Below are 144179 nucleotides of genomic sequence, written 5' to 3' on the forward strand. Positions count from 1 at the left end.
TCAGCTACTTGGGAGGCTGAGGTGGGAGGATTGCCTGAGCCCTAGAGCTTGAGTCCAGTCTGAGCAACATAGTGAGACTCTGTCTCTTAAAAAAAAAAAAATCAGTGGATAAATATAACAGCAAATTAGAAGACATATATATTAAGAAATTATGCAGAATGCAGCATAGATAGACAAAAAAGGACATATAGAAGAAAAGTTAGAAGACATGGAGGAGACTGGGGGAATCTAACATTTTTAAATCAGAGTTATAAAGGGAGAGGAAGGAGAGAAATAATGACTAGGGATGTTCCAGAACTAATGAAGGAATTCATTTCAGATAACTTGGCCATCTCACTATAGACCTCAAATGTTTGCAACACAGGCTATTCCATTTTAAAAACACTACTCCACTCATCATCTACAAATTAGAAGCTTCATTTATGTGTTGCTTATTTAATATGTCATTTAAAATTCCACTTTCATACCTGATAAATTGCAACTGTAGCCATCTTGGGCCAATATTAAGTTCAAAAAGTAGGTAAGTTTCAGGTGGGCCGTTCTATAATAAGAAATTAACATCTTGATGCTCTATGGACATTTCAGTATACAAATTTTATTATTAAAGGGTGGTGGTGGTATTTAACATTTTCCATACTAAAATTATTGCTGCCATCTTTTATGGTGTGGAACTCTGAAACATCAGCAACTCATTTGTCTGTAATTCAGGGGGGACACAAATTACTTTCTGAAGACAATCTCATCCTTACTCCTAGTACTTTATTTCTTTGGCACAACTCCAAATGCCAGGTGGACTGACTTTCTATCCATGCAGCTTTTTTCATGTTTTAATATTCGCCAGAAAATGTCAATGCTACCCCCCAGCTCTGCTGATTATTAAAACATAAGGCTCTGTACTTAATTAGTGACAATGAATAGATGTTTTCTACATATTTCTCAGGAGAGTTAATCTAAAATTCAGAGCTGTTCACTGTATTTTAAAAGCTCAGTTGAAAGAAACACTAAGGAGGGCCATTGGAAGGATTTGCAATTCACTCATTTTTCTGGATACAAGAAAATCTACCTCTGGATTAAGACATACCATACATAGAATCTTGCCTACGATGACCAAATAGAGAAATTATTTTCTGGTTTAAATTCAAGCAGTTTTGCTTTTCCAAGAAATTGATTTGCTTTCTGCATTATAGACAACATATCTATTTATGGTCCAGTACCCTACTACTACTGCTTTAGGGCTTAAACTTAGGGAGACAGGATGTACGCATAGCTTTCAATGCTGTTTTTGACACGGTCACTTTGCTGTAGTTACAGACTCATCAAAATGGCCATGGTTATGACAAAATATAAATTCATTTTTATTGTTTACACCTCATTCCTTGTACTCACTTCATTCCTGAGCCTCATCACATTTCTGATCTTCACCCCAGCTGAGGATGTCACTAATTGCAGGAGGCTCAGGAATGGGCTGAAAATAGTCATTTTGAACAATGTGTCAAAATAAGAAAAAAAAATGTATTAGAGTTTCTATTTTAGTCTGTGCCAAAATGTACCCTAGTCAAAATGATTGCATCAAAATTTTAATTACTCAGGAGACTATTAATATAACAAATGCCAAATTCATTTAACAAACTTTTATTGTGTCTCAGCTATGGGTTAGGCATTTGGTACATGAAAGCGATAATGATATACTACAAGATAAACCCAAATTGATAGCAAAGAAATTAATCTAATATTTGAGAGAGAAACTAGTAGAATCTGTACATAATAGAAGTAACCAACTACCTATAAAGAAGTAGAAGGGTCTGTGTGTAAATCAGTAACTAAGGAATTCTGGAAAGAAAGTTAAAATGAAATTCATTGAGCATATTTATTAGGAGCTGGTCCTGTGTTTTTCCCTGAGTGAGGAGTGCCCAAAACTTCAAACAAGATAAAAAGAGAATAGTCTCAGGAAAAGATGAATGTATTGCTATGCTATAATTCAATCCAGCTCAATGTAATCAATTTTACCATACTTTGGCAGAAGAAATATTTTAATAAAGACATACTGTTCTGCACGGCTCCTGTAGTGGTGCAAAAGACCAAAAAATGCAAAGAATGCTTGCCATTTCTTTCTTTATGTGTTTATGCATTTGTCAAACATTCACAGAGGCTTGGTGTAGGTTTTGTGATAAGCATTGAAAATGTAAAGACCAATAAGACACAGTCTCCACTCACAAAAAACTTATAGTCTAGTAGAGAGCAACAGACCAGAAAACCAATAATTATATTATAGCCTGACTATGACTGTAACTATTAATAATAATTACATGCTGTATTAGTCAGCTATGGACACAATACTGCGTAAGAATGCAGTGATTTAAAATAGCAGTTGTATTCTGTAGGTCTGTGGGCTAGATAGGTAAGACTCCAACCCCTGGGTTTTGGGCTCTTGGATACAGGTTGGGTTTAGGTCAGCTCCATATGCTCCTGGTCTTTGGACCAGAAGTTGCCTGGGGTATGTGATCTGTTCCATGTGTCTCACTCAGGGACTAGGCTGAATAATCAGCAGCAACCTGGGAAATACTCTTCACATAACTGGAACAGGAGGGCAAGCTCAAGCACACAGCATATGTCAAACCTCTGAATTACAGATGCTGACATCCCATTGGCCAAAACCCAAAACATACAACCAAGACTAATGTCAATAGGATAGGAAAGAAACTATAATTGGAGTCTACAGGAGCAAATATTTGCTGAACAATAATCCAAACTCACACATACACAGTGCAATTGGAAAAAATAGAGGATTATATAACTCAAAGTTCTTGATTATAACCAGTAGAAACAGACTCTGGACTATTTAAGCAGAAAAGGTATTTCTTAAGGAGCTATTGATTAGTACATAAAGTCTCTTGAAAGGTCTAAAAACCAGTCCCAGAGACTATGCAACCAGGTACAACTTCCAAAATCACACAAAACTAGGCTGGAGAGGACACCACTCTTATTGCCAGTAGCACAGACACTCCCACTATAACTGCCCACACCACTAATACAATACTGTTGCTAGAACTACTGGCACTATTGCCTCTAAAAATTGATTTTAGCTGCCTTTTTTGTTGCTATACATTGTCAGAGTTCTGCAAAAAGATGCTCTTTTTCATGCCATTAGCTTCTAATTCAAAATCTGGGACATATGTATTTGATTGGCAGATCCTAGATCACATGCACATGCTCTGATTACAAGGGATGTGGGAAAGCAAGCATGTGGCTTTTTCAGTTTTTAAAGAGGGGGAGCCTCCATCTCATAATGGCAACATCTCAAACATAGGTAGGGGACTCAGATGCTGTGTGGCAAGAAATAAGAATGAGGAATTTCCATTACAAGCACACAGATGGAGGCAGAGGCATCAGGAAAGTCTTCCCAGGGTAGATTAGGTTCAAGTTGAATCTTAAAGAACAAACAGAAGCTGGAGAGTTGAAAAAGGGTAACAATGGCCTTTGAAATGGAAAGAGTCATGAGAAAATGGCACATGTGTGGATGTGCAATAGTTTAGTACAGCTTAAGTACAATGTATACGGATGGATGTGTGTGGAGCAGTCATGGAAGAGTGTCATGAGATTGTTGGTGAAAGAAATAGGAGATACATCATGAAAGCCTCAATTTTTTGTTTGTTTGTTTGTTTTTGTTTTTGTTTGAGATGGAGTTTTAGCTCTGCGGCCCAGGCTGGAGTGCAACGGTGCAATCTCGGCTCACTGAAACCTCTGCCTCCTGGGTTCAAGTGATTATCCTGTGTCAGCCTCCTGAGTAGCTGGGATTACAGGTGTCTGCCACCATGCCTGGCTAATTTTTGTATTTTTAGTAGAGACGAGGTTTCACCATGTTGCCCAGGCTGGTCTTGAACTCTTGACCTCAGGTGATCTGCCCGCCTCAGCCTCCCAAAGTGTTAGGATTACAGACATGAGCCATGGCACCTGGCCAAGCCTTGTGTGTTATGTAATGTTAATTGGTCAGGTTATAATGTAGGAGAAAGAGAAAATCGGTATTTCATATAGAAAGGTATTTAATTCAGGGAAATATAACACTGGCAGAAAACCTGGAAGAATAGAAATCAAGGGGCTGCTATAATTTCATAGCTGAGATCTAGGGTTCAGGAAGCTGCTGCTGCTGTTGCCTCATTGTGGCTGCATCAGTTGCCTCTCACATCCATGAAACTGGTGAATAGATATCAGGACTCCAAGTTTAACTACTGTAATTGTCTCTTAACACCAGCATCTTCATAACTTTGCTTGCCAGTATCAACAACAACAGAATATCGCCTCTACCTCATTTTTATCTTCCAAATCTGGTGGTAGCGCATCAAATTGGCAGAATCTACTACATCTCGAGCTCCGGTGGCACTACTGTATGGGGAATATAGGGTTTCTTTGTTTATTTGTGTTTTGTTTTGTTTTGTTTTAGATTTCCATCATCTCTGATTAGGAGAATGGAGAGAGATTAAAGTAGTCAATCCATAGTGTCTAACATACCGTCTATGTCATTTTATGTATGAAGTTTATCTCAAGGACTATGAAAACAGTTAATATATATCTAAAGTATGGATATTACATACTTAGATTTGCGTCCTGAAAAGTTGTTCTGCGACACTGGAAGGAATTAATTGCAAGAGTATACAATAAAATATTTTTGTAGTAACTCAACTGAGATAGGGTAGAATAACTAGAAATTGAGAATAAAGTAAATGCTGGGGAAATACAGAGAAGGTAGAATCTTCAGAACATGGTACAGGGTCAATTGGTTATAGTGGGTTGGAGGAAGAGAAGATGAGGTTTACTCTCAGTTTTCGGAGTTGGATAACTGAAGAAGTGGTGATATGATTCAACAAAATGGAATAGAGAAAGAAAAAGAGAAAGAAGCATAATTAGTTCTAGAAATGTTGAGCTTTTAGGTCCTGTAGGACAGTTAAAAGGAGCTTTCAAGTTTGTAATACGATATATGGCTCTGATACTTTGGAGAGGGATGTGCTTTGAAGGTATAAATGCAGAAATCATGGGCATATATATAAAAGTCAGTATCACAGGAAAATTCAATGACATTGTATTTGGATAACTAACACTAGCTACTAAAAGACATTACCAAAAATTCTTAGTGGCTTAAGATAATAAGGTTTATTTTCTACACACCTCATGGTTCAGAGTAATCCTCTGATTTTGGTGGGGGAGATATTTCTGTTCCATCAACCATTCAGAAACCCCAGGTCACTTCTTTGCAGTAGCTCCCATGTCTTTTAGAGCTCAAAATACTCTAGTTGATCCTCTGCATCTGACTGACCCAAGAACCAAAAAAGCCTGGGAGAATGTTAACAAGTTGTAGGGGCCAGGCTAGAAGTAATGTTAGAATGGAGCTTCCCCAGCTGGGTGCAGTGGCTCATGCCTGTAATCCCAGCACTTTGGGAGACCAAACCGGGTGGATCACCTGAGATCAGGAGTTTGAGACCAGCCTTGCAAACATGGTGAAACCCTCATCTCTACTAAAAATACAAAAGTTAGCCAGGTGTGGTGGTGCACACCTGTAATCCCAGGTACTTGGGAGGCTGAGGCAGAATTGTTTGAACCCAGGAGGCAGAGGTTGCAGTGAGCCAAGATTGCACCATTGCACTCCAGCCTTGGTGACAACAGCGAAACAACATCTAAAAAAAAAAAAAAAAAAAAAAAAATGGAGCTTCTCAAACTATCTGTAGGAAAGGACCAATTAAAAAAAATTCCAATCTGCTGCAGACCATTACTTTTGTAAAAGACAATAAAAATGTTGTAATGTTGTGAGCATAGAGGGAACATATCTCAAAATAATAAAAGCCACATATGAAAACCCACAGCCAACATTTTACTGAAAAGTTAAAAGCATCCCTCTTAAGAACTGGAACACACAAGGATGCCCACTTTCACCACTCCTATTCAATATAGTACTGAAAATACTAGCTAGTCCAATCAGGCAAGAGAAAGAAATAAAAGGCATCTGAATTGGAAAAGAGAAAGTCAAATAATCTCTGTTTGCTGATAACATGACCTTATATTTAGAAACTCCTAAAGACTCCTCCAAAAGACTGCTAGATTTGATAAATGACTTCAGTAAAGTTTCAAGATACAAAATCAACATATGAAAATCAGTAGCATTTCTATACACCAATAACAGTCAAGTTGAGAACCGGATCAAGAACTCAATTCCATTTATAATAGCTGCAAAAGGAAAAAAAAAAAAAGATACCTAGGAATACATTTAACCAAGGAGGTGAAATATCTCCACAAGAATTATAAAACACTGATGAAGGAAATTGTATATGACACAAATAGAAAAACAACCCATGGATTGGAAGAAACAGTATCACTAAAATGACCATACTGCCTAAAGCAATCTATGAATTCAGTGCAATTCCCATCAAATTACCAATGTCATTTTTCACAGAATTAGAAAAAACAATCTTCAAATTCTTATAGAACCAATGCCAGGCATGGTGGCTCATGCCTATAATCCCAACAGTTTGGGAGGTGGAGGTGCACATTGCTTGATCCCAGGAGTTTGAGAACAGCCTGGGCAGCATAGCAAGACCCCACCTCTACAAAGAATTTAAGAAAACTTAGTGGGGTGTGGTGGCATGTGTCTGTAGTTCAGCTACTTGGGAAGCTGAGGTGGGAGGATCACTTGAGTCCTGGAGGTTAGGTTGCCGTGAGCTGTGATTGTGCCACTGCACTCCCCTTGAGACTCTGTCTCAAGAAAAAAAAATCTTATGGAATTAAAAAAAAAAAAAAAAAAAAGCCCAAAGAGCCAAAGCAATGCCAAACAAAAAGAGCAAGGTTGGAGGCACACATTATCTGATGTCAAAATATACTATGAGTTTACCGTAACCAAAACAACATGGTACTACTATAAAAACAGACACATAGATCAATGGAACAGTATAGAGAGCCCAGAAATAAAGCCACATACCTACCACCAATTGACCTTTGACAAAGTCAACAAAAGTACACACTAAGGAAAAGACACCCTATTCAATATATGGTGCTGGGAGCCTCTGTTACAGAATTGAATTGTCACTGCTGGAGTGATGAAAATTGCTGGATTCATGATGACAGGAAGATAAAGAAAAAACAAAAACAGGCAAACAGGAAGGAGCAAAGCCCTTCTTCCTCCTCCAGTCCTCCAGTCTTCTCTTTAGTTCCCCCTATTGGCAGAGCCTAACAGCAACTGGAAAAGCACAAAGTTGTTTTGTAGAGTCCTAACTCCCAACATCACAAAGCAAGAAGGGTGGCTGTGGAACTGGAATAAATAGTAGTTTAACTTGCCCACAAGCCAAGGATACAGCTGTAGGTAAAACCCTAGAGAGGGTATATTCGGCTTGATCCTACAGGGAAATTCTGGAGTGTAAGTTATGTGTCTAAGTTGTTCCTACCCAAGACAGGGGGAGCTAAAGTTTCCATACTCCTGCATTTATCAGTCATTGGTTAAGAGCTGCGCTTGAGGGATATAATTTCCCAGGGACTTCTAGTCCTTGTGAAAGAATGCAAAGTAGTTCCAAAAGCCTAAGGACAGTCCTGTGAGAAAGAGTTGCAGATCCCAGCTGTTGAAAATAGAAGCACAGTGAAACTTCAGGTAATGGGAACACTCAAAAAAGGTAGATAAATATCACCTACCTGTAAATACTGAAGCATCAACAGTATTTATTTTGCGGACATAGTTCTAAAAGCTGCCTTATTTTTCTGCTTATTTGACAAAATTTTTCTCGTTTTCAATTTAATGGACGTTACTTTGAGGCTATCTGAAATAATGGGTGCTATCTGAAACGTGTAATCTGATCTTTTCCTAAGTGCAAGTCACTTTTTCAAATTCTACTGGTGCTTCCTTGCTCAAAGCCTTTTAAAGTCACATCTCTGTTTGGAATGTAGAAGTAGTGTTTTCCAATCCTGCAAAGTCCCCCAGTGGTGGACTCTCTCTATTCCCTTTCATTTCTGTTCGTAATGTTAGGCCTCAGAGAACAACACCTCAAAGTATGGTGCTTTGGGGTGTGCTGAGCACTTCTGAATTAAAGAAAATTGGAAAGGCTTAGAAGTTGCCCCAGAACAAAGGACTTTCTAACATTCTTCTGTCCCCCCAACCCCCAAACCCAGGGAGAGGCTCTCCCTGGAAGTTCCCTTATCTTATAGAAGAAAAGTTTTTTCAAAAGAAATGCAATTGTTCCAAAGATTCCTCCCTAGGAATCTCATCAAATAACCAGCCAAGATTAACCATAAGGAGAAGAGAAAAGACTAAAAGTCATCATCATGCCCAGACAGACTGTTCCTCTATTCTTCTCAGGGCAACTGAGATTACCTGGGAGACTTTATCTGCATAAGAAGACCATCTTTGTTCATTTCTGTTGCTCAAGCTGGAATGTAGTGGCAGGATCATGGCCCACTGCAGCCTTGAACTCCTGGACTGAAGGAATCCTCCTGCCTCAGCCTCCTCAGTAGCTGGGACTACAGGTACACACCACCACACCTGGCTGCTGTTGTTCTTATAATAGTAACCTAGAGTAACCTGATATTAACCAATCAGTTTTCTTTCTATTATTCTGTCTCACTGCCCCACCTTACAAGGAAAGTAACTTTGAAGTGACCAACTTACTTTTTGTTGTTTCTTCTTTCTTCAGCCCTTTTTCTGTCTATAAAGCCAACCACATCTGCTCCATTCATGGGAACACCTATTCTATCGGTGTTCTATTGCCCCTCACCTTCCTTCAACTTTTTGCCACCTCCCCCAGAGCTCAGAGGAACTTTGTTCCAGAGCTCAGAGGAACTTTGTCTGTTCTTTGAGCTCATTCATGTCTTCTGAAAATCATTTGCTACGCCTCAAAATTGCTTACGTCCTCTATTTTCTTCTCCCCTATGAAGAGAGTACTTGAGTGTCAACTGTCTGGCCCTTCTTTGAGTCTTATGTTTTGTATGACTCCTGTGCACAGTATCACATTAATACCTTTGTATGCCTTTTCTCCTGTTATTCTCTCTATTGTTGGTAATTTCAGCAGACTCAAACCTTCAGATGTGAAAAATTTACTTTGCCCCCAACAATAAACTGGTTAATTCTGTTCTATGCTAATCTCCTTCTGATAACATCTTGCTAAAATATAAAAAATCACCAACATCTACCATTAATATTGCTTTCTGAACTCCTCCCTTAGCTCTACAAGTTATGTAGATACTAATCTGCCTTGTGAGATATTGTAAGCAAGAGTTTAGCCACCGCCTGATGTGAACCTTCAGCTGTGCACCCTCCTACATCTATTTCCTCAATTCCCACCTGATTACTGTGCTAAGCTAATGACACACATTTTAGTTTTTTGTTATTGTAGGCCATCGCTATTGTTAATCAGAGTTAGTGATTTTAGCTATTGCAACAAACCACCCTCAAATCTCAGGGTCATAACCCAATAAAGATTTATTTTTTGCTCCAATCAGTCCAATGAGGATAAGTGTGTTGATGCAATTATCAAGAAACCCAGAGTCCTTCTATTTAATGTTTCTGCCATCCCCCAGCTTCTCAGAGTTTTCTGTGTCTGGCTGACTGGTGTGTGAAAAACAAACAGGAACTATAAATTACTGGAAGTTTTAAGGTCAGGCTTACATGGGAGGGTCACTGCTTCTGTTTACATTCCACTGTCCAGAATTAGTCACACAGCCCAATATAAAGGTAAGATAGCTGGGAAACATAGGTTTCCTGGGTGCAAAGAGGAAAGTAAGATGGTGAATATGTATCATTATCTCTGTCACACTTAACGATGATTTCAGTTGCAGGTAACAGAAAATTCAACTCAAATTGGCTTTGTCGGGGAGGAAAAACTTTTCCTTCTACCTTTTGAGGTTCTATAATTGGGGGCCTGTGAATTAAACTGACAAAGGACAAGAGAAGACAGATTTTAATCACATATATGTAAGGGAGATCACAAAGAAGTGTGACTCCAGCGGCTGGTTAGAATTTCGGGCTTATAGACTGATACTTCCCTGAAGGGGAGGGGGAGAAAAGCACTTATGGGAAAACAAATGACTCTTAGAAGGGGAAGGAGCGGAAAGGGCACTTATGGAAACGACTTTCGGGAAAGATAAATGGGCCCTTTGGAGAATAGATAGGAGATATCATAGTTTTTTGACAATGTCTGTTTAGATGTGGTGACAATTCTCACAGTCTCTGATGGTGACTCAATCTTCCTTGGTTGCTCCCTGAGGGAATTTATAACAATTGAGTTCTTTTGGGTTCTTTTGAAAGGCTCTGCTTTTAGGTAGATAAGGGATTTCAGGAACTTAAACATATTCAGCTCAAAATAATTTTTATGCCACAATGGCTTATTCTGGATCCCTTCAGCTTAAACAACAAAGGGAATTTATTGGCTCATAAACCAGAGAAGTCTAGAGGTAGTATGGGTTCCAGTGATGTTTTATTTGAAGATTTATGATTCTCTCAGGGACTGGCTTCCTTTCCCTATGATTGATTCTCCCAACCATTCCTCCTCCACGTGTTGGCTTTATTTTCAGTTGGCTCTACTTAGTAGCAAAGGAAAAAGAGAGAGAGAGAGAGAGAGAGAGAGAGAGAATGTAGCTCTTCCAGTATTTACATTTGAATGCTATACCATTCAGAGAAAAAAAAGAACTTCTCTGTTCTTTGCTATAAAACAAAAATCCTAGGCTTCCCTCTGATTGGCCTCTGAAACAAAAACAAGTTCAAAGGGCGAGGGTAACTGATAACTTTTGGCCAGTTGGACAATTCTTGGACCTGTTATGGGGTGTATTACGTCTGTCCAAATTGCATAGATGAACACAAAGTACTTGTGGAATGAAAGCTGGGAGATCACCCATATTCATTGCAGTAATTCAGGTAAGGATGTGGAGCACAATCTCACTTAAGGAGAATGAGTACTGTGAGGTTATCTATAGCAAGTGTGTAACATGTAAAATAGGCTGAGAACATAAGTCAGAGAAGCTCGTAAAAAACGATGGGAAGGTTCAGACAGTAAGTCAGGAGAACCAAAGGAATGGCGTTCTAGAGGCCAAGGGCGTGTGATGTCAGAAGTTTGAAGTACAATGTCAGAATCATCCAAATAACTTCCTGTGCTGATTCTATACTCACGAGTCATCTTTTGTAATTTGGCTTCTCATGTAAATGTTCCTTTGAATGAAAATGTTAACCAGCTTTCTGGTCTCCATGGCAGTTGTGTTTTTCATGAACAAAAAAAAAAAAAACAATTGCAATTTTTGTTCACACATCAGTCTCAGTAAGTTTGGTTGGTATGAATCATCCCCCAGGATTCAAATTAGTTCTGGAGACTGGCAACATTGAGCTTTTGTCTCTACAAAGTGAGGACTAGACTCTAGAATACAGAGTGCAATCTTCTCTTTTATCCTGTTATAAATAAAAATAATAGGATGCCATCATTTTGTTTTATTTTTTATTTTTACTTTTTATTTTCATAGGTTTTTGGGGAACAGGTGATGTCTAGTTACATGAATATGTTCTTTAGTGGTGATTTCGGAGATTATGGTGCACCCATCACCCGAGCAGTATACACTCTACCCAATGTATAGTCTTTCATGCCTCACTCCCCTCCCACGCTCTCCGTGGAGTCCCCAAAGTCCACTGTATCATTACTATGCCTTTGCATCCCTACAACTTAGTTTCCACTTATGAGAACATACAATGTTTGGTTTTCCATTCCTGAGTTACTTCACTTAGAACAATGGTCTCCAATTCCCAGGTTGCTGCGACTGCCATTATTTCATTCCTTTTTATGAAGATGCCACTGTTTTGGACCAAACTCCTGCACTAAGCCCCAACAGACTAGACTAAAAATCAACATGGAGTTACCCATGCTCACAAAACTGAAACTGAGTTGTTATGTGGCCTTCTGAGAAATCAGGAGAGAGGTAACAGCCTAATTTCCCAAACAGGCCAGTTTAAACCTTCAATCCCCATGATAACGAAGTTCCCTGTTTTAACTCTTTTTTGTTTGTTTTTGAGACAGAGTCTTGATCTGTTGCTCACGCTGGACTGCAGTGGCAGGATCATGGCTCATTGCAACCTCGAACTCCCGAACTGAAGGAATCCTCCTGCCGCAGCCTCCTCAGTAGCTGGGACTACGGGTACACACCACCACACCCGGCTGCTGTTGTTCTTACAATAGTAACCTGGAGTAACCTGATATTAACCAATCAGTTTTGTTTCTATTATTGTCTCACTGCCCTACCTTACAAGGAAAGTAACTTTGAAATGACCAACTTGTTTTTTGTTGTTTCTTCCTTCTTCAGCCCTTTTTCTGTCTATAAAGCCAACCACATCTGCTCCATTCAAGGGAACACCTATTCTGTTTTATGGAATGAAGTGGTGCCTGAATCTAGAATTGCAATAAAGCCAAGTGAGATCTTTAAATTCGTTGTAATTTTGCCTGACACTGTAGCATGCTTTGCTGACCTGTAGGGACTGTATTTGAAAAACGACATCTTAAGAATATTCCAAGATATTGGAATTTTTAAACTTTCCATGTTTGCTGTTTTGACTATTTTCTGTCTTTTCCTGTAAAGTTTATTTTCAGGGCCAGCAGGAAAGGGAAAGCGGGTAGATGATCCCAGGCCCATTTGGGAGAAGGATAGGTCATGGTTACCTCCAAGTACACAAGATCTGTAGGAGTGATCTAGGTGGCCTTTAGGGAAGATTAATTTGGGGGCAGTAATCAATATGGAGACTACAATAATGATAAACACTTGAGGAAAGCTAGGGAAAGCTGGATGAGAGAGAAGAAACTGAATTCAAATAGGAAGACGAATTAGCAAGATTCAGTGATTGAACAGGGTGTCTGTTAAGGATCCTATCAGGCAAGATTTCAAGTCTTGGTCACTCACAAGCTGCACCAGTAATGCCATTGCTCTTGAGAAGACAATCAGTTTAGGAAACTTTCCTTACAGATCAGAATACAACCTTTAGCAAGTATTTATGCAAGCAGTATCTTGGCAAGTGTTTTTCTTGTAAATTCTTATACTTCTCGTTGTCATAACTTTTGAAAATGCTATTACAGGTTAATACCCAGATGGCAGAATTAGGAATTAAGAGTGTGAAAGTTAATCATTCGAATTGGGTCACTCTTGTCATAGCCAACTAAGACTAGAGAAGCCAGTGGTGAGGGAAGCCCTCAGGGCACATAACATTGCTCCAAGAATGGAATTCTCTGCAAGCCTGGCTGCTGAAACCACCTGCTGTAACCTGAAACAAGTTTTATCTTCAGGTTTTAGATTCTGAAAGAACCTGCTGCAGCTGTAGGGCAAGTTTTACCAAACCCCTTCACTCACCAATCAGAACTAACCAGCTGCCCAAAACTTTACTAAATGTCAATGAACTTTCTGGAAAAACAATAGATAACTTTTTTTTTTTTTTAATAAAACCCCCTAACTCCTCTTTGTTCTTCTCACATACTGAAGACCACCCTGTATTTGTAATAACCTGAACTTGCAATTCCTGTGCCCCAAATGAAACGCTAAATGTAGAGATTCGTCTCTTCGTATTTGCCTTCGACAGGGGACGCAAGCAAAACCACACATTTAAAAACAGACTTGGTAAAATCAGCCAATTATGAAAAGAAACGGACGATTCCTTTTTCTCTTCTGGTTTAGTCTTCGCCCTGCAGCCTCCGTGATTCTTTCGAACGGCGGTTCTATCCCGTGACCTTTTCACTTTCCAAGTCAACGGACTGGGGGTCGTTACGTACGCGGAGGGCCCGGAACGCACGGCTCCTCGCCTGCAAATTCCGAGAGTCCGGATTTTGGGGCTGCCGCCCGCCCACACCACCGAGCAGCTCGTACCCACATGGGGAAAAGGCCCTGGCCCTCGCCCCCGACCGGCGCGTGGCGGAGCGCGTGGGTCTTCGAGGGCCCGCGACGCGGCGCACATGCCGGTGCCCGCCTCCCGCGTAGGCAAGAAGACAGGGAGCTCGGACACGGGGAGGCTGACCCGGAGCCTACCCATGAGGCAGCGCGCCGGCTGCACGAGAGCCCCCCCTTTCCACGGCTCGGCTGCCAGCTCCGCAATGGGAGCCGCCGCCGTCGCCGCAGTGTAGTTTTTCGTGCTCCTCCTTTTCCTCCTCCTCTTTCTCCTCCTCCTCAGGGCTCCAGTCAGGCCGATCCGCTCCGCTCACGGTAAGCGCCCCCCGCCCCCGCCCGCCCTGCGCTGCAGCAGGCAGAGGCCCTCCCGCGCGGCCTGCGCCGCCTCACTCCGGGGGCGCTGGACTGGGGGTCTTGAGGCCGGCGCGGGTCGTCGGGAGCGCCCAGGGCGCGGGGGAGGAGACCGGCTGCGCGGCGGCGGCCGGACCGCCATCTTGCGTCGGCCCAGGCGGGGGAGGAGGGATCCCGGCGCAACGCGGCAGCCGCCTCGGCTGCTGCAGGCCTGGGCCGCGCAGGCCGCCGCCTTCTGCTCCTCCGCCACCTCCCCTCCCAGGCCTGTGCGCCTGTTTGTCCCCAGCCTGGTTTTGGCTTTTCTCTCTGGAGGCAACTCCCTTTGGTACATTTTGTGCCGATGTTTGGCCAAGACCCATGCTTCTCACACCACAGCCCACCCCCGTGTCTCTTCAGTCGTAGGACAGGAGACCAAAAGGGGGTTCGGGATTTGCAGGCACAGGGCCCCTCGTTTTGCCCAGATGACCGGTCGTTCCACGTTTGCACCCTCATTTTTGTCAAAGGGACCTCCCCTGCTCTGCCATAGAATTCCCGTTATTGTCTACAGAAGAAGGGCCCTGAGGAGAAACGTGGAGTTGGAGAGACAATTTTCTGAGCTTTGCAAGGTTCACTTACTGAGACGGAAAGAATGATCTCACTCTGAGGTTTTAGCCTGCTCCAGCGATGGAAGGAGTTCCTCCCAACTTATCTCAAGTTTTAACGCTTTTAAGGAGAAATCTGCTGGAGAGGAAAAACGTCAAGGTGAACCCGCTTCTGCAAGCTCGGGAGACCTTTGGCCAAAGGTCTTTGTTTGCGAAGATTTGTTAGTTTAAAAAAAAAAAAAATCTATCATCTTAAATATTTGGCTGTATTGTTTTCAGGTTTGGACAGAATTTGTCTTTTTTAGTGCCACGAAACAAAATAAAACGCTGGAAGGAGAGTTTTAAAGCACAAAAGCTGCCTCTTAGCATCTGTCAGGTGTCCTGCTTTGGGGGACTACTGTGCCAACTCCAGCTGTCTCCACGCAGAAACTTAACCAGGGAAGGCACTGGTTTGCTTATACCATTGTTAGGGCTGTGTGCCTCTGATGTTTTAACATCACTACAAATACCGTTGTAATTGTGTCTTGCTTTAGTTTCTTTCTTTGATAACCCCTGATTTGTATCTCTTAGCAAACCCTTTTGAAGTGGTCTGGGTTGCGGGAATCATTTTGCAGGCAAGGAAACAGCCTCAGGGAGAGGACTTTAATGAGGTCACTAACTAGGAAGAGCCAAGGCCAATTATATTAATAGAACCGTAGGTCTTCTGACTCCTTCTTCAGTGCTCAACGCTAGTATATACCATTTTTGTGGGAACGAAGTAGATGAGAATAGGCAAGGAGGCTCACCTAAAGATTTTAAGAAATACTACTCAATTGCCCTTTCGTTGGTATTTTTATGTTTTACTTTTGAAATGCAGGTGTTATGTTGCCCAGGCTGGTCTCAGACTCCTGGGTGCAAGCTGACCTCTCACCTTAGCCTCCCTAGCTGGGATTACAGGTGTGCATCATCTAGCCTGGCTTTTATGTTTTTATTTTCGAATTAATTTATTAACTTTGCAACTTGTTATTTTTTTCAAAAATATTGAAAAGTTAAATAGCCCATTTGAACACCATACCTACCACCTAGTTTTAACGCTTTTTGCCATATTTGCATTTTCCACTTACCTCACATTCTGTTTTCTGAACATTTCAAAGTGCGTTACGGATATGACAGTTCAGCCCTAAATGCCGTATGTGTGTCAGTATGTATTTCATAAGAGATCAAGGCCATTTTTCTGTGTAACAGTACCACAATCACACTTAAGAAAGTGAAGAATATTCCTTACAATCTAATGTGGTGTAGTAGATATTCACATTTCCCTCCATTTCTTCGAAATTCCTTTTCAATCGTTTTTGTTTGTTTGTTTGTTTGAGATAGGTACTTGCTCTGTGTCCCAGGATGGAGTGCTGTGGAGCAGTCTTGGCTCGCTGCATCCTTGACCTTCTTCCTGGGCTCAAGCCATCCTCCCACCTCAGCCTCCTGAGTGGCTGGGAACCCAGGAGCACACCACCACACCCAGCTAATTTTTTTATTTTTTGTACAGATGTGGTTTTGCAGTGTTGCCTAGGCTGGTCTCAAACTCCTGGGTTCAAGTGATCCACCTGCCCCGGCCTCCCAAAGTGCTGGGATTACAGATGTGAGCCACAGCACTGGGTGACATTGATCTTTTGAAGAGACCAGGTCTGTAGTCTTATAGAATAACCCATATTCCATGTTTTAGTGATAGTTCCTCCTCATAGTGTTTAAATTTGTTCCCTCTATCCTGTTTTCTGTAAACTTGGAATTGGGGTCTAAAGGCTTGAATATATTCAGGTTTAATATTTTTTTTTGACAGGAATACTTTGTAAGTCATGCAGTATACTTCATTGCATACAACATCCAAAGGCACATAAAGTAGGCTTGTCTTATTAATAATCCTAAATTTGACAGGCTATCTTGCCATTGTAAGCATTTCCTTCTGCAATTAGCAAGTAATTTGTGGTGTGATATTTTGGCATTAGGGTAAGAATTTACCTGCAGTAATCTGATAAACACAGTTAGGAGCAGTCCTTTAGGTATGGGTTTGGAAGTTAGGAAGGAGGAGGAGTGGAGACAATTCTGGAGGAAATGCTAACCTATCTACTTTAGGGAACTTGGAATGCTACTGTGTGTCGGCATCAGAGCCTAGGGACACTAGGAGAGAGGAGGCAGAAAGTAGACTTTGCCTTCTTTGAAAGTTTGCCTAGGACCATTTTAGCAGTAGTAAGCTATGTTAAATAGAAAAGTTCTGAAGTAGTTTGATGTTGAAGGATTGCAAGTGCTTCAACTGGAACATCTGTCCAGTTAGGCTACTAATCCAGTCCTTTTTCATTCCAGTGTTTTATTAATCAGCACTGGCTCACTGAAATAGCAATTTTCACAAATGAAAAGTCAGCTGTAGTTTTAGGTGACAGGAAATTGGAAATTTCTATTGACAACATATTTTGTTATTCCAAAAGCAAGTTTTGGAAGTTGAGGAATGTTTTTGATATATTCACTAATTAAATATATGAATCCTGAATAGTTTTTTTCTTGCTTTAGAGAACAATTAAAAACTGTTTGAATTTTCAGTCAGGTTTCTTTAAATAGTGATTTAAATAATGACTTGATTTACTTAGTGCCTTGTATCAAAAATTGTATGTTTAGAATTCTAATTCATTTCTCCAAGGCAATTTTAAGGATTCTCTTAACCTTCAGTATAGGAGGAAAAGTATACAATTATCACTATCATCTGGGTCAAAAGGGACTGTTACGTTTTTGCATTTTAAGTTGTTATGTATAATTTATAGGAGTAAAAATGTAAAACAACTTATTGGAGCTTTTAATAAGAATTTAAATATAGCAAATCTCTTTGTATATACTTAGAAAAATAAAAAACAAAATATCTATTTCATGCATTAATTACATAACACCCCTACAACAAATATACATCACATTTGAACGCTTTATGTGAACATTCTTATTATTTAATAACACCCATTTTTTCCTCTCTGAGTTTTTGTATCTATACGAAGAACATCCTCCTTTCTTCCCATTGTCAGATATGTGCAAAAATCATTCTGGTTAAAGGATAAGACAACATTCCCTTCCTAGTTTCTGCAAGTTATTTTCCTAGTTGCATGAGGAATTTCTTCTTGGTAACTTACAGTTTTGTAACTGAAGCTTTTCCCATACAATGAAAGTATACTCTGAACTAATACCAGTCATAAGCCATCTTCAAGTCATTCTCTTCCAAGTATTGTTTCTGACCCACTTTTTGAATGTATCACTCCTGTAGTCTTTTTGTAATACAGATCACTTCAGGTTAATTTATGTAAGTATTTAAAATTCATTGATGGTTGAGATTAATTGAGCTGGGAATTCTGGGTAGGTATAGTTTTCCTTAGGACAATAAGATTCATGAAGTATATCCAAAATCCAGATTTTGTGCAATTGACTTCTTTTGCTTTTCCATTTGTGAAAATTCATAGAAGTTCAATGCTGTTCTTCCTAAGAGTACCAACAAGGAGAGTTTGATGCTGTATGATATTCAGCCAAGTCTAAATTTGTAAAAAATTTGTCACAAGTTATACGTCTGACAGAGTTGAAATTTTTCTGTCATTTCTTATATATCAATCTGGATTCTACTCTCATGCCTTTTCCAAATCTCTGTATAGATCTACATTGTCCAAGCTCATCATATTTCATTGTCACCTGTTGCTCAGATTTTCATTTCATGTTTTTCACCTTTGAAGGTATTTCTACCTGAAATGGGCAACATCATCTGAATGGAATTAATTATAGATGCTCCTTGAATTACGATAGGTTACATCCTTGATAAACCCATCATTAGTTGAAAGTATCATGAGTTGAAAATGTATTTAATGCACCTAACATACTGAACATCATACCTTGGTTTAGCCTACCTCAAATATGCACAGAACATTTACATTAGTCTACAGTTTGGCAACATCATCTAACTCAAAACTTATAATAATAAAGTGTTGAATATCTCATGTAATTTATTGAGTACTGTACTGAAAGGGAAAAACAGAATGGTTGTATGAGTATTTGAAGTAATGAATGCACTTTGACACCATGATAAAGTTGAAAAATTGTTTTAAGTTGAACCATCTCAAGTTGGAGACTGTCTGTACTTAGCAACTTTCATACATGACCCTGGAACTATTTGTCTTAGGAATACTGATTGTAAATTTCAAATGCTTCCCTAATAGGTTCTTGCTTGTCATTGCTTCTGGGTTGTCTTTTTGCATGTACATCATCAAAATGCGATACTGGAAGAGTTTTTGAAACCTTTGATAGTTCATAATTTTGTTGAAGACAGTACATCTATCTTCTTTGCTCCACAATTGCAAGTTATTTTCAATTTCAGATTTATAAATAACTAATTAGAATGATCAATCCAATGAATTTTTTAAAATGTCTGCATTTTCTGGTTCCTTCCAGTCACCTTTGCATACACCTGCATCCAATACTTGTGCACTTAAACGTTGTATCAAGGCTGGGTGTGGTGACTTATGCCTATAATCCCAGCACTTTGGGAGGCCAAGGCGGGATTACTTGAGCCTAGGAGTTTAAGACCAGCCAGGGCAACATAAGGAAATCTTGTCTCTACAAAAAATAAAAACTTAGCTGGGTGTAGTGGCGTATGCCTGTGGTCCCAAATACTTGGGAGGCTAAGGTGGGAGGATCACTTGAGCCTGGAAGGTCTGGGCTGCAGTGAGCTGCGATTGTGCCACTGCATTCCAGCCTGGGTGACAGAGTGAGACCCTGTCTCTTAAAAACAAAATTGTATTAAGTAAAATTTTAGCACACACTTGTAAGGGATCAAAGACTGTCACGTTTTCCTTGAGCAGAACAGCATGGTCCATATTCTTAATGTAAAAATATTGTGTGATGAAGTTCTTCCCGCTGAATGAGAAGGCCGTATTTCCTTGTTTTTAGAAATACGTTGTTCTCTCATCGATTAAGATTGAGAGAATTTGTCTAGAATAACTCATCTGAGGACTCAGTCTGAAATTTCCCTTACAAACTCATTTTCACTACCATCATTAAGAGTCTAAAGTGTGCTATCCATCTTTGTGTTAATCTTCTGGTTTATCTAATAGTTGTGAAGTGCCTTCCTCTGTTAATTTTCTTCTCTTCCATTTTGGTCAGAAAATGAAGTCTGAGTTCTTAACTGTATTCAGTGAAAACTAAAAACAGGTGAAGGGGATCAGAATATGCCACTTATTAAGCATAAGGATTATTTTGAGTTGAAGGGAAGTGAGAATCAATAGATGCATGAAGAGTTCTGTGCCCTCCCCTTATTTGCCAGGTAGTAGCAGGGCATTAATTTCTATCTTTATCTTTCTTTCTTTCTTTTTTTTTTTTTTTTGAGACGGTGTCTTGCTCTTGTCCAGGCTGGAGTGCAATGGCATGATCTTGGCTCACTGCAACCTCCACCTCCCAGGTTCATGTGATTCTCCTGCCTCAGCCTCCCGAGTAGCTGGAACTACAGGCGTGCACCACCATGCCTGGCTAATTTTGTATCTTTAGTAGAGGGGATTTTGCCATGTTGGCCAGGCTGCTCTCAAACTCCTGACCTCAGGTGATCTGCCCACCTCTGCCTCCCAAAGTGCTGGGATTATAGGCATGAGCCACCACGCCCAGCCAGTTTCCTTCTTATAACAGGGAGGGAAGAGCAACTCTTTTCCCTTGAGATGGAGAGTCAAGGCAGAGATGAGTTTGTGTAAACAAACTTTACTGAAACAACCGTTATCTTCCATTAGTTCTCCCATCTTTTTCTAGCCACTTTCCCATGGTTTATTGTCCCTGAAATTCCAAGTTCCCTTTTTTGGGGGAGTTAAAATAGTATAAAAGCCCCTATGTCTAACTACTTGTTTGAGTTTTACTTCTTTTCTGTGAACTCCTGTGCATGTAAATACTAATAAAAATTGTATGCTTCTTCTCTTGCGAATCTATCTTTTCATAGTTTCATAATTCACAGGCCGTGAGGTACTGAACCAAAGATGATAGAGGAATTGTTTTCCCTCCCTGACAGACTACAAAAATGTCTTCAGTTTTCCATACATCTTTGAAAGTTGATGCAATATTTTTGCAAAACTATAAGAAAACTGGAAAATAAATGAGAAAAATGAAGGCTAATGCATTAGTGATGATTTATTTCACTATTATTCTTTTAGGCAGTCCCATTTTCTTATTTTTTTAGCGTAGTTGGGATTAATTGATGAACAATGGTGAAATAATACCTAGAATGATGGAGTTAGCAAAATATTTCAAGATGTAGGAAAAATAAAGTCACTAACGTCCCATAACGTATTTTAAATTGATTAAAGGATTCTGTTATAGACCCACGTAAGAATTATAAGATATAAAGAGTTTTAATTTATTTAAAAGTAGTAAGTAAATTTTCCCCTCTTTTTTAAAAGATCTCTAAGAAACAATGTGAATAATAAAATGTCAGTCTTTCTAAGTGGTAACTGCTGAAGAAAGAAAATAAGCTAAAATAGTTTCCTTTGGACTCTGATAGTACACTGAACTTCAATGGTTAATTTGGACAGTTAGAGTTCCACCCCTCTCCAATACACACATTAAACTTACCTGCCTCTTCTACTTCCATAATAGATTTTTTTAGCCTGTTGTACTTTAATACATTTCTAATGAATACAGGCAGTACCTAGAAATTTATTCCTTGAGGTTTCTTTCTAAAGTTTTTTTGTTGTTACCAGCTTTTTTTTTTTTTTTTTTTTTTTAACCTTTCTTCCAAGCTTTACCTTCAGAGACCTTTCATAATAAAAAATTATTAATTGGAACCCTGGCATATCAGGTGTTGTATTTAGACTTTTTGGTTAAATGGATTACACCAAAAGTGTATTTCATTTCAGTCATTTTCTTTGCAAACATTCCTGTTTTTCTGGTTTTGTGTAACAGGATGAAGACAAAGTGATTTTTGGGATGATGTATGCTTTGCTTCTTTGTGTTTGTAAATACAATGCCTTACATGTAATTAATGTTCAATAAATACTTTTTCTTAGTGTTTTTAATCACCTGAATATTACCCAACAGTTTAAAATTACTGCTTTACTTTTTGGATTGTTATGTAACTTACACATTTTTGACCAGCCAGTATAGTAATTTAGCTTTCTTTTTTAAAAGGGGCTTTGACTTGTGTTTCTCTAGTACAGTAGTTCTCTAAATGTGGTCTTTGGCTTGAGACACTTTGAAGGATTCTACCAGTTCCTCCCTTTACCACATATTTTTCTTGTGAAGCTGTATTTTCTTCACTTCAATGGAAGAGTGTAGTGCAACAGGTTGAATGCAGAAGGTGGTAAGAGAATCCAGCTGTCTATTAAGACATATTAATGAGGTATGCAAAAATGTAGCAAAAATGTAAAACAATACCACTCTTCTCCAAATTTTTTGTTTTGGAAGTACACTTATTTTTTTGTAAAAATATATTGATATGTAATGCTTCCATTGTTATCATCTTTAAGTAAATGAATGCATATTGAAAAAAATTTCTCAGGTTTGGGGTTTGTGGACTCCCAGGCAAAGATTCCATCCATAAAGATTAGTCAACCACACATCTTTTTTTGGTCAGGTTTGGGATTTTTTTTTTTTTTTTAACATTATTAACTGAATGCCGTTCAGTTGATACGCATTTTGACTAGGGCCAGTCACCAAAGCAAAGATGATTAGTCTATGAACTAATTTGCCCCTTGCTTCTAGGCTTCACTCCTGTGTGTTCCTTATTTTGTGGGTTACCTTTGGCAAGTCTAAGCTAAGCCTGGAGGGGCTTGGGAGAGGTCTGGGGGTTTTAGGTATAATCCTAATCTCTGTTGTATCTCTTGCTTTGTTTTTTTACTTGCTCTGCTTTTCCTACTCAAGGTTTAAGATTATCTGACTCTCAGCTATACAGGATTGCTGACTGCTGCTAGAAAGGCCCTCATAAGCAAAATGCAACACGGAAATAGCTTTCTTACATTCCATGAGAAAAAAAAAAATAGATCTGACAACTTTATTGAATAGAAAAAGGTAAATAAGAAAACTGGCACTACTTTGGTGACACTACATTGTAGTGTCTGTTCATTTGAGAAGTTATACGCAAGAGATGTCTTTCTATTCTTTGATTTCTTTTTTTGTAGTGTTTAAGAGATTATAAAGTATGCTCACAGGTATCATATTCCATCATCAGAACAAATACTTCTTTGGAAAAGGTGGTGGTATCATCATCCATCCTTTACAGATGAAGAAATCAAGTCTTATAAAAAGTTCATTTTATTGATTGGAATAATACTGGGTGCCAGATACCGTGTATTCATTTTATAAGATATGGTGCCTTGGTTTTCCCTCACTTCACCCTCAGCCTTTTTATCTCAGAATTACATGTTCTCTTCTATTTGGGCTAGACAGTGCAGGCTAGCTTTACAGGCTGGCAGTGACAACAACTGTTTAAAGTGCTGGCTCCTAAAGCGTTTGACCTATTCTGCACCTCACTGCACCTAGAAGCTTTTAGCAGTAGGATAACGTAACCCAGCTCTGCATAGGTTGATGGGAAGTTATTAAAGAATTTGGAATTGGTAAATGACAGAATGAAAGCATTATTTTAGTGAATTGTTAATTTGGGGGCTCTTTATTGAAGAGATGAAAGCAAAAATCTGGATGCGGAGAGACCAAGTACAGACACCCACCTTAAGATGGTTCAACTTAAGGTTTTTTGACTTTATGATGGTGTGACAGTGGTATACATTTAGTAGAAACTGTACTTCAAGTTTTGAATTTTGATCTTTTTCCGGGCCAGTGATATATGGTATGATACCATATTGTGATGCTAGGCAGCAACAGCAAGCTGCAGCTACCAGTCACCCACATGATCATGAGGGTAAACAACTGATAACATATAGTATACTATGATGTCAGATGATTTTGCCCAATTGCAGGCTAATGTAAGGGTTCTGAGCACGTTTAAGGTAAGTTAGACTAAGCTGTGATGTTCGGTGTTTTAGGTGTATTGAATGCATTTTCAACTTATGATGATGGGTTTAATCAGGACATTACCCCATCATAAGCTAAGGAGCAACTGTATAAAGTGAATCTTATAAAGTAAATCTGTTTCACTTTAGGTGTGAGGTTCTATGGGCCTGGCTAAGTATTGAGTGGATGGAGAGGCAAGGGTAATGTGGGAAATATTTTGAAGGAAGTCTATAGGACTGGGGAATTGACTAGATATAATTAAAAGAGGGAGATATTGAAAAAAAACCTCCAGGGGTTCAAGATCAGAAGGATGGCAGTTTCATTAGTAGAAAAAGGGAAATGCAAAAGTAAAACTAACTTTTATAATTTAAGGTAAGATTCATATAACATCATTTCACCATTTAAAAATGTACAATTCAGTGGCATTTAGTACATTGATAGTGTTGTACAACTATCAACACTGTCTAATTCCATAATATTTTCAGCTCCTCAAAAGGAAACCTGTTACCCATTATTCTGGATATTAGATATAAATAGAATCAAACAATGTGTGACCGACTTCTTTTACTTTCAAGGCCTCATATTGTAGCATGTATCAGTGCTTCATTTTAAAAAAATGCTAAATAATGCAACATTGTATTGATATACCACATTTTATTTATTAGTTGAACATTTGGGTGGTTTCTGCTTTTTTTTTTTGGCTTTTATGAATAATACTGTAGAAATAATTTCTATTTTAAGATATTGCCACAGCCACCTCAACCTTCAGCCAACCAATACCCTGATTAGTCAGCAGCCATTAACATGGAGGCAGGACCTTCCTCCAGCAAAAAGATTATGTATGACTCACTGAAGGCTCAAATGAGCTTTATCTTTTTTTAGCAATAAAGTAGTTTTTATTAAGGTATATATGTTGTTTTTTTAGAGACAATGCTATTGCACATTTCGACTATACTATAGTTGTAAACCTAACTTTTATATTCACTGAGAAACCAAACAATGCGTGTGACTTGCTTTATTGCAATATTCACTTTATTGTGGTGGTGGTGGTCTGGGACAGAGCCCTCAATGTCTCCAAGATGTGCATGTACTGAATTTGAGGTGTGTTTAAATATCTAGATAGCAGTTTTCAGTAGTAAAAGAGGAAGGACTGTGACTTAGATGAGATGTCAGGTTATCTTTCTCCGTCTGTGTTCTTATAAATAAATAAATCCCTGAGGTTGCGCATTTTATAAAGAAAAAAGGTTTATTTGGCTCATGGTTCTGCAAGCTGTACAAGTAGCGTGGTACCAGCATCTGCTTGGCTTCTGGTGAGGGCCTCAGGCTGCATCCACTCATGGAAAAACAAAGGGGAAGCTGTGTGGGTAGCAATTTATAAGGTGAGAGAGAAGAAGTGAGAGAAAGAGAGGAGGGAGGTTTCTCAGGCTTTTTTTTTTTTTTTTTTTTTTTTAAACAACCATTTCTTGTGGGAACTAATAGACTGAGAATTCACTCATTACCATGAGGACAGCACCAAGCCATTCATGAGGGATTTGTCTCTTCCATCCAAACACGTCTCATTACCCTACCTGCAACATTGGAGATCAAATTTCAACATGAGGTTTGAGAGACAAACATTCAAACTATAGCAGAGGTGATTATTTTCTGATCATATAGGCTGCTGTTGACAGTTGATAGCTGAGACTATGGGATTTATTAGATCTGCTGTGGGGAACAGTTTATGTAGGACTGAGGTGTAAACTTTGTGGAAAACCTGTTTTTACATTATTTAAGGAGAAAGTCATCTGGAGAATCTGTAAAGAGTTAAAAAGGAGTAGGTGAGTACACAGGACTGTTGGTGTATAGAAAATTACTGAGCATGGTATTTCAAGAAATGGGGTTAAAATGCTGCGAGATAAACAAGGAAAATGCAAATGAAGAAAAGGTAATTTGATCTGGCTATTGGGAGGGTTTTTGGGATCTTCAGGTGGATACTTGCTTTTAGTAAAGTACTGTGGAGTAGATAATGCTATAGCTGCCCTGCTGTGCTCAGCTCAGTTTTGACTGACAAAGTGGGTAGCAGTAACTAGAGCAGGTGGTTTGCAACCTGGATCAGGTTTGCAGGAGGTTATAGTTGGGTGAAGAGGAAGTGATGAAGAGATTCCCTGTACCCTGTGTGAAAAAGTTTTCGTTCATATCAAAGCTTTTAATAACCGTACTGATTTAGATTCATTTGTAGATTTAAGTAGTCTGTTGAAGCACAGCCTTTCTATGTGTTAATAGTATATTAAAAGAACTTTGCGTTTACAAAAATGTTAAAATTGTAAAAGGTTGAGTTATCATGATGCTGTAATATTTGAGATGTTTGATCTGAATCTGTGTCTGTGAAGCAGGTGATTTCATTGAGAGTTTTGATTTAAGCCATCAAACATCTTTATTAAAATGAAATTAATTTAAGATTATTGGATGTTACTTTTTTTAAAGAATTTACTTGTTTTGAATAAACTCAAGACTTTTATTCTCAGTGTTGAGCTTCAACCTAACTGCTTCATTCATTATATTGTACTTGCAAGGTCCTAGAAAATATTTGGATGTAGCAGGTTGATTACCAAATATTTTATTGCCAATTCAAAGATGAAGTTTCATAATTCAACATATCTAATTAGAATAATTTTTTTTAGTGAAATAATAAAAAATCTTCCATATCTTTCAGTCTATGCAGAAAATTACATACCTCTACTAGGTGGAAATATTTACGGTATTAGGGTTGGAAGGGTTCTTGAAGGTGTCTTGAAAGTGAAAGTTTTCAATCACATAATGCTTAAATTTTTCATATTTTGGTGAGCTTTCTCACCTAGAGTTCGTCTTAGTTTTTGATATTTTAACTGCTAATTGTTTTGTTCTTATATTGAGATGAAGTTTACCTCCCTGTAATTTGGTATTCCAAATATTCCAATATTCCTGGTGGAGGCAAATAGTGTCATATCTGAAATATTCAGCCTTAGAAGTGCCTGGGTTTGAATCCTTGCTCCTTTACTAAGTTTTGTTACTTTGGGTGAGGTACTTACCCTGAATAACTAAATTTCCACAGCTGTAAACAGAGGATGATGATAGTGTTTACCTCATAGGAGTTTTTGAGGATTAGATGAAATAATATATGCATTTAGTGTTAGCTAATGTTAATAATTGTATACTAATTACAATTATTTTATAATTATATATTTATCATTATATTGTATAATTTATAGTGATGGTAACATAGTAGAATGTAAGGAATGAAGTAATGTTAAAGCTCAATACTAGCAATTCTCTAGTTTGCTCAAAACAAGTAAATATTACTGTTGTTATTGTTACTTGAGCCACACAAAGATCAAGTCACCTTCTTTCCTTCTTTCTCATGACAAACTTTAAAATTTCCATAAATAGCTTTTACTTCTCCCACCCTATAGTCTCATGTGTTTTAGGACTTTAGTCCTTTCAACTTGACTTAGACAAAGCTCTAGTTCTGAATTCCTTGTAGTGGACATCTGTTATTTTTGCCACCCGGCATCTATTTACCCTTACTTGATTTTCCTTTGGAAAACCATTCTGTCCTCCAATCTTTATTCTTGTGCTTTTTGATTAAGGCTCTCCCTCTGGCACCAGGGAGAGCATGTGATGTAAGCCCAAACCTATCACAATGCCTTAGCATTCCCTTAGTGATTGGCTTAGGGAAGGGCATGTAATTTTAGCCAAGCAAACCAACTCCAATAATAACTGGGTCTCTTGTCATTGTCCTGGATTTCAGTATTGCAGAGTGTTAGACTGGAGCTGTTACAGTCATCCTCAATGGAGATTATGAGGATAGAATCAATACAGAGGAAGCCCAGGAATGGAGAAAGAAACCAGATTCACATGATACTGTTTGAATTATGTCTAGTTTTTTCTACAAATGAGCCAATAAGTATCCTTTTGCATAAGCCAGTTTGAGTTGGGTTTTTGTTACTTATAGTTGAAAGAATCATGACCAATATGTAGTATTTCAAGTGGGGGTGTTGATTAGTATAGAATAGGGTAAAATGACCTTCTCTCTGATTTAATTCTCAAATTTTGTTATTTTGACACTGTGTCACAAATCTGATATCAGTCCCCACTTAAAATCCCTCAATGGTTTTTCATTGTTCTTAGGATAAGGACAGAATTTCTTAACACAGTCCATAGGTGCTTCATTGTTTAACTCTTAATTCTTGTCTATCTCTGTTGTCTTATCTCTTCCCATGTAACTCCTTGCTTTTTTTTTTTTTTTTTTTGTCACAGTGGTTTCTTTGCAGCTTTTCATATTTGCTGGCCTTTCTTCTGCCATAGATCTTTTGCACATGCAGTTCCTTCTTCATGGAATCCTCCCTTCCTTTTCCTGTTTGCCTAGTTAACTCCAACCCTTTCTTCAAATAACAACTTAATCATCACTTTTTTTCTTTTTTTGGCAAAACCAATTTTGATTATACTGGCTATAATTCCAGATTCATAACCTTCATAGCACTTACCATTGTCATTTTACATCCCTTTGTATGAGTGTTTGTCCCTGTCTCTAGACTACAGGTTTCATGAATGCAATAACTATGTATTAATTTTTGTTCGTTGTTGTATTCCTACCCGACACACAGTATGTGTTTAATCAGTACAGCTGTCCCTTAGTATTCATGAGGGATTGGTTCCAGGACCCCAGTGGATAGCAGAATCTGAGGATGCTCACGTCCCTTATATAACATGGTGTAGTACTTGGATATAACCTATACACACACTCTCATATACTTTAAATCATCTCCAGATTACTTATGATACCTAATACAAAGTAAATGCTATGTAAATAATTGTTATATATTTTTTAAATTTGCATTTTTTATTCTGTTGTTACTGTTTATTGGTTTTGTTTCTGAATATTTCAGTCCATGGTTGGTTGAATCTGTGGATGTGGAACCACGGATAGGGAGGGCCAATTGTATACTTTTGGAATAAATGACCTTCTGTCTTATAGATTGTCTGGTACATCTTCAGCAGTACATCTTCAATTTGTATTTTTGTTAATTTTTTTGGAGGGGGGCAAATACAAAACTGTTACTACCATTCGTTCTCTTATTGAGATCTTTTAAAACTTCATTCCATTTATTTATTTATTTATTTAACATATTCCTTCATTTGTTTTTCGATCCAGGGACAGACTGCGTAAAGCCTCATTCTGCTTGTTTACATGTATTACACTCTCTACTCATGTATAAATTTAATCTGCACACAGGATAGGCTTTTTTCAAATTATTGCTGTAAATACTGCCCTTAGTTAAGTCATTCAAGGCATTCGAATACCCTTTTTACCCCTTAATCACAACTCTATCTTCAATCACTATTATCTGTTGCATCACACACGCCAAACTACTGAGTGGGATTGGGAATAGGGCAGGAGAGGGAATAGATTCTTTCTTTGTACTCTGTATACTTCTGTATGTTTGAACTATTTTCAGTAAACATGTTTTATTTTTTTAAAAACAGTGCTAGTGAAAATATTTTTACGTTAAGGATTAATGTATATGTTTCTTCCATGATAGGGTATTTCCTAACCCCTGGCTAGTGTGATTGCTTTTATTCAAACTCCTAACCTGGAAACTCTTAACTTTTTGGTTCATAGGCTGTTATGAGAATTTGATGCACTGTCTTACCTTTCCAGAAATTGAGTATTCACAAAATTTTGCTAACTTTTTTATTTCTGTGATGCCCCCAACACCTTATCAAGAACCTCTGCTGTACCACTTTTAGTTTTTGTAATTACAGCAACCATATCCTCTTTTATAAGATATTTATGTATTCATCATAATCCCCCTAAAAGGTAGCTTTTTGAGATAGGGTCCTTTTCATATCCTGTGAAAAAAGTGTTGCAATTTGCACCTTGCATTAGAAAGAAAACAATTAAAGATATTATTTTTCAAATTCTTAATCGTTAATATTATTAAGTATTTTATTGTCCTTTCAAAGTCTGATTGAGCTCACTAACTTGGAGAATTGTTTTGGCTTTAAGGAATCCATCTAGATTTATCATAATTTCAGAGAATTAAAGTGCTAATTATTTGATAAGTTACCTTCAGAGAACGAAGTTTTTTGTGTAAGTTAGGAGATGGGCAGGGAAAGCTGGCCTCATTGCTTTTTTTTTTTCTTGGAAAGAGCAGCCTCTTCCAGGACCTGGATTTTCCCTGTTCTAGTCCTGATCGCCTTGAAGGCCACTTCTTTCAAGACTGAATTCCAACTTTTTCCCTTCTCTTTGCCTGTTCATTGTTAAGATTCTCAAATATGTAATCTTTTAAAAATAACTTTTGATATTTTTGGTTTGTTTTAAAAATAAAAACTATGGTGTATCCATATATTCCCTTTTTAAAGGTCTTTTCTTCCTTAGAGTGCTTATTATCAGGAGACAATATTCTTCATAAAAATTGGAATCTTTCAGAAATTGGGTGAGATTTATCTTCTGAAGTCTCTTAAGATTCTATAATCGCCGGGCGCGGTGGCTCAAGCCTGTAACCAGCACTTTGGGAGGCCGAGACGGGTGGATCACGAGGTCAGGAGATCGAGACCATCCTGGTCTACACAGTGAAACCCCGTCTCTACTAAAAAATACAAAAAACTAGCCGGGCGAGATGGCGGGCGCCTGTAGTCCCAGCTACTCGGGAGGCTGAGGCAGGGGAATGGCATAAACCCGGGAGGCGGAGCTTGCAGTGAGCCGAGATCGCGCCACTGCACTCCAGCCTGGGCGACAGAGCTAGACTCCGTCTCAAAAAAAAAAAAAAAAAAAAAAAAAAGATTCTATAATCATCCAGTGTTTTGTCTGCAGTGTTTTAGCTGCTGATCAGGTGTTTTTAATAATGAACTTTGTGTGGTCCAAATGTGCCCTTTTCAAGAATAAGACTGGTTTTTAACAGTAACAACTGGACTGATTCTGAAAAAGATACTTAGTTTTCTAACACTAAAACATTTGTAAGAAATGCTTGAGGCACAAATGGAAGTATTGATTCACATTTAATCTGCTTAAAGGTTGTAAATAAAAAATATAAAAGTTAGTTTCTTTATAAAATTTCATAGCTAAATCCCTAAATTTTATAAAATCATTTTAATCATAGGTCTCTCCTTTGATTATATTATTATCCCTTATGATTTACATTTTCTATCACACAGATGGTGCCAAAGTAGATACCATCATTCACTGCTTTTCTAATCCTGTTACAGTAATTTCCAATTTACCATAATGGAATCAACAGGCGATGGATAGTAAGGGGATATACAACAGTAGTTTTAAAAATTGCTGTTTTTACTCAAAAGATTTCATATGATTGTAAGGTGATGAACATTAAATAAAAATTAATTTTCAAATACTTTCTTCAGATAGTTGGAAGTGCTTGAGGGATCACAAAATCAGGGTTTGAAATATTAGATTGTTATTCATAGTTAAGAATTGACTTTGTATCCTTTAAGTTCTATTCATTTGAGATTAGAATTCAAAAATGATAGTCCTCCATTACAGTATGCCATTGGTGACAGAAAGACTAAAGAATGGCTTATAAAATGAAATAAAATATAAACAAAAGCTGATTTAAGTAGAATGACTTAAATGCCTGATTTCTTGGAAAATTTCTGAAAGTAAAAAATGAAAGATCAAACTTTACTGAACCAATAAGCCAGTGTCATCTAAATGATTCCACCGAAAAACTCATTTTAAGTATATAAGTAAATTGTTAGTTTTTTTATAGATAGAACAATATCTTGAGCTAACTTTATGAGTTAGTTGAAGTTCATTTTTATGTGCAATACTTATTTTGTGTATAAATTTTTGCTATTTGAAATGGTTTTCTTTTTTGTACCTTTTTTTTGTTAAGTTGATCATATCTTGTTTTTTTTGGTGTTGCCAACTTCTTGGTTGTAATGTAATCCCCAATTAAAATATTTTTACAGTGGGGAGACAAAAAGAAAGATTAACTTTATAATATGATTTTTTGGATTATTTCATTGATTATATATCTTGAATTTATGGGATTGGGGAAGCTGTAGAAGTTAACCATTCCACCAGGCATGGTGGCTCACACCTGTAATGCCAGCACTTTGGGAGGCCAAGGCGGGCAGATCACTTGAGTTTAGGAGTTTGAGACCAGCCTGGCCAACATGGTGAAACCCCGAATGTACCAAAAATACAAAATTATTCGGGCATGGTGGTGCGCGCCTACAGTTGTAGCTACTCGGGAGGCTGAGGCAGGCGAATCACTTGAACCTGGGAGGCTGAGGTTGCAGTGAGCTGAGATGGTGCCACTGCACTCCAGCCTGATCAACAGAGCAAGACTCCATCTCAGAAAAAAAAACTAACCATTCACCATGTTCCTCATAATCTCTTTTGTGTTGTAATTACCAGCTATTTATTTATTTATTTATTTTTTAGAAAATAAAATACTAAGATACATGTAGAATAAGTGCTTTTTCTTTTCTTTTCTTTCTTTTTTTTTTTTTTGGAGTGAGAGTCTCACTCTGTCACCCAGGCTGGAGTGCAGTGGCCCAATCTTGGCCTACTGCTGCCTTGACCTCTTGTAGCTAGGACCATGGGCATGTGCCACCACTCCCGGTAATTTTTGTGTATTTTTTGTGGAGATGGGGTTTTGTCTTGTTGCCCAGGCTGGTCTTGAACTCCTGAGCTCAAGCCATCCTCCCACCTTGGCCTCCCGAAGTGCTGGGATTATAGGCATGAGCCACTATGCCCAGCCTGAATGTTTTTTCTTAATAGAAATCGTATAAAGATACCTTATCTAAATGTTAGTTTTTATATGTTGGTACTTTTGAATGGGACACTTATTCTGTTAGATTAGCAGTATATAATTTAACAGTGTGTTATGTTTATATGAGGGTAAAATGTTTTTTGGTGTATATTTTAATTAGTTTAGAAATGCCTTTTTTGTATATTTTAATTAGTTTAAGAAATACTTAGCTGATAGCACATAAATTCCAGTATAATAGAATTGGGATCAGTTCTTTTTTTTTTTTTTTTGAGGCTGAGTCTTGCTCTTTTGCCCAGACTGGAGTGCAGTGGCACAATCTCAGCTCACTGCTGCAACCTCTGCCTCCTGGTTAAAGCCACTCTTCTGCTTCAGCCTCCCGAGTAGCTTGGATTACAGGCACGCTCCACCATGCCCGGCTAATGTTTTAATTTTTAGTAGAGACCGGGTTTCACCATGTTGGCCAGGCTGTTCTTGAACTCCTGACCTCAAGTGATCCGCCTGCCTCGGCCTCCCAAAGTGCTGGAATTACAGGCGTGAGCCACCGTGCCCAGCCTAGAGTTCTTTAAAATGGGATTTATCCCAGAGTTAAAAATAGTGCCAGGCACTGAGATGTGTTTTATATATATTATCTCATTTAATCTTCACTATAATCCAATGACATAAGTCTATTTTTATTTTATATGTATATGTAAATGGTAAATGTATATATAAAAAGCAGTAAACAAGGCACTAGGTTAGCTAACTTGTCCAACATCATATGGGTAATAAGTGATTGAGTCAGAATTTGAATTTGGCATTCATTCTTCACCATGTTTTACTCTTCATGGTTACTGAATGTTTAAAGTATACAATAGATTTTGAGCTGAATTAAGCCAGAATCTTTTCAGTTGAACTGTAATATAGCCTGAGAGCTAGAATTGAAGATGACTTGGCAGAAAGTTGTGGCCATGCTGGTACTATGACTTGATTCTCCTGATTTGTAGTGTGGTATTCTTTTTTTAAATATTCATACACTGCAGTTGTAGTTTGTGAAATTGCTTAATTTTTTTCTTATCAGAGAGTAAAGAGGACTATGTCTAGTATATAGCACACCTGTGTCCATAGTATGTGCTCTGTCCTAGATCACATACAGTATTAATATTATTTAATACAGCAACATTACATCAGGTGATATCTATCAATGGATGAAAGTGAAAATTTCAGATAGTGAAAATACTTAGACCCACATTTCCATTGATTTCTAATTTTTTTTATAGAAAAAGATATAGTTTAATTTTAGATAAAAACTGAAACCAAAAATTTATAAAATAGGAATTATAATTATTTATGTGGGCAGTATCCATAAATGAATGGATTTTATTTTAAGTCAGTTACTTGGAATTCATTTTTCCCCCATACAAACAGTATATTAAATATGGGCATGTAATCTGTACCTGAGTTAGTAGTTGAAGTTGAGAGTCCTCTTTTTTTTCCCCCCTGGGTATTTTATTTTATTTTATTTTATTTTTTTGAGAGTCATAGTCTTGCTCTCTCTATCAGGCTGGAGTACAGTGGTGCAGTCTCAGCTCACTGCAACCTCTGCCTCCTGGGTTCAAGTGATTCTCCTGCCTCAGCTTCCCAAGTAGCTGGGACTACAGGCATGTGCCACCATGCCCAGCTAATTTTTGTATTTTTTCATAGAGACGGGGTGTGACTCTGTGTTGGCCAGGCTGGTCTTGAACTCCTGCCTCAGGTGATGCGCCCGCCTCGGCCTCCCAAAGTGTTGGGATTACAGGCGTGAGCTGCCACGCCTGACCTTTTCTGGCCATCTTACAGAGCCAACTCTGAGCTGATGCCTTTGACGTTCCCGTTGCATATCATTGTTGGATATACCACTTCTCTGGCAGCAGATTTAATGTTTCATAGAATTCTGTGCTTTACCAACAAAATTCTGAAGCCAGTAGATACTTATGTGGTCACTTAAAAACATTATATATGAGTCCATAGGATATGTAATTGTGAATCTTAAAAATATTCTGTTCCTGGTATTGGTAAGTCCTTAATGTGAAGCAAGAATTATCATGTATTTATCTGAAATAAGCATTATACTGTTGATAGTGGAACAAGCTACAGCTATTCAAAAATTGAGTTAAAGAGATTTTTAATAGTACAACTTTAGAACTAGGGGATATTAAGTTAAACACAAGAATCACTAGAGTCTCTTGTGATAGTAACTCTGAATAACTGAATTAATAACAATAACTTCTGGAATTAAAGTAATAATTTTTTCCTTTGTGCTATTTCAGTTTACATAATTTGGAAACTGAAAAGTAGGAAAGCTTGCTTTTGTCAGCCTAAGGATAAAGAGGAAAGTGAAGGTTGAATTAGTTGTGTATTCCAGTGTTTTAGATTTCCATTAATTTTTGACATTTTTTGCTTTATAACTCAGTTTTATAAAAGCTTGTTTGTTTTGTAAAATTTATGCTATTGCGTGTGCATGGAAATTCAAAAAACAGATTCTCAATTTGAATAAAGCAATTCAAATATTTTTTTTCCAAAAAAATGTGTATTCTAACAGCATTTTTAAAGCCAAATAAATTATTGACATACTAGATTGTAAACTTCTGAAGTCTAGGAATGTGACTTACTCATTTTTGTTTTCCCCTGACCTTAGCACATTACCTTGCATACAGAAGGCCATGAGTAGTTATTTTTTGAATGAATTAATCTATGATGAAATATTTCCAGTGAATTTTCTGTTCCTTTTCAGTTGATAAAAAGCCAGAAAGATATAAACTAAAATTTATTTAAAATTGTGTTTTCTTACAGAAATAATTACATGTATTTCTGAAATACAAAGAAAAGATAACAGTTAAAGATTAATGTCACTCAGCATTTGAAAAGTTCGATTTCCAATAACAACACATTGTAAGGTGATTACTCATTTTTACTAAATAATACTTTAAAAAATTATTCGTAATTTATGAATCATCACATTTCTTCAAGTATTAAGTGCCGAGTATAATAATCATTTATTTATTAAATTTGGGTTTATTCAGGAATGAACCAGTTATGTAAAATGAACTATATGTGTTTATCAAATATATCAAACATAATTGATCTCTGTATAGGAGAAAAGATTAAATATGTATACGTCTAATTTAATGAAGTCCACCCTAATAGTTGGTATCTTTATTTTATAGGAAGGAAAACAGAAATAACTTGCTGCCTTGTCTGGAGTCACATGGTGAGTTTAGAGATTAAAGTTATATCCAATAATTTGTAAATCCCAAGTTTCTTGTTTCAATATTTGGTATTACTTAAAGTGACTCATAAAATTGACTGATATCATGTGTCAGTACTTAGGTGACAATTTACAGAAAGTCATCTCTGCAGCTTGATGGGCGACAACCCTTTTCAACCAAAAAGTAAGTGTTGCTGCTACGACTAATGCTAGTATATGTGACTTTCGTATCACTTTACTTCAGGAGAAAGGATGAAAGTTGGGAGACATTTAAAAAAAAATGCTTAAAATTGTTAAAGTAACAAATGTTCACATAAAAACAAGTAATATAAATAAAAAAGTGACTAAAATAGAGGTGTTTTCCCCCATTATCAGAAGAAACTACTTTTACCAATTTGGTACATATAATCTTACATGTTTCTTCTGTACATAGAGAAAAAGTCAATTATTTCTAAAAAAAATTACAAAGCTATTATGCCTTAAAATATTTTTTTCTCAAAAATATATCCTGGGTATATTAACAATGGCAGTGCCCTGTTAAAAAGAACAAGGAAGACCTTTGTATATTATATGAGTTTGCTAGGGCTGCCATAACAAAGTACCACAGACTGGGTGGCTTACACAATGGAAATTTTTCTGATAATTCTTGAGTCTAGAAGTCCAAGATTAAGGTGTTGATAGGATTGATTTCTTCTGAGGGCCATGTGGGAGGGGTTTGAGGCCTCTCTTCTTGACTTGTAGATGGCCATCTTCTCCTTTTTTTTTTGAGACGGATTCTCACTCTGTCACCCAGGCTAAAATACACTGGCGTGATCTTGGCTTATTGCAATCTCCTCCTCCTGGGCTCAAGTGATTTTTCTCCTGCCTCAGCCTCCTGAGTAGCTGGGACTACAGGTGCTCGCCACCAATCCTGGCTAAGTTTTTTTGTAATTTTAGTAGAGACTGGGTTTCACCGTGTTGGCCATGCTGGTATTGAACTCCTGACCTCAGGTGATCCGCCTGCCTCGGCCTCCCAAAGTGTTGTGATTATAGGTGTGAGCCACTGTGTGCGTCCTCCATCATCTTCTTATACCTTCATGTGATCTCCTTTCCTGCTTGTGTCTGTGTCCTAATCTCCTCTTCTATTAAGGACACCAGTCATACTAGATTAGGGCCCACCCTACTAACCTTATTTTAATTTAATTACTTCTGAGGACCCAGTCTCCAAATATAGTCACATTCTATGGTGGTGAGGGTTAGCACTTAAACATATGAATTTTGAGAAAACGTAGTTCAGCCTATACATGTAACAACTGGATGTAAATGATACTTTTGTTATTCCTATACAACGAGTCTCCCTAATTATTTAAAATTATGCATTTTCTGACTTCACCTAGTCCATATATTATTATATGTTATGTGCCTACTGCCCCTCTAATGTGTAGGGGGGAATGTATTCCTATATGACCTTGGACATATAAAATTAACACACATGAAAAAAATAGCAGTTTGAGATCATATATGTTAAATCTTGAACTGCATGATATTGATTATCAATGTAGTTCAGATTTTGAAGGAAAGTAAAATCTAATGGTTTATAAGAGGAGTTATAATTGAACCAAGAGTTAGGAGGGCCAGGGAGTTAATCTTTTGTTGAATATTCACTTGATGTTAGGTGCTTTATGTGGCATTTTCTTGAATCTGTGTGATACTTCTATTAGGTAGATATCATACTTCTATTATAGATGAGGAAAATAGGTTCAAGTAACTTCTCTAGAGTCATATGATTATAAACAGTGGAATACAGATTTGAATTACTCAATTTGATATCAAATCTCTGCTGTCTTTGCTGCAGACTGGAGTGATATAGACTAGAGCTGAGAAGGAAGGATATTCTAGGTAGAAGAAGTGGTGTAAGTAATAGCTCTGAAACACACAATAAGGCTGGTGTTTCAAGTATTTAAAAAACACAAATACTAACTTATGACTTGCCAATGAAAATTAGTATTTTTAATTATTAGATTTGAAGAACTCTGTATAAGTAGTAAAATAGTACAGTTTAGAGAAAAAAGGTTCATGATATTGATGGCATTTAGGAAAATGGGAAGGCCTTTTTTTGATAGGTGGACTACACTATAACATTTGACTAGAAAATGATTTGTGACTTTCTTCCTGTGAGAAATATCTACTTTGCCCTTAATTGAATAAGCCTAATTCATTTTCCATATTCTATTCTAGCGTTTCTTCCCTGCTGTGTTCTATTCCTGGCATTATTATTATTATTATTATTATTATTATTATTTTAAGACATACTCTCACTCTGTCACCCTGGCTGGAATGCAGTGGCATGATCTCAGCTCACTGCAACCTCCACCTCCTAGGTTCAAGCGATTCTCCTGACTCAGCCTCCCGAGTAGCTGGGATTACAGACTCAGGCCACCACACCTGGCTCATTTTTCTGTTTTTAGTAGAGATGGAGGTTTCACCATGTTGGCCAGGCTGGTCTCGAACTCCTGACCTCAAGCAGTCTGTCTGCCTTGGCTTCCCAAAGTGCTGGGATTACAGGTGTGAGCCACCTCTCCCATCCTGCCTGGCATTCTTGAATCTGCCTTAGTTTATCCCGTTTATCTCCCACCTGTTGCCTCTTATTCTTAGTTTATCTGCCTTTTGTGAATATGTTTTTAAAAAGACAATGGGTATAATCCTTTTTGTAGAGATCATCATATTCTATGTATATGACTGAAACTCACTTTCACGGAATTTGACTGTTCCAGATTTTCTGTCTACTGTAAATAACTACTGTCATCAATGGTCTGTTTATCTAAATTTTACTATTTAATATTTTAGAGAGTAAGCTCTGCATTTCTCACTGTTGTTACCACATACTGACTACGAATATCAATTCAGAAATTGCTATTAGGGTTATTAAAGTACATCTTAAATTTAATGCTATGTATTACAGAAATGTTTTCATTTTTATTTTCAAAAATGAGGTTTACTTCTCTCCTTTTGAAAATTAGGTAATTCAAAAATGGCAGAACTGTTTATGGAATGTGAAGAAGAGGAGCTGGAACCATGGCAGAAGAAAGTAAAAGAAGTTGAGGATGACGATGATGATGAGCCAATCTTTGTTGGGGAGATATCAAGTTCAAAACCAGCAATTTCAAGTAAGCATTTACTTTTAATGAAACCAAGCTTTATAAGGTATTATTTCTAATAGAAAAACTTGTGAACTGTTTAATAGGTACTTGGTGTTCATGTTCCACTCTAAAGAGTTAGGTATGAGAGACTGGGTGGGAGGCCAGTAAGAACTTGAGAATCAGGATGGTGATGTGTTTGGGGACTTGAGGAAGGAGGTAAGAGGTTAAATATCAGATGTCAGAAAAGAGAAATGGACTGAGATTAGCTGGTGACCCTGGAGGTCTTCTGAGATTAGAAATCGTAATTTTTAATGGAGTTAATTAATTAATTAATTGCTTAAAGACAGGGTCTCTATCGCTAGACTAGAGTGCAGTGGCACAATCATGGCTCACTGTAGCCTCAACCTCCTTGGCTCAGGCGATCCTCCCACTTCAGCTTCCCAAGTAGCTGGGACTACGGCATGTGTTACCATGCCTGGCTAATTTTTGTATTTTTTGTAGAGACAGGGTCTCACCATGCTGACCAGGCTGCTCTCGAACTCCTGAGCTCAAGTGATCCACCTGCCTCATCCTCCCAGAGTGCTAAGATTATAGGTGTGAGTCACTGAACCTGGCCTTAAGTAGCATATTTATCTGTTTATTCTTTTTCTTTTTTTTCAAACCCAGGAGAAGAGAAAATAAAACATTTGGAATGCTTTGCTTAAAGTTTCAGAATATACTAAGTGAGTTTTTGTTAGTCTCAAATGGGACTTCTCACATCCAGTCCTCACTGCAGTGTCATCTATACATGGCCACATATAGGTGATGAATGATTGCACAGTCTCTGGCCTGTGTACCAATAGAAGCTGCAGCTTCTGACTATATCCATCTTCCAGTAACTCCTTTTTATATTCATGAAAGATAATGGCGCTGTCTATAGCCACTCTACTTGGATGATGTAGCGTTTAGTACATTTAAATCCTTAAGGCTTTTGGGCAGAACAACTTGGTACCTTTGTGGCTTATTAGCTTTGAATTAGAGAATTGGTCTTGATATTGTTATAATATTAATGTGCAGATACTGTGACATTTGTTAAAATGTCCACTCAAAAATGTATGACAGTGTAGAGAAATAACGTACAAATTTCAGGGAGAAAGAGAAAATAGATCCTTTTGCATTTCATTTACTTGTTTGTTTGAAGCCAGGAGAATTTACCAAAGAATGTTATGTACCCAGTTTACTAGTGTGTGTGTGTGTACTTACCATGGTAGTGCTTCAAAGTGTGATTAAGAGACTAAAATTTTCTGAAAGCCTAGTTCTTGCTTCGCTTACCTCTAAACTCGGATTGGCACCTTTATTCAGTTTTATTAGAGAGAGAGTAATTACACCAATTAGATTTTCAGTACCATTTCCTGTGACACGTTGGTCATCTCTCATGGAATGCTAAGCGGAGTGCCACTTGGATTATAAAATGAATTAGGCATGATGGCATTGTTGGTAATAGTGGAACATAATATTCTCTTGATTATTGTTTTATATTGAAATATTATATTGCAAAATTATTCAAACTCTTACCGAAAACATGACAATTAAGATTCAAGTTGAATTTATACTGATTGTAGATGACTCTTCATGGTATTCAAGTAGAACATTGTACATTAGTTTTAAAATAATTCCATCAAGAAGGGGATTGACCCCAATAGAATTTCTTTTCTACAATGTTAAGGTGAATAATTTAAATGGTTTTATTGTTATTTTATGTGTAAGCCATAAAATATGTTAACATATGGAACATGAGTTAAATGTTTGTATAAAACTGCAAGAAAGGAGGTCAAAAACTTGTGATCCATAGACTACACCCACTAAAAAGTACGACAGCAATAGTTCTTTCATGGTTTGAGTAAATATTTAATCCTGAATTTCTGAGTGAAAACAGTTTCAAGTTCTTTGAGTAGAACTTTCTGTAATAAGATTTCTGTAGTGTTTAATTACAGAGCACTGCATTGACCTTATCAGAAGACAACCATATTTCTGTGTGAACCATTATTTTATAGAATTACTTAATGGGATCTGGTTCCTTTCTACTGTGAGGAAGATAAAAGAAATTTTTATGAGATTTGGTGGGTTTTTTTTTTTTTTTTTTTTTTTAGTGCTTTTTACCTTTTTCTAACCAGCAATTTTAGGCAAATCCTCATGCTTCCAAACCACAATTTGATAAGCTAGAAGTTACAGAATTTACATGCATGCAAGAATGAGGAACTTTAAATTGATCCTCAAAGTCATGGCAGGCTCAGCTTGACTTCTGGTGTAGTGGTGGTTTTGAAACCTCTTAACTAATAAAATGCTACGATAAACTGTTGGTTCACTTTAGTCTGCAATCTCTGATAGTTTTTCTTTTTTAACTCAAAACTAATAGTAGATAATCCAGTGAGATTTTCTGTAATGAAACTTCAAGCCTCTTAGAGGAGTGAATGCAGTGTAGAGGTTGGGCAAGGATTTGATTTTGAATCATAGGAACCTGACTGCATGTACAGCCCTGTCATCATGCAAAGAAAGATAAACATTTGAATTATAGGTTGTATATAAATATATTTTTGGAAAATTTTTATTAACTATGTGATGTTTCTTTGCAAGCACAATGTTTTGAGTCACATGTAGTCAGATTTGTCACTCCCTTACTTCTGGCTTTTGAATTTTGAGTTACAATGAGAAAGATTGTTCTTAGTCTATAAAACAAACCCTAGTTATCTTGTTTCTTTAGTTTCTTTAGTAGATAAAGATGTATGTGTTTAAAATGAACTATATTCTTAAATCAGTGATTAGTTATATACTCTTTCCATAAATCAGTTTAAATGTTTTCAATTGATGATTTCTATTATCTTAATATGTATTTCATTCAAACAATGAATTTTAAAATAAATAAATATAATCTTTTATAGATATTTTGAACAGAGTTAACCCCAGCTCATATTCAAGGGGACTAAAGAATGGTGCACTCAGTCGAGGTACAGTATTATTGTACTATTTTAATTTTAAAGTGAAGTATTTTGACAAAATTGATTATGTACAAATAATTTCAATATATTGTGTTACTTTAAAATACAGGTATCACTGCTGCATTCAAGCCTACAAGTCAACACTACACGAATCCAACATCAAATCCAGTGCCTGCCTCACCAATAAATTTTCGTCCTGAGTCTAGATCTTCAGATAGTTCTGTTATTGTTCAGCCTTTTTCTAAACCTGTAAGTGTTTCTAAAACTATACAGCCAGCTCAGGGATCCATTGGATGTTATTTATCAATATCAACAATACCCAGTTAAAATTCTGGACTATCATAAGTAGTCATCCAGTAGAAGCATAGTTAGCATCAGAAAATGTCACTGTATTTTTGGTAGCTCTAGCAGTACCCCAAATAATAACTGAAGGAGCTAACTACCCAACCTGTCAATAACAGGCAGTATGCCTAAATAGGTACAGTAATGAAAACTGTGCTATCAAAATGTGAATAAAGTTATAATCAGTAATAAATATTGCATAATGACAAATATTTAAGATTGCAAACTGGGCCAGGTATTCTAAATTGGGAAAACAGTCAAGAGACCATCATAGCTTTTTACTCTGAAAACATTCCTTTATAGTTCAATTAGTTAAAAAAAAAAAAAGTTTTTTCCTATTACAACATATTCCCACTTTTTTTGTTACGAAAAGTAATAGAAAATGGTAATAGTTAACATTAATTGAGCTGTTAATATATGTAAGGCTTTGTGCTAAATGCCATAGGTAAATTCATTTCATTTAGTTCTTAAACATCCCCGTGAAGTAGACACTATAATTATCCTCATTTTTTAGTTGAGGAAACTGAGGCTCATAGAGGTTGAAAGATTTATTCAAAATCCCAAAGTTGGCAGTTGATGGATCTGGGATTTCATTCCAGCCTAACCCATAGTTTATGTGTATATGCACACATACATACATATATGTTGTATATAAATGTACACTTTTTTAGTCATGAAAGAATTGCCTTAGTCGAACAGTTCTCAGACTGTATTTTGCAATCCCCTGGGGTTCCCCAAGACCCTTTCAAAGATTTGAGAGTCAACAGTGTTGTCATTATAATCAAAGACTGTTTTCCTTTTCCACTGTGTTGTTATTTGCACTGGTGATGCTGAAGTAATGGTGGGTAAGCTGCTGGTGCCTTAGTGTGAATCAAGGTAGTGCCACCAAAGTGTAGTTTCTGTATTAGTCACCTGCCATGCACTCACAGTAAACTATATTACTCAACTGAGTATTACTCAGTTATACCCAATTTCCCTGATGAAGTATTAAAATGTTATTAGTTTTGTTAACTCTCTACACTTGAATATGTGTTTTAAAAACTATTCTGTGTGATGACATGGGTAGTATGCATAAAGTACCTCTGTGTCTGAAGTATGATAGTTGAGGAAAAGCACTTGTGTGATTGAATTGTGAGGTAAACTACCTGATTTTTGTTGTTGTTGTTGTTGTTAATAGAGCACCATTTTTACATGAAAGAATGACTGACATACCATGGTGTATTAGATATTTATTTCTGTGTATCAATATTACCACAAGCTTACACAGCTTAAAACAACATATACTCTTTATCTCATGGTCTCACAATTTCTGTGGGTCAGGAATCAGGTCATGGCTTAGGTGGGTTTTCTGCTTAAGGATCTCACAAGGCTGTATTCAAGATGTGGTCCCTGAAGTTGCAGTTTCATCTGAAATTCTATTGGGGAAGTATTTGCTTCCAAGTTCATATGGTTTTTGGTAGCATTCAGTTCCTTAAGGATTGTTGGACTGAGAATCTCAGTATCTTGTTGGCTTTTGGCTGGCTCCTTGGCAGGTAGGTTTTCCCAATAAGACTGCTTGCTTCCTTAAAGCTAGCAGGTGAGAGTGAGTCCTTAGCAAGATGCCCTTACAGTCTTAGGTAACTTAATCACGTACACAAAAATCATATATATCCTGTCACCTTTGTTGTATTCTATTGGTTAAAAGCAAGTCAGAGGTCCTGCACACACTCAAAGGGAGGGAATTATACAGAACATGAATACCAGGACCCGGGGTTTATGGGTAATGACATTTACACAGAGGCCAGTTTAGAGTCTATCTGCCACACACTTACTCAATCTTGATTGTTTGGCAAACATTTCCTCAAACCTCTCACTTCGGCCAAAACAATTGATGGTAATATTTCTTGCCAATGGTAAAATTTGAACTTTCAAGCAAAAATTAGAATTTTGGAAAACTCATTTGCCACCGTGATCTTGGCAACTTTTGAATACTTCAAGAGTTTTCTGATGGGTGGTTGTGTTCATAAATAATGATTTAAAAAATGTGTAATGAACTATGTCACCATTTGAAAGACCTGTATAATTCAGTGAAACCAGTGTTTTCCACATAACTAGCATATATATTACAAAAGTATGCATGGGTGAAACATCCATTTAAAAGCTAAGATAGACCAATGATTTTAATGGAACAGGTGTTCTGGGATACGGTTTCAGATTTCACACTGCAACAAACCTTTAAGAAAGTACCAACTGTTCAGTTTTGGTATAGTATCAAAGTAGTATATCCACAGTTAATTAAACCCTGTTAAAACACTCCCTTTTCCAGTTATATATTCCTATGAGGCAGATTTTAATAATATTCTTCAACCAAAACAACATGTCCTAGTAGATTGAAGGCAGAAGCAGATAAGAAGCTAAAACAATTTTTGATTAAGCTAGATATTTAAGAGCTTTGCAAAGATGTGAAACAATGCCACTTTTCACATTTTTTTGTGTGTTTGCAAGTCATTTTTTTGTGTTTGCAAGTCATTTTTCATTAAAATGTTATTTATGTTAATCTGTAATGAGTTTGTTATTTTAAAATGAATAAATAAATGTTATAAAATATTCTCTGTTTTAATTTCTAATATGGAAAATATTGATAGATGTAACCAGTGTAAATAAAATCTTTTTGGGTTCAACAATTTTAAAGTGCATAAAACGGTTCTGAAGCCAAAGAGTTAGGGCACCACTGTCTCAGAAAAATAGTAGTGAATTTTCCTAAAAATATATATTCTTTAAATAATAAGAATGATAAGGGAGACTGCTGAGTCTCTGTCTTGAATCATCCAAGGTTCCACGGGCTATTTCTAATGTTTTAAAAAATGTAACAGGTGGCTGGGCGCAGTGGCTCATGCCTATAGTCCCAGCACTTTGAGAGGCCAAGGTGGGTGGATCACCTGAGGTCGGGTGTTCAAGACCAGCCTGGACAACAGGGCAAAACTCTGTGTCTCTACTAAAAATACAAAAGATAGCTGGGTGTGGTGGTGGGTGCCTGTAATCCCAGCTACTTGGGAGACTGAGGCAGGAGAATCACTTGAACCTGGGAAGCAGAGGTTGCAGTGAGCTGAGATCATGCCACTGCACTCTAGCCTGGGTGACAGAGTGAGACTCCATTTCAAAAAAAAAAAAAAAAAGGTGTTCCTGAAGGTAGCTGGAAAGCTACCCAGAATGTAAAAATTCTTTGCTGTTAGTTGGAATCAAATTAAATTAACTCAGTAGTTTCTTTCATGCTTATTATAAGCTATTTGGCATTTGAGGAAAAAAAAATAGAAAAAGAAAACATTGTTTAATAGTTTGTTAGGTAAAAATCTTTCCAACATTTGACCGAGGGAGGGGAAAAAAAAATAAAAGCAAGAGTTTGTACATTTGGTGTTAAAGGAGTTAGGAATTAGATTCTTTTCTGACTCAATGTTTTGGGCATAGTTTTTAAATGAAAGCACCTCAGTTGATGGTTCCTATACTTGGATTCTTTTTAAAAATGAGAGGTTTTGCCAGTTGGTCTGGGTGGAACCCAGAAATGATAGCTTCTTAAAAACTCTTCAAGTGTGATTCTACTGTGCAGTTAAAGTTAAGAACGACAGAGGAGTATTCTGGAATGAATTGAGAATCCTGTTTAAGGGACTTTTCTCTGAATTTTGGAAGTTATTTTAATAAATTGTAATTAGTAGTTTTTTATGTCATATTTTGTGTGTGTGTTTACTTTTTCGTGGAATGTCGTATCTGAACATCGCTTTCAGGTTGGCAGGGATGGGATTTGTTATTATCACTTAGAAAGTCAATGTAATATAGCTCAAGTGCTTGGGCTTTGTAATCATTCAGACCTGAATTCTATTTCCAGCTCCATCAGCAACATGTGGGGCTGTACTGGGAGCCTTATTAGACCACACCTAACCTTAGTTTACCTATTTATAAAATGGGGAAGAATATTAGGTCTTTATTAGTATTGTTGTGATAGCTGCTTAATATGATACATGTACCATGAAGAGCAAGTGCATTTAAAACAATTGTGATTATTATTTCAGTTTGAAAGGTGAATAACTTGAAACTCAGAAGTAACTTTTCCATTTTTTCACAAATATTTGGAGAAAATGTTTACTTTGAAGTATATGTTTTATTACTGTTAAATCATAGGGCATTCTTGATTAAAAAAAAATACCACATGTTGAGGCCCAAATGCCTACATCTGCCTATTAGGCCTCAAATTCTAGGATTAGTTTGAGTGACATCAATAGCTTGTTTCCATAACTTCTTAACAAACCCGTGTCAATAGAAAAGTTAGTAACAAAGCAAAATTCTTCAAACTTAAATATTCCTTAATTTATAATAAAACCTTTATGTTTCTCTTATGAAATAATATGTATTTGGGGACAGAGTTTAGAAAAGTGAGAAGAGTATATCAGGACCCTATTTATATGCAAATATATATTTCTGTTTTTTCACTGAACATTCTACTTGGAACATTTCCTAAGAAAATGTTAATTTGGCCGGGTGCGGTGCCTCACACCTGTAATCCCAGCACTGTGGGAGGCTGAGGTTGGCAGATCACAAGGTCAAGAGATGGAGACCATCCTGGCCAACATGGTGAAACCCTGTCTCTACTAAAAATACAAAAATTAGGTGGGCATGGTGGTGTCTGCCTGTAGTCCCAGCTACTCGGGAGACTGAGGCAGGAGAATTGCTTGAACCCAGGAGGTGGAGGTTGCAGTGAGCCGAGATCATGCCACTGCACTCCAGCCTGGCGACTTAGTGAGAATCTGTCACACACACAAAAAAGTTAATTTTTGCACAATAGTTTATCAGTTTAATCATTTCTCCATTGTTAGACATACGGGTTATAATTGCTTTGCTGTTATAACTAATTTTCCCTTAAACATTTTTATTTCATTACCATAAATTCTTAAAAATGGAATAATTAGTTAAAAGGGGGTGAACTGGCTGGGCACAGTGGCTCACACCTGTAATCTCAGCACTTTGGGAGGCCAAGGCAGGTGGATCACTGAGGTCAGAAGTTCAAGACCAGCCTGACCAATATGATGAAACCCCGTCTCTACTAAAAATACGAAAATTAGCCAGGTGTGGTGGCATGCTCCTGTAGTCTCAGCTACTCAGGAGGCTGAGACAGGAGAATCACTTGAACCCAGGAGGCAGAGGTTGCAGCGAGCAGAGATCAGTCCATTGCACTCCAGCCTGGGCAACAGAAGTGAAACTCCGTTTCACACACACACACAAAAAGGAAGTGAACCTTTTAAAGCCTTTAATAGCTACTGCCAAAGCTTTTATGCAGAAAAATTAATGTAAAATATAAGCTCTACTTTGCCAATAATGAATATTATTACTTTTTAATTCAAACTAATATTAGACACAGAAAAAATAGTACAAACAGTTCCCGTATACCTCTTACCCAGTTTCTCTTTATGTTAACATCTTATCACAACTGCGTAATTAACATTAACCCAACTATAGACCTTACTGGAATTTCATCAGTTTTCCCATTAATGTTTTTTTTCCTGCCCAGTATCCTGTTCAGGATCCCACCTTGCAGTTATTTCTTTTTAATCTCCTTATATTTTCTAGTTATTCATTCTTTCTTTGTCTTCCATGACCTTGACACTTTTAAGAGTAGTGGCTAATTATTTTGTAGTAGATACTATGGTAACATGCCAATTCATTAGTTAAATATTGCTATTGTTTTTATTTGCATTTCTTTGGCTAGCGATTTGGAAAAAAGGTATTTCGTATGTGTTGTTCATTAGTATTTGACGTCTGAATTCTCTCAGTTTATGGCCTTTGCCCATATTTTTCCTAAAGTGATAGTCTTTTTTCCTTTAATTTTTAATCATTGTTAATCTTGAAACTTTTGCTTGTTATATATTATGACATGTAGAATGGTCCAAAAGTCACTCTGAGAGCTTACTGTCCACAATGAGTATCTTTTAAATGTATTAATAGTATTGGAGTATATTTTGTGTGTGTGTGTGTGTGTGTGTATATGTATCATTATATTTAATGTATAATAATATTGGAGTGTATGTCCCTAAATTATATTGACCATATTTTTCATAATTATGTACGCTATATATGTATGCTCATATATGTTATAACTTTATACTGCTTTATACTTGACCACATTATCATTCATCTCATACTTTTCACTCCTCTCTTCGTAAGATCTTCCTTTTAGTTTGGACCACCCTTTCTCCTGATGGAAGGGCTAAAACTTCCTTTGAGTCCCGAGGCCTCCAGGGGCAGGACAGCTGGCCCCAGTTATTCCTATAAACAACGTCTGTTCTAAACCCTGTCTGCCTGGCATTCTTATTTGTTCACTCTACTGACCGGTTTGCTTTCATATTTGCCTGATGAGACGGAAGATTCCTGGCCTAGCATGGCTTTCTGTGGGATGATGGAAAGGGTGTGGGGCCCATTTTTTCTCCTTCTGATGCATAGCTTATACATTTCTCCAATAAAGATGATTTCAAAATTCATATTATGTGATATATTCATCCTTAACACTGATGCATAATACTGCAGATTGATTCTGTTTGTTTGCCCTGATATCTCAGTTGTGAGGTTTTTAGAGGCATAGAAGCTTTTAATTTCTTTGGTCATGTAAATATGGTTTTTATTTTTCTCCTTGGTTATGCCCAAAGATTTTGCTAAGTTCTATTATTTGCCCTTTAATGAGGATACTACATCTTTAGAAGTCATCTAAAGTGTATCAATCTTATTGATATATAAGTTGATTTATGTTTCTTTTACCTTGAAGAAGTTGGACTAAGAATATGCCCCCCATTTTAGTTTTCTAGTCAACAGTAAACCAGCTCTAAGTAATAGCTTGCTTTCAGTTTCAGTAGATGATAATTTTGGCAAAGTAGCAATTATCTTTGTGTTTTTAACTTATTAATAATTGAGTCATCAAAGGATTTCCTTAGAATATTGGGCATACAATTAAGTTTACTTTGTAAATGTCTATGAAATAAAATTCTTACATAATTATGTAAAATTACATAATATATAATATATAATTATATTGAAATAATTATAACTGTTGAATAAATGTATTATTTTTCCTTTGAACTGTTTAACAGGGTTATATAACAAACTCATCACGAATTGTCTCTAATAAGTCATCAGAGTTACTATTTGACTTGACCCAGGATACAGGATTATCACATTACCAAGGGGGACCAACACTTTCTATGGCAGGTTGGTTTTAGTGTTTTTTTCATAAAGATTATAAAAAGAAACTTGATAAATATGCATATGAGATTGACTTTCTGTTTTGAAGCCCCTACCCTTGTGTGAAGTTTTTCATATATTGTAAGGTGGAACATCACTAGTAGTTCTTGAATACCATTCTTGGGTAATTTTCTGTAAAATCCTATTTAATGACAGAATATTTTATTTCTTCCTATTAAGTAAGCCAACCAACTGTGAACTCATTCTCACTTGGAGCTAACCATAGCTGAGATACACTAAAATGATCTGTGAGTCAGAGAACTTCTCAGGTAGCCTAAATACTCTGTTTAAAAAAGTATTAATTAGTTTCTATGGACACTAGTATGAAAAATATATGATTATAGTTGATTCTTAATTAGTGTCTTTCTGTTCTAATTATTTCAGCGTGGTAGTTCAATATGATTATAAAGTGCTGTTATAAACTGCCAACAATAAATAAATAGTGATTTGCACATAGTAAGTACTCATTAAATGTACATTGAAGGATTAATGAACTTTCCCTGTTGAGGAACATTGAAAGTTCTTTGATTGTATACTATAACAAAGTTCTTCATTAATCTAAAATAAATTAGTGTACTATAAAAGAATTTTATCTAATTGAAAATTCCCTGTAATCAAGGCGGTTACTCTTTGTATATTCGCAATTGGTATCTATTCAAGTGTTTGACTAAACAGACGTATACGTGATTTTTTGGAATTTTTAGATTTACTAACAAATCAGTGTGGAGAATTTACCAAACCCTTTCCCAGTTTCTTTTTAATGGTAATACTAAATGTATTATAAACTTAAACTCTATTTCCATTTTGATAATCCTTGATTTGATATTCACCTCTCTGGGTGTCACATATTTAGTAACATTCTGGTTTGTGAAATAGGTAAGAACCAAAAGAAACAGGGAGAAAAAAAGTTGTCTTAAGTCTGGTTTCATAAAGCATATAGACTTTATTCATAGAAAAAGTCTAAATTCTTGAAACTTCTTGGTAATAAAGAGAAATAGTAACTCCTATTCTTCCTGTAAGTGTTCTACTTCAGCGAGTGGGACTTTAGCCTGAGCAGTAAGTAGGATGATTTGATCCTCTATTCTTAAGATTTTTGTAGTCTCTGTTAAGTTACCTAACCACTTTGGTTTTCACAAATTGTTAAAAGGGAGATTTTAATTTTTCTTGTAGAATGCATTCATTCTTCACATCTGGAACCATTCATTTGGACATGTAATTTTAATTCTTGCTCTACTTAGGGATTTTTTAATGCCCAAATCCAAGTGAAATGTGAGAATACATTATAAGCTTTAAAAGACTTGACAGCACAGTTATTCTGAATGATAATTATGAATAGTATGTGCCACATGTTCAGTAACATGATTAACAGACTACCATCTAGGGAGATTATGGGGGTTTGGAGAAGACTGGATTTGAGCTAAATCTTGAATGCGAATAGGATTTTTACCAGCAGAGAGAGAGCTGTTGCGGGTAGGGAGCAGCACAAGCCTAACACAACAGAGAAATAAGTTAAAGCATCAAAATTTAAAACAAATACAGAGTGATTTTATTTAATCTTGAGATTTCTTGTTTTAAAAATTCTTAAAGCAGCCTGTTTCTACTGTCTAGCCTGCTGTATAATCAGATGCTTAATTCAGAATTCCAGCATTCGTTGGTTTTTCAGTTAAACGTCTCACAAGAATGTGAATGTGATTATACAGAATCTTTCCCATGTACCTACAGTATATCTATCAGTAATCGAGTATTTTGAAGATGGAAAAAAATCATTTTTATGTTATCTGAAAAGGATGAAACAGATAAGCCAAATAGTATAGTACTCTTATTTTGCTGTAATGTTTGCCCTTATTAAAAAGCTGACAAGTGAATCTATTATATTTTTCCCCTTTAAGGTAAGTTAAATATAAAATATTTTGTTAGTAATGATAATAGCTGTAATTTATTACTGAGTGCTTTCTGTGTACCAAATGTTTTGTTGGGTGCTTTAAGTACATTATCTTATTTGGTCCTTAAAGCAGCTCTGTAAAATAGGGTATTATAACTTATTTTATAAAAAAGGAAACTGAGGCTTAGAGAAATTAAGCTAAAAATACATAACTAGAGAGTGACAAGGTGTGGATTTGAACTTATCTTGTCTGACTTAAAAACGTGGAATGTTTCTAATATAGTTACCTTACCATTTCTACTTTTAATGTATAGTTGGGAGGACTAAAATATGATGTACAGTTTTAGGATCTCTTTTACAAAGTACAGTTGTGTGTTATTTTCAAAATAAGACTTTTCTGAGCCGTATTACAGCCTGGATATCCTCATTTCTCTCACGAATGCATTAAATAAACCTAAAATCGTTTAGCCTTAACAAATTGGTTTTCAAATGGGAAAGTGTTTTTAGGAATGAGATCCTTATATAAACAAAATTTAAATAAATAAAACAAAAAAGAGTTTCTCTGTTAGACATGCTCAATATATTCTCTAAAACGAACCCATTAATTTCTGGGGAACGTAGTGTGAAAATCATTATACTTACTACTTCCATTATGTGTCCTTTCATATAAATGAATGAAGTATTATCATTCAAGATTACTTATTTCCACTTTGTACATAGCAATAAATGAGTAATACCACTCAAAGCCATGAGTAGACCACTCTTACCACTCTTCAGTTTGTTAGGTAGGAAAGAACTAAATTTCCATTAGACATTTTAAGTTGTTAAATAAAAAAAGGCATCTTAAGAGCATCTCTAAATTTTTGAAACAGGTAGTTGTTGTTTTTTTTTAACAAACTCTAATGTACTCAATGCACTTGAGCGTCTAAAGATAATTCATTTGTCAGAACTTATTCATAGTATACTTTTTTTTTGGCTTGGAGTATTGGTCTGGCTCCCTTTATGATAGCTATTTATATTTTTTTATTTGAAGTCGTATTTAGAATTTTGTTTTATAGAGGGATCCTTTTTTAAATTATTTAAATGTATGTAGTCCATGAAAATATATGTGCAATTTCTTTACACCCTTGAGTTGGGATCATGTCAAGTTTTATCATTATTGTCATGATATGATAATTCAATTATATTACCTTTAATTTAGCTCCAAAGTATTTTTACTCATATGTAAATAATATTCTAATTTTTAAAAATATATTTCTCACTGTTTAAATTATTGTAGTTATGAATGAAAGTTCATTTTTATCAAAACGTCCTTCTACTTCTGAAGTAAATAATGCTAATCCAAAGAAGCCTAAGCCCAGTGAAAGTGTTTCTGGAGCAAATTCCTCAACTATATTACCTTCAGTTAAATCTCCTGCAGTGACGTCTTCCCAGGCTATGCTAGCAAAAGGTAAATATGAAATCTGGTATGTAAAAAGAAGTTACAGTAGTTATATATACATTTTAGAAGTGGCTATAAATTTAAAAAGTATTATTAGTGGTTATTTAAGGTTAAAAAATGATTAAATTTGAGTCGTAAAAGTTCTGAATTTATTTTAGGTGCAAATACCTCATCAAATCAATCTAAAAATGGAACACCTTTTCCAAGAGCCTGTCCAAAGTGCAACATTCATTTCAATCTTTTGGATCCTTTGAAAAATCACATGAAGGTAAACTCTTTCAAAATTTAATTTGTAAAAAGTTTGCACGTTTCTAAAAATACTGATGATTATAGTAATTAATGGTTTGTCCAGAAATAATCTTATTGGTATATCCATTTAAGTAACAATTTACATTCGTAATGATTATATAGATTCTCAAATTCCTTCTAAATCCTCAAATTTTAAAACTTAAATTTGTATATATTATAATATATGCTTATTGTATTTTAATTTTAAATAAAAATAACGTATTAATCAGATTATTTTATTTACCTGGTCATACTCTTCAAACTTCTTGTAAAACAGGCATTTTATTACATGTATACTTTTGCATATAAGTTAAAAATTCTGTTACCTTATTTTTGTGTCCATGTTAACATGTACATGTCACAATGAAAATCTGAGTTTTTTAATTTTTAATATTCAGGTATAAACTCCAAATGTTGGAGCATTTCATATGAAATAATTGTTTTAAGTCAGTCCAGAATATAGTTCATATAATTGTATAAATTAATTTGAGCTTTTTATTGGTATAGGAAGCCCTTGAATTTAGGTTTTAAGAAATGTCCAAAGTACTACTGAAGTATGAGATTTAGGTAACACTTAAAGTATTTTAGTAGAAATTATAGTATCCTGTGTTTGTGTAGAGATGGTCTGTACTCCCCCTTGAGTGCCCAATATAAATGACAGGAAGGGAGAAGAGAGATCAGAAAAAAGGCATTGTAGATTATATAAGGAAAAGAAAGAAGGAGAGGGGTGCACCGGCAGAGAAGTAACTTAGGAAAAATTTTTGCTGTTTCCGAGATTGACACATTTTATTGAAATTCAGCATTTTACAAAAAAAGTAGAAAAAAGGGAACTTAAAAGATTATAAATACAGTCTTCTTATTCATGTACACAACCATATTTGGTCTGTCCTTACTCTCAGAGTATAGCCCTGGATAACTGCACATTATGCTTTGGTCTTATAGGAGAATTATCCTGTAGAGGTACTTTCAATTTTCCTCTTCTGTGTAATGTTTGGATGAGATTTCTGATGTTTTTTATGTTTTGCATTATAAATGAAGAACAAAAAGACTATGTTCTTTATCTCTTTAATTTTTTAAGTAGGTAGCAATACAGTCAAATGATTCAAAACTAAAAAGCCTACAAAGATACACATGTGAAGAATCTTACCTCTGTGTCTTTTTTACCTGGTTCCTAGTATGACTCAAAGAAAATAATTTTTTATTAGTTTGTTTTGAATCCTCTCTGGTTTTCTTTCTAGATGTACAAGTAAACCTGAATGTTCTTATTTTCTATTTTGTACAGAAATTGTAGCATGTTATATATACCTCTGCACCTGGATAGAATGGCAACATTCTCCAAAATGTGGCTTTTATGTGTTACTTCATGGTTGTAATTACTTATAGTAGAAACAACCAGAACTTCATAGAATTTTCATATTAATATAATAATCTCGCCTCAGCTCCTGCACCTGTTTTTGCAAACAAAGGATATACCCTTGTGATTCAGAATATGTGTTTCGTCTTTAAGATGTATATTTTTACTGAGTCTTTAAGATCTGTTACCACCGGGTCCCCTTTACCTCTCTGGTTTACTTCTAGCTAAATGCCATCTGCCTGATGTTGGCTGCTTTGAATAGTGCTTTCATATATTATGGAGTCTGTGGATTTTATCTGACCCTTAGTTTCAATGATAAACCAATTTGTGGAATTTGCTGGTGTGGTTTTTAGATGACTCTCAGGAGGAGAAGACTGATGTTGGATATTCACATGAGAAGGCCTATTTAACTATAAAAATAGGATATCACCTCCTTTGGTCTAAAAAACGCACCTAAATTTTTAGGGCACTAACAAAGCAACAGAACATGGTCTGTGTACTGGGAGGAGTAAAGATAAGAATGATACATAGATGGTGTCTGGTATTTGTCAAACTATAGTATACAGCATTAAAGTACATATTTAATATTTGCAGAATGTTTAACCCACAAAAATAAGGGATAAATGAGGAGTTGCAGTGAAGATCTATTAATAAAACTAAAAGGTACTAGGGCTGAATAAAAGATGACCAGTTGATATTGTACCATAGCTCAGCTATGCCCCTCCGTAGCTTACTCTATCCTCCTGTAAAACCTTAAATCTAACTTTGGTTCTCCTCTCTTAAGGTGCTTATTTGTTTTCTGGATAAGCAAAGGGCACTTTGCTGTTCTCAATGACTAAATCCTTCACCCTAATTCACTACACGTTGTTGTCCATTTTTGGTTATCAACGGTTTGTTAGGTTTATTATTCAGCTCTTTTACAGAGATAAGAAATGTTTAAAAGGTACTCTGTGAACAAAGTTTATACGTTCATTTTAAAAATCTGATCCTATCCTACTTTTCTGTTAAAAAAAAATAGAAAACAGCAAGTAATTTATCATCTATTATGGGTATCATAATTTTTAGGTATTTTAGGGTAATCTTTAATGTTCATAGACTAACTTTACAATGTAATTTGATAATTTTACATTTGGGAGAGAAGATTATCCACATTTCTAATTAGTGAGACTATTCTATATTATGTAATTTTTGTATAATTTTTCCCCAACCAGGCTTTATGAAATTTCTAATTAGGGAGACTATTCTATATTATATAATTTTTGTATATTATAATTTTTCCCCAATCAGGCTTTATGAAATTTTGTATATCACTTGATAATTAAATATATACATCAAGGCATATAAACATTTCTGTACATCTTGACGTGGACGTGAGATGAATGATTTTTGGTTAAGGAACAAATTATTATTAAATATTTACATCTAAAAAAGCAAATTGCAAGGGTAAAACTGTTAGAGCTACAGCCATGTCTTGGTTTTAGGGTTTCTCAAATCTTTTTGAATTCTTATATTAAGATAAGAGGTGTTTATTATTTGAATATTTAGACTATGTATATGCACCACAAATTTTTGGTGACTATTTTTCTAGATATGTTACAAGCATAGTTTTAATGATCTGGCCTTAGGTGTAAACACACAATCACCTTTTGGTGTATGTTTTTTTTTAAAGAATAGGTAAGGCTTATATATCTGTTTTCTCTTTCAGTATTGTTGTCCAGACATGATAAATAATTTTTTGGGACTGGCTAAAACAGAATTTTCAAGTACAGTAAATAAAAACACAACTATTGATTCAGAGAAAGGAAAATTGATCATGTTAGTTAATGACTTTTATTATGGAAAACATGAAGGAGATGTCCAGGAAGAACAGAAGACTCATACAACCTTTAAATGCTTCAGTTGCTTGAAAATTCTAAAAAATAACATTAGGTATGTAAATACTTGTTTTTATTTCTATTGAAAATTGAAATGCTGCAAATAAAAATGTTACACTTTTATCTTGTGTTTTCTATGCCATTCTAGGTAAGCGATTTTAACACTTTCTACTGAGAATAGAGGCAGATTCTCTTGTTGAAAAGCTTCTGTTCTTTCTTGTGTTGTGGAGTTTGACTCTTGGATCCAGTTAGTTGTATTTCTTTCACATAGCTTAAAAAGGACAGTTTATTTTAACTTAAGAAAAAATGAACTTCTTTTTTCTGTTTTAGTAGTGCTCTTTGAATTTTTATTAAACATTTTTTATTTTCTGGTTGCCTTTTAATTTTATATTTCTTCACATTACAAGAAGGACCACTTGATGTTTGTTCACGTTGAGCTCCTCCATACTAATCTATGTAATGCTCAAATTTTTCAATTTATATTTACAGTTTTTAGAACATTCATCTTGCAGGAAAAGTTATCTGTTTTGGAGATGTATCAGTTATAGGAAACATGTCTGTTTTGATTTTAAAATTTAACACCTTTAGAAATTAGAGATTTAATTCCCAGTGGAATATATAAATGCTTTAAATATTGGAAATTTGCACTTCTTAATCGTTCAGTTGTAATCTTTGAAACTATTCTGTATAAATTAGTAAAAAGAGAAAAGTAATAAGAAATTGAATGATATTATTTGTTGATTATGTAGCCTGATATTCATAGTGAATAATTGTTAACAGTTAACATTAAATATCTGATGTTTATATTAGTTAAGGGTTTTTCTAACACTTTACTATAAAAATTTTCAAATATTAAGCAAAGTTTTGAAAATTTCACATTGGACCCTTGTACACTTAACCACCTTGATTCCACCAGTAACATTTTACTATATTTGCTTTATTATGTATCTCTTCATCCTTCTTAGAACTATCTGATTTTTTTGGTGCATTTGAAAGTGATCTGCAATATGTTTGTGCATGTGTGTGCAAGCATATACATATATGTATGCCTTTTGTGTTCTTGTTAACTGTCATCTGTAGTTAGCATTTCAAAGCACCTGTAGTTACTTCTGAGTTCAGCATTTATTTGTTTTCCTGTGAGTCCTTGGGTCCAAAAAGAAGCATGTATTAAAATCCTGAAATACACTGTGATATACACCTATAACAGTTATTAGTGGTTTCTTTATGATAGTGCTTTATAATTTTCAAAGTTTTTTCACTTATTTTATATGAGTTTTCTTATTTACCTCCTTTTATCAAGTTTTAAGGACCATCAATAGCTAATGGTTGCAGTAGTTTCACAAAAGGGAAAGTGTATTTTGAGATAAAACACTGAAACAGTGTTGCAGTAGAACTCTACCACCTATTTCTGATGTCATGCCAACATCAGGAAATCATGTTAGCAAATATGGTAAAATGCAGAGGAATGTGGTTCACTGACTTAATTTCTTGTACTGAAATATGAGGTTATAAGTTATTTCAGCAGTATTTTTTTGACCTTTCCTTTAAGATTAGCCCATTTAATATCAAACATGAAAATGAGGCTGGGCATGGTAGTTCATGCCTGTAATCCCAGCACTTTGGGAGGCTGAGGCAGGACGATCGCTTTAGCAAAGGAGTTCGAGACCAGCCTGGGGAACACAGTGAAACCTCATCTCTACAAAAAATACAAAAGTTTGCTGTGCATGGTGACATGCACCTGTAGTCCCAGCTACTTGGGGGGCACTGAGGTGGGAGGATCGCTTGAGTCTGGGAGGTTGAGGCTGCAGTGAGCTGTAATCGTGCCTCTGCACTCCAGCCTGGGCAACAGCCCAGGACAGTCTCAAAAAGAAAATGAAAAATTCATTTTTTTGGTTATTGTTCATGAAGACTAGCTACATATGTCTAGATTTTCATAATATTTACAGATTTTGAGAAGATTATATCTGATAATATCCAGGAATTGAGTATATTAAAAAATACCGATCTTTTATTAAATGTAACCTTAATGGTAAACACCTCATCAACAAAGAAGTTAAATGTGTTATATAATATTTTACTTTAACAGTAAACACTGAGAAGGCAACTTGATATTTATAGAGAATGATGAGAAATTGATAGGTCAACATTTCATTTCTATTCTCTGCCATGTCAACATATTGTGGTATGGTGTTTCTTTCCTATATTGAGAGTCACTAAAAATATTTAGATTTATCTTGTTCTGTGAACGTCCTTGAAAGAGGTTTTGCTGTTTCCCTCATTTCTGTTGGTTTGAGAAGTATGAGCTCCTGATGGGAACTCATATAATTGGGACAAAGCGAATTGGTTAAGGGAACATTTTATGTTACTAGACTTTAAGCGCCGAAAGCTGTGAGCTGAAAGTTTAATGGCTCATTATATTTACTCTATATGTAAACATTTAACCAATACCAGGATTTTCTGTAAGCATTTGTAAAGCTGTTTTTAAAACCAAAGGAGGAAAAGATATTTCAAGGTGTACCATAGCCCATTCTAAAGAGAAGTAGTGCTGTAAATTTGTGAAAAGGGATATATATTATAACCTTCATGATGATTGCTATCCAGATTGATGACATTATCACTTAGTTTCAAGATGATTTCTTTTAGGGATTCAAAGTGAATAATTGTTAACAGTTAACCTAGTCTAAAAATTACTGTTTTTATTGAATAACTTTACTCTCAAATTCAGCAAAAAGCTTTATGAAGCTCTTTTAAATATATTACCATTTGTATTGCACCTTCTGCCATTGAAGGTCCTAGTTCTTGCTCGTAAGAAGCCTTTTAAGGAAGCTGAAGTAGCGGTATGTAAAACTGAAAAATGTATGTTGCCTACAAAGGGCACTGTCTGCAAGTTAAGATGAACAGTCTGTGCTAACAGTAAACCAGTATCATTAAATAAAACAAAAGGTTCTTGTAATTGTAGGCATTAAAACTGCTGTTACATGTATTTAGAAACCAAGATACAAGTAAAAATACCAGTAATTTGTCATTTAAGCAGCTGGAATCTGTTGCATATTTTCAAGGCCTTAAAAGATTTCCTCCTGACTCTGTAGCTGCCTTTGGTGATAGAGTTTCCTTTCTTTTAGTATTTTATTTTAAAATGTAAATAGGATTTCAAATATGGATCAGGAGCCTGCTCTTTTATCTAAAAAAATTTTAAAAATAATCTGAAATGATTAACAGTTATATCAAATTGGTGATCTTTCAGATTAATTACATGAATGAATTATTTTAAAGCAAAGATTAAAAAGATGTTTACTTAGCCACTTAAAGAAAGTGATTATTTAAAAGTGCATACTTTCCTAGACAACTTTAAGACTTTTGAGAGTTTGAGTAATAACATCTATATTTTTAAGATTTAGGTTCAGATTATTGTTTGTGAGATATCCTTTTTGTTTTTAAATCTCAAGTTTTACACCTGTTGACAACCATTTATAGGTTTATGAACCACATGAAACACCATTTGGAACTTGAGAAGCAGAGCAGTGAGAGCTGGGAAAACCATACCACCTGCCAGCACTGCTACCGTCAGTTTCCCACACCATTTCAGTTGCAGTGCCACATTGAAAGTACACATACCCCCCATGAATTTTCTAGTAAGTTACCAAAACATTTAAATATTCCATATTATTGATTTCAATAATACAAATTGTGAGAAAACCTTAAGAAGTCTGTTGGAAAAATGAGAATAAGAAGTAGACTTTGGAATTTGAGGGCAAAATTGAAAGGCCAAGTTTTAACTGTGATAAACTTTTAAATAAAATTAGTTACTAATATTAAAGTGCCTCTTACAAATGATTCAGTATGGTAATTGCCTTGGCATAACCTATGCATTATATGCTGGGGACTAAATTAGGAGCCTAGTATCATAGTTTTAAAATATGAAATAAGTGCTCTTCATTTAAACTTTAATAGGAAAGGGAACTACAGTTGTAGTTAAAAATCACAGGCTGGGTGCAGTGGCTCATGCCTGTAATCCCAGCACTCTGGGAGGCCAATGTGGGCAGATCACTTGAGGCCAGGAGTTCGAGACCAGCCTAGCCAACATGGCAAAAACCCCGTCTCTACGAAAAATACAAAAATTAACTAGCCATAGTGGTGCATGCCTGTAATCCCAGCTACTTGGGAAGCTGAGGCAGGAGAATCACTTGAACCTGGAAAACGGAGGTTGCAGTGAGCCGAGATTGCGCCATTGCACTCCAGCCTGAGTGACAGAGCAAGACACTGTCTGCAAAAAAAAAAAAAGAAAATTACAGATGTTGGAGCAAGATAGCTTGGTTTTAAATCCCAGATCTGCTTCTTAATATAGCTACAAGATTTTAGCCAAGTTACTTAATATTTGACTAATGCAGATAATAGAAATACCTTCTTTATAGGGTTGTTAATAGGAGTTGAGTTAATGTAGGTGAGGTGATGTGAGTGCTTAGAACTATTCTTTGCACATAGTTAACAAGCTATTTAACTGTTCACAACTGTCCCTACTGCTACTGTTACTGTTGTTGGTATAGATGTATAAAAAGAGTTTTTATATTAATATCTTAAATATTGTAATACTGTTTTTCTCCCACATTTAGCTATTTGTAAAATCTGTGAATTGTCATTTGAAACAGAACATGTTCTTTTGCAACATATGAAGGACAATCATAAACCTGGTGAAATGCCATATGTCTGCCAGGTACATATACATTTTATTGTTTTCTTACATGTTTGGTTTGTTTGTTGTTTCGGTTATAAAATTTAAGCCTATTAGACCAGCGATCAGCAAACTTACGCATAACTTGGCATAACTTATGCATTATATGAGGGGTAGGCAGCAAGCTGGGTTTGGTCCACAGGCTTTGGTTTGCTTATCTCTATACTGGACAAGGATGAGCCCTGTTGTATGTAGAAAAACAAACATATGGGCTTACAGTGCTATATAGGGAAGAATGGAGGCATACAAGGGAAATACAAAGTGCTGCTAGATACAAAGAACCCTACCAAATGCTTTGGCAGAAGTATTTTTCCAAAGAAGAAGAATTTGAAGGAATAAGAAAGCAAGGAAAAGATAAATTGCCATTGCCATAAACCTGGAGGCCATTAACAATCCAAAGGAGAATGCTGTTTCATGTAGCAGAAAAACATTTTATAGGTCAAGAGGTGCCAAAGCTTGAAACTTCAAGTCAAGACAGAAGGAGACAGATAAAAAGATCTGATAAAGAGAAGGAGATCTAGTTGTGTTTTGAGATGTATCCCTTAACTTTGAAAGCTACCTTTAATGTCTCAAAGATGGTCTTTTGGTGTTGCCTGAGTGAGATTCTTGGTTGCAAAGGCATCAGAGCTAGATTAGTAGTATATAATGTTCTCCTGACAAATTATCCATCGTTGTTACTTTGTAATTGCATATCAGTTACAAATTTTCAAGTTAAACTAAGCCTTCTTTCTGTTTTTAGGTTTGCAATTATAGATCATCATCATTTTGTGATGTAGAAACTCATTTTAGAACATCCCATGAAAACACGAAGAACTTGCTATGCCCGTTTTGCCTCAAAGTTATTAAAATTGCAACACCATATATGCATCATTATATGAAGCATCAGGTGAGATTTACCAGTTCTTATTTGTTTATGCTGTCTTAGTGAAAAAACTGATTATGACTTGGAGAATCTTTAGATTTGTTCTTCAAGAGAAGCAGAGTTGTTCCAAATGACACTGTTAATTTACACTTCATGTTGAATTGCTTGTGAAACTTCCACTTCTTTTCCTTCCTTCCTTTCTGGTGATGGTGTGGGTCATAAATTATGAAAATTCTGAAAGATAGCTAGGAATAAGAAGCCTAGGATTGAGAGAAAATAGAAAAAGTGAGTGGAATATCCAAAAGATTGAATATTTCAGGGTCTAAAGGTAGATATGAGAATGATTTTGAAGGGAGTTATCAGGTCAACGGAAAAAATGAGTTTGAACTGAGGAAGAAAAGATTGAGGATTTATAATCTTATTTTTCCTTTTGCTCTTCAAACTTTATTTCCACTTTCTAACCTCTTATCATTATGAGAAGACATGTTGTCTTTGACCTGGAGTTGTCTTTTATAGTTGTGTGACCATGGGAATAGTAATGACACTTATTCATCAATGTATGAACTCTGGCAGAGAACCATATTTAGATTATCACTTGTTCCCTGGATGGCTTCCACCAGTTTTGCTATATAATTTTGGAACTCAATATTAGTACTTGTACCCATCCCTTGAATTCTGATATGCTTATTGGCTCTTTTCCTGAAGCAATTAAACCATCTTTTATTTGGGCTAAAAATTTTGATGCAGCACTAGTCTTGTTCTTGAGTGCTTGAAAGAACAACAGTGCCTTTGCCAAAATTAGAAGCCAATGGATTTACTGAATCTGATCATGTAATCAAATTTTGCCAACTCACTACAAAGCTCAATGCATTCTCTTATTATTGATAAAATTGACATGCCCATTTATTCAGCATTGGTGCTCACTTTGCTGTCATTTTCAGTTGTTAGTTAATCATGAAATTGACTTGCTGTTTTTAGTTGGAGAAGATCATGAAAGTAGAATTTCCAGATCAATTTGGGATCATCTGCGTTGTGACTGGGATGCCACACATCCTTGAGAGTTTCTGGCAAGATCTTTTCTAGGGTTTCTCCAACAGTATTCCATCAGGTGTTAATAGATATTTTCCCCCAAATTGTCACTGGTCAATAAATTTATTAAATGCCTGGATTTCTAAAATCAAGCAGTTTTGTTTGTTTTTTAAAACAGGACTTCTCAGAGCTTTTAATATGCCAGTGGACATTGTAAATCTCCAAGAAAGGATATAGTATGTGTCATTCCCCAAACTTATTTGACCATTGACTTCTTTTTTTCGTAGTATCTATTAATATTTTTTGATGAACAGAGTTTGGGAAACACTATTCTTGATACCCTGTATTTAATCTTTGGACTTTAATTTTGAAAGGGAGAATGAGGTATAAAGCAGTAGCTCTAGTTCATAGTGGGGCTTTTAAACATGATATTTCCCAGGTGCTTTGCCAAACTATAGAGTGAAATAGAGATGTGGGAAGAATAATAACTATGGTAGAGATTTGGGGACCCACTATGTGGGCTGTGGGAGTTATAAGCAAGTTGTCATGCCCTGAGTTGTATGTTTTAACTTGCCATGGCTGCCAATTTTCTTTTTTGTTTTTGGAGTGCCTGGGAGGTAGATAGCCAGCAGTAAAGAGGGAGCAGTCTATTAATAAGAACAGTCATTGGCCATCCTTGAAGGTATTTACAATTTGTGTAATTATTTACAAGACTGGAAAACCATAGCTGAGTGGGATTATAAACTTGTAGTTGAGATGACATTATTACGAAAGTATTAGACAATCAGAGTAGTTGACTCCACGCCTCATTTTATTGTCTTTGAAGAACTCAGTTGTAACTTTTTTTTTAAAGATTATCTTACTACGTCTTTAGTGATTTTAGAGTTAATAACCCAGTTTGTTTGACTTTTAAGAAATATTGATAGCAATTCCAGATGTGTTAAATACTCTCATTAGAGCTTTAATAAAAAAGCAGTTAACATACACTAATTACTTACCTTATGGCAGCAGCTAGTACTTTACATGCATTTTCTTGTTTAATCCTTTCAACCACTAGATGTATATTATTATTTCAGTTTTATAGGTGAGGAGACAGAGGTTTAGAGAAAGTCACTTGTGTAATGTCACATTGTCTAATAAAGCCAGAGTCAAAATTTGACTTCAGCATCCAAGCTTTTACTGCTCTACCAGAGTTGGATTTCACATTGGCATTAGGTCTAAAGGTAGGAATTACTTATAGTAAGAATTACCTATAAATCTCTCAAGTCTCCCAAACAATATAGTGTACTTATAAAAGAATTTAATACAGATATTTATTTCTTAATGCTTGGAATAGATCACTGTTTCTTTTGTTGAACATAGTGTTATAAAAAAAGTACTCTATCTTCATCACCCTTAGTGCATTGAAATGCATGCATGCGTAAAAGAGTTGTAAAGGCGTGAGTGCAACTGAGGGGCCAGTAGATTAATGTATTCTACCTCAGGACTCTGGACAAATATTCATTGAATGAAAAGGCAGATATTTTGAACTAAATTGTACATGCTACTCATGCATTTTCTCTGTTAGTCTCTTTCTTTCTGCCTCACTATTCATTTTAGAAATATTTACTGAGTGCCTTCATATGTGCCAGAGGCTGCTTTAGGTATCATATAGCAGTGAACAAAAGCAAGTTTGTGCCCTCTGGAATTTACATTATAGTAGAGAAAGATAATGCATTTGTGTATGTGTGTGTTAGAATGTATATGCTGGCAATAAGTACTGTGGGAGGAAAATGTGGAAGATGAGGAGTGCTAAAGATTGGGGAGGTGGTAGGAGTAGAGGAGTGGCCAAAAAAGGGTGTTGTATAAATGCTGTTCAAACATGGCCCTCTCTGAAGGATATAAAGGAGTAAGCCATGTGAATTACCTGGGAAAGGTAACATTATATAGGGTTGAAGTGAGTATATACCTAGGATGCTCAAAGAATAGCAAGGAGGCCAGTGTGGCTGGAGTAGAGTAAATTAATAGGAGGAAGAATAATAGGAGATGAGGTTATAGTAATAGAATGCAGGCCAATTCATATGGAGCTTTGTAAGCCACAGCCAAGACTTTGGAAAGTCACTAGACATTTTTAAGCATGTGAAAGATGTGCCATGTTTTTATTACTGGCAGCTATGGAGAGAAAAGTCCATAAGGAAGAAAGGATATTAGGGGGAGAAGATAGAAAGTTTTTACAGCAGTCCAGGTAAGTGGCTTGGGCCAGTATGGTAGCAATAGTTGAATGAGGTAATGAGAAGTGGAAAGATTATGAATGGTTTTGAAGGTAGAGCTGACAGGTTTTACTAATGTGTTTGACAATGGATGTAAGAGAAAGAGATTAAAATTTTTGTCTTGAGCAGTTTCAAGAATGGAGTTTTAATATACTGAGATATGGGGAAGACTGAATAAGGAACAGATTTTTTTGGAGGAAGGGGACAGGGATATAGGAAGGAAATCTTGAGTTCAATTTGGTTCAGGTTGATTTGGGAAGCATATTAGACATCAAGCAGTAATGTTAAGTAGGCAGTTGGATAGATGGTATTTAAAAACCATGAAACTGGATGATGTAACCTACTGAGTGGTTATAGATAGAGAAAAGATTTCTGGGAACGCAACTCTAGTGAATTTTTTACCTGCTCTATTGTTTTGCTGTTTCTTGGTCTCTCTCTTCTTCCTTGAGCACATGTAAGCTAATTTGTTTAAATTGCCTGTACCTATAATGTAATCCGGTATATCACACTTGTCAAATAGTCTTAAGAGCCCAGGAGGTCAAGGCTGTAGTGAGCCAAGACTGCACCACTGCATTCCAGCCTGGCTGACAGAGTGAAACCTTCTGTTAAAAAAAAAAAAAAGTCTTAAGATGCAGCTATTAGTAGAATTGTAACACATATTTATATATTGCTTTGAATTTTATGAAGAACTTTCATTTATGAAGTGCTTGCTGTATGCCAGTAACTGTGCTAGGTACTTCCCTATATATTACTTCATTTGATTTTTATAAATAATTGGTTGTGCAAAAAAAAAAAAAACACACACACACAAAACTTCAGGCCAATATCCTTGATGAACCTTGATACAAAAATCTACACCAAAATACTGGCAAACTGAATCCAGCAGCACATCAAAAAGTTTATCCACCATGATCAAGTAGGTTTCATCCCTAGGATGGAAGGTTGGTTCAGCATATGCAAATCAATAAATGTGACTCATCACAAACAGAACTAAAGACAAAAACCACATGACTATCTCAATAGATGCAGAAAAGGCTTTCGATAAAATTCAGTATCTCTTCATGTTAAAAACTCTGAATAAACTAGGTATTGAAGGAACATGCCTCAAAACAATAAAAGCCATATATAACAAATTCACAGCCAATAGCATACTGAATGGGCAAAAGCTGCAAGCATTCCCCTTGAAAACCAGCACAAGACAAGGATGCCCCCTCTCTCACCACTCCTATTCAACATAGTATTGGAAGTTCTGACCAGGGCAGTCAGGCAAGAGAGAAATAATGCATATTCAAATAGGAAGAGAGGAAGTCAAACTATCTTTGTTTGCTGATGACATGATCCTATATCTGGAAAACCCCATCATCTCAGCCCAAAAGCTTCTTAAGCTGATAAGCAACTTCAGCAAAGTCCCAAGATACAAAATCAATGTGCAGAAATCACTAGTGCTTCTATATACCAATAACAGGCAAGCCAAGAGCCAAATCATGAATGAACTCCCATTCACAGTTGCCAGAAAAAGAATGAAATACCTAGGAATACAGTTAACAAGGAAAGGGAATGATCCCTGCCATGACAATTATTATACAAATCACTGCTCAAAGAAATCAGAGATGTCACAAACAAATGGAAAAACATTCCATGCTCATGCATAGGAAGAATCAATATCATGAAAATGGCCATACTGCCCAAAGTAATTTATAGATTCAGTGCTATTCCCATTAAACTACCATGGATATGCTTCACAGAACTAGGAAAAACCATTTCAAAATTCATACGGAACCAAAAATAGCCCGAATAGCCAAGGCAATCCTAAGCAAAAAGAACAAAGCTGGAGGCATCACACTACCTGATTTCAAGCTATACTACAGGGCTATAGTAACCAAAACAGCTTGGTACTGGTACAAGAACAGACCCATAGAACAGTGGAATAGAATAGTGAACCCAGAAATGAAACCACACACCTGCAACCATCTGATCTTCAACAAACCTGACAAACACAAGCAATGATTCCCTATTCAATAAATGGTCCTTGGAAAACTGGCTGGCCATAGGCAGAATATTGAAACTGGACCCCTTCCTTACATCATATGCCAAAATTAACCCAAGATGGATTAAAGACTTAAATGTAAAACCTAAAACTCTAAAAACCCTAGAAGAAACCTAGGCAATACCATTCAGGACATAGACATGGGCAAAGCAATTGCAACAAAAGCCAAAAGCAATTGCAACAAAAGCAATAATTGACAAATGGGATCTAATTAAAGAGTTTGTGCACAGCAAAAGTAAGTAGACAACTTACAGAATGGGAGAACATTTTTGCAAACTATGCATCTGACAAAGGTCTAATATCTAGCATCTATAAGGAACTTAAACAGATTTACAAGAAAGAAACCAACCCCATTAGAAAGTGGGCAAAGGATATGAACAGACACTCTCAAAAGAAGACATACATGTGGCCAACAATGATATGAAAAAAAAACTCAACATCACTGATCATTAGACGAATGCAAATCAAAACCACAGTGAGATACCATCTCACACCTGTCAGAATGGCTATCGTTAAAAGATCAAAACATAATAGATGCTGGCAAGGTTGTGGAGAAAAGGAGTGCTTTTATACTGTTGCTGGGAGTGTAAATTAACCATTGTGGAAGACAGTGTGGCGATTCCTTGAAGACCTAGAGACAGAAATACCATTCCACCCAGCAATCCCATTGCTGCATATATACCCAAAAGAATATAAATCGTTCTGTTAAGACACATGCACACATATGTTCTTTTTAGCACTATTCACAATAGCAATGACATGCAGTCAATCTGTATGCCCATCAATGGTGGACTGGATGAAAAAATGTGGTACATATACACCATGGACTACTGTGCAGCCATAAAAAGGAATGAGATCATGTCCTTTGCAGGGACGTGGATGGAGCTGGAGGCCATTATCCTTAGCAAACTAATGCAGGAACAGAAAAACAAATACCACGTTTTCTCATTTATAAGTGGGAGCTAAATGATGAGAACACAAGACACATAGAGGGGAACAACACATACTTTGGCCTACCAGAGGGCAGAGGGTGGGAGGAGAGAGAGAATCAGGAAAAATAACTAATGAATACCTGGATGGTGAAATAATCTATACAAAAAGCCTCCAGGTTACACGTTTACCTGTGTATCAAACCTGTGTAACAAACCTGTACATCCTGCACATGTTCCCTGAGCTTAAAAGTTAAATAAATAAATAAACAAACAAACAATTAGTTGTATTTAATGGACATGGTGATGTATCTGGCAGAGATACAGCTTTAGAGAAGGCATTACTTTATAATTATATGTTGTATAATTATGTGTATGTGTATATATGTGTATATATATGTAAAACTACATATAACTACAAAGGAGTGGTTTCTCTATGTCCTATATATATATATATAAAATGTATTAATGAGGGTAAAAGTTGCAGTTGATAATCTGTAATAGAAGGAACACTGGATCAGGGGTCTGGTAGTGTCACTAACTAGCTATGGGGAAATGCCTTAGAATTTTTTCGGGTCCCATTTCCCATCTGTAGAATAATGACAGGACTGGGTTTGAGGAGGGATTCAGTCAAGGGGTTCTCAATCAGTAAGTTCAGTTGTTCTGTTTTATACCTCTTCATCCACATTGTCTAATGTAGTAGCTACTAGCCACATATGGCTTTTTAGATTTAAATTAATTAAAATTAAACAGTATTAAAAATGTACTTCCTTAGTTACAGTAGCTACATTTCAGGTGCTCAATACCACATGTGGCTAGCGGCTACTGTGTTTGACAGTACAGCTCTAGAATATTTCTTTATCATAGGAGATATTATTGGATAGCATTGGTTTATATAACCATTTCTATAAACTTCTTTGAAATCTCATTTTCACAGTATCATGTGTTTACTTCAAGTTTGTAATTGAGATTTCTCACCACACTTAATAGAAGTTTCATTAGAACCTGTTGATAGAACTTTCATGTACAGTTCCTACATAGTAGCAAACACTTTTGGAACCCAAATACTAATGTAATAACTTTTTAAAAATGAGGCATTTTGATATTATTTCTGATAGGAGATGTTAAACTGCAAGTTTTTACATTATTTAGGTATCATTAAAATTAAGCCAGAGCAGTCTCAGGACACAGGATTTGTAGTTGTTGAAATTATTTTTCCCCCTTTTTCTGTTTTCTTTTCTAAACAGAAAAAAGGAATACATCGTTGTACAAAATGCAGGCTGCAGTTTTTGACATGCAAGGAGAAAATGGATCATAAGACTCAACACCATCGAACATTTATAAAACCTAAACAACTGGAAGGATTGCCTCCTGGAACAAAAGTGAGTTAAAATATATTGTATTTTAACATTTTGTATGATAATAGAAATTAACTCTTGCCCAGCTTTATCTATTGAATATATTTTTAAATGACTTCAGATTTTTGCTCAGACTTTAATTTTAGGGTTTAATTTTATGCATAGAAGGAAAAACTTCTAACCATTGTTTTTTTCAGTTCAGTGATAGCTGTTGGGTTAGAGTAGTAGTCCTTTCTAAAAAGTACAACTCAATTAACTTTTCCTGGGTCAGTGGGTTGTTTCAATATTTTATAGGCTTTTTTTGAGCTTTCAGTTGAAAGTGTATATGTTGACTTTAGTTGCTAAACTGTAAGATGCTTGAGATCAGGAATCATGTTTTATTTATCTTTGTGTCCCCAGTATCTGGTATAGTGCCTAGAGTGCCATAGGTTCTGAGATGTTTGTTGTAGTTGTTATTACTGAGTTTACTCTGAGAAGCAAGTTCTGCTGGATAGCATTGTGTTTTAAGTGAGCAAACACATGTCTGACTGCATACTGATGATTGTAATTTACTTTTCCCTTTTTGCCTTATATACATCTGTTTTCTCTGACTTCTTTATATACAGTCAGCTCTTGAATATTTGCTCCAGTGGAGGGAAACAGAGGCATGGATAATCCAAAGTGAATAATCCCCAAAACATTTATTTTTGGCTTTGGGTACTTACCTTTGAATGTGGGTATGTCTGTTATTTGAATTAACTAAAACAATATAAAGCCATGCTCTGAAGACATGATAGCAAGAGAAGCTATCCAGCATCCTTCCCTGCAATCCATTCATTCCATGTTGGGACTAGACATGCAGAACACTAATGTAAGCAGTGCAGTCCTCTCTCATTTTTTCCCTTAATAATAATAATAATATTAATGATAATGATACTAAATGTTTTTATAGCACCTTAGAATTAGACTTTCAGTGTACTTTTTCATACATTTTATTGTCTAATTCATACCATAATCCACTGAGGTTAATAAGGCAGGTATTACCCCATGTTATAGATGTGAAGAAGCATAGAGAGGATAAGTTCCTTGTTCAAGGTCACGTGGCTAGGAAGGCCTTTTGATTCCTGGTCCAGTGCTATTATATGTTACCCAAGCACGTGTATGTCATAGGACTTCCTTATTGACTGTTCCTCAAATACAGGAGGGTATAGTCAAATGATTAACCAGAATGTTGGTAGGCACTGTGTTTTTCATTGTCAACCAACGGATAAAATTAAACATTTTCTCATTCTGAATACTAAATGATGAACTTTGTATTAGTTTACTTCAAGAAAATTCTAAATATTATTTAGCCCTCTACACAGTATAATAAATTGATATAACTCCTCCTGTAACATTTGTAAGCATAAATCTTGGGCACTGAGCCCCTGGAAAGAGGAGATCACATTTACTGTAGATCTGTTTCTTTTATAGTTGTTAAAGGGTAATTTAGCCCTTTCTAGAATTATTTTTCAGGCTTGAGATTTAAATTTTGAGCTGTATGTTTGTGAATTTCTTAAAGTTAAGTCAGGGCATAAAAATAGCTATGGAATGTGCTCTTTGTATATTCATATAATTTGTATTAACTCCTAATTATTCACTGATAACTGTGTTAACATATAACTGATAGCAATACAAAATGTAATATTACAACTTAATATCAAGTTTCATATCATTTAATGGTTTGAACATCTAGAATAAATGGGAGACTTACCTGATTATAGTTTATATGTGCTTTTTTCAAAATTCTTGATTTTTAACTATTTTTGGTACCATGATATTTTAATATTATGTAATGATTAATCTTTTAAAGCAAATCTTCTCTTTATTTTTGTAGGTTACTATTCGAGCTTCAGTTGGACCTCTGCAATCAGGAGCTTCACCTACACCTTCCATTAGTGCAAGTGCTTCTACCCTTCAGCTCTCACCTCCAAGGACTAAAAATATAACTGCTAAAAATCCTGCAAAATTTAATACAAGTAAACCTAATACAATCAAATCCAACGCAAGTAAACCTAATACAAGTAAGCCTAATGGAAGTAAATCTAAATACAAACCAAAAATCTCTAATATGCAAAAGAAACAAAGCACATTGGCTAGTAGCAATAAAAAAAGTAAAGTCAATACAGCATTGAGGAATTTAAGGTAATCTTTTATTCCTGATATACAATATAATTTAAACTTAAGTATAAAAACTTATACTTTAGTTAACAGAACATTAATAAGGCTCTTCCTTATTATTTTTGTTTTAAAATATATTTTTATCATTTTTTTATGTCTCCCTAAGGTATCGTCGGGGCATTCACAAGTGCATTGAGTGTTGTTCCGAAATAAAAGATTTTGCAAACCACTTTCCTACGTACGTCCACTGTAGTTTTTGCAGATACAACACTAGCTGTAGCAAAGCCTATGTAAATCATATGATGAGGTAAGATGAATTAAATGTGTAAATTACCAATGAAAATTATAGTTCAGCAAGTTTCTGCTTTGAAAACAAAGTTATGCTATTAGAAGCCAAGGAGCCTATTAGAAGCTCCTCTTCAAGGAGCTGAAAGGATCTAACAATAAGGAACTTTTAGGATATTGCCTGGTCCTATTTCTCAGCATAGTAACTAGAAATTATGGGACTAAAATTGTAAGAAAAATTAAGCTAATGAAATTGGAATAGGTTTGTTAGAGAAATAGTTTTTCTTTTTCACTTTTTTGAGATGGAGTCTCGCTCTGTTGCCCAGGCTAGAATGCGGTGGCATCATCTCAGCTCACTGAAACCTCCGCCTCCTGGGTTCAAGCAATTCTCCTGCCTCAGCCTCCTGAGCAGCTGGGACAACAGGTGTGTGCCACCATGCCTGGCTAATTTTTGGATTTTTAGTAGAGACAGGGTTTCACCATGTTGGCTAGGCTGGTCTCAAGCTCCTGACCTCAAGTAATCTGCCCGCCTTGGCCTCCCAAAGTGCTGGGATTACAGGCATGAACCATTGCCACCCGGCTGGGAAATAGTTTTTCCATGGAAGTTTTTATTGCCCTATTGGTGTTTATTTTCCAACAGAATTTTAAATTTTTAAATATATTTACTAGATAAATATTTGTAAAATCATGAGCATCATCCTCTTTAAAGCAGTCACTTTGAGAGACTTTAAGATTTTCGGTGGAATCTGTTTCTCTTTCTGTATTCCAACTGTCTTTTTATCCATCTGTCAGGCCATCTATACTTGAATCCATTCAGTGAAAATGAGGCACCGTTCCAGTCATGATGCCACTTTTGGAATTCTTTTTCATTAATTCATTCAACTTAGATTATTTGAGTACTTACTATTTACACCATGTTAGGAAAAGCCTTCAGAGTCTGCATTACTTTCATTTAGATCTCAGTGGGGAAATACTTTATTCCTTCAGAATGGGTTTGTATTTTTTTTTAAGTAGGCAAAAATGGTTTCGATATAAATCTGAGAGTTTGCTTATTCAGGGTAAGTTTGTTCAATTTTTTTTTTTTTTTTTTTGAGACGGAGTCTCGCTCTGTCGCCCGGGCTGGAGTGCAGTGGCTGGATCTCAGCTCACTGCAAGCTCCGCCTCCCGGGTTTACGCCATTCTCCTGCCTCAGCCTCCCGAGTAGCTGGGACTACAGGCGCCAGCCACCTCACCCGGCTAGCTTTTTGTATTTTTTTTTTTTAGTAGAGACGGGGTTTCACCGTGTTAGCCAGGATGGTCTCGGACTCCTGACCTCGTGATCCGCCTGTCTCGGCCTCCCAAAGTGCTGGGATTATAGGCTTGAGCCACCGCGCCAGGCCTCAATTTTTTTTTAAATTAGGATTAATGTATTGTAAGTGACTTTCTTGCAGATTACACATGACTTCTCTGTTACTTGCTGGTCATTATCAACTACTGCTTTCGAGGATTCTCCTACTGTTCTTGGTGGCTTCAGCACTTCTCTCAGTTTTTCCACATCTTGATGATTGGCCTTACCTCATGGTATCTTGCTGCTTTAGTGCAAGAATTTCACATCAACTTTTAAGTTCATATACTGTCTTTTTTTTTTTTTCTTGAAACTACAGTACCATTTAAATCTCTTCCTATAAACTGTGCATTCCTTTTGGATTTCCATTACCCCATGATGTTCAGGGCTTTGACTCCTTTTTGCTGCCTAGTAGCACCCATCTAATTTTGTGTCAACCTCACTGTCAGGATCATCTGTTCTGATTGCGGCTTTTTGTCCTAGAATCTTTTTTTTTTTTTCTTCTTATTTTATTTTTTATTTTTATTTATTTATTTTTTCATTATACTTTAAGTTCTAGGGTACATGTGCATAACGTGCAGGTTTGTTACATATGTATATATGTGCCATGTTGGTGTGCTGCACCCATCAACTCGTCAGCACCCATCAATTCATCATTTATATCAGGTATAACTCCCCAATGCAATCCCTCCCCCCTCCCCCCTCCCCATGATAGGCCCCAGTGTGTGATGTTCCCCTTCCCGAGTCCAAGTGAGCTCATTGTTCAGTTCCCACCTATGAGTGAGAACATGCGGTGTTTGGTTTTCTCTTCTTGTGATAGTTTGCTAAGAATGATGGTTTCCAGCTGCATCCATGTCCCTACAAAGGATGCAAACTCATCCTTTTTTATGGCTGCATAGTATTCCATGGTGTATATGTGCCACATTTTCTTAATCCAGTCTGTCACTGATGGACATTTGGGTTGATTCCAAGTCTTTGCTATTGTGAATAGTGCCGCAATAAACATACGTGTGCATGTGTCTTTGTAGTAGCATAATTTATAATCCTTTGGGTATATACCTAGTAGTGGGATGGCTGGGTCATATGGTTGGTACATCTAGTTCTAGATCTTTGAGGAATCGCCATACTGTTTTCCATAATGGTTGAACTAGTTTACAATCCCACCAACAGTGTAAAAGTGTTCCTATTTCTCCACATCCTCTCCAACACCTGTTGTTTCCTGATTTTTTAATGATTGCCATTCTAACTGGTGTGAGATGGTATCTCATTGTGGTTTTGATTTGCATTTCTCTGATGGCGAGTGATGATGAGCATTTTTTCATGTGTCTGTTGGCTGTATGAATGTCTTCTTTTGAGAAATGTCTGTTCATATCCTTTCCCCACTTTTTGATGGGGTTGTTTGTTTTTTTCTTGTATATTTGTTTGAGTTCTTTGTAGATTCTGGATATTAGCCCTTTGTCAGATGAGTAGAATGCAAAAATTTTCTCCCATTCTGTAGGTTGCCTGTTCACTCTGATGGTAGTTTCTTTTGCTGTGCAGAAGCTCTTTAGTTTAATGAGATCCCATTTGTCAATTTTGGCTTTTGCTGCCGTTGCTTTTGGTGTTTTAGACATGAAGTCCTTGCCCATGCCTATGTCCTGAATGGTACTACCTAGATTTTCTTCTAGGGTTTTTATGGTATTAGGTCTAACATTTAAGTCTCTAATCCATCTTGAATTAATCTTCGTATAAGGAGTAAGGAAAGGATCCAGTTTCAGCTTTCTACTTATGGCTAGCCAATTTTCCCAGCACCATTTATTAAATAGGGAATCCTTTCCCCATTTCTTGTTTTTCTCAGGTTTGTCAAATATCAGATGGTTGTAGATGTGTGGCATTATTTCTGAGGACTCCGTTCTGTTCCATTGGTCTATATCTCTGTTTTGGTACCAGTACCATGCTGTTTTGGTTACTGTAGCCTTATAGTATAGTTTGAAGTCAGGTAGCGTGACGCCTCCGGCTTTGTCCTTTTGACTTAGGATTGTCTTGGCAATGCGGGCTCTTTTTTGGTTCCATATGAACTTTAAAGCAGTTTTTTCCAATTCGGTGAAGAAACTCATTGGTAGCTTGATGGGGATGGCATTGAATCTATAAATAACCTTGGGCAGTATGGCCATTTTCACGATATTGATTCTTCCTATCCATGAGCATGGTATGTTCTTCCATTTGTTTGTGTCCTCTTTGATTTCACTGAGCAGTGGTTTGTAGTTCTCCTTGAAGAGGTCCTTTACATCCCTCGTAAGTTGGATTCCTAGGTATTTTATTCTCTTTGAAGCAATTGTGAATGGAAGTTCATTCCTGATTTGGCTCTCTGCTTGTCTGTGACTGGTGTATAAGAATGCTTGTGATTTTTGCACATTAATTTTGTATCCTGAGACTTTGCTGAAGTTGCTTATCAGCTTAAGAAGATTTTGGGCTGAGACGATGGGGTTTTCTAAATACACAATCATGTCATCTGCAAACAGGGACAATTTGACTTCCTCTTTTCCTAACTGAATACCCTTGATTTCTTTCTCTTGCCTGATTGCCCTAGCCAGAACTTCCAACACTATGTTGAATAGGAGTGGTGAGAGAGGGCATCCCTGTCTTGTGCCAGTTTTCAAAGGGAACTTTTCCAGTTTTTGCCCATTCAGTATGATATTAGCTGTGGGTTTGTCATAAATAGCTCTTATTATTTTGAGGTACGTTCCATCAATACCGAATTTGTTGAGCGTTTTTAGCATGAAGGGCTGTTGAATTTTGTCAAAAGCCTTTTCTGCATCTATTGAGATAATCAGGTGGTTCTTGTCTTTGGTTCTGTTTATATGCTGGATTACGTTTATTGATTTGTGAATGTTGAACCAGCCTTGCATCCCAGGGATGAAGCCCACTTGATCATGGTGGATAAGCTTTTTGATGTGCTGCTGAATCCGGTTTGCCAGTATTTTATTGAGGATTTTTGCATCGATGTTCATCAGGGAGATTGGTCTAAAATTCTCTTTTTTTGTTGTGTCTCTGCCAGGCTTTGGTATCAGGATGATGTTGGCCTCATAAAATGAGTTAGGGAGGATTCCCTCTTTTTCTATTGATTGGAATAGTTTCAGAAGGAATGGTACCAGCTCCTCCTTGTACCTCTGGTAGAATTCAGCTGTGAATCCATCTGGTCCTGGGCTTTTTTTGGTGGGTAGGCTATTAATTGTTGCCTCAATTTCAGAGGCTGCTATTGGTCTATTCAGGGATTCAACTTCTTCCTGGTTTAGTCTTGGAAGAGTGTACGTGTCCAGGAAATTATCCATTTCTTCTAGATTTTCTAGTTGATTTGCGTAGAGGTGTTTATAGTATTCTCTGATGGTAGTTTGTATTTTTGTGGGGTCGGTGGTGATATCCCCTTTATCATTTTTAATTGCGTCTATTTGATTCCTCTCTCTTTTCTTCTTTATTAGCCTTGCTAGCGGTCTGTCAATTTTGTTGATCTTTTCAAAAAACCAACTCCTGGATTCATTGATTTTTTGGAGGGTTTTTTGTGTCTCTATCTCCTTCAGTTCTGCTCTGATCTTAGTTATTTCTTGCCTTCTGCTAGCTTTTGAATGTGTTTGCTCTTGCCTCTCTAGTTCGTTTAATTGTGATGTTAGAGTGTCAATTTTAGATCTTTCCTGCTTTCTCTTGTGGGCACTTAGTGCTATAAATTTCCCTCTACACACTGCTTTAAATGTGTCCCAGAGATTCTGGTATGTTGTATCCTTGTTCTCATTGGTTTCAAAGAACATCTTTATTTCTGTTTTCATTTCGTTATGTACCCAGTAGTCATTCAGGAGCAGGTTGTTCAGTTTCCATGTAGTTGAGTGGTTTTGATTGAGTTTCTTAGTCCTGAGTTCTAGTTTGATTGCACTGTGGTCTGAGAGACAGTTTGTTATAATTTCTGTTCTTTTACATTTGCTGAGGAGTGCTTTACTTCCAATTATGTGGTCAATTTTGGAATAAGTGCGATGTGGTGCTGAGAAGAATGTATATTCTGTTGACTTGGGGTGGAGAGTTCTATAGATGACTATTAGGTCCGCTTGGTGCAGAGATGAGTTCAATTCCTGGATATCCTTGTTAACTTTCTGTCTCGTTGATCTGTCTAATGTTGACAGTGGAGTGTTGAAGTCTCCCATTATTATTGTATGGGAGTCTAAGTCTCTTTGTAAGTCTCTAAGGACTTGCTTTATGAATCTGGGTGCTCCTGTATTGGGTGCATATATATTTAGGATAGTTAGCTCTTCCTGTTGGATTGATCCCTTTACCATTATGTAATGGCCTTCTTTGTCTCTTTTGATCTTTGATGGTTTAAAGTCTGTTTTATCAGAGACTAGGATTGCAACCCCTGCTTTTTTTTGTTCTCCATTTGCTTGGTAGATCTTCCTCCATCCCTTTATTTTGAGCCTATGTATGTCTCTGCATGTGAGATGGGTCTCCTGAAGACAGCAGACTGATGGGTCTTGACTCTTTATCCAGTTTGCCAGTCTGTGTCTTTTAATTGGAGCATTTAGTCCATTTACATTTAAGGTTAATATTGTTATGTGTGAACTTGATCCTGCCATTATGATATTAACTGGTTATTTTGCTCATTAGTTGATGCAGTTTCTTCCTAGCCTGGATGGTCTTTACATTTTGGCATGTTTTTGCAATGGCTGGTACCTGTTGTTCCTTTCCATGTTTAGGGCTTCCTTCAGGGTCTCTTGTAAGGCAGGCCTGGTGGTGACAAAATCTCTAAGCATTTGCTTATCTCTAAAGAATTTTATTTCTCCTTCACTGATGAAACTTAGTTTGGCTGGATATGAAATTCTGGGTTTAAAATTCTTTTCTTTAAGAACGTTGAATATTGGCCCCCACTCTCTTCTGGCTTGTAGAGTTTCTGCCGAGAGATCTGCTGTCAGTCTGATGGGCTTCCCTTTGTGGGTAACCCGACCTTTCTCTCTGGCTGCCCTTAAGATTTTTTCCTTCATTTCAACTTTGGTGAATCTGGCAATTATGTGTCTTGGAGTTGCTCTTCTGGAGGAGTATCTTTGTGGCGTTCTCTGTATTTCCTGAATTTGAATGTTGGCCTGGCCTGCTAGGTTGGGGAAGTTCTCCTGGATGATATCCTGTAGAGTGTTTTCCAATTTGGTGCCATTTTCCCCCTCACTTTCAGGCACCCCAATCAGACGTAGATTTGGTCTTTTGACATAATCCCATACTTCTTGCAGGCTTTGTTCATTTCTTTTTCTTCTTTTTTCTTTTGGTTTCTCTTCTCGCTTCATTTCATTCATTTGATCCTCCATCGCTGATACTCTTTCTTCCAGTTGATCGAGTCGGTTACTGAAGCTTGTGCATTTGTCACGTATTTCTCGTGTCATGGTTTTCATCTCTGTCATTTCGTTTATGACCTTCTCTGCATTAATTAGTCTAGCTGTCAATTCTTCCACTCTTTTTTCAAGATTTTTAGTTTCTTTGCGCTGGGTACGTAATTCCTCCTTTAGCTCTGAGAGGTTTGATGGACTGAAGCCTTCTTCTCTCATGTCATCAAAATCATTCTCTGACCAGCTTTGATCCGTTGCTGGCGATGGGCTGTGCTCCTTTGCAGGAGGGAGATGCGCTCTTATTTTTTGAATTTCCAGCTTTTCTGCCCTGCTTTTTCCCCATCTTTGTGGTTTTATCTGTCTCTGGTCTTTGATGATGGTGACGTACTGATGGGGTTTTGGTATAGGTGACCTTCCTGTTTGATAGTTTTCCTTCTGACAGTCAGGACCCTCAGCTATAGGTCTGTTGGAGATTGCTTGAGGTCCACTCCAGACCCTGTTTGCCTGGGTATCAGCAGCAGAGGTTGCAGAAGATAGAATATTGCTGAACAGCGAGTGCACCTGTCTGATTCTTGCTTTGGAAGCTTCCTCTCAGGGGTGTACTCCACCCTGTGAGGTGTGGGATGTCAGACTACCCCTGGTGGGGGATGTCTCCCAGTTAGGCTACTCAGGGGTCAGGGACCCACTTAAGCAGGCAGACTGTCCCTTCTCAGATCTCAACCTCCGTGTTGGGAGATCCACTGCTCTCTTCAAAGCTGTCAGACAGAGTCGTTCGCGTTTGCACAGGCTTCTGCTCCTTTAGCTGAGCCCTGTCCCCAGAGGCGCAGTCTACAGAGACAGGCAGGTTTCCTTGAGCTGCTGTGAGCTCCACCCAGTTCGAGCTTCCCAGCGGCTTTATTTACCTACTTAAGCCTCAGGGATCGCGGGCGCCCCTCCCCCAGCCTCGCTGCTGCCTTGCGGTTAGATTGCGGCAGACTGCTGTGTTAGCAAGGAGGCAGGCTCCGTGGGCGTGGGACCCTCCCGGCCAGGTGTGGGATATATTCTCCGGTGTGCCGGTGTTATAGCGCAGTATTGGGGTGGGAGTTACCCGATTTTCCAGGTGTTGTGTGTCTCAGTTCCCCTGGCTAGGAAAAGGGACTCCCTTCCCCCTCGCGCTTCTCAGGTGAGGCGATGCCTCGCCCTGCTTCAGCTCTCGCTGGTCAGGCTGCAGCAGCTGACCCGCACTGATTGTCCGGCACTCCCAAGTGAGATGACCCCAGTACCTCAGTTGAAAATGCAGAAATCACCAGTCTTCTGTGTCGCTCGCGCTGGGAGATGGAGACTGGAGCTGTTCCTATTCGGCCATCTTGCTCCGCCCCTGTCCTAGAATCTTTTACATTTTATTCATGCTCACTTGGCATAAAGGCCAAGGTAAGATTTGAACCTTTTCCCTTTTGAACTTTCTCTGTGCTCACTTCTAGACTATCAAACGGTCCTTGATTTAATCAACTCTGATTTCAAAAACTTTAATTCTGATTAGGTCTTGTTTTTTCTTTTAAAAGACCTCTTTATTTTTACCTTCAACATTTGTTTAATCCTTCTTCAGTACCCTAAAGATTTTATTTTAGTTTCTCAGTTGTTAATTTGGCCTATTAATTAGTCAATTGTAGGTCATCCTTTTTATTTTTCCTAAAATTAACTCTTTCAACCCCACATATTTGTCCTGTTACCTTCAATCAGATATTAATGTTAAACATCTAACATGTCCCACTTCCCCATTAACTGTCCTTTCTCCCCCAGTTCACCGACCATATTCAGTTAACTTGGATCTTCATCTCTTTTTCTCTATATGGGTCCTTCTGCTTACAAACATTTTCAGGTATTTAAAAAATTTTTTGGAAGAGGACAATTTGTCCCAACTGCTTATTTTCCTCATTTCTTGTCTTCCTTTTTACTATTAACACTTGTAAAAAGTGTTTGCTACCAGCTTTATTGTGATTCATTTACCCTGTGAGTATTGCCCCCACCTACCAGCTAACATTCCCCTTTTAAAGATTATCTGTTATGAACATATCACCATATTTACTCACTGTTTTTCATTCTTACTCCTCTGTGACTTCTTTAGAGTATTTGACATTGGTGTCACTCACTTTTTAAAACTTAATTTGTTTAATTTTCCTGACAGCCATGTGAAATTAATTAATTTAAAAATTTTTATAGAGACTATCTCATGCTTGTGGAGTACACGTGATATTTTGTTACAAGCATACAATATGTAATAAACCCAGAATAACCATCACTTCCAATATTTATTATTTCTTCATTTATTCTTTTTATTTTTTTGAGATGGGGTCTCACTCTGTCACCCCAGAGTGCTAGGTGGTGCAGTCCAAGCTCACTGCACCCTCAAACTCCTGGGCTCAAGTGATCCTCCTGCGTTGCCCTCCTAAGTAGCTATATATGTGTGTGCCACCATGCCCATCATTTCTTTGTGATGGGAACATTCACAATATACTCTTCTAATTATTTTGCAGTGTACAAGAAATTTTTGTTGTCATCACACACAGCTGTTAGTGTCATATGGAACTAAAAGCTTCCATTGCCACTCTTAGGGTTTGGTAGGTCTTTTTGTCTTTTTCTCAACTTCAGTGGTACCCTTGCTTCCCTCATTGCATTAGGTGCATCCCACTGAATGGCAGACTCTTCTCTGCAGTGTTGATTCTTGTTAGAAGCTTGAGGTTTATATATACAGAAGCCTAATTTTCTCCAAAGCAGGAGAACCTTTAATTCCTATCCCGTACTAACTCTGTAACCTCTCAATTGGTCTTTTTCCCTCTGGTCTCATACCTGCCCCAATCCATCCCTGTAAGTTGGTTAATCTTCCACAGAGTATAGTTTCTTCCATATTAATTTTCTTTCTTTTTTCCTTTTTTTTTGGGGAAAGGGTCTCACTCCAACCCAGGCTGGTGTGCAGTGGCTCCATCACAGTTCACTGTAGCCTCAACCTTCTGGGCTCAGGTGATCCTCCCACCTTAGCATCTCAAGTAGCTGGGACTTACAGGCATGCACTACCATGCCCAGATAATTTTTTTGGTTTTTTTTGTAGAGATGGGATTCCCCACCCGCCTACCGCCGCTGCGCCAGGCCGCAGGTTTGTTTTCTACAGTGACTTCTGTATTCCTTGTTAGTTCCCAGAATGCCCTGTTCTTTCCTCTCAGTTTACCTTCTTTTTTCAAGTGTCTGATCACCACAACCATTACTTTCTTTGAATAATTGTATAGTATTCATCTATTTTGCCTTTTTTTTTTTTTTTTTAAGAGACAGAGTCTTGCTCTGTCATCACTCACCCAGGTGATCCACCTGCCTCGGCCTCCCAAAGTTTTGGATTACAGGCGTGAGCCACTGTGCCTGGCCCTATTTTGCATTTTATTGTATTTATTTGTGTTTGCATTATCTTCTTAGAAAGAAGGGGGTCTTTGTATTATATCACCTAGCACATTACAAACTGCAGATGATAGTCATCATTTGTTTTAATTATAAAAGGTCCTAAATAAAATCTCAAAAGAAGGTGTTCAAAAATCTTGAAGCAGTTGAAGTATTGTTGGAGTAAGATCCTTTCAAAGAAAAGCATCATTAAATGTGTAATTTTTCATTTTTTTAAGCAGCATTTTTTAGGTTCAGTTTTTTAAATTATTGTACCTTATTTGCTTATAGCTTTTAGGTAGTAATAGAAATTATCTGAAAAAATGCACATAAATTACTCTATAATACTGCTATTATTCCTCAAAATGATGTATAAGAAGCATTTTTTTTTACATAAAGGAGAATTAAGTTAACATACATAAGTAGTATCTCTTTTTTGTAGCAGAGTTTTATTTCAACCAGGTTCGTGTATTTCATTATGTACCTACTAGGAAGGTATTTGATAAAATTTGCTAAGAAGTATGGCAAGCTGGGGGTGAAGAATCAAACAAGTCTGGATTTGAATCCAAGCTTCACTGTGTATGTGTGGAACTTCGAACAAGTTACTTAATCCGACTCTCAGATTGCGTTTCTTGAAAAGAAAGTTACTGTGATTATTAGAAAAACTGTATTAAAGTGCTTAATAACAATTTGCACTTAGGAGATGTTCAAGTAATGATAGCTATTAATTTCTAAGTTGTCATTATTAGAATTGGGGGAGTCCTTGATTGTAATTTTCACAATTTAGAAGGGGAAATAAATTTACCTAGCTTAATGTGATAAACAAACGACTATGAAAGTACAGAGGAGGTAAAGATGAAATGTTTAAACAAGAAGTAAGGAAAGATTTTCTGTAAATTTCACTTAGGCTATGAGGGATGATTTTTTAAGTTTCCAAGGAAAAAGAAAGCTGGTATAAAAAGCAGTTTCTTATGCCGTAGGTAAGACAGAGTACTGAATTTTAAAAAGATCTACTTCATTATAAATTTTATTGACACTAAATGATAATGGTAAGACTAGTTAGACTGTTATGATAACATCATAACTGGTCTTCTGTCTACAGTTTTCCCTCTTTTTTCCAGTTCCTCCTTTCTTTTACTGTAGGCAAATCTGGGCAGGTCATTCTTTGGCCTAAAGTCCTTTCCTAACATTGATAGAATGAAGTTCAGATTTTCTGGAAAATATAATACCTTTCCATATCAAATTCCTAACTACTTTTCAACTCCTTCAACTCCTTTTATTCTCTTGAAAATTCTTCTGTATCTTCAGTTACTCTTTGCTTTGCCGGGAAGTGAAGCAGTAAGAACCTTCTAACTGCAGTGAACTCCTAATTGTTAGCTAGCTTCTACCTCATTTGTCTGCAGCTTTCCTTCATGCAACCACAAACTCTGTATGTGTCACTATTGATTTTTATCTTGTGTTAATTATTTATGAATATGTATTCATTGATTTAGCAAATATTTATTGGGCAATCATTCTGTGCTGGCCCCTCTCTCCCTGAAACACTCCCTGCAACCAACCATAAGCTCTAGGGCAGGCTGCTTGCCTTTGTTATTGTATCGTCAGTCTCTAGTCCAGTATCTTAAAATTGTTAAATTGTTCCTTTTATGTTTCTTAGAGAGTAAAGTTGTTAGTTATATGGAATCAAGATTATGAAGAAAATACAGTTAAAGGAGGTTTTTGACCTCAGTTTTCTTGAGGTATAATTTATACACAATACAATTCAACTATTTTTAGAGAATTGCTTAATGAGTTTTGATAATTATATACTGTCAGCTAACCAGGTAGGGGATTTTTAAAAATTAGGTTTTAACATTATATTTTTACTATATTGTAATAAAAAACGTTTCTTAGATTTATTTCTGTATTGCTGTTACTTTTATGGAGAGCTAATAGGAAGAAGGGTAGTATTTTTTTTTTCTTTTTATTTGTGAACTATGAATTCACTTTTCCCTTCCTATGATACACAAAACTGTAAGTATAGAATTAAATACAGAAAAATCAAATAGATGGTAGAAATCCCTTTTTATAGATGAGAAACTCTAAAACAGAATTCAGGCAACTAAAAATTTATAATTATCAACATTATGATCTGGTATAAGTTGTAGACAGATGTAGAGGCTATCAAAAGACCTTATACTGTAATATTTTCTCTCCTCTTATATTTAATAGATAAATAAACCAAAAATAGTCTGCTTGTTGGAAGAGAAAGAATAAAGAGCTTTTAAATCTCATTTAAAAATAACTTATTTTGGTTCACGTGTTTTAGTAATCAAACAAAATCTTAGACTTATTTCTCTGAGGAAATATAGTTGTGTATACAAGTTTTTGCATATAATTTCAGGGCTTCCCAACTTCCCAATGTACTCTTCTAACAAAACTTTGTTTTTGTGATACCATCTTAAATTTGTAAACTCTAATAGTAATTACTCCTAGGTTAAATAAATGACTATTAGAAATCTGAGGATATTTTCTGGGGATTACAGCTAGTGACACATACAGTCTGCAATTGCATGAAGGAAAGCTGCAGATAGATGGGTAGGAAAAAAAAAAAATATATATATATATATATATATATATATATATGTGTGTGTGTGTATTTTCAGCTACATCCATGTCCCTACAAAGAACACGAACTCATTCTGTTTTATGGTTGCATAGCATTCCATGCTGTATATGTGCCACATTTTCTTAATCCAGTCTGTCATTGATGGACATTTGGGTTGGTTCCAAGTCTTTGTTATTGTGAATAGTGCTGCAGTAAACATACGTGTGCATGTGCCTTTATAGCAGCATGATTTATAATCCTTTGGGTATATTCCCAGTAATGGGATGGCTGGGTCAAATAGTATTTCTAGTTCTAGATCCTTGAGGAATCGCCACACTGGGAAGACTACATTTTGAAGTACAGTAGTCCCCCTTATCCACTGGGGTATATATTCCAAGACCCCCAGTGAATGCCTGAAACTGTGGATAGTATTAAGCTCTATGTGTACTGTACTTTTTTTCCTATACATACATACATTTAATAAAGGCTTCTTTATAAATTACACACAGTAACATAATTAACAACAATAGTATAATAATTATAGTAATAATATACTATAATAAAAGTTATATGAATGTAGTCTGTCTCTCTTAATATATCTTATTGTGCTGTACGTGGGTAACAGAACCCACGGAAAGTGAAACATGGGTAACGGCGATGAGGAGGGACAGCTGTAAGCTGTGAGGTGATGTTTGTGCTGTTGGTCTAATACTGGCTTTCTAGTACAGGAAACTTTCCGTACTGGAATTAAAAGGGTATATAGAAGCTATTATCATGGACTACAAAATTTGGTTAGTTTTCTTTTCTGTGCTGAGAGGAAACATTATTTTAACTCATGAGTTCCTCTTTTTTTTTTTTTTTTGATTTTTTGATTTTTTTTAAATAACCCTGTACTAGAAAGCCAGGCTCAGTGGCCTGCCTCTGTAGTTTCAGCTACACAGGAGACTGAGGCAGAAGGATCACTTGAGCCCAGGAGTTTGATTCCAGCTGGGCAACATAGTGAGATCCATCTCTCAAAAGAAGAAGAAAAAAGTCTACTAGTAATTACAAGGAACACTGTAAATGTCTGAATTTACAGATAGTAAACAGTGGCATTTAGCTCAAGTTCTGTTTACTTCCCAGATCATTTGGATCCTACCTCCCTCCCCCTACACAAACATGTTAAGATTGGAGAGTAATAAAAAAGAATTATTATTGATAACTGTTCATATTATAGCACACGTGTTATTAACAAAAATTTAGAATTGTTTTCAACTCTTAGTAAATCAAAATATTTAATTTGATGCTCTTTACATATTTAGTTTGATACTCTTCACATTTTCTTAATTCTTAGTATTTCCTTTTTTAATATGATGGTAAGGTACAGTGCTAACCATCTAAGAATATGCCTAGGAAAACAGTGTCATTAGAATATAATAGGTAAGATGGAATATAAGGTAAAATATTGAATTAAATGGAAGTAACTGGCTTCCATTTTATTATTTACATTATAATCTTTTATTAAAAACTAGAAACTTAAGTATGGAGTTGAAATATAGTTATAAATTAAGACTTACTGTATAATAAAATTCTTACAATCTCTTTTGTTTCTCCAGCTTTCATAGTAACCGTCCAAGCAAAAGATTTTGTATTTTTAAGAAGCATTCAGAAAATCTCAGGTAACTAGTTGATCTTTTTTTACTCTTTCTATTGAAAAATTGTAATGACTTAAATTTTTTTAACACAACAGCTTTATTGAGGTAGAATTAGCATACCATACAATTTATGTGTTTATAGGTTTTAGTATATTCACAGAGTTCTGCAGCAATCACCAGTTAGTTTTAGTACTAAAACCCTGTACCTATTAGTGGTCATTCCCATTATTCTCTGGCTGTCCCCATCCCTAAACAACAACTAGTCTACTTTCTGTCTGTGTAATATTTGCCCATTCTGGGCATTTCATATAAAAAATGATACATGATATGGGCCTCTGTGACTGGCTTCTTTCATTTAGCATAATGTTTTCAAGATTCATCTGTGTTGTAGCATGTATCAGTATTTCGTTGTTAAAAATTGCTGCATAATATTCCATTGTGAAGATATATCATAGTTTATTGATTTAGATTGCCTTCATTTTGAGGCCTTATGAATAATACTACTGTGAACATTTGTGTGCATGTTTTTGTATGGACATGTATTTTTATTTCTCTTTAGTATATACTTACAATTGGAATTGCTGGATTATTGATAACTCCATGCTGAGCCTTTGAGGAACTACCAGACTATTTTCCAAAGTAGCTCCACTGTTTTACATTCCCACCAGCAGTGTTTGAGGGTTCCAGTTTCTCCACATCTTTGCCAACACTTTTTATTATCTCTTTTTGATTATAGTCACCCTAATGGGTATAAAGTGGTATCTCATTGTGGTTTGCTATAACTTTTTTTAAACCTGATGTTAGGTGCCTAATTTGAAAATATAAATGATTGCTACTGGACATTAGAGAGTGGTGTTCATTGTATTCTTAGACCAGAAGTGTGATTAGCCTTTGTTCTCTTGCTGAATTTATTTCAGTGGAAAGGTGGTGTCCAGAGGAAACCTTGATGCATTTGCATTGTAAAATGAGAGCAAAAATAAGACTTTCCAACAATATTTGAATATTTAAAAGATAGCTAAGCTATCTAGTAAAGGAATGAACACTTCTTTAGTTTTGAAGTAAATTTCCTTTAACCACTGGAATTCTTGAAATCAGTATATGATTTTTATAATTCTTATATTTTCTTTTGAAAATAAAGAGAATTATACAATTTTATTACTATACAGAAAGAACTGTTGATAAAATTTTCTGAAGGCATTGATAGTTATCTTTGGTTATACCACACACTTAGAATCCACTGAGCACTATTGTTTCATATTCTTGTGATTTCTTGAACTTTCTTTGTTCATTTTATGTTGCCATTGCTCCTTGAAATGTCAGTGTCTTTGTTCCACCAAGCTGATCTGTAGAGATAAGTTTAGCCAATACTTATTTTGATGCTTTGGATTAGTGGAAAATGTAGAAGAGGGGATGATATGTCTCAGTACCTTTGCATTTATTATTTCCTATGCCTAGTTTGCTTTTCTCCAGATATTGTATGGTTAGCTCTTTTGTCTCCTTTAGGCCTCTACAATGATTGAGTGAGTCTTTCCTTGACTACAAAATTTAAAACTGTATCCTCTTCCCTTTGCTTTATCCCAGCATTCCCTATCTCCTTTTTATGTTTTACTTTTCTCTAGATCATCTAACATACTTTTATTTTACTTGCTTATTGCCTGTGTTCTCTCACTACATTGTGTGTGGTTTGGTTTTTTTGTCTATGCCTGGCACATAGCAGGCACTTAGTAAATATTTCTTGAATAAATTAATGTATATATGAAAAATGACGTATGTGGAAAATAGGTCCCATCTGTGATGTTAGACTAGTAGCTCACAGGGAGAGAACATTTCATTCAATTTTTAAAATATATTAGTACTACTTTTAAAATATTCACTGAATCTGGGGAAATAATTAAGGTACATTAGATGTTACCTTTACTAAAAACAGTTAGAAGAGTGAATATGGTATTATTGCATGCTAAGAATGAGAGTTTAATTAAATTTTTACCTCATTGTTGTCAAGCTCAGTTGTGTGTTTAGTTTCTCAATGGACTATGTGATTTTAAAGATCTGGGATGTGTTTTCACTTAACTTGAGTAGTCTCAGATTGAAAACTGTTCAGTTTCTGTGAACGGAGCTTAGCATATTTGTAATTCTATATGATACTAATTAATGTAATTACTCTTACTGAAATGGACTATTCATACTGTAACTATTTTTTATGTATCTATCTTGCACATAAAGTAGCAAGTCCTGTAAAGGTAACAGTGATAAAGCAGTGTTGGAACCAACCTTCGGGGAATGTACAGTAGAGTTTATTGGGTGGGAGTTAAGGTCTGAACATAAATAACTATGAATTTTAATAAGTGCAATGAGAGTTATTTCAGAGAGGAAAAAGATTACAGTTCTTGTAGTGATCTGGATAGGTATTAGGCCTACTTGGCTTTAAAGGATGGATATTGTTTCTACTGGTAGAAGACGCACGGGGGCATTCTGGTTCAATAGACTAAATTTTTTTCAAGAGTTCTGTTTATAATTTAAATTACTTTAGGCAACTTAACATCATTTATACATTTAACATAATTGATTTTCTTTTAAATAGCACTTCAAATGCTTGGTGTAACAAACTCCCAAGTGCTTAACTCTTATAAGAAATTAAATATATAGTGGCTAAGTTCTCTGAAGTATTTTACAGGCTTAATATTTTAAAACACCTTTCAGCTGAAAATCACACAAGTCTAAAATGCATTTTAAATGAGAATCTTAATGTACTTTATGTCAAGTATATTCAAATACTTCAAATAGCAAATGCGAAACAGTTAGATCCAGTGAGGACAAAAGCTATTCCTGTACCCAAAAATAAAGTATTGATAACTAGGGACTTGTTTCCTAACTTCTTTAAAAATTTATAATAATTACACATTTCATTTAAGAACTACAGCACTCAGGCCAGGCGCGGTGGCTCATGCCTGTAATCCCAGCACTTTGGGAGGCCGAGGAGGGCTGATTACAAGGTCAGAAGTTCGAGACCAGCCTGACCAACATGGTGAAACCCTGTCTCTACTAAAAATACTAAAGTTAACCGGGTGTGGTAGCATGCGCCTATGGTCCCAGCTACTCAGGGGGCTGAGGCAGGAGAATCGCTTGAACCCAGGAGGTGGAGGTTGCAGTGAGCTGAGATCACGCCACTGCACTCCAGCCTGGGTGACAGAGCGAGACTCCCTAGTTCACAGTGCTGAGATGATGAGGAACTCAAGTTTGCGGACTTTAGTATTTTATTAACTATATTAGCTAGTTCAGTGTTAAATAAGAATAATACCAACCTTGATGGTTGTAGCGTGAATCAGATGAAATAATACATGGGAAAACTCTTGACACATAATATACAGTTGATGGTGGCTATAACATGATCTGTTTTTAAAGCCTTCCCATTTTTCTTCTGATTTTGTCTCCCACTAAATAAAACACCAGCTTCTAAGTAAGCTCCATTTGAGCATAGACAGTACTATTTTTTTGTTCGCCATTATATTCACAATACCTAGTAGTACAGTATTATAAAAATAGCTCCAGTAAATATCAAGTCAATGAATATGCTATCTTCACTTTGCAGATGAGTGGGAGGACAAATAGAGTGTGACTTGCGTAAGTTACACAAGTTGGTTGTGGAGCCAAGACTGACTCTAGGTCTTCTGACTCCTAACTTTTAACAATTGGTATGACAGGTAAAAGTATAAAATAAATACTTCCTGTAAATAAATGGTAGCATAATTTGGACATGGCTGTGTCATTTTCCAGAGAATAATTTCAGTTTATATCAAATTTATATAACAAAAATGGGAAGTTATAATTATGTATGACACAAAAAGCAAATTATGGAAAAATAATCATCGAACTTGTAGATGGATTTTCGTAAAAAATAAAAATCTTTTTTTAATGCTATTTTCTTTTTTTTTTAGGGGCATTACTGTAGTGTGCCTTAATTGTGATTTCCTAAGTGATGTTTCTGGCTTAGATAATATGGCTACACACTTAAGTCAACATACAACTCATACTTGCCAAGTTGTAATGCAGAAAGGTACGTCATATTTAACCGTGCTACTTTAGATTTTTGATTTTTATTCCAGTATTTTTGGTCATCCACAATATGGTCTCTTTACTAAATCGTTATTCTCACTCATCATATTTCATATGCTGTTGTAAATGTAAAACTTTTCTTCTAATTTCAGTTTCTGTTTGTATCCCAACTTCTGAGCACCTTTCTGAGTAAGTTTATTTTTTATTCAGTGCATTTTACTTTGATGGATTTTAGCACTACTGCATTTTTAAATGTATCATTAATACGAATGAAAAGTATTAAAGTATTTTGTTTTTTTTTTTTTTAAAGCTGCTTGTTGAAATAGGTTCCTGCTCTATGGAGCTCGTGACCTGGTGCAAGACAAGTTGGAATTTCCTAAGTTCAAAGTTCTGAGATGTTTTCTTACACAAAGGCAGCTGAGCAGCCAAGTTCATGACACTAGCTCTCATTATTCAGCTCTTTTCAGCTTTCAAAGGGGACTAGATTCTTATTCCACCTTATCTTTGTGTCAGGTTGACATATCTTAACATATTTTTTTCTCCAGTTTGCGCTGTCTAAAAATAACATTTGTTGCTATGGCCTTTTCTTTGCTTACAATAATTTTTGTTTTTCTCTGCTGTACTTGCCTTCAGAATAATAGATTCCAAATTATATGGCTGTTTGTCTTTTTGTCTATTTGTCTGCTTTCTTAATTTCTTATATGTCTTAAGTTTTAGGCCAGATAATTGTCTTTTTCCTCATTCGTTGTCTGTCATTGTGCTGTTTTTCTTATTTTTCAGATGCAGAAGCAGCCCAGAGATTTCAAAAAATGTCCAGGGTATACCTGGACAGTGTCCCCCTTCGATGGACACAACTGATGCCTGTTCTCTCTTTCCAAGGAATGTGAATAATTTGACTGTGGGACCTGCTCTTAGGTTGTGGCCTCAAGAAATCAGATCTTGGGGTGACTCCCTTTCTACATGGCTGGCCTCCCATAAGGCTGATGCTGTTTGGCCAGAGATGGCTTTAAGGCCCACCAAATTGAGCATACTTCCCACTGGGGGCTTTGGCTTATGATCTTAAGCTTATGAGTCGATTATGACCAAGAAAAGCCCATCAAATCACTGCTTCAGCATCCAAGTTGAAGTTTAGTCATTTTGGCTGCTGCCTTTAAATCTTTCTGTAGCATGAATGCAGTCCAAGGAATATAAAAGCTCTAGTTGTTAGGAAACCATGGCTACTTTCATATCCTTGGAACAACAGGTCTCCACAATTATGTTCCAAAATTGCAGTTATTTTTACTGACATATAAAATCTATTAACCAGTATTAACTCTGTAATTTAACAATACCAATTCTTGCATTTTGATTTTTTAAAAATTAATTTAATTTCAATAGCTTGGTTTTATGTTCTGAAATTTATCAGTGTCTATTTTATGATGTCTATTTTTATATTACATTATTTAAAATTTGTTTAGTGTTTGTTTTAAGAACTCCAAGAGATTTCTTAGAATTCTCTACAGATTTTGTATAGCTGCCTATTTGTAGATTTTAAATTTGGCTGTTACTCAGCCCATTAGACATTATTAGATACTCTGTCCTATTGGGATTATTATTAGTATTACCTTTATTGTGAGTTCTTAGGTGTAAAGAATTGGCAGTACTACTTGCAGACCTTAAGAGCCAGTTTTAAAGTTACATATTTGTGGGTCTAGGATGTAATATCTACTTAGCCATTAATGTAGCTCCTTTGGATAAAGGTAACATGTTAAAAAACATACATATGGTAACCAGTAATGCATGTATTTCTTTCCTTTATATATTTTAAATTTGTCATGTGTTTATTTTAGTTACATTGAATATAGATCTGAACACTTTTGATACTATAATTCTTTTAATAAAAATTATATTGTTTAAGTGACTCAGGAATTATTTGCTGATGAATAAAGGATGTAGATTTTATCTTATAAATAGGAACATTGCTCTAATTGTTATATGGAAGCCTTGTTACTTGGCTGCAGACAGTGCTATATCTACTTAGTATACCTTGCATTTTTTTTCTTGCAGCAGAATGGAAAGGTTACTATACTAATTTCTTAAATTTTAAAGACTAGCAAAATGCCTTTTGTGATCTTAATAGCCATAAGGATAGGCAGGCCAGTTTAGATGACCAGTTAAAGCCAGTTTAGATGACCACTTATTATATGATGTGTTTCTTGCAATTATCAAAAGAGTTTAATCTAATAGTTCTGAGTTTCCAAACTAATTTATATTTTAAGTGAAAGGTTTTCCAAAATCTCCACAAGTGGTTTGTTTCTTAGTAGTGGACTTAGTGATATACTAGTTTTTTTTTTTTTTTTTTTCCTTTTTTGTCTCTAGGAATTTTGGTTATCTACTCTGTCTACCCAGTTTTTAAAAGTTTATCCAGAAACAATAACTTTTTCCATTTTTAACATTAGTTCATTTACAGATATTCACCTTACCTTGGTCATAGGTCGAAAATAGGATAAGCCACATTCTTAATATAGTAATTTAGGAGTACAGTCAATCCTTCATATCCTTGAGTTTTATGTCTATAGATTTAGCCAACCATGGATTGAAAGTATTTTGGGGGAAAAACCATAACAAATAACAATACAACAATAAAAAATACAAATAAAAACAATACAGTTTAACAGCTATTTACATAGCATTTACATTGTATCAGTGACCTGAGCATCTGAGGATTTTGTTATTCCTGGTGGAGGTTTGGGGAGGTACAGGGACCTGGATGGGGGGAGGGCAGTTTCTGTAACCAATCCCCTACCAATACCAGGGAATGACTGTACTGCTTTGTGGTCTTACATAAAATTTTATTTTATTTTATTTTTATTTTTATTTTTTTTTGAGACGGAGTCTCGCTCTGTCGCCCAGGCTGGAGTGCAGTGGCGCGATCTCGGCTCACTGCAAGCTCTGCCTCCCGGGTTTACGCAATTCTCCTGCCTCAGCCTCCCCGAGCAGCTGGGACTACAGGCGCCCGCCATCTCGCCTGGCTAGTTTTTCGTATTTTTTAATAGAGACGGGGTTTCACCGTGTAGGCCAGGATGGTCTCGATCTCCTGACCTCGTGATCCACCCGTCTCGGCCTCCCAAAGTGCTGGGATTATAGGCTTGAGCCACCGCGCCCGGCCAAAATTTTATTTTTTATAGTATATATCAAGTTCATTTTCTTAAAGTATGAACTCTTAAAGTTCTGTCACCAGTAAAATCATTTTTTAAAAATTTGGTTCAAATAAATCACTTGGCAGTCAGTACAGAATTTGCTTATTGTAAGCAACTAGTTGAATTTTCAGTTTGGTGCTAATGAGTTTTAGCTTGAGTCTAATCCCTCCTTACCATCATGTTATTTTGGTTTATTCATCTGGTCAGATAGCCATTTCATGCATATGTGCTTTTTGGTTACTGTTGAATAAAATATGTGATTGATTCAGTTTGAATCCATCACCATTCTTAGAAAAATAATTATTAAACTACAGAGGCTCAGATTCTTGCCCTATTTTTGTCACATTTTGGCAAAACACTTTGCTTCTTTGGGTGTCATATATTCAGCAAATATTTGTTGAGCATCTACTTTTTGCCTGGCAGTGTCCTAGGTGCTAGAAATATAGACTATAATCTCTGCTGTTATGGAACTTACACTATACTTGTGAAAGACCATAAAAAGTAAATAAAACATATAATATGTTAGATGGTGATCAATACTATGGACAAATATGAATCAGAGAAGGGGGATAAAGGAGTATGGGGTGGGAGTTGAAAGGCTGCCATTTTTATTTTAGTGAGGCCTCACTGAGAGATGACATTTGAGTGAAGACATGAAACAGGCAAAGTCAAACTCAGTCATGAAATTGTTCTTTTCTGTTTCTCCCTTACTTCCATTTCTCCCCTTCTCTGTTTTCTTGCATATCTACCTGGATGGATGAATTATAACAAAATAGAAGTAAAGGTTTGAGTTTTGTAAGTTTATCTTTCTTGACAAAAAGTCGAGAATAGAGTGATAATTTCCTCTAACAGATCTGGAGAGTGTAAGAATCTGTGGTAAATACATAATAACTCAAGCTTGCTAAACTAGGCTGCTTAACTGGTTGCCTATTTTATTGTTGAATCAAATATCCTAAAAGCCACAATTTGAAGAGATTTTAAAAGTTGATTTAGTTCTCTGAGTGACGTCCATGTTTGTTCTAAGCAAAGTACAATAGGAAAGACATTGACCGCCAAAATATTAGAGTTAAAGGACCCAGCTGCCTCACTAACTTTATTTAAGATAAAGTTACTTCAGTTTCTTTTTCTGTGAAATGGGGTTGAAAATATCTTTGTTTTGAAGATCTTAGAAATATGTAAAATGTGTTTTACAGATGTTAATATGTGTATTTTACTTTATTAAATCCCCCTAATTTAATGAACTTTATACTTAGCACCAGTAGCAACTACATGGCTCATTTACAGTGGGATATAGATAACCCTCCCATATATTCGTTGTCACTGAACATTGACATCCTACTTTTTATGTGTGCAAGATTCTGTGTCAAGTGTTGGAAATGGAAACATGAATAAAACATGGTTTATAGCACCAAAACAATTACAGAATAAGGGAATTAGAAATGTAGACACTGACTCCACATTTTTTACAGGGCCTACAGTCAACTGATTTTGTAATCAGTTAAACCATTAATATCATGTATATATTGCATTATGGGATTTTTTGTGAAATGCTGTATCAGGAGAGAATCTGGACCTATTCTCAAGGTGAAATATCACTTTATTCTGCCACTCTCAAACCAATAAGTCATTAATTATCTTTCATAAATGTAAGCAGTAAGTAAACTCTTAGGAACAGAATGACAGCCTTTTTCTATAAATCTTGTATTTTAAAATATTATTTCTGTTAAGAAATACTTACTGTCATTGAATCTGTGACCACTGAAGATATATAAGGGTTCATTCCATTATTTTCCTGTGAAATTTTGAACTTACATGGAGGAATTATTATCTCTGGTCATAATCCTAAATTATAACTCTGTAGTTCTTATGTGTTCAAAATTATCAGGAGTCTTCATTTCATTTATTTAGCAAGATTTTTTTTAAAAAGCAAACATCTATTGAGTTCATTTTGGGCTTGTTTCCTTTAAACTCTGGGATTGTAGCCCCTAGATTCTCTTATCCTACCATGGACATTAATATCTCAAACCAGATGTTTAGGAACTGTGAAATAGTTCTTCCTTTTCAAAGTAGACTTCCTGGTATGTAATTGCAAATTGGTAGGTAGGACCTGTGCATCAAGATGTGGTGGTTTCTGGCAGTTTGGACTTCTGCCTTTGATATCTGATAAGCAGGGAGAATTTGAGACCCCGTGAGATGGAAAAATAAATGAAACTTTAGTCTAGTCTTTCATTTAGGACAAACTGTGCCAATCTCTACCAGTGATTCTGAGGTTACTACCATTTTTTTCAGTGTCTGGTTCCTGAGGGTTGGTGCTTTTAGATTATAAATTAAATATCCAGGGTATAATTCAATATTACCAACAAACCAAAATAATAAAATAGAGTCCTAGACTGTCATTAAAATCTTCTGCCTACATTGATGGTCTTATTTTTTTCTTCACATTTTACACGTGATTATTTTGGTCTTTTTTATTTCTTGTCTCTCTGTCTTTACCTAGTTCTTTCTTCCATCTATCTAAAATGATTTTTCTGCTCTATCTTTGTTATAATAGCTTTAGATGGCCAAATCATACCCTGGTGTTCTAAGATTAGTAGATCATTTTATATGAGAAAAGATAGAATTAGTCCTAAGGAGAGTAGACCAGCAATCAAAATTAATGTCTATTGGGTTCAGGATGAGGTGGAAACATGGGAGTAGAGATATTTAGATGGTATACTAAATTTGTTGTATACTCTCAAGCAGATTCTGAGCAAGAATATTGATTCGATACTCTACCCATGCCCATGACAATAACAGCTAACATTTCCTGAGCACATACAGTGTGGCAGACACTCTTCTAAGTTTTTTGCATTTATTTACTCATTTAATTCTCACATATTTGTGAGATATGAGCTGTTACTGTCTGATTTTATGGATGAGACAACTGAGATACAGATATGTTAAATAATTTGCCCAAGGTCACACATCCCTGTTAAGTGGAGAGCCTCAATTTAAATTCTGTCAGGCTGTCTTCAGAGACTAAACTACTCAGTAGTATCCTCTATTCTCTGCTTCTGCTTGTAATTTCAGGTGTAAATCCTGCCTTGCTTGTGACTGGCCAAGAAACTGGATAGGACTAAGATTCAGTGTTAAGGCCCTCTTTCTGCAGAAGGGTAGGCAGCAACTGACACAATCATAGGATTGGGACAGTAATCTAGCCTACCAGTTTACTGTCCCAATCCTATGTTCTGTTGCTCAAACTTCATAGAAATACTGCCCTAATGATGTTTGGGCAATATAACATTTGAGCAAAGAATGGTATAAATTGGTCTTTTAGTAGGATTAATTTGGCAGTGATACTCAGCATGTTTTAGAGTGGAAAACATACAAAGGCAGAGAGATCAGTTAAGGTTTTCAGTTTTCCTGGCATGATCATAAGGGAGCCTGATTCACAGGAGAGGAATAGGCTTGAGGCAGTGCAATGGAAATTTGAAGTAGAACCCACACATTTAATCCTCATTCTATTGCTTAATGGCTTTATAACTTTAGCTTTTTTAGGCCTCAGATTTTCTCATCTGCAAGATGGGGGCAGTTGAATTATATAGTCTCTTAGGACTCAAGTCTGAACTGAATTGTCAACTGTTTGAAAAATAATGAATTGTATTAAAAATGGAGGAGTCATTCTCTGGATGTTAGTTTTGAAGTGATAAGAGAAGTGATGGTTGGTGGCCAGGTGTGGTAGCTCACACCTGTAATGCCAGCACTTTGGGAGGCCAAGACAGGTGGATCACTTATGCTCAAGAGTTTGAGACCAGCCTGGGCAACATGGTGAAACCCCATCTCTACAAGAAAGTATAAAAAATTAGCCAAGTGTGACTGTAATCCCAGTTACTCAGGAGATGGAGATGAGGATCACTGGAACGTGGGATGTGGAGGTTACAGTGAGCCATGATCGTACCACTGCATTCCAGCTTGGGCAACAAGAGTGAAACCTTGTCTCAAAAAATAAACAAATAAATAGAAGTTGTGGTTGGAATTGTGTACAAGGATGAGATATACAAGAGGCAGGTCTGAGTGGTAAATATTTCCATATGAATGTTCTATAAGCACCAAAATTCCAGTATGTCCAAAATTGAATTTATTTTTCCCTCAAAGAATGCTTTCTCCCTCCTCTGAATTCCATATCGTGAATAATCTCTTACCATCCAGGGCAGGCATTTGAGGGGGTCATATTTGTTCTCCACATTTACCTTTACCCAGTGTATACTTACATTCTTTTGGTTTTCACTTGTTCTTATCTCCTTAAACCAACCTTTTCTCCATTGACACTGTTACTGTTTTAACTGAGAAAGTCATTAACTGTCTCTTAACTGGACTCTCAGTTTGTCTTCTACCAATACAGACCTTTGTCCTTCTGATGCACAAATTTGGTCATACTTTCCTATTAGCATTAAAGTTCTTAGCATGAACACTTTAGCATGGCAATCAAGACCTTCCCTGAAGAGGCTTCATCTTTGACTACTTTGCTTTGTGCCTGACATTTCAGTGATATGAGACCACCAATTCTCATATTGTCATCTTGTCATCTGTCATCTTTGCTCTTTCATACTTTCTTTGCTTGTTTCGTACTTCTTTGCTTTTTCTCTGCCTTGGATCTCCTTACTCTGCTTTGCGAACTCCTGCTCTTTTTGCAAATCCAAGTTCACTGTAGTGTCTTCACTGCTTCCTTGCCTCTTTCCCTTTCATAGTGGCTTAATTCTCTGAACAAAAATGTCTCTTCCAAAACTTCATAATGTAAACATTTGCTTCGTTTTGTTTTCTTGACAGTGAACTCCTTGAGAAGAGAGACAGTCTTTTTTAACTTTGGACTGGAACACTTAGTACAATACCGAAATATGTACAACCTGATAAATGTTTTGCTTAGGCATCCTTTCCAAATATAAATGTATTGATAATTCTCAGAACAAATGATCAGAAATGGTAGAGTAGATGTTTTACTGTTATTTCTTAGTCTGATGATTACTATATTAAACTTAGTCCCTGAATGTCTCAGTGAATAATCTTTTCATTTTATTTTGCTGCTTTTTGTTTGTTTGTTTTTTGTTTTTTGTTTTGAGACAGGGTCTTGCTGTTTTGCTCAAGCCAGGGGGTTGGTGTGCAGTGTGCAGTCATGGCTCACTGCAGCCTCAAAGTCCTGGGCTCAAGCACTTCTCCTGCCTCAGCCTCCTGAGACTGAGATGGGACTCAGGTGTGTACAACCACGCCTGGCTAATTTTTAATTTTTTTTTTTTTTGTTAGAGATGAGGTCTCACTATGTTGCCCAGGTTGGTCTCAAACTCCTGATCTCAAGTGGTCCTCCCATTTTGGCCTCCCAAAGCATTGGGATTACAGGCATGTACCACCATGCCTGGGCTAAGTGGAAGGTCATGATTACTAGCTGACTTTACTACTGGTTGCTTTACAGCCTCTTTTCAACTTTTTTAGTGTGCTTACAAATATTCTTAAAGATTACATTTCTAACATTAGCATTGAAATTTTTGACTTTTAAATGTCCTCAGAAAGAAAGAATGTGGCCTAGCTGAAATGAATCTGAATATTTTCCCCCTTACAGTTCTTCCTCTCACCCCATGGTATGTTTATGGTGTGAATGAAACTTCAAAGGAACATACTACTATAAGTGAGCCAGAATGTTAAATTTTGTATGGATTGGCTGGGCGCAGTGGCTCATGTCTGTAATCCCAGCACTTTGGACAGCTGAGGCGGGCGGATCACCTGAGGTCAGGAGTTTGAGACCAGCCTGACCAATATGATGAAACCCTCTGTCTGCTAAAAATACAAAATTTAGCCAGGCATGGTGGCATGCTCCTGTAATCCCAGCTTCTTGGGAGGCTGAGACGGGAGAATCGCTTGAACGTGGGACGTGGAGGTTGCAGTGAGCCAAGATCATGCCATTGCATTCCAACTTGGGCAACAAGAACAAAACTCTGTCTATAAAAAACAAAACAAAACAAACATTTTGTATGGATTGGTCCTAAGACCTGCAGAAAAATGCAAATAGGGCCATTTTAGTCTTTAGAGGAAAAAGCTTATCCTGTAGAAATATATCAGAAAGATCTATTTCAGCAGGTTTTCATAGAGGGGAAAAATTATTTACTTGCAATCTTGACCACTAATGGTGTTGAAATTGATCACCAGTCAGTCCTTCTGTTCTCTTTGCATTTAAATTTTAAATAGTGTTTGCTATAAATACTACACTATATTTTTCTATTAAAAATTACTGTAACATTCACATGTGAAAAGTATAATTACCTAATGGCGGGTCATTAGCTCAGAACTTTGAGCTTAGGAAATTTCACTGTCTTCTACCAAAGTAATTGAATGTCTAAAATAATGACTATTTCAGCAGGTATCTTTAATAAATAAGAATTATAGGTAAGACAATTTTTCTTTTCTAAAAGTATTAATGATGTGTTAGTAGTTATATTAAAATTTATTAATCTTAAAGTATACTTTTATAATTCAAAATTTTAGTGTGCATTTTAGTGATGCATTTTATAATTTAAAATTTACTGTGTTTTTCTAAATATTTTTAAGATTTATTTTTCTAAAGGTGTTTACTAGTTATTACGATTGTGTTCCTTAAAGAGAGTACTAGTAAGGTAAAAGGCAGAAAACAAGATTGAAATCATAGGCCTCTTAATTCAAGTTATTTCAATAACTTACTGTGTTCTCACCTACCAGTTTCTTGCCAGTACAATAAAGAGTAATAAAAACCTTTGTCACCAACCCCCATCGCAGGGATAGCAAGAGGACTGTGTTTCCTCTGTTGAAATGCCAGCAATAATGAACATACTTAATGGGGCTCATTTTAATAGCTGCATACAATTAATTTATTATAATAGGCATATGCTAAAATGATTAGCATGATAATATTTCTTTTATAAGAATATAAAAGGTCCTACTTTGATAACATTTACAGCGATAAGCTGAGGGAGAAAAATCTTTCATGAAATATTTAAACTGTTCTATGACCAATTTGTTTTTCAAACTGAATTTAAAATGACTAAATGCTTAGAAATAAAAATGAGTTGTAATATACACATTTATTTCAAAACTTCATTAATTTGCTTTTTCATACTTTTTGCTTTTTTAGACTAATATTTCACGTTTTCTTACTACTGTATAACTAATTTTATTCTTAAAACTTATTTTCCTTTATACTTCCTTAAACCAGTGAAGTTATACTGTATACTTGATGTGATCTCATCTTTATAAGTATTGTGCACAGTTAAATACTTGAGACAATTACAAAATCTTTAGTCCCAAAAATGATTGACATTTGTGTCTTTTGTCAATTTTTTGTGCAAGTTTTATTCATTTCAGTTGGCTTAACAAGTTGGTTGTAAATTATTGTAGTGCACTGCCAATATAGTGGTTTTACAAAGGACATAATCTATTTTAAGTAGCAGTTTTGCCTAATAACTAAAATATAGATAAGTAATTTCATATAGTTAATTATTAATATTTAGCAAAATACTAACATTTATAGCCCTAATTTTAAAAAATGTGCTCTCAAAGGATGAATAAAGAAGGAGGGTTTTGCCAAGTCTGTTTCATGGATTAGCCATAAGGGTAGCTTTTAGGATGGCTGACATTTCTATCCTATTAGATATCTTTTTTTTTGTCAATGAAATTTAAGATAATATAGTTGTTGCTTATGTTAAATATATTATTCCTTAGGTATAGCTATTAACCCTTCATAAAATTATGTATCACTTAAGTCTTGATTAATGACATTTCACATCAGGTAGGTACCCTACTTACACAGATTAAAATTGAGTTTAATATATAATACCACAAATAATATTTAGTCATTTCTGCAGGTTCTAAAACAAAGATCCTTTGGATAAGCTAGCTCCTAGATTAACTTGATTATTTTGCAAGATTTTCTGGATGGCATATACCTTTGTTAATGTTTTAATAAGTTATAATTAATATTTTTTGAAATCAGTAAGTTTTAATATTTGAGCAGTGCTTATGGAAGTTTTAAAGAGAATATATTCCTCAAAATTCTAATTATTTGTGTGATTTTACTGCCTCCGGAGTAAGTTAACTATAGTATATATTTAAGTGGCATTATCATGTTGAATTTCACAATAGATAAAATATTTATCTTTTTTCACTTTTTAAGTCCTGTAATCATAAATACTGATGCATATTACTTACAAAGCATATAACCTGCTTTTAATTTTTAAAGAGTAATTATTGTTTTGAAACTGTTTTACTAATGTGTATGTCTTTTATTTTAAATTGTACTTAGCAAAGAGAACATTTCTTAAGTGCCCTTGTTTTCAGAGAACAAGGAAATATATGTCTTTATTGATTTAGCACGTTTATCGAATCTACTATTTAGTCTCATACATTTAACTTTTACCTTAAGACATTTACAGAGGTCAATTTACTTTAAAGTATAAAATGTACATTAGTTTCGATCTACATTTTAATTATTTTAGGCTGGCAGAGAAAGAACTGTTTCATATTTTACCATCGTACGTATAAAATAAAATATTCAATACTTATCTTGTTTTCAAGATTAAAAAAAGAAGCTCCCACAAAGGAACAAGAACCTGTGTCTAAGGTAAAGTTTGTTTTACTTTATACCTTAAAGGTTTATACATTGAAAGTATTATTGGTATGATATAAAAATTTTTTTCAATTTCAGCATGCATACATCAACAATATTTGGGATGTTGTAAGGAAAAAAAAATTGAGATTTAAAATTTTTCATTACATATAAAAATATCTAGCCCTAAGTAAAATTTTAAGGTATTCTTGTTTTGACAAAGACATCTTTTATTTCACTTGCCTGTTATTTAGTTCAACTAGTGAGTAATGGAGATAAATTTATGAATTAAAAATCCCCAAATCAATAAAACCTCAGTCATTTGGCACACTGGAAAAATTAATCTTTCCAGGTTTAATTTTCTGGGATAATTTTTAACTGTCAAAAGGTTAAACTAATTTTTAAAATAGAAATATTTTGAATGTATGTCAAATATGTTTTAGCTATCTTGAACAAGTACTCTGAATGCAAAACTCAGAATTATCATATAAATGTTATTTACCGGACAGTCTAATAGATGAGTGTAGAAATAGTTTTGCTCAACTACTTGCTTTCTTGATGTCAATTTATGTTGTTATTACTTAATGACTGCCTCTTTTTGAGTGTAATGAAGTGAGGTAGATTTGGCATTTATCTTTTGAATACTTTGTCTTGAATGGTGCATAATATAAGTGAAATCCATGCAGAAGTATCAGCCTTCTTCCAAGCAGCTTTCTTTTGTACCATAGAAAGTTTTTTGTTTAAAAATTTTTTAACTACAAATTTCTTTAACAGATGCAGGTTTTTTTTTTTTTTTAATCTATTTCTTCTTGAGGGAGTTTCGGTAGTTTTTTTTGAGGAATTGGTTCGTTTTACGTAATATGTTGAACTCTATCATCTTAATGTATTTGTATAATGAGAAAATTGCTTATAGTATCCCTTATTGTCTTTGTAATCTTTGGAATCTGTAGTGATATCCCCTCATTCCTGATATTGACAATTTGTGTGTTTTTTCTATTCTTACTGTTTATTTTACTTTTAAGCATGTTGTAAATACACAGAATGCAGTGTTACAGTTTTTACTTTTGACAGTTTTTTTTTAGGGCAATTAAAAACTTTAAAATTAGTTTTATATTTACCTTTATTTTTACCATTTCCTGTGCTCTTCATTTCTTTATGTAGTCTTCATTTCTATTTATCACATTTACATTAAAAATTCTGGCCAGGGATATAATGGAGCAAATGTTTCAGGTGTATACAGGGGTATACAAGCCAATGTTTGCCCCCAAAATAATTATGCCAAATTTGTTCCTTGTTTAACTCATCATAATTTAACAGGAAAAAATGCTATATTCTGTGAATTTAAATATGATCAACTTTTTTAGTATTGTACAAAGGATATGTATTTTAGGGGCAGGGGGATTCGGTGAGCACACGGATATTCTTGTCAGGTCTAAAAACGACATTAAAATCATATATAGTTACCTTATGGACATCAAGATAAATGCAGTTGAGACACTTTGCATACAAAGATGATTATCTAATATTAAAAGATATAATATCAAATGACAAAATACATTATGCTGAAATTGAAAGCATATTGGTGCAAATAGATTACAGATTGTTATGCAGATTTTCTGTATGGATATTTTGAGCCAAGTGGAAGAAGCTAAGGCTTTACAGTCAGTAAACATGACTACATAAAGCTACACACTTAATAAAAATCCTATCTCTTTGCTTACAATTGAAGGTAATTTTGAAAGCGTATTTGATGAACATAAAACTTGAGCAAGAGATAATGCATATTCTTCTCAAATTTGAAAATAAATGAAAAAAGTAAAATGAGAAGTGCGCGAATCACTGGGTGAAGAGTATTGATAATTATGAGGGCAGTGCTTATTAAATAGAAATGAAGATTATAAATGCCCTAATTTCGTATTTTATATAGAGATATAAAAAATTCAGTGAAATGTTTTCAGATTTTGAATTTCTAAACTGTAGAAAAGTTGTTTTGTATAAATACATCTGATTTACAAAAACGAGCCACTAAGTTTGCACTTAAATATTCTGACAATTTAAATTCTATAGAAACTCTGTGAAATAATTTAAAGCAGCATTTGATATCAGCAACATGCAATCAAGTTTGTGTTTGGGTCTTCTAAACCTTCTTAACACATTTTGCTTAGTGCAATCTTAAAGAGATTTGGAAATGGTTTTCAAAAATTTTAAACAGTTCCAGCCATAGTGGAATCCTGCAAGTGAAGCTTACTGTAAACTGAGGTTAATGTAACATTTTTTTATGATTGTCACTTGTTCAAGAGAAATTGTTGTACATGACAGTTTGCTCATTTGAAAACAAAATAAGAAAAGAGTTAGATTTGAAAATGTACCATTGATGCATTTGCTTCCATTAGCCAGGAGAATAAAATAATACTGTTTTTGGCATAAATAAAAATTTTAAATTTAAACTACTGTGAGTTTAATTCTCCCACTTTTAAATTTTTCTATATTTTTCTGACTAACATTCTAGAAAACAATTTTTTTAAGTACACAAAAACAGGCTGGGCACAATGGCACACACCTGTAATCCCATCACTTTGGAGACAGGTGGGAGGATTGCTTAAGTCTAGGAGTTAGAGACCAGCCTGGGAAACAAAGTGAGACCCTGTTGCTAAAAACAAAAAACAAAACAAAAACACACCGCACACAAAGCAAAACTTATAGGGGCATTCATTTTTTCTTTTGCCTCAGGCTTCAATATGGCTTGGTATAGCACTGATTGCAAAATAGTTACATCAAAATTTTTGAGACTGTTATGCTGAGCCAGAAAGTACCCCATGATTTCTTTTCCTTTTCTATACCTTATTTTATTTTTCTGGAGTTAAAAATATATATCTCTTTTACTCGTTTGTTTAGTTTTCTGTGTACCTAATGCTGTATGTTTTTCTAATGTTGCAATTTCTCTCTCTAATATTTGGAAATAGTTTTTCCAGTATTCACACACATAAAAAAAAAAATTGTTGGGGCGTGAAGGGGTCTGAAGAGCTCCTCCCAGACTCCCCACCTCAACTTAAACAGTTACTCTCTAAGCCTGTGCTTAGTTTTGTTATGTCAAGATTATCCTTTGCCACTCTATTGTGTTGGATGTCCTGTTTGCTGAACCATGAATTATTCCTCATTTCTTGGCTTACTCATCATTTTGATGAATTGTGTCCTCTACTAGCTTCCTCAGAAGGTGTGCATCTTTTTTTCAGTCCAAAAATATGTAAAAATAGATTTATATGAATGATAGTTTGGCTGAAGTACATAAAAACAATTCCCACGCAGTTTTTTTTTTTTTTTTTGAGGTTCTTTTTTTTTTTTTTTTTATTATACTTTAAGTTCTAGGGTACAGGTGCATAACGTGCAGGTTTGTTACATATGTATACATGTGCCATGTTGGTGTGCTGCACCCATCAACTCGTCAGCACCCATCAATTCATCATTTATATCAGGTATAACTCCCCAATGCAATCCCTGCCCCCACCCCCCTCCCCATGATAGGCCCCATTGTGTGATGTTCCACTTCCCGAGTCCAAGTGAGCTCATTGTTCAGTTCCCACCTATGAGTGAGAACATGCGGTGTTTGGTTTTCTGCTCTTGTGATAGTTTGCTAAGAATGATGGTTTCCAGCTGCGTCCATGTCCCTACAAAGGACGCAAACTCATCCTTTTTTATGGCTGCATAGTATTCCATGGTGTATATGTGCCACATTTTCTTAATCCAGTCTGTCACTGATGGACATTTGGGTTGATTCCAAGTCTTTGCTATTGTGAATAGTGTGCATGTGTCTTTGTAGTAGCATAATTTATAATCCTTTGGGTATATACCCAGTAGTGGGATGGCTGGGTCATATGGTACATCTAGTTCTAGATCCTTGAGGAATCGCCATACTGTTTTCCATAATGGTTGAACTAGTTTACAATCCCACCAACAGTGTAAAAGTGTTCCTATTTCTCCACATCCTCTCCAACACCTATTGTTTCCTGATTTTTTAATGATTGCCATTCTAACTGGTGTGAGATGGTATCTCATTGTGGTTTTGATTTGCATTTCTCTGATGGCGAGTGATGATGAGCATTTTTTCATGTGTCTGTTGGCTGTATGAATGTCTTCTTTTGAGAAATGTCTGTTCATATCCTTTCCCCACTTTTTGATGGGGTTGTTTGTTTTTTTCTTGTATATTTGTTTGAGTTCTTTGTAGATTCTGGATATTAGCCCTTTGTCAGATGAGTAGATTGCAAAAATTTTCTCCCATTCTGTAGGTTGCCTGTTCACTCTGATGGTAGTTTCTTTTGCTGTGCAGAAGCTCTTTAGTTTAATGAGATCCCATTTGTCAATTTTGGCTTTTGCTGCCGTTGCTTTTGGTGTTTTACGCAGTTTTTCAAATGTTGTTTTTAGTATCTTCTTATGTCCAGTATTTTTATTAAGTCTAATGCATGTCTTGCTCCAGTTTCTTGGTATTTAGGTTACTTTTTTTTTTTTTTTTTTGGAAACTTTAGTGATTATCTCTGTCACTGCTGTTTTGAAATTGCATGCTATGTTCACCCATCATTTTTTCATTCATTACATTAGGCATCTGACAAACCTTTGGAGTTTGGAGATTTCTGTTTGGGAGAAGTTTTCTTCTTTTATTTCTTTGGTAAATGCTCACTTTTATTTTCTATGTTCTCTCTTTTTTTTTTTTTTTTTTTAAAGAAACTCCTATTATTCTGATATTGAGCCTCTTGCATCAACTCCTTTTTTTTTTTTTTTAACTCCTTTAATTATATGTTATTTTCTTTATGGCCTTTCATCTTTTTGTTTTTTTGTTTGAATCTTATAAAATAATTTTCTAAGCTTAATTACTTATTTTAGTTGACATATTTGTAATTTTGAAGAGCTCTGCAATTTTTTATTTGTTCTTTAGTTCTCTTTTTTATAGTTTGGTTATTATTTAATGGATATAATAACATATACCTCTTTGGGGATATTAAATATTTTATATACACTTTTTTCTTTTGTTCCCAGCAATGTATCTGATGTCTCCAAGCCCCTTTGTTTATTCCTTTTTATTTTGGTGTTTTTCACGTTAAGGTATATCTTTTGTTATGTGGTGATCCTTGCCCTCCCCTACATAATTAAAGAATGAGGCTAAAATAATCATTGAAAACCATAAGTGTTTGAATGGAGACAGGGCTGTCTTGCATAGCCATTCAGGTTGAAGACTGCAGAACTCCTGCAGATATTATTTACGTATATCCTTTGTAGTCTCAAAAATTACTAATGTTTACCTTATTAGAAATTGAAATAATAGTATTTTAAAACTATTGTCAAAAATAAAAATAATAAATATATGTCAACATACATAATATTTTTTCTGAAAAATAACTATTTTCCAAAACAACAGGAATTTAGTGAGAAAGAATGGCTTTATTTTACACTTTTGCATGTTTCTTTAATGTCAAGCTTTGTACAAAAAAATTGCATTCTCATGTTTCTGAATCTAATCTGTTGTGATACATTCTTTTGGTTGAAATGTATGAGGAATACCGGGCCTCACCCAGTACTTTAATAATATTTTCCAATAATTGAGATTATTTTCCTTTGGTACTATACCAAAAGTAGACAAGTGGAAGTTTTCTTGCTTGTTACACTGTGGAATCTAACTCCGTATCACTGACCTTTTTCACTTTGTTACATCAAAGTCTGTTTGTCTGTTTTACAATTTGAATGGATCTTTCATCCATGCCTAATTTTGTAATATAATGCATTGGTCATTTGGAACATATTGGCTCACTAAGTGCCCTAGATCTTCCAAATGTTGAAATATTTCATTATATAATATCAAGCACTCACAGTAAATATTGGCATTAATCTAATCAGTGGTAGGTAGGAGTTTTTGCTTGATTTTGTTACTGGAAACGAATGCTGTCAGTTGTTTTCCTTGATGCGACAGGCTTACTTGTTGATTTTTCAAAAAGAAAGAGTCCACTGAAACTCAAGTCTAAATATTCATAATTTGACAGTCATTCTTTAAAATAAAAATGGTGTTCTATGAAAAAAAGTGGGTAAGTACAACTCACGACTCAATCACAGACCCAAATATTTTCAGTAGGCAACAGTTGTATCTTATGTGTACTTTGCATTTTGTCACACAAAATATTAAAAACATATGAGCTCAAAGATTGAGATTTAGTAAAATTATTACTTTTAAAAATTTGTGTCGGTGTGGTGCGAAGAATACTATGTGTATGGTGGTGAAGAATGCAATGACTACTAGTACAGGTTGGGTTTGGTGCTCCTGTCTTGATTTGTATTAATTTGCCACCATTTTTACACACCACTGTTTTTATGCCAAAGTTGTGACTTCACATGCCTCCTGAAAGTGGCTTGGAATCCCCAGGTGTCCATATATCATACTTTGGGAATGGATGATATGAATTACGGTATGTTGCCTTCTGGATTTGTGCTCTGTACAGTGTGCACAATCTGCATGAGAATTACGTAGACTTCAGTGTGGGAAAATTAGGTGCTGAGCTGACTGATTCTTTGTTGAGGAGGATGGTCTCAAGATGATTATGGAGACGCCAGCTGTGGTGGCTCATGCCTGTAATCTCAACACTTTGGGTAGCTGATGCAGGAGGATCCCTTGAGGCTAGGAGTTTGAGACTAGCCTGGGCAACACTGGAGACTTCATCTCTATTTAAAAAATTTTTTTTAACTAACCAGTCATAGTGAGCACATACTGTGTAGTCCTAGCTACTCAGGAGACTGAGGTGGGAGGATTGCTTGAACTCAGGAGTTTGAGGTTGCAGTGAGCTATCATCATGCCACTACATTCCAGCCTCAGTGATAGAGTGAGACCCTGTCTCTTAAAAAAAAAAAAAATCATTCTGGAAAATTTTTTCTTTGGGGTTGATCATTTTCTCCAGAGAGAAATCTAGCTTTTAGCTGAGGGTGCTAGGTTGGGGAGTGAGTTCCCTGGCTTTTGGCATTCTGGAAGCCAGGCAGGGAGAGGGATTGTTAAGTATGTGGACTTCTACGAAATCTTTGTGTTTTCTCAGTATCTCATGCCTGCCTTTTGCTGTTCCTGGTGTTCATAAGTCTAGACTATCTCCAGTTCAGAAAGTTAACTTTTAGGCCTGGCACGGTGGCTGACTCCTGTAATCCCAGCACTTTAGGAGGCCAAGGTGGGCGGATCATTTGAGGTCAGGAGTTCACAACCAGCCTGACCAACATGGTGAAACCCCATCTCTACTAAAAATAAAAAAATTAGCTGGGCATGGTGGAATATGCCTGTAATCCCAGCACTTTGGGAGGCCGAGGTGGGTGGATCACCTGAGGCCAGGAGTTGGGGACCAGTCTGGCCAACATGGTGAAACTCCATGCCTACTAAAAATACAAAAATTAGCCAGGCATGGTGGTGGGTGCCTGTAATCCCAGCTACTGGAGGGGCTGAGACAGGAAATCGCTTGAACTTTGGAGGTGGAGGTTGCAGTGAGCTAAGATTGCACCACTGCACTCCAGCCGGGGTGGCAAGCAAGACTGTCAAAAAAAAAAAAAAAAAAAAGGAAGGAAGGAAGTTAAGAAGGATGCTAACTTTTAGCCTGTTTGGTAAGGGAAGGTATAGGTACCTGTTGTGTAAGCTTCGGGGAAGGAGCATTTAGATTTCCCAGCAATGCTTTGTTTTTACTTTTTGTGTACTAAATAGTATACTGACCACCTGCAAATACCAGATATTTTTGGTTCTCTGGGCAAATTGATTCTCTTCTCCTTGCACTCCTCTACTGCAGACATTCATTGTAACTTGCTCCATACTGCTAAATCAGTACCCACTCTTCTAGTGACTTTCCTATTTCTAAAAAGTTGGTGAAATCTGTTTAGCAGTTAGTATACTTTGATGTTTCCTTCATCTTTATGAGTAAAAATATTTTATTTCTTTGCCTTCATTTTAGCAGGGTTTTGAGAGGGTGAGTAGATGAGTGTGTGTGGTAAATACACCATTATCAATTTTATAGGCTTGAGTTGATCTACCATAGTGGTTAAGAGGTAGATGTAGATTTGAATCTTTATTACTTATTGTGGTATTGCCTTGGTTCTTTACCAGTTACTGTGGTATTGTGTTGGGTTCCCACTCAGTCTTATTTCTCATGTATAAAAATAGTGTTTATAAAATCTAATATGTAGATTAAATGAGATAGTGAATGTAAAGTTCTTAATACACTGCTTCATGCATCGTATGTACTGCATAGCTGGTAATTGTTACAAGCTGTTAGGTTGGCCTATGGCTTACTGAGGTTTTACTCTTCTTTTTTCCCTGTGAAACATTTGAAATAAGTAGAATATTTCTTCCTTAGTGGACTGTTTCATATTTTTGGTTTGACAGTGGAAGGGTTACCGTGACTCACTATGAAATCATAAATTCAAAAATGTTTTATCTAAATCTCTGTGCTTAATATACTTATATAAAATACTATGGAGGCATCTTATTATTCAAATTCAAGTTGTGTTTTACTAGAATTGTAATTATGACCCACATTTGAAATAGAGGTTAAGAAAAGCAGATATTGACATGGGTGGGTAACTGCTTTTTTACCTTGAATCAGAAACTTTTGGTACACTGAAACTTTTATAAGTTTAAAAACATTTTTAAAACCGCATATAATTATGATAATTATTCTAATTATATTTTATATTTAATAAATTATTTTTCTATTTCTGTGTTATATTAAGTTACACACTTAAGTTTCTTTTATCCAGAAAGTTTAGCATAATAAAAATAGTCTTCTTTAAGATTACTGTGAATATAAAAGAAAAGTATTATTAATTATTTCAGGAAATTGCAAGACCTAACATGGCTGAAAGAGAAACAGAAACATCAAATTCTGAAAGGTAAATATAAGGAAAAAATGAGTTTCTTAAAATTCAAGTATATGAAATAACACTTGAGCTGCATTATTTCACAGTTAACTGGCAAAGGACTATTTAAATTTTTGTATATAGTGCTATTTTCTATAATGGCTCTTAATTAAAATAAAACTTAAAAACTTTAATCCAACAAAAATATTCTCTGTATCCTTCATTTTTAAATCTTTTAAACATATAGAGTATATTTTATGTTGTTAAATTTTTGAAAAACTACTTACTAGCAAGTAAAATGTTGGCAGATTTTCTTTGCCCCTATTAAATGAAAACATTTACAAGATGCTACCTGTGACTAGACAGAAACAGTTATTGCAAATAGATAATCTTAAAATTTTTTAAAGTATTTTCAAAAAACTATAAGACTACTTATGTGGTAGGATTTCAATAGTTTCAAAATTCAGGGATTGGCTTTTAAAATTTTCATACTTTGGTAGAATGTTAAAGAACACAAGATGTTTCACAGTCTTTTAGCAGAAGAGAATCTGAACATTCCAATTAGAACTTTATTCCAAAGAAGGGTAATTTTATTTTGTCTTTTAAGTATTTCACCCATTTATATCTGTATGCTATATATTTACAGTAGGTTTCCTGTTAGTCTGTTGAGATTAATCTTTTGTCCCTAAAAGCAAATTATTGATTAAGTTCCTATGGAGGTGTTTCTTATACTTCATTAGTAAAGTTATCTCGCCCTTTCCTCACCTGGCATTTTTTGTAATTTCTCAGGGGTATGTTAACAAAAAATCAACTAAAGAGTTAGAAAATGCGGACTAGTCATCTCTGTATTATTTAACGTTTTCTGTAAATTGTAGTTAGTCGATTATGATCTGAACAAAAATAAGAATTATACAAATTTGAAATGAGGAAAATAATAATTTTTCTATATGTAGTTAGCCAGTTAAGATCCAAAAAATGAGTTAAGAATGATTGAAATTAATGAGAATACCGATTAAAGTAGCCTGATGTAAAAATCAGAATCTTTCTAATCTACCACTAACATATGATTACAAAATATAGTGGACAAACTTGCCCAATCATAATGTAACAAAAATGATACAACTGATTGATCACAGCCAGTTGCAGAGTTCTTTGTTCTTTTTCCACTCCCACCGCTTCACTTGACTAGCCTTAAAAATATCTATATCTTAAAGTTGTAAATATTAAAGGTATACAGATGATAATTTAAAAAAAAAATAAAATAAAATAAAAAAATAAAAATAAAAATATCTATATCTATATATAGAGAGAGAAATGGGGAGGATCCAAATCAAGAAAAGCAAAATTTTACCATGATAAAAAATAATATATTAACTGCATGATAGACTATTTTACAAATTAAATTATGAATTTAATAAATTTATGGGATTTGTTTTGGAAACTGACAAACTTAAAAAAAGATTTATATGTTTCTACTTAGTAATACCATAATGTATTTAATCATTCCTTTCTTGTTGGATAAGATATTAGATTTTTGGCTGGGCACCGTGGCTCATGCCTGTAATCCCAGCACTTTGGGAGGCCAAGGCGGGTGGATCACGAGGTCAGGAGTTCGAGACCAGCCTGATCAACATGGTGAAACCCCATCTCTACTAAAAATACAAAAATTAGCCAGGCTTGGGGGCATGCGCCTGTAATCCCAGCTACTTGGGAGACTGAGGCAGGAGAATCACTTGAACCCAGGAGGCAGAGGTTGCAGTGAGCCGAGATCATGCCACTGCACTCCACCCTGGGCGACACAGTGAGACTCTGTCTCAAAAAAAAAAAATAGATTTTTAATATTCACTGTTTTAAACATTGTTTTAATGAACTTCCTTGGTAAATATCTTTTACATTTTTAAAGTATGAAATTTATGGGGAAGAGTTGTAGAATATAGGTGATTTGTTTAGTTCTAAAGTATATTGTTAATCAGTAATTGTTAAAACTGGGTGCTGTTGATTTAGGAATAGTGTAAAGACAAATCAGTAGAACAAAACAAATAGAGAAATAGCCTTATATAAATAACAATTTAGTAAATAATAAATTGCCTTTTGGAAATGTTGCTAGGATATTTGTGCAATTCATTGGGAATACGTCTAAATGTCAGATTGATTAAATGTAAGAAATAAGGTATATGTAATCATTAAATTTATTTTTGTAAAATAAGCATCCTTAGATCTAGATAATGGATTGGTGATCTTCTTAGAAATCTTGTTTTTCGTATTTTATGATTCACTAGATTGTTTCTGTTAACACATCAGGGCCAGAAGAAACACACAGAAGCACACACATATAAATATATATGTGTACAAACATGTTCACACACTTAGATGTGTATGTATGTTATATATTTACATACAGTTTTTCAAGCATGTGTTTATGTTTTTAAAATTAGGCTATTAAAAATTAGAGAAATATGTTTGAATGATTATCTGATTTTATGTATGGAAAAACATCCTAAACATAAGAGGCTATTTAAATCGTAAAGGAGGCTGGACATGGTGGTTCATACCTGTAATGCCAGCACTTTGGGAGCCAAGGCAAGGGGATTGCTTGAGCCTAGGAGACCAGCCTGGGTAACATGGCAAGACCTTGTCTCTTTGAAAAATAAAAAAATTAGCTGGGCTTGGTGGTGTGCGCCTATATTCCTAGCTACTTGGGAGCCAGAGGTGGGAGGATCGCTTGAGTCCAGGAGGTCAAAGCTGCAGTGAGACATTTGCACCACTGTGTTCCAGTCTGGGTGACAGAACAAGACCCTGTCTCAAAAAAAAAAAAAAAAAAATCATACAAAAATATAGATTTGTTCCAAGTGTATTTTTTTATTTTAGGTACTTTTGCAAGTTAATAAAAATACTTAAATTTAAACTAGAAACAGGCAAGAGATATGAACAGATGAAAATAATGACAGCCAGAACTAGGACTAGTTGATAGACATCTTTCAGTATGTGACTCCAGAGTTTCTCAGAATCTTGCCTAAGAAAATGGCCTCCTGCTAAATTATACTGGCATAGCAAGGATGGGGAACTTGGACTTGTTTTCCTTTTTGATGGGCAAATGTACCTTGACTTTTTATTTTTTAGAGCATGTCTTTATTTTGATAGTGTTCAAAAACATTGCTTTATGAAGAAATACTTAATAAATTACTTTATTTTTCAGTAAACAGGATAAAGCTGCTTCTTCAGAAGAAAAAAATGGATGTAATGCAAATTCTTTTGAAGGCTCATCAACAACAAAAAGTGAAGAAAGCCTAACAGTTTCAGATAAGGAAAATGAAACCTGTCTTGCAGACCAGGAAACTGGCTCAAAAAACATCTTCAGTTGTGATTCAAATATTGGTGCAGATGAAGTGGAAAAGAAAAAACAAATACAACATGTTTGTCAGGAAATGGAGTTGAAGATGCGCCAAAGTTCAGAAAACATAATCTTATCTGCTCAGATTAAAGATCACAACTCCAGTGAAGCCAGATTTTCTTCAAAGAATATTAAGGATTTGCGGTTAACATCAGATAATGTTAGCATTGATCAGTTTTTGAGAAAAAGAGATGAACCTGAATCTGTTAGTTCTGATGTTAGTGAGCAAGGCAGTATTCATTTGGAACCTCTGACTCCATCAGAGGTACTTGAGTATGAAGCCACAGAGATTCTTCAGAAAGGTAGTGGTGATCCTTCAGCCAAGACTGATGAAGTAGTGTCTGATCAAACAGATGACATTCCTGGAGGAAATAACCCCAGCACAACAGAGGCAACAGTAGACCTGGCAGATGAAAAAGAAAGAAGTTGAAATTAGTCATTTTAAGTTTCAGTGTACCAACGATAAGGGCATTTGGAACAGTGCTATCAGGTGAGCTCAGTGGTGCTTTTGTAGGTTCAGAAATGGAAATATGTAAGGGAGGTCACACATACACTTTACCTGTATGTTCAACCTATGTTATCAAATCAATTCGCCAATAATAGCATGATTAGTAGGGATTCCCAAGAAGTTATTAAAAACATGAACAAGATTTTAATGATAATTACAATTGCAGTGGAAAGGTCTCTTTTGATGGTTTTCAAGGAAATGGGATTTGGTTGCTGACATGAATTGATGATATTAGTTATATTTATAAAGCCTTTCAAACTTCCATCAGTCCTAAGCTAAAAATCGTTATTACCTATATATCCTTTTCAGTGAACTGAGAGGAAGAGATTTGGAAACCATGTACTTTTTGGGAGTAACTGATTTAAAATAATGGCTGATTGGCATTGTTAATGAAGGCTTTATTTTTTAGGATGATGCTGGTAAATGGAGCATGCTTAGAATACTAAATTGACCTAATGAGAATTTGGATGAACATAAACTTAATTTTGGATTTAATATAACATTCCAGTCTGTCAGACGCATGTAAACAGAATATTTGAATCTTTGTACCTCCATACAAGTGTTAGCCTGCTAGGCTGTAAGCTTACCTTAATTAAACTTTCAGTGAAAGTGGAATTATTAAGATATAAATTTATATTTGTGCTTTTTGTCAGTGTGTAAGCTGTGTAGAAATTCTTTGATGTATTAGTTGTATTAATGTAAAGTAGACACCCATTGTTGAAACTCCTGTAGCTATTATGCTTTTAATATTGTTTTAATGATCTTCTTTAGAAATAGGCCCATAAAAATGGTCTGGAAGCCAAACCAAAGTATGGTATAATGTAGATATTGTAAAATAGTAAACTGAAAACATATCCTGGCATGTATTCAGCCATGTTTAAGTGACTTTTCTGTAATTGTAAAATAAAAACTTCAAATGGGACCTAAAACAGTGATGTAAAAAACTGGCTTTGGAGATTTAGCCTAATTTATCTATAAGATGGCTGCTACATTGATTTCTCGGTTTTTTTTATCATCTAGAATATAATAGATATAGAAATAATATGAAGAACAGTAGTTTGCTTTGAAGTACTAATAAACTTTTATTTAAAATGCTTCATTTTTACTTCTTAAAATATGCTTTGGATTCTTAAATTTTGTTTCACTGAATGTTCAATGTTTTAAATGGCGATTAAAACTCTGCTGTATATAGTAGTTTTTGACTAAATATTTGCAATAAAAATCTGTCCCCAAATAATTCTATTTTTCCAATCACTGCTTGATTCAGATTACCTTTGGTGCCTCTAGAAATTATATACTTGTTCAAGAAATTTAATATCAGTGTTAGCGGTGAGGATTCCATTCTATGTTCTTTAACTGCTGATACATTATTTTAAATTAGGACTTAAAGTACAGGGGACAATATTGCTAATATTTATGAGACTAGATTTGCTTTATAAATTCTTTTACTTCCAGATAAATAGAATTTAATATTATACTTTTTTATCTGCTCAACAATTTAAAGAGGCTAAATAGGCAAAATATATTATGAATTATTTTGAGTATTTTGAGGAGGAGAGCTAATATTTTTATCTTTCCTGCTCCCAAGAAAAGATAGGGAGAGAGGGAGCCATTAGCTGTCATCCTTCACCATGTTAAAATGTAATTCTGTATCATGGAAGATTTTTGGAAAATATGAATCTTAGAAGAGCCGAGTGCAGGGAAAAGGCCTGTCTCTATAAGGACCACTTTGTGAGTCTCATTCAGTGTGTTGCCACATTATCACATTATACTACAAAACTCTAGAGCACTATGCCAAAATAAGCCTCTAAGTGCTCAAAATAAGTCCATAATCCCTTTGGAGCTTTGCTACTCCGGCCCCCATCTACCTTTCGAGTAGTGGTATTCAAAGTAGCAGGTCAATGAACTGTTTGTACCTATGTACTATGAGAAAAGGAACCTATACTGGACTGTAAGTGCTTCATTGAGAAAGCCTGGCAATGAAAAAAAAAAAATAGTTGAATTAAGAATTGTACTTGGAACCATAGCTGGTTTACATTCTCTCTCAATCTCCTTATCTCCAATCAGAAACAGCCAATCCAAGTATGCAAACCAAACCTTTGGTAGCAGTGCTTTAGAGCAGTGATTAGGAAAGTTCCTTTGCAGGGCCAGACAGTAAATAATTGTGGGCCCTGTAGTACAATTACCCAACTCTGCCTTGTATCATGAAAGCCAGTGTAGATGATATGTAAATTATGAAACTGTGTTCCAGTAAAACTTTATTTACAAAAATAGGATATTGACTGGATTTGGCCCATGGACTATAGTTTGCCTACCCCTGCTTTGGAGTGCTTAAACTCCTTTGATAGAAATATGAAAGCCAGTGATGCACTTTAGTGACTGTTTGCCTGAGAACCATCAAGATGCCTTAGTATGTTATAGTTCCCTGTTAAAACAATAGGATTATGCTGGATTATAAGTGCAGTTTAATAATATCAAGAAGCTTTATGTTATAGGATGCACTGTTAATTTATATTGAAAATCTGAATACCGTATTCACATATTCATGCACTTGTTGTTACTACAAGACTACTCTTTGTACTATAATGAAATAGGAAGTTTGTGTGTGCTAGAAGAGGATTGTAAGTGTTTTATTTTTACTAGAGTATTATAACACTAAGACTTGTTTACTCAGCTAAGAAGCGAAACACTTGGTTTACCTATTTCTAAACTTAAGAGGAAAAACAATTATCTTTTAAGTACAGTTATGTGCCACATGATGACGTACCCCATGGATGATGGTGGTCCAATAAGATTATAATGAAGCTGAAAAAATACTCTTGCCTGGTGACATCTTGATGATGCTAACCCCACATAGGCCTAGGCTAATGTGTGTGTGTGAGTTTTTAACAAAAAAGTTTAAAAAGTAAAAACAAACAAAAAAAAACTGTTTAATAGTAAAAAAAAGTTATAGAATAGGATATAAAGAAAGAATTTTTGTAGAGCTGTAAAATGTTTGTGTTGTTAGCAAAACATTAATACAGAAGAGTCAAGTAAAAGGCCAGGCACAGTGGCTCATGCCTGTGGTCCTAGCACTTTGGGAGGCCAAGATGGGCAGATCGCTTAAGCCCAGGAGTTTGAGACTCGCCAGGAAAACGTGGTGAAACTGCGCCTCTGCAAAAAAATAAATAATAAAAAAATTAGTCTTTGGGAGGCCGAGACGGGTGGATCACGAGGTCAGGAGATCGAGACCAACCTGGCTAACATGGTGAAACCCCGTCTCTACTAAAAATACAAAACATTAGCCAGGTATGGTGGTGGGCGCCTGTAGTCCCAGCTACGCGGGAGGCTGAGGCAGGAGAATGGCGTGAATCCGGGAGGCGGAGCTTGCAGTGAGCCGAGATCGCGCCATTGCACTCCAGCCTGGGCAACAGAGCAAGACTCCGTCTCAAAAAAAATAAAATAAAATTAGTTAGGCATGGTAGCAGTTGCCTGTAGTCCCAGCTACCCAGGAGGCTGAGGTGGGAGGATCACTTGAGCCTAGGAGTTCAAGGCTGCAGTAAGCTGTAATGGAGCCACTGTACTCCAGCCTGAAGGACAGAACAAGACCCTGTGTCAGGAGTCAAGTAAAACAATTTTAAATATATAAAGTAAAAAAGTTATTGAAGAAACATTTTTAAATTTAGCCCAAGTGTCCAGTATTGATAAAGTCTACAGTAGTGTACAGTAATGTCCTAGGCCTTCACAGTCACCGTTCACTGACTCATCCAGAGCAACTTCCAGACCTGCAAGCTCCATTGATAGTAAGTACTCATAGGCGTACAATTTTTTATCTTTATACTATATACTATATTTTTACTGTACATTTTCTATGTTTTAGATACACAAACACCATCGTGTTACACTTGCTTACGGTATTTAGTACAGTAACATGCTGCCCAGGTTTGCAAGCTAGGAGCAATAGACTATGCCATATAGCCTAGGTGTATAGTAGGCAGTACCATCGAGGTTTGTGTAAGACCACTCCATGATGTTTGCACAACGCTGAAACCGCCTAACAATGCACTTCTCAGAATAGATCCCTATCATTAAGCGATGCATAACTATTTTTTTGACTGAGGCACATCTGCAGATCAATGTAGACAAAATGAATAAATAGATTTTTGAAAGCCATGACAATATTTAATTTTCAACTTAAAAGCTTCAAATTAAAATATACACTCAGATCATTTGTGAGGAACTAAACACATCTGTAGCAACAACTGTAACATCTTTAAGAAATGAGATATATTGGGTGAAATTGCTTTTTATAGTTAGCTCTAGCAAACTTTTAATTGCTTGTTAAAAGTCCTGTAAAATTGCCTTCATTTTTAACAAATATTTTCCACATAATTTGGACTTCATTGGTGGCACAGTGTGCCATTATTATGAAGATTGTTGGGCCACACTTTAAGGGAAGCTGTAGCTGCAGAAGTTAATGACTTGAAAGACAGTTGATCACAGAAGTTACCTTGGATTTTGGTTTCTGGAAAATGTCCCAGGTACATCTAGGATCATTAGACTTAACCAAAAACAGAATAGAAAAATTGACTGTATTGCTGATCCACTCCAACACCTTTTTTAAAATGACTTTTCTCCCCTGAATATTAAAGTAAGGCATGCTGTTTGTGGAGATTTGGAGAAGTATAAAGTATGATTTTAAACTTTTTTTTTCAGATGGAGTTTTTGCTCTTGTTGTCCAGGCTGGAGTGCAGTGGCGCGATCTCGGCTCACCGCAACTTCCGCCTCACGGGTTCAAGCAATTCTCCTGCCTCAGCCTCCCGAGTAGCTGGGATTACAGGCATGTGCCACCACGCCCGGCTAATTTTGTAGTTTTAGTAGAGACGGGTTTTCTCTATGTTAGTCAAGCTGGTCTCGAAGTCCTGACCTCCGGTGATCCACCTGCGTCAGCTTCCAAAGTGCTGGGATTATAGGCGTGAGCCACTGCGCCAGATGGGTTTTAAACTTTTAAAGTATTTCATCTTTATCCGGTACCTTAAAGACATTTTTTTTTTCTTGAGATGGAGTCTAGCTCTGTTGCCCAGGCTGGGGTGTTAGTGGTGCAATCTCAGCTCACTGCAACCTCTGCCCCTCAGGTTCAAGCAATTATCGTGTCTCAGCCTCCCAAGTAGCTGGGATTACAAGTGCCTGCCACCACACCCAGCTAATTTTTCTGTTTTTGGTAGAGATGGGGGTTTCACCATGTTGGCCGGGCTAGTTTTGAACTCCTGATCTCAAGTGATCCACCTGCCTTGGCCTCCCAAAGTGCTGGGATTACAGGCATGAGCCACCATGCCTGGCCTCCACTTCCTTGAAAACATTTTAATTCTCTGTGTTAGGGGTTAGCAGACTATGACCCACAGTTGACTACCTATTTTTATAATCAAAATATTAGAACAGCCGTACTATTTAATTACATATTGTCTGTTGTTACTTTTGCACTACAACAGCACAGTTATATGAGACAGAGACCATAGGGCTCACAAGCCTAAGTTATGTACAATCTGGCCCTTTAAGGAAAAGTTTGCCAGCCTTACTTTATATTTTCATATAGTCCATATCATACTTTTATAACCATTCTTTAATTTTCGTTATTGTAAACATTACATTGGAACTTAGTTTATAAATTTGGTCCACATTTCTTACTATTACTTGTTCTAGAATTACAAGTTTGCAATTTTTTGAAGATTATTTGGTTTTTAAATTAAGAGACTCTCTGTGTCACCCAGACTAGAATTCAGTGGCATGATCTCAGCTCACTGCAACTTCCACCTCCCGGGTTCTAGCAATTCTCCTGCCTCAGCCTCCTGAGTAGCTGGGACTACAGGCGCAAGGACTGGACTACTGCCAGGACTCGCTAATTTTTTGTATCTTAGTAGAGACGGGGTTTCACTGTGTTGCCCAGGCTGGTCTCTGAACTCCTGAGCTCTGGCAGTCCACCCGCCTCGGCCTCCCAAAGTGCTAGGATTACAGGCGTGAGCCACCATGCCCGGATGCCCGGCCTTTTTTTTTTTTTTTTTTTTGAGACAGAGTTTCGTTCTTGTCGCCCAGGCTGGAGTGCAATGGCACGATCTCGGCTCACTGCAACCTCCACCTCCTCGGTTCAAGCAATTCTCCTGCCTCAGCCTCCTGAGTAGCTGGGATTACAGGCGCCTGCCACCATGCCTGGCTAATTTTTGTATGAGATGGTGTTTCACCATGTTGACCAGGCTGGTCCTGAACTCCTGACCTCAGGCAATCCACCTGCCTTGGACTTCCAAAGTGCTAGGATTACAGGCATGAGCCACCATGCCCGGCCAAAATATCCATTATTATATTAACATAATCTTTATAGAAAAATAGTAAAACAATACTTAAGTTTGTAAGGTAAAAATGGAAAATTCTCTTACCACAATATTAGCGGAAAGCTTCTTGTCCTGGCATAAACTTCTAAGACTTGATGTTTTCATCTAGATTTTTTTTCTTCAACTCTTCAAAGTCAGTTTTATTTATTAATTTTTAAAAACCTAATGTGATTTTCATTCCTACAATTCACCAGATATTTCTAGTGTGTGTGGCCGTGTAACTCGTTCCTGGCCAGTGCGTTGTAAGTGAAAGTGGCTTCTGGTTTGGAGCATATAATTGTTGATGTGAAACTCTTCAGAATTTTTTTTCCTTTGTCGTGGTGCCTTGTCATATTTGAGATGGTGACTGCTCCATCAGGCTGGGTTACTGAGGGACTACTAGGAACAGAGCCTCCCTGTTTATTCAGATGGGCGTGTGAGAGAGAATGAGTATTTTTGTTTTAAGCCTCTACAGTTAGGGAATTTTTGTTTCTGCAGCATAACCTGGCCTATCTTGATCAATACAGTCATGAATCCTGGAAGTGTAGTGCTACCATGAAAAAAATAAAATCCAACTTAACTGTTACAGTGGCTTAGGTGACAGATGGTGTGGCTACATGAGGTGATATAAATTCTGATGTGAAAGATTTGGTAAACTATTTCCCGTAATACTTGGAAGACAAATAATATTCTTAATAAACTTGTATGTCTATCAGAAGAAGACTTCGGATAACAGAATGTTAACAGCATGTTTTGGTTACTGTATTAGCTGCATTTGACAAGATTATTATTTTTTTTTTTTAGATGGAGTCTTGCTCTGTCGCTCAGGCTGGAGTGCAGTGGTGTGATCTCGGCTCACTGCAACCTCTGCCTCCTGGGTTCAAGTGATTCTCCTGCCCCAGCTTCCTGAGTAGCTGGGATTACAGGTATCCATCACCACACCCAGCTAATTTTTGTTTTTTGGCTTTTTTTGTATTTTTAGTAGAGATGGGGTTTCACCATGTTGGCCAGGCTGGTCTCAAACTCCTGATCTCAGGTGATCCACCCACCTTGGCCTCCCAAAGTGCTGGGATTGCAGGTGGGAGCCACCACACCTGGCCTGACAATGTATTTTAAGAAAGAAATTAACTCAGCTGAGAAATAAGAGAAGGTAGGATTGCAAATGAGAACAAAAGAGAACACAGGAACTCTAGAAATTCAGATATATGCAAGGCTGGAGAGGCAACATCTTCTTACCTCCAACCATTAAAAAAAGGCCTTTAAGCAACAAAATTGAATTAAATAAAGAATATGGCCATTACAGTAATTGTTAAAACTTTTAACTAAATTAAAGAGAGGTCCCATAGTGTTTCTATATGGGAACTCCTAACAGCATATTTCGGGAAATTTATATATTTTCTGAATTTCAAGACAAATCAGTCAAGAAATCGTTGAGACAGAGAAAAGTATTGTTAACTCTCCTCTTAGAATTAAAGCTTAATAATCAACTTAGAGCCATTATCCTTTGAAGGACTTCATTGAAGTCACTCCCAAAAGCAAGAGCAGGGAGTGCTGACATGTGGAGTTCAAGGGTAAGGTCAACATTTCCCAGAACCAGAACAGGAGCACTTAGAAGAAAAGTGGTCACAATCAAATCACTCAGTGATTGCCATTGCCATATTGTAAGTATGTGTTCTTGCCTCATCTGCTGCTGAGGGTTAGTCATTCTTGTAAATGTAATAAATATCCATGGGTTTATGTAGATAGTATACTTTATACAAATCCTATCAATGGTGTTCCAAGAAATAGCACAACATAGGAGCAAAATAAGCCCTTAAACTGGCAATTTTGACTGTGCTTCTGTGTAATGCTTTAACCTTGCCAAGAGATCCAAATGTTACATATTTCAAATACTACCAAATCAATTTCTTGGCACTTTCAGTGTTTAAGTATTTGCCAAAGTCTACTGTTCTTTGCAAATACTTTAACAAGAAATGCAAAGAAAAGAAGACATGAATGTTATAGAACATTTTAAAAAGAAATCAGAAATGGATCTAAACTATAAATTAGCAAAAGCAGTATCAGTTTCAACAGCAAGACCAAAATCAGGGCAGACAAAATACTTTCATCATTAAAAAAAGTAAGAGGCCAGTCATGGTTTTTGAACTGGACTAATATCACTGCCAAATAAAAGAAATTTTTATATCTGAAACATTTGTAACCAAATAAAGATAAAGACGATTGGGTAGGGCAATTAATGCCTTATGTGCTTTAAATTGTTCTTTTTTGAATAACTTTTAAACAAGTATTTGTAGTCTTCCAGTTTTTAAAATGACTTTTTATTTCACATTTATGTTACTGTTTCCTTCATTTCTGTTGTCAATATATCAAGTAGAAATAATGATATTAAAATATATCATCTTATCACAGTATATTTGCTCATAGTAATAAACCACATTTTAATTTTTGAGCAAAAAATTTCTGAAACAGTATAACTACTACAGAAAAATGATTCCATATTTATTAAGGTCACTCACAATTATTAAAAAATACATTAAGTATAATGTTATGAAAACTGCAGAATGATGATTCTGTATAATTTAGGAATTCCTGAGAATTTTCAGAAATTTTGATTCCTTGTTCTCACATCCCAAATATTAGTATGTCAGGAATTGGGAAATACTAATGACCAATATGTGTTTTCAATTAGACAAAATGGCTTAGGAAGCAGGTACTAATGCGTCAGACTTCCACCAATACCTTGATGGTCTCAAGGTACGCCAGTTAAGTGTGGGGAGCAGCTAGGGGAGACCTATCTTTAAAAATTGTAGTTGCCTCTGGGCTCACTGCTGACTCAAATCATATAAACAAAAAACAAAATATTTGAGAGAACTGTACTCTTAAAGGAACCATGGGCCTGGATTAAAAGTTTATGACTGTTTGAGACCCGTGGGCCCCCAACTTTCTATAGGAAGCAGCAGAGTGAGAAAGCTCCTTGGGCCCCAAACAGGACATATTCCTTAATGTCTGCCTCAAATGTGGCCAAGAAGGATAAAACTAAGAGATGGGACCTCCTAGATGATAGGATCAAGAGCCTTGGACACGAACACATTGGGGATTACCTCCTGAGGAACAGAATCAGGCTTGAATCAGGAATTTGTGCACCTCCATTGTAGAGGAAATCATAGCAGAGAATTGCTTTGGCCCACCAACTGATTTTATGTCTCCCATCTTTCCCTTTCTGAATAGAAGTGTTTATTACAGTTTTTCTATCTCTTTTTCAATCTTGTATGTGTAGGGTATGAACAACTTTTTAGTTCATTGATTAACAGATCAAGAGGAGACTAGGGCACACCATCTACTGATTTAGAGACTAGAAGGAGATAGTGGACTTTGAGTTTGATGCCACTGATGCCAATAGGACTTTCGATGCCGCGTTTGATGCCATTTGATGGCAATGGGACTTTGGAGTTATCTCTCTTCAGAATAGAGAATGTTTTGGCTGTGAGTCATAGGGCTATCTGCCGTATAATAGTGGTTCTCCCTAGAGAACCAGACACAGCAGGATTACACTTTCCTCATGGTTGAGTGGGACCATCTGTCTGGTTTTGGATTGTGAACTGTGGGCAAATATGACATGTCACTTCTAAACTGAAGCATTAAATTACTGATTTGAGACCCTCTAGATTTTTGTCCCTCCTCTGATTTGTTTGCTGATGATGTCTGAGATGGTTGCTCTGTTATCTGAGTTAATACAATTAACAGAAAAATCACTGAACTTTTAGAATGAATGAGAACTTTGTCAACAGATTCAAATGTTTATAGCTGTGTTTTCAAGAACTTTTGTTTTGAGATTATATTATATGCAGACAAGTTTAGTTTATTTTTTCTGGTGAATTGAACCTTATTTTTTTCTGGTGAATTGAGCCTTAGATTGATAGCAGATTAAATCTATCAGTCAGGATAGGTTAGAATGACATTGTAATAATCCCCCAAATCTCAATGACTAAAACCAACAAAAATTTATTTCTCATTCATTCTAAAATTTTTCATGCCGTTGCCTAAGGATCCATCTCAGATTTTCTAACATTTTTTATCTATCTCAGCAGCTCCTATCTTTTACTAATGCAAGCTGTCCTCTGGCATAGTAATTTTACCATATTAGTCCTTGTAGAGATTTTTCAAAAATTATCTTATTGCGTAATTAAAAAAAATAGTTTTAGGACTTTCACTTCTCGCCAATTTGGAGTAATAAGGACTGGATTTACCCTCCCACCTGAAACAAAAAACAACCTGAAACAATGGTGTTAAAGTTAGTAACATCAGGATTGAAGGACAGTGATCCATGAGAGACAGAAAACAAGTGAAGTGAGTTCTATGATTACCTCAGCTTACTGCTTTGAGTTTCCGAGTCATAGCACAGGAAATAGGAACTGAGGCAAAGTCAAGAGACACCTTGAGTTGAGGAGGAAGAACTGAGGGCCCTGAGAGTTCTTAGGACCAAGTTACAGAGAGGAGAGAGCTGCATGGAGAGATTTGCAGTATTCAGCAGAGCACTATGTTGTGTGTCAGGAAACTACCAAAGGCTGGGAAAAGAACAATCAGAGGTGTAGGAGGAACAATGCTTGGTAGTTTAAACGGACCAGAAACAGTGCATTCCCACTAGCCAGAATGAAAAACCTTATAATTTACGGGGCATGGGTGGAGAACTCAAGAAGGTTTGCCTCAGTAGTATGGGAATAATTAACCCTAGACTGAGTACTGCCCTGTACCCAAGAAACAAGGGATAAAAACAAACCTGCAAAGGTCAAGTAATTTCTAAGTATATGATGTCCCAGAATAAAACTCAAGGTATACAGAAATACAAAAATATTGAATATCCACAAAGGTAAAAGTAACCATATCTGACATCCAATCAAAGATTAGCAGGCCTACACAAATGCAGGAAAACATGACCATAATGAGGAAAATCACTAGTCAGAATGAACAGATATCAGAATTAGTAGGGGGTACATTAGAATAATTAATATAACTGCTGTATCTTCCAAAAGTCAAAAAGTGACCTGGCACAGTGGCTCACACCTGTAATTCCAGCACTTTGGGAAGCCAGTGAGGGAAGATCACTTGAGCCCAGGAGTTCAAGACCAGCCTGGGCAACATGGTGAGACCCCATCTCTCCAAAAAAAAAAAAAAAAGCATAGCTTGGTAGTGTGCCTCTGTGGTCTCAGCTATTTGGGAGGCTGAGGTGGGAGGATTGCTTGAGCCTGAGAGGCCAAGGTTGCAGTGAGCCATGATTGTACCGCTGCATTCCAGCCTGGCTTGTAGAGTGAGATCCTGTCTCCAAAAAAAAAAAAAAAAAAAGTTAAGAAATTATTTTTAAAAGACCCAAATTGAACTTTCAGGGATAAGAGCTACAATTTCTGGGATAAAAATTATGCTGATTAGATTAATGGCAGATTAGACATAGCAGAAGAAAAGATCAGTGAATTTGAAGACATAGAAATAGAAATTATCCAAGATGAAACAGAGAGGAAAAAAGGAGCTAAAAAATTTATATAAAAAAGGAGAATGCATCAGTGAGCTATTGGACACCTTCAAGAGTTACAATATTTTCCAAACCTGAGAACGATCAGCTCACAGATCCAAGAAGCTCAGTGAACCCCAAGCACAAGACACATGAAGAAAACTACACAAAGGAAACATAAATTGTTCAAAACAAGTAATAAAATTTTAAAAGCAATCAGATAAAAAAAAAACATGTACATTTTGAGGAAAAAAGATAAGGATGTCTTCAGATTTCCTTAAAAGTACTGAGAGAAAAAAAATGTTAACCTAGAACTCTATTCCTAGCAAAAATGTCTTTCAAAAACAAAGGTGCAGTTACTCGGGAGGCTGAGGTGAGATGATTGCTTAAAGCAATCAGTTCGAAGCTGTAAAAAGCTATGATCATGTCTGTGGAGAGCCACTGCACTCCAGGCTGGGCAACATAGCAATATCTTGCCCCTTAAAAAAACTTTTTTTAAAATTAAACAAAGTCAAATACTTTTTCAGAATTTTTCATCACAGACCTGCACTACAAGAAATGCCGAAAGAAGCCCTGTGGACAGAAGGTATATATCTGAGAACGAATTGTTTACCTGTGTTTAAGTTTTCCATGGCCTTACAGATTTTTCTTTCTCTCCTTGATCTATCAGTTACTGAGAGAAATGTTTTAAAATCCCTCACTGTGGTGGTAGATTTGTCCATTTATGGCTGTGATTTCATGAACTTTTGTTTTAATTTGAGATAATATTATATGCAGACAAGTAATTTTTCTGGTGAATTAAGCCTTATTAATAGTGACAATGCAGAACATTTATTTTGTTTGAAACAGTCATACAAGCTTTCTTTGGTTAGTATTTGCATGATATATATTTTCCACTACTATACTTTCAACTTTTCTGTAGTATATACATACATTTTAAAAATACAATCAGATAATCTTTGTCTTTTAATTACAGCACTTAGTCCACTATGTTTATGGTAATGATAAATTGTGAACATTCTGTTTATTCTGCATTCTATTTTTATTTTTACTTTATTTTTTTGCTTTCTTTTGAAGTATCACTTTTCTCATCTTATTTTAATATTCTACTAGTTTTGGAGTTATATACAGACAGTCCTTGACTTAACGATGTTTGACTTAGTATTTTTCAACTTTACAATGGTCCAAAAACAATACACATCCAGCAGAAACCGTACCTGTGAGTACCCATGCAACCATTCTGTTTTTCATTTTCAATACAGTATTCAATAAATTACATGAGATTTTTAACACTTTATTATAAAACAAATGTTAGATGATTTTTCCCAACTCTAGGCTAATATAAGCATTTTGAGCATGTTTAAAGTAGGCGAGGCTAAGCTATGATGTTTGGTAGGTTACATGTATTAAATGCATTTTCAAATTATGATATTTTTACATTTCAATGGGTCTGTTATGACCCAACCCCATCATAAGTCCAGAAGCATCTGTACTTTATAGTGTTACTTAAAATTTTATTTTAATCTTTTAGTGGGTACTCTCCAGGAATTTATACCATGTATCCTAAATTTATTAAAGTCTATAGTTAATCATATTTACCCTTTTCCCAAACAGGAACCCCAAAATACTTAAATTCCACTTGAGACCATATACTCCTTTCTAAAAGGTGGCCTCTGCTACTCAGTTCTAGCCCAAGACTGCCCATCAAAAATGAAGGCTCCGGATGGGATATTACATCTTTTGATTTTTAAGTGTTGTCCAGAAATATGTGAGCAAAACAAAAATATGTTAACAGTTCACCAGTTCTAAGCCTCTTTTAGGCCTAAGAAAGAGAATATTTCATGATGGCTTTACTCAGTAGTGGTTGCTACTGTTACTACTCCTTGTCACATGTGGGGTGCTTTCTCCCCTGTTAAATAAGAGAAGTAAAAACTTCTAACAGCTTCAGTTTGTCTCTTCAGAAAATTATACCATGTATCCTTAACTTATTAATATCTAAAGTTAATCAATTATTTTCAACGTCATCCCAAACAAGGAGGTATAAACACTTCAATTCCAATCTCCCATGGAGGAGTAGATGCCCCTTCTAAGGTGGCAGCCGTGAGTCAGCTTAAGTCCACCATTGACAACCAGGAATGTAAGCCCAGTACTTGGTATAAAATATCCTATTTTGTTTTGCCTTTGTCTTGGTTAATATGTTGCTGGCCAAACAAATTGTTTACAAACCAGAAATGGCTGGCAAGCAGCCAGTTTTTAGCCTTTGCTACGAACAAGTGAGTTAATCATGATATCCATTTATTTACTCATTCATTCATTCAGTAAATGTTTGTTGAGCCCCTACAACTGTCCTACAATTGTGCTTTTTTTTTTTTTTCATTATTATACTTTAAGTTCTAGGGTACATGTGCACAATGGGCAGGTTTGTTACATATGTATACATGTGCCATGTTGGTGTGCTGCACCCATTAACTTGTCATTTACATTAGGTATATCTCCTAATGCTATCCCTCCCCTCCCACCTCCCCACAATAGGCCCTAGTGTGTGATGTTTCCCTTCCTGTGTCGAAGTGATCTCATTGTTCAGTTCCCACCTATGAGTGAGAATATGTGGTGTTTGGTTTTCTGTTCTTGTGAAAGTTTGCTGAGAATGATGGTTTCCAGCTGCATCCATGTCCCCACAAAGGACACGAACTCATCCTTTTTTATGGCTGCATAGTGTTCCATGGTGTATATGTGCCACATTTTCTTAATCCAGTCTGTCACTGATGGACATCTGGGTTGATTCCAAGTCTTTGCTATTGTGAATAGTGCTGCAATGAATACACGTGTGCATATGTCTTTATAGCAGCATGATTTATAATCCTTTGTGTATATACTCAGTAATGGGATGGCTAGGTCAAATGGTATTTCTAGTTCTAGATCCTTGAGGAATCGCCACACTGTCTTCCACAATGGTTGAACTAGTTTACAGTCCCACCAACAGTGTAAAAGTGTTCCTATTTCTCCACATCCTCTCCAGCACCTGTCATTTCCTGACTTTTTAATGATTGCCATTCTAACTGGTGTGAGATGGTATCTCATTGTGGTTTTGATTTGCATTTCTCTGATGGTGAGTGATGATGAGCATTTTTTCATGCGTCTGTTGGCTGTACGAATGTCTTCTTTTGAGAAGTGTCTGTTCATACCCTTTGCCCACTTTTTGATGGGGTTGTTTGTTTTTTTCTTGTAAATTTGTTTGAGTTCTTTGTAGGTTCTGATATAAGCCCTTTGTCAGATGAGTAGAATGCAAAAATTTTCTCCCATTCTGTTGGTCGCCTGTTCACTCTGATGGTAGTTTCTTTTGCTGTGCAGAAGCTCTTTAGTTTAATGAGATCCCATTTGTCAAATTTGGCTTTTGTTGTCATTGCTTTTGGTGTTTTAGCCATGAAGTCCTTGCCCATGCCTATGTCCTGAATGGTATTGCCTAGGTTTTCTTCTAGGGTTTTTATCGTTTTAGGTCTAACATTTAAGTCTCTAATCCACCTTGAATTAATTTTCATATAAGGAGTAAGGAAGGGATCCAGTTTCAGCTTTCTACTTATGGCTAGCCAATTTTCCCAGCACCATTTATTAAATAGGGATTCCTTTCCCCATTTCTTGTTTTTGTCAGGTTTGTCAAAGATCAGATAGCTGTAGATGTTTGGTATTATTTCTGAGGGCTCTGTTCTGTTCCATTGGTCTGTATCTCTGTTTTGGTACCAGTACCATGCTGTTTTGGTATTGTAGCCTTGTAGTATAGTTTGAAGTCAGGTAGCGTGATGCCTCCAGCTTTGTTCTTTTGGCTTAGGACTGTCTTGGCAATATGGGGTCTTTTTTGGTTCCATATGAACTTTAAAGCAGTTTTTTCCAATTCTGTGGAGAAAGTCATTGGTAGCTTAAGGGGGATGGCATTGAATCTATCAATTACCTTGGGCAGCCATTTTCACAATATTAATTCTTCCTATCCATGAGCATGGTATGTTCTTCCATTTGTTTGTGTCCTCTTTGATTTCACTGAGCAGTGGTTTGTAGTTCTCCTTGAAGAGGTCCTTTACATCCCTCGTAAGTTGGATTCCTAGGTATTTTATTCTCTTTGAAGCTATTGTGAATGGAAGTTCATTCCTGATTTGGCTCTCTGTTTGTCTGTTACTGGTGTATAAGAATGCTTGTGATTTTTGCACATTGATTTTGTATCCTGAGACTTTGCTGAAGTTGCTTATCAGCTTAAGGAGATTTTGGGCTGAGACGATGGGGTTTTCTAAATATACAATCATGTCATCTGCAAACAGAGACAATTTGACTTCTTCTTTTCCTAACTGAATACCCTTTATTTCTTTCTCTTGCCTGATTGCCCTAGCCAGAACTTCCAACACTATGTTGAATAGGAATGGTGAGAGAGGGCATCCCTGTCTTGTGCCAGTTTTCAAAGGGAATGCTTCCAGTTTCTGCCCATTCAGTATGATATTGGCTGTGGGTTTGTCATAAATAGCTCTTATTATTTTGAGATACATTCCATCAATACTGAATTTATTGAGAGTTTTTAGCATGAAGCGCTGTTGAATTTTGTCCAAGGCCTTTTCTGCATCTATTGAGATAATCATGTGGTTTTTGTCTTTGGTTCTGTTTATATGCTGGATTACGTTTATTGATTTGCATATGTTGAACCAGTCTTGCGTCCCAGGATGAAGCCCACTTGTTCATGGTGGATAAGTTTTTTGATGTGCTGCTGGATTCGGTTTGCCAGCAATTTATTGAGGATTTTTCATCGATGTTCATCAGGGATATTGGTCTAAAATTCTCTTTTTTTGTTGTGTCTCTGCCAGGCTTTGGTATCAGGATGATGTTGGCCTCATGAAATGAGTTAGGGAGGATTCCCTCTTTTACTCTTGATTGGAATAGTTTCAGAAGGAATAGTACTAGCTCCTCCTTGTACCTCTGGTAGAATTTGGCTGTGAATCTGTCTGGTCCTGGAGTTTTTTTGATTGGTATGCTATTAATCATTGCCTCAATTTCAGAGCCTGCTATTGATCTATTCAGGGATTCAACTTCTTCCTAGTTTAGTCTTGGGAGAGTGTTAAGTGTCCAGGAAATTATCCATTTCTTCTGGCTTTTCTAGTTTATTTGCATAGAGGTTTTTATAGTATTCTCTGATGGTAGTTTGTATTTCTGTGGGGTCAGTGGTGATATCCCCTTTATCATTTTTTATTGTATCTATTTGATTCTTCTCTCTTTTCTTCATTAATCTTGCTAGCAGTCTATCAATTTTGTTGATCTTTTCAAAAAACCAGCTCCTGGATTCATTGATTTTTTGGAGGGTTTTTTGTGTCTCTATCTCCTTCAGTTCTGCTCTCATGTTAGTTATTTCTTGCCTTCTGCTAGCTTTTGAATGTGTTTGCTCTTGCTTCTCTAGTTCTTTTAATTGTGATGTTAGGGTGTCAATTTTAGATCTTTCCTGCTTTCTCTTGTGGGCATTTAGTGCTATAAGTTTCCCTCCACACACTGCTTTAAATGTGTCCCAGAGATTCTGGTATGTTGTATTTTTGTTCTCATTGGTTTCAAAGAACATGTTTATTTCTGCCTTCATTTCGTTATGTACCCAGTAGTCATTCAAGCGCAGGTTGTTCAATTTCCATGTAGTTGAGTGGTTTTGATTGGTTTTCTTAGTCCTGAGTTCTAGTTTGATTGCACTGTGATCTGAGAGACAGTTTGTTATAATTGCTTTTCTTTTACATTTGTCGAGGAGTGCTTTACTTCCAACTATGTGGTCAATTTTTGAATAAGTGCTATGTGGTGCTGAGAAGAATGTATATTCTGTTGATTTGGGGTGGAGAGTTCTTTAGATGTCTATTCAGTCCACTTGGTGCAGAGTTGAGTTCAATTCCTGGATATTCTTGTTAACTTTCTGTCTCGTTGATCTGTCTAATGTTGACGGTGGGGTGTTAAAGTCTCCCATTATTATTGTATAGGAGTCTAAGTCTCTTTGTAAGTCTCTAAGGACTGTTTTATGAATCTGGGTGCTCCTGTATTGGGTGCATATATATTTAGGGTAGTTAGCTTTTCCTGATGAATTGATCCCTTTACCATTATGTAATGGCCTTCTTTGTCTCTTTTGATCTTTGATGGTTTAAAGTCTGTTTTATCAGAGACTAGGATTGCAACCCCTGCTTTTTTATTGTTTTCCATTTGCTTGGTAGATCTTCCTCCATCCCTTTATTTTGAGCCTATGTGTGTCTCTTCATGTGAGATGGGTCTCCTGAATACAGCATACTGATGGGTCTTGGCTCTTTATCCAATTTGCCAGTCTGTGTCTTTTAATTGGACCATTTACTCCATTTACATTTAAAGTTAATATTGTTATGTGTGAACTTGATCCTGTTATTATGATATTAGCTGGTTATTTTGCTCGTTAGTTGATGCAGTTTCTTCCTAGCACCGATGGACTTTACATTTTAGCATGTTTTTGCAATGACTGGTACTGGTTGTTCCTTTCCATGTTTAGTGCTTCCTTCAGGGTCTCTTTTAGGGCAGGTCTGGTGGTGACAAAATCTCTCAGCATTTGCTTGTCCGTAAAGGATTTTATTTTTCCTTCACTTACAAAACTTAGTTTGGCTGGATATGAAATTCTGGGTTGAAAATTCTTTTCTTTAAGGATGTTGAATATTGGCTCCCACTCTCTTCTGGCTTGTAGAATTTCTGCCGAGAGATCTGCTGTTAGTCTGATGGGCTTCTCTTTGTGGGTAACCCGACCTTTCTCTCTGGTTGCCCTTAACATTTTTTCCTTCATTTCAATTTTGGTGAATCTGAAAATTATGTGTCTTGGAGTTGCTCTTCTTGAGGAGTATCTTTGTGGTGTTCTCTGTATTTCCTGAATTTGAACGTTGGCCTACCTTACTAGGTTGGGGAAGTTCTCCTGGATGATATCCTGCAGAGTGGTTTCCAACTTGATTCCATTTTCCCCATCACTTTCAGGTACACCAATCAGACATAGATTTGGTCTTTTCACATAATCCCATATTTCTTGGAGGCTTTGTTCATTTCTTTTTAGTCTTTTTTCTCTACACTTCTCTTCTCACTTCATTTCATTCATTTGATCTTCAATCACTGATACTGTTTCTCCAGCTGATTGAGTTGGTTACTGAAGCTTGTGCATTTGTCACGTAGTTCTCATGCCATGGTTTTCATCTCTATCAGTTCTTTTAAGGTCTTCTCTGCATTGATTATTCTAGTTATCCATTCCTCCATTCTTTTTTCAAGGTTTTTACTTTCTTTGTGCTGGTTATGTAGTTTCTCCTTTAGCTCTGAGAAGTTTGATGGACTGAAGCCTTCCTTTCTCAACTCATCAAAGTCATCCTCCATCCAGCTTTGTTCTGTTGCTGGTGATGAGCTGCGTTTCTTTGGAAGGTGAGACGCACTCTGATTTTTTGAATTTCCAGCTTTTCTGCACTGCTTTTTCCCCATCTTTGTGGTTTTACCTGCCTTTGCTCTTTGATGATGGTGGCATACTGATGGGGTTTTGGTGTGGGTGTCCTTTCTGTTTGTTAGTTTTCCTTCTAACAGTCAGGACCCTCAGCTGCAGGTCTGTTGGAGTTTGCTTGAGGTTCACTCCAGACCCTGTTTGCCTGGGTGTCAGCAGCGGAGGCTGTAGAAGACAGAATATTGCTGAACAGCGAGTGTTGCTGTCTGATTCTTGCTCTGGAAGCTTCGTCTCAGGGGTGTACCCAGCCATGTGAGGTGTGAGGTGTTGGTCTGCACCTAGTGGGGGATGTCTCCCAGTTAGGCTACTCAGGGATCAGGGACCCACTTGAGCAGGCAGTCTGTCCGTTCTCAGATCTCAACCTCCCTGTTGGGAGAACTACTGCTCTCTTCAAAGCTGTCAGACAGGGACTTTTACATCTGCAGAGGTTTCTGCTGCTTTTTGTTTAGCTATCCCCTGTCCCTAGAGGTGGAGTCTACAGAGGCAGGCAGGCCTCCTTGAGCTGCAGTGGGCTCCACCCAATTCGAGCTTCCCGGTAGCTTTGTTTACCTACTTAAGCCTCAGCAATGGCAGGTGCCCCTCCCCCAGCCTGGCTGCCTCCTTACAGTTAGATCTCAGACTGCTGTGCTAGCAATGAGGGAGGCTCCCTGGGCGTGGGACCCTCTGGGCCAGGTTTTATAATCGGGCCCAGATTATATAATCTCCTGGTGTCCTGTTTGATAAGACCCTTGGTAAAGCACAGTATTAGGGTGGGAGTTCCCCGATTTTCCAGGTGTTGTGTGTCTCAAATTCCCTTGGCTAGGAAAAGGAATTCCCTTTCCCCTTGAGCTTCCCAGGTGAGGTGATGCCTTGACCTGCTTCAGCTCTTGCTCATCGAGCTGCACCCACGGACCAGCATTGACAGTCTGACACGCCCCAGTGAGATGAACACGGTACCTCAGTTGAAAATGCAGAAATCACCCGTCTTCTGTGTCACTCATGCTGGGAGCTGTAGGCTGGAGGTGTTCCTATTTGGCCATCTTGGGCACCCCCCGACAGTTGTGCTTTAATCCTTTGTTTTGTTTTAACTACTTGATGAAGAGTGCCCCCAAATGCTTGACAAAACTAATTCTCTTTAGAGGAACCTGCCTTCATTCCAAGACTTAAAGAATTTCACATGAGGAAAATTAGTATATCACAGTCAGGTTCTCTCAGATTTACCATAATATTTATCATTTTCTTGTTCCCTACCTCTTAAATTTCATTTCTTCTATCTGGATTGATTCTCCCCCCTGAAGTACATCCCTTTATAATGTTCTTCAGTGGGAGTTTTCAGATTGCAGATTTTCAGCCTTTGCTTGTTTGAAAATGTCTTTAAGCCCTCACTGTGGAAAGAAATATTCTGTGTATAGAATTGTGGATTGAACAGTAATTTTCTTTCAGCATATTGAAATGCCATTTATTTTCTTCTCACTTCTATACCAATTGCTAAGAAGAGAACTGTCCATCTAATTGTGCTTCTTTCTCTCAGGCTGCATTTAAGATCTTTTGGTCTTCTGTGTTCTGTAGATGCATAATGATATGTTTAGGTATGGATTTCTGTTTATTATTCTGTTTGACTTATTAAAGCTTTTGAATCTGTGAAATGGTGACTTTTTGAAACATTCCCAGCCACTATCCAAATATTGCTTCTGCTCCACTCTTTCTTTTTAAAACTGATAAAGTTCATGTTAGACTTTTTAACTGTATCCCCTATAACTCTTAACATTTTTTTCGTATTAACTCTGGGATATATTCTGCATAACTTAATAGTTTTACTATGCTCTCTTTGTATTGAATCTGCTGTTAACTGTATCCATAAAATTTTAAAATTTTCAGTTATTACATTTTTTATTGTAGACATTCTCTTTTTTTCCTTCAACTCTACTTGTAATTTACTCATTTTCATGCTTATCTTTTATTTACTAAAGCGTATTAAGCAAAATTATTTTATGTCTGAATATTCCAATGTCTAAACTTTTCTCAGGTCTGATTCTGCTATCTGTGGTTTCTGTTTGTTCTAACCTGTGGGATCTTATTTCCTTAATGTTTGGTGATTTATATTCTGTCCTAATGTCTTAATTGTCCTCACATGGTAATTCTTAGCAGCCTGGAATAAAGAAAGTTTCCTCCAAAGAGGATTAGATTGTGTCAAGCATCTGAAGATCTGGAGGTACTATTAATCCACTACCACTCTACATTTATTATTTGAGGTTTTGGAGACTGCCAAAATAATATAAAATTAGGCTGCAAACCTGCTCAAAGACTAGATTGTGAATACAGATTATCAGGAGAAATCCTTCCTATCTCCAGCGTGCTAAAGTTGGAGACAGATAATTTTTCTTACAGTCCTAATGGTTGTATTAGCAGAAGGAGGGCCTTGAGTTTAAGTTGTCCAGGTTATTGGTGTTTTGAACAAAGAATTAGACAAAACCCACGAACAAAGTAACAAAAGAATGAAACACAGGAATTAAGCATTGAAAGCAGGAATTTATTAGAGAAAGCACTCCACAGGGTGGGAGTGGGCTCAAACAAGCGGCTCACGGGCCCGTTACAAAGTTTTCCGGGTTTTAAGTACTCCCGTTGAGGTTCCTACTGTTACCCGTTATCTGTATGAAGGATTTGGTTTGTGGCTAAAGGCTGAGGTGAATGGGTGCCCCATGCAGAGGAAGGGATGGTCCCTGCTTGGCCCCAAGGCCAATCCAAGGCACTCTCCCTTTCCATCTGAGACATGGAGGAAGGGGAGGGTGGCAGGGACAGTAGCCTTTGATCCTTTGCTACTCAGGTGGTTGTAGGGAGATGGAATTTTTCCTTTGATTTAGCTTTAGGAAGTTGGCCTGAATTGGCCTTAGAGTCCTTGCCTCCAGACCCAGGTGTTTTCTCTCTTAGAAAGTTAGCATAAATTGACCTCAGATTCCATGCCCCCGAGTCTTGGTGTTTTTCCTCGATTCAGCATGAAATGGCCTTCAGTTCCCTGCCTTCAGACCCTATTCTCCTGCCTCAGTTGGGGAAATGTGTAAGTATTTCTAATTCACCCTTATACTAAAGGGTAGATCCTTGTGGTTTCAGCATTGTGTGAAGTTCTCCTCGTAGATATAAATTGTATTTTCCATCTTCTGTTGACAAGGCTGTGAAAACCCACGCTCACGTTCATCCAGTTCAGCAAATGTTCTCAAGGAAGAGGTCATCTCTCTGGGTTCTGCCTTCAGTTCGTTTTTCTCCAGAGTGTTTTTTTTTTTTTCTCTCTCTCTTTCCAGATTAAAGACCTATTTAAGAAAACTTTAAAATATTTTTGGTTATTTTCAGTGAATTTTTTTTTCCTGGCTCTACTTAATAATTTTTATTGGGTGGTTTGGCGTTTTCATCTGCAGATTCATTTTAAGTGGTATTTTTTTCCTTTGCCTCTTTCTGTGCTCTCCCTTCCCTGTCTAGCAGTTCTGCGGTTTCTCCCCTCTAGTTGTCTAGGACTCTACTCCAAAATTATGCCTCAGTGGCTAGAAACTCCTGCCTCAAAGTGGCAGCTGGCTCAGCATCTGAGGCAATATGTAGCTTTGCTCAGATTTCTGTGCAGTCTTCTCTTATGCACTCCCAACCATGATGTTATACAGGTTTACATAAGCAGTAACCTCAGGCAGTGATCACAACTGTTTTCACACAGAGAGCCCAGCTGTACCATGGTTCCATGCCACATACATAGTGCTTTTGTTACATCAAAGGAGTAAAAACTCCCAGTGGCCCCTAGCTGCTTCCTGGACCTAGACATCTGCAGGGCTGCAGCTTTAGCCCCACCTTACTACACGTTGCCGCCTTCTGTTTCTGACCCAAATAAATGCTTATTTTGTATCTGAGCATACATGGATCTTTTTCTTGTTAATTGAATCTATAATTCACATTTGTAGAGCAGGAGGAGAGTTCAGAGTGTTGAATTTACAGCACTCTTGACCTAAATTGTCCCCTTCACACATTCTTCTTGGTTTATTTTGTTGTTCTTTTTCTAGCTGCTTCATTTGGATGCTTAGTTCCTTTTGAATTATTCTTATTTTCTAAAAATGAGTTTAAGGTGAATATTTTGTATAGGTAACATTTACTAACCATTTGCCATATGGCAGGCACCAAGCTAAAAGTACTTTACATTGATTATTTGCTGTAATCTTCCCAAAAGCCTTTTGAAGTAGAAACTATTAGTATCTCTGTTTATAAATGAGAGAATTGAGATACACAGTGAATAAGAAATTAGTTAAGTGTAACCAAATAGGTACTCTGACTCCCAAAAGCCTGGACTCTTGACTAGCATTAGATACATACCTATCACAGCCAGTTAAGTGATGCATACATAGATATAAAGAATGACTTAATAGATGTTTTTCATTTCTCACTTTCCTTCCTCCTACCCAATATATCTAAAGTGCAATGTATTTTTTGTTTGTTTGTTTGTTTGTTTTGTTTTTTGAGATGGAGTCTTGCACTGTTGCTCAGGCTGGAGTGCAGTGGTGTGATCTTGGCTCACTGCAGCCTCCGCCTCCCAGGTTTAAACGATTCTGCTGCCTCAACCTCCCGAGTAGCTGGGATTACAGGAGCCTGCCACCACGCCCATCTAATTTTTGTATTTTTAGTAGAGACAGGGTTTTACCATGTTGCCCAGGCTGTTCTCGAAGTCCTGACCTCAGGTGATCCGCCCACCTCAGCCTCCCAAAGTGTTGGGATTACAGGCGTGAGCCATGGCGCCCAGCCAATGCACCTGTAGTTTGAACTGTTACCCAATTATCTATTCAAAAATAAATTTAAATGAAATACCTATTTTAAGCCACTAAATTTGTAGGAATTTGTCATGCAGCACAGAAAACAAATACAAACTATTTCTGATTTTTAGCTATTATGAGCTGCTTTGAACATTACATACAAGTCTGTGTACGGACATAAGCTCTGAATTACCTTTGGTAAGTAGGAATAGGATGACTGGGTGGCATGGTAAGTATGCTTTTAATTCTTTAGGAAACTGCTAAATTGTTTTCCAAAGGGGCTTTTTGTTATATTTTCATCAGCATTGTATGAGAGTTCCAGTTGTTTCCAAGTTGTCACTAACACTTGGTATGGTCAGTCTCTTTAATTTTGTCCATTCTAATGGGTGTGTAGAGATAAATCAGAGAATATGCTTTCCATAATTTTAGCCTTTGACATTTGTTAAGATTGTCTTTATGGCTGAGTATATGGCAAGTTTTGGTAAACGTTTTATGTGCACTTGAAACAAATATATATTCTGCAGTTGTTGGGTACAATACATATGTCTGGTAGGTCAATTTTCTTAATTTTGTTATTCAAAACTTTTATATCCTAACTGATTTTGTTTGACTACTTTTTCTATCAATTACTGGATACCGTGAGTTAAAATCTTCCACTCTGAATTCATTTCTCTTTTCAGGTCTTCAGTTTTTGCTGTATTTCAACCACTGATAGTTTTTCTTTTTGAGAGTATCACATAAATGAAATTGTTACAGGAAAGGCATCCCGATGCAGACCCCAAGGGAGGGTTCTTGATCTTGTGCAAGAAAGAATTCAGGGCGAATCTGCAGTGCAAGGCAAAAGCAAGTTTATTAAGAAAGTAAAGTGGTTAAAGTACAGCTACTCCTTAGACAGAGTAGGGCACTCCTGAAAGTAAGAGGAGGAACGTGTCCGCCCTAGGTATGATACTTGTTTATATATAGGATAAAAAAAATCATAGGGAGATGTGCTTAGCTACAAGGGTTTGTGACAAAGGGTTAATTTTCTTAATTACTGTATTTTACAATAATCGATATTACATTAAAGCAAAACTAGGAATGCTTCTCTTCTCAAGATATTGGGATATCAGGACACTCCCAAGTCTGGATCTGTTTAGTAAACATTATCAATCTGTTCCCTTAACCATAAACATCTAGAGGTTAGGAATATCTTACTTTCTGGGAATGCAGCCCAGCTAGTCCCAGCCTCAGTTTCCCAGCCCTCACTCAAGATGGAGTCACCCTGGTTTGAATGCCTCTGAAAGAATGACGCATTAGATAACACTTTGAGACTTTGATTCAGCATAAGGTCTATGAGATTCGTATAAGTTGTTGCATGTATCAATAGTTCATTCCTTTTTATTACTGAGTAGTAATCCATTCTGTAAATGTTTATTCATTCACCATTAAAGGACATATGAGTTGTTTCCTGTTTGATTATGAATAGAGTTGGTATAAACATTCATGTACATATTTTTGTGTGACCATACGTCTTAATTTCTGTTGTAAATATCCAGGAGTAGGGTTGCTGGGTCAAATGGTAAGTGTATGTTTAACTAACAAGAAACCAGCAAGCTGTTTTCCAGAGTAGCTGCACAATTTGCATATTCACTTTTTACTTAGAATCAATATTTTACTTCAACTGGAATGTAAAAGCCTCACCCACATATGTTCTTTTATCATGCATGCTTTGCTATAATTGTCATACATATTACATTTATATTCATTAAAACTCCATTAGATAATGTTATGAGTTTTGCTTTCAGTCATCAAATATATTTTAAAGAACTCAAGAGGAGAACAGTCTATTATAGTTACTTAGGTAGCCGCCATTTTTGTTGCTTGTCCTTTATGCGTAATATGTCAAGTTTCCTTCAGGTATTATTTCCTTTTGGCTGAAGGCCTTTCTTTATAATTATTTTAGAGCAGATCTGATGACAACAAATTATCTTAGTTGTCCTTTTTCTAGTGATGTCTTTATTTCATCTTAATTCTTAAATAATTTTAATAGTCTATAGAATTTTAGGTGGACAGATTTTTTTCTTTGTTTCTGCACTTTAAAAAATTGTGCCATTTCATTTGAGTCTCTCTGGTTTCTGGTGAGAAATTAGTAGTCATGTGAGTCGATGTTCGTTTCTATAATAAAGCATTGTTTTTCTTTGCTACCTTCAAATTTTTTTCTTTGTCTTTAGTTTTCAGCAATTTGATTATGGTGTTGTCAAAGTCAAATAAAATGATAGAGATGAATCTCCAAAGAAAAGGTTTTATTTGGAAAAAGCATAATTACAGTTCAGGGCATATATACAGACCTGGGTGGTCTTTGGTATCTTCAAAGAGCAAAGAAAAGGTTGAGGGTTTTATTAGAGAAATGTTATGTATTGTTTTGTAAGAAAACTCATGGGCATTAGGAAAGTTTTTGGGGGCTCATAAGCTCTGATTGGTGAGTAATGATGGGTAGGTAAAACTAGGCTTAAAGTCATGGCAGTTCATCTTAGCAGCTACTAGGTAAAAATAGTCTTAAGGTTGTAGCAGGTCATTTTGGCAGTTGGCTTAGGAGACTCCCTGGGCAGGCACTTGTGCCCTAAGTGCTTTTCTTTTCTTCCCGTGGTCTCTTGACTCTAATTTAATTGGGCGTGATAACTCCAATTCGTATAATCAATTCTCACAGTGTTTGGTTGTGGATTTGTTTGGGATTTTTCCTGTTTGAGATTCACTGAAATTCTTGAATCTGTAGGTTTATATCTTTTGTAAAACATGGAAGGGTTTTTTTTTTTTCCATTATTTATCCTCTCCCTTTTCTGTTGTGCTAAAGTATACAGAAAATAATATTTACCACTTTGACATTTTTAGTGTATAATTCAGTGGCATTTAGTATATAAACAATGTTATGCAACCATCACCACTATTTTGAGAAATTTTTCATCATCCCAAACAGAAACTCTCTGTTAAGCAATAACTCCCCATTCCCCCTGCCCCTCGTACCTGGTAATTTCAATTCTATTAATCCTTTCTGTCTTTATGACTTTGTGTATTCTAGATACCTTATATAAGTGGAATCATGTAATATGTGTTTGTCCTCATGTCTGAATTACTTAGCATAAATTTTTCAACTTCATGTTGTAGCATGTATGAGAATTCATTCTTTTTGTGGTTGAGTGATATTCCATTGTACATATATATCAAATTTTGTTTGTGCATTCTGCTTGTCCATCTTTTGATGGACACTTTAGTTGTTTCCACCGTTGGCTATTGGGAATAATGCTGCCAGGAATATTTGTGTACAAGTATCTGTTTGAGTCCCAGTTTTCCATTCTTTGGGGGTATATACTTAGCAGTGGAATTGTTGAGTCATACGGTAATTCTATATTTAACATTTTGAAGACTGCCAAACTTCCCATAGTGGCTGCACCATTTTACATTCCCACCAGCAATGTACAAGGGTTCTGTCTTGGGTGAGCAACGACTGTCTGGGTTGGTGGCACGGAGGTAAAAGGATTTACCAAGACAGTCGTAGGTAAAGAAAGGCAGATTGGTTAAAGAAAGTATAAAAGTATGTTGCCAGGGAGCTATGGGTGGAATCAGCAGAAGAATGGTTGACTGCGAGGAAACAAGGCTTGCTGGGGATTTCATAGATTGGTTCTTATGCTGAAGAGTGCTACAGGCCATCCTGATAATGCTAATGTTGCACTGAGCTAATCTGCAGGTGTCTGGTGATAGTTGGACCTGGGAGGGCTATGTGTCCTAGACCATGAAGAAAGGCAGACTTGAAGCTTATCTGCTTTCTCTTTTTGCTTTGCCTTGGTCCAGCCAGCCTGACTTTTCCCCAATTAGGAATCTATAGGTTCCAATTCCTCCACATCCTTGTAAACACATGCTAATTTCAGGAATTCTGGGAATAGCCATTCTAGTGGATGCGAAATGATATTAGCCATTATTCCTTTCTCCTCTCTGTCATTCTCTGATAAAACAAACATTAGATCTTTGGTACTGTCCCACAGGCTCCTTATGTTCTGTACTTTAAGAAATATTTTCTCTGTTTTCAGATCAGGTAATTTCTATTAACCTATCTTTGAATTCACTGATTCTCTCTCTCTTTTTTTTTTTTTTTTTTTTGTCATCTCCATTCTGCTATTAAGACTATCTAGTGAGATTTTGTTTTAAATTAGCGATTATATATTTTTTTCAGTTCCAAATTTTTCATTTGGTTCTTTACATCTTCAGTTTCTTTGCTGAGACTTTATATCTTTTTATTCAATTTAAGAGTATATGTCCTTACTTCCTGGAGCACCTTTTTACTGATAATAGCTGCTTTAGCATTTTGGTCAGATAATTCCAACATCTGTGTCAAATCAGCATTGGTGTATGTTGATCATCTTTTTCTCATGTGAGCTCAGATTCGCCTAGTTCTTCATATACATAATTTTGGATTGTATCCTGGAAATTTCAAATGGTATGTTAAGGGACTCTAGGTTTATTTAAATCCTATGGAGAGTATTGATATATTTGTTTTAGTAGGCATTTGACTTTATTGGGTTCTGGCTGCAAGTTCCAACCAGCTTCTGTGGGTTGTAGTTTCAATGTCAGTTTCATTGTCAAAGCCTTCAGTTTTATTCAAATCTGTCACACATATATGCTACTCAGTGGCCATTCTGAAACCTGGCATGTGGTTTATCTCTTAGTTTAGTTCAGTCTTTGGTATGTTGTTTATGATCAGAACCACACATGCATCCCTCAGAAGTGATACCAGAAATTCATAAACAACATTATCTGGTGATTTCCCAAAGATCCTCCCTTTAAGTACTTTCCCCAGTAACTTCCAGTCCCCTAAGCCTCTTTTTTGATCTTCCATCTGTAATACTGTGGCTTTACTTACCCCACCCTGCCCTACGTTTCCCATGTCTGCACTCATATCCAGGTACAAGTGGAGGGAAGTTAGAATTTAAAAAGCAATGGTGTTCACCTCACTCTCTTGAGAGTATAGCTCCTCTGACTGGAAAGGAACCCTCTCCCTCTCAGAATTTTGGTGCTCCTGTAGCTACCGGGAGATCTCTATCTTCTTCTTTGATCCTGAGTGGAAGTAGAAGGCTTCTCTGGAAGCTTTCTCTAGCAATTTAGTCATTGCTTAAATCCACACTGGGAAATACTAAAGGGGGTGAAAAGGGTCTATTCACTACCAGTTAGGTCTACTTCACTTAAAATGTTGTTGTTCTTCAGTCTTCATACTATTATCTTGTATTCACAGCCCTTCCACATTGTTATATGCATTCTGTCCAGATTTTATAGCCAC

At 36.2% G+C, this 144179-nt stretch overlaps 1 protein-coding gene across 6 annotated transcripts; it reads left to right on the forward strand.

Annotated features, from left to right (window-relative positions):
- The first annotated feature begins 13557 nt into the window (after nt 1-13557).
- ZNF280D (zinc finger protein 280D) lies at nt 13558-116018 on the forward strand. 6 transcript variants are annotated; one of them, XM_023228633.1, is made up of 23 exons: nt 14029-14181; nt 35336-35439; nt 35710-35753; nt 35866-35934; nt 38750-38896; nt 41788-41853; nt 41954-42093; nt 49293-49410; nt 52605-52775; nt 52925-53034; nt 56114-56337; nt 59757-59914; nt 60893-60993; nt 61751-61897; nt 69375-69509; nt 71341-71648; nt 71791-71931; nt 86151-86213; nt 90125-90243; nt 90395-90431; nt 101993-102038; nt 110860-110915; nt 114079-114703. In XM_023228633.1, exons 4-23 carry the CDS (start codon nt 35907-35909, stop codon nt 114701-114703), a joined length of 2940 nt encoding a protein of 979 aa, XP_023084401.1. In that variant the 5' UTR covers nt 14029-14181; nt 35336-35439; nt 35710-35753; nt 35866-35906. The 6 variants fall into 6 exon arrangements, with proteins under 6 accessions (XP_023084400.1, XP_023084403.1, XP_023084406.1 ...); XM_023228634.1 differs by having other exon boundaries at nt 35873-35934; XM_023228632.1 differs by lacking the exon at nt 35336-35439 and having other exon boundaries at nt 13558-14181; nt 114079-116018.
- The last annotated feature ends 28161 nt before the right edge of the window (nt 116019-144179 follow it).

This window comes from Piliocolobus tephrosceles, chromosome 6 (assembly GCF_002776525.5).
Source record: "Piliocolobus tephrosceles isolate RC106 chromosome 6, ASM277652v3, whole genome shotgun sequence".
NCBI lineage: Eukaryota > Metazoa > Chordata > Mammalia > Primates > Cercopithecidae > Piliocolobus > Piliocolobus tephrosceles.

Bases quoted from the DNA above. Each gene is read 5' to 3' on its own strand.
- ZNF280D (XM_023228632.1), top strand. From the start codon at position 35,907: ATGGGCGACAACCCTTTTCAACCAAAAA. The intron at 56,338-59,756 runs GTATGTAAATAC...AACCATTTATAG, and splicing joins ATTCTAAAAAATAACATTAG to GTTTATGAACCACATGAAAC. The intron at 60,994-61,750 runs GTACATATACAT...TTCTGTTTTTAG, and splicing joins AAATGCCATATGTCTGCCAG to GTTTGCAATTATAGATCATC.